Here is a 120417-nt window from a genome sequence, read left to right as displayed (position 1 = left end):
AGCGCCCTGCAATCGCTCCACGGAGGTCACCCGGTCGTGGAGAGGCGCATACTGATCAGCCCGGGGCTGATCATACCCTGGGCGTGTTGCCACCCCCGCCACCGCCGATCCGTGACGCCCGCGGCTCAACCCGTTGGATTGTTGAGCGGATTGTTGACCATAGTATCCCGAAAACGAACCCTCAAGGGGCTCGTTTTCGTTTTCGTTGGAGAGGATTTCCTCCCCATCAAGATACATGGGAGCCGCCGAACGTCTTGCTGGAGGACGTTCCGGAAATGGTGAGGGCGTACGAGGAACAGTACGCGCTGGTGCAGCGGAAGTAGTATGAGCGCTGCGGTCATCGCTAGCGCCCGAACCCTCACGTGATAAGAATTTAGCACGGAGCTCTTTGAGACTCTCGGGCGCACGGAACGACGTGTACCCGTTCAGGTCGCGGTCGCTCAAGCGGACCGCGCCTGGGAAGCACTTCGCGCACTGAGAGCCCTCGGGCACAGCGCACGGCACATTCGCCTCCTCCGCAGCTACGTGGAGGTGCTCCAACGTTCCACGCTTCGAGAACGTCTTGAAGCGATCACGCGCTTGCTTAATCCGATCACGGTAAGCACTCGGCTTCTTGTTGAAGTTATCAACAAAAGCGTTCCAACTTTGACAAAGTGCCTGCCACTCGGGCACTTTGCTGCGAGAAGATGTCTTCTTGCTTTGAAACCATCGGAGCCATGAAAGAGTCCGATGTAGTAATCGCGCCTTTGATGCATTTCCACATCAAAGTGCAGCTCGGCAGCCACGGCGTCATCTTTGATGGCGCTGCATACGTATAGCGGCAGGTACTGAGTTCCCATACCGGTCCGAGATCTCGGACGCGGACGGCATCCACGGATCACGCGCTGCAGTTGCGGTGCGCGGAGAACTGAGAGTCCCAGCGGAAGCGAGTGGGGTATCACTCTCAGTTCGCAAACGCTTCGAGTTCGAAGCGTCCGATTCGCCCCCTTCACGCGGGCGAATGTTCTTAGCGTGGGGGTCGAGCGATTCGCTCGACACTGAGTCTCTGCGCTTTGAGGACGAGTCCTTCTCGTCCTCCATGTCTTCATCGTCGTCGTCGAAGTCGACGACGTCGCCATACTTCACCGTCTGGCGCTCAAAGTAGTCATCGATGGAGAGATGACTCTCCACCACCTTCGGGTTCTTCTTCTGGGGCGCGCTCATCGTTGAATGAGCGCGGATTTCTTCTCCAAACGCGGAGAATTGACGAATGGTCAATTCCGAAGATTGACGTGCGGAGACCCCGCGCGTCTAACCTTAAGGGGGGGGGGATGGTGTAACGGGGTTACACACACAAGTGGCTGCAAACCACTAGTAATTTTAACAGATAAGATATCCGTTAAAAGTTTTAGATACTTCCTCACCTTGGTGTAAGTTACACCAATGGATACATTGAAGTGGGCCACCACAATGAGTGGTCCACACATACCCAAAGATCCTATTGGTAGAAAGTAGCATCTTTCTACCAATCAGAGACATGCATATTAGCGGGGCTCAGACAGCCAGCCGCTGTCAACCCCTTTTATAGATGATAAACAGTTTTTAGCAGATTTAGGAGGAGGTCAATTTACAAACAATACAGTTCTCATTTTACCTTAAACTAGCTACTTGGAGTCTTGTCTAAGTTAACTTATATTTGTGTATTCAAATATAATTAACCTAAGTAATTACTAAGTACTTACGCTTCCTCATACACGTTGCGCAACGTGTAAGCAAAAGTAGTGAGTCAAGTTAGACCCACTACAGGACGACACCGCGTGCTCAATCATTGAAATTGAGCGTAAGCAATTACGTGGGAAGAGAGGGCGAGCCTCTCCTCCGGTGGCTTGTCGAGCTCCACACAGCCACAGCGGCTCGACCCATCGTCGACCCGCTGTCGAAGGTCGCGTTCGCCATGTCCTGCCTTGGCGGACGCGCAAGGAGTTAGGCGTATGGACGCCGACTCTCCGATCCTACGTGCTTCAGCACGTATACAGTGTTCAAAGAGGAGCTCAAACAAGCGTTTGAGCCCCCGCAAAACGAGTTCCGGTCGAGGGCGGAGTTCCTCGACCTTCAGCAGGGTAAGCATGACGTCCATGCTTACGCGCAGCGCGCACGGTATTTGGTATCAAATATCGTGACTAACCCGATTGACGAGGCGACCAAGGTCGTCACGTTCATGAAGGGACTTAGAGGTGGGCCTGTGAAGACCTATCTCTTCCGAGAGTACCCGAGTACTCTCGCAGCTGCAATCACCCCTGCCATGCAAGAAGAGTTTAGCCTGCGGCAGGCTAAACCCCATGTAAATGTACCGAAGCCGCAACCGCGCCCGGTAGCGAGGACGGGAGGTCCACAACCAATGGACCTCTCGAACGCAACAACTGCTGGTTACCAGCAGCAGGGAGGTAACGTGCGATGCTTCCGTTGCGGAAGGATCGGTCACTTTGCACGGGAGTGCACAGCTCCCATGCCCCCTGGAGGTGGCCGTCGTGGCGATGCTAGTCATCGCCGCGGACCAACAAAACATGCGAACATCCAGTAGGCGCGGGGCGCCCTACTGGTAACGCAGTCACGCGTGCCGACATCGGACACGCGACACTGAGGACTGCAGCCCCCAGTGAAACTAGCTCTCGCTGCAATAAGCAAGATGACAGGCCGGATCTAGTCATCTTGAAGGTTTACTCGAAGAGAGCGAGTGACTCTCTTCGAGCTTTGGTAGATTCAGGCGCGTCGAACAACTTTGTTCGGCTACGGAGCCTGCCGAGGCTTGACTTCGAGGAGGTAGATACACCTCGAAGTCTTCTAGAAGTACGACTGGCAACAGGTGCCATCGTGAAGACTGAGAAGCGCGTCGTGAACGTGCGCTTCTCGTACAAACAACGAGTGTTTGTCGAACAGTTTATCGTCCTGGACCTGGACGATAAGTTCGACGTAGTAATGGGCATGCCGTGGCTTGCACGGCATGATCCGGTGATAGACTGGAAGAAGCGCACGCTCGTGCGCTTCGGACGCGACAGCGGAACAGAGAGCGATGGCCCTGTTACCGCAGCGCGCGCACCAGCAGGTGCGCGCGGCTCACCAGTCGAGACAGCGCTTTATGCTGCTGTCCCGGAGTGCCCAGGAAGTGCGCGAGGGAGCGCACAAGTGAGGCCAACGGGACAGCGCACAAGTGAGACCCACGTCGGCAATGCTGCCGACGTCAGAAGAAAAAGATGTACTGGTTCAAGGAACCAATACCCACGTTCGAGAGTGTAAGGGACAGTCCCTGACCCGAAGCGGTCAGGTCGACAACGACGCGTCGGCTCCGGGAGCCGACGCACCCTCGGCCATGAGGGGCTCCGCCAATGAATGGCGTCGAGGTGACGAAGGCGTGTCAACTCCGGGAGTTGACGCTGCAAACAGTGCGGACGGTTGCAGTCGTACCGCACTGACGCAATTTGCATGCTGTCGTGCAGCCGGGCTGCACGACGAAGCGCCATGCGGTCAAGCCGGGCTTGATACCGCGCGCCCGCGGACAGGGTCCGCCGGATGTCGAGACGCTAAGCGTCTTGACGCGCACCGATACTGGATTCCAGTATCATGACATGGAACTCGCTAGTCCTCCGACGACGGCGTCGGAGTTGACTTCGCTTCCAGCATCATGACATGGAACTCGCTAGTCCTCCGACGACGTCGTCGGAGTTGACTTCGCTTCCAGCATGAGCTGGAAGCGCTTCACGCGCGACTTGCACGATGGACGCATCGAGCAAGTCTGCGTTCTTTCGGACAGCGAAAGAACGAAGAGCGAAGAGTTGAGGCAGCTCTTCACGGGAAGTACCACTGAGAGTGAAGACACTCTCAGTGCGAAGACGAAGCGAGAGCACTTCGAGGAGCAACGCTGGGACTCGCTGAAGTCGAATCCCTATTACGAATTGTTGAGGGAGTACAAAGACGTACCCCCGGAAGAGATTCCTGCGGAGCTTCCGCAGGATAAGGGCATTCAGCACGAGATTGATCTCGTGCCGGGCACGAAGTACTGTGTCACGCGGCAGTGGCCACTGCCGCGAGAGCAAGTAAAAACAATCGACGACTTCTTTGAAAGTCGTCGCAATGCTGGACAAGTGCTGGAATCGAAGTCCCCGCACAGTGCTCCGACGTTCTGTGTCAAAAAGCCACAGGGCGGATGGCGCATCCTTCATGCCTACAACAAGCTTAACGATGCGACGGTACCGGCACAGACGCCGATACCACGAAAAGATGTCATCATCGATTCGATGGCCGGGAGCACCGTTTACAGGGGTTTAAGAAAGACCCTGCGACTTTCAACAGGTGCGTGACGCACTTCTTGCGCTGGGCGCGCGACTTCGCGCCGAGCTACTTCGATGATGTGTTCATCCACAGCCGGGCTGTGGACGGGAAGACCGACGTAGCGATGCACAGGGTGCATCTCCGGAAGCTACTTGAGCTTATGCGAAAGCATAAGCTCTACGCGAACCTGAAGAAGTGTATCTTCGGGGCGAGCGAGATACCCGTCCTCGGGTGTCTCGTAGGGAAAAATGGCGTTCGCCCTGACCCGGAAAAGGTCAGAGTGATTAATGAGTGGCCAACGCCATCAAGTGTCAAGGAACTGAGGCAGTTCCTTGGCTTGGCCACGTACTTGTGCAAGTACGTGCAGGACTATGCGGGCAAGATCCGCCCGCTGTCACAGCTTCTTAAGAAGGAAACTGTGTGGAATTGGAAAACCGATTGCCAAAAGGCATTCGATACAGTCAAGCGGGGCTTGACTGAGGCGCCGATTTTGGCAGTGGCTAGCCAAGATCGCCCATTTCACGTAGTGTGTGACACATCCGATTTCGCGATCGGATGTGCGTTGATGTAGCACGATCACGAGGACCGTGATCGTGTCGTCTACTACCAATCGCGTCAGCTGAAGCCAGCTGAGCGCAACTATCCGGTGCATGACAAGGAACTCCTTGCCATGAAGTACGCACTCGCAAAGTTCCGAGTGTATTTGCTTGGGAGTAGACCATTTGTGGTCTACACCGACCATGCATCACTGCGCACCGCAGTGAAGTCGCCACACATATCACAAAGAATGGCGAGATGGCTCTCATTCTTTGCGGAGTATAACTTCCGGGTCGAATACAAACCCGGAAGATTGAATGTAGTGGCCGACGCGTTATCACGTCGGTCGGACTATGCAGAAGCTGCTGACGTCAATGCCATTGACGTCACGCGATCGAGCAAACCCACATCGTCTCGGTTGGACGACGTGAAGGCCACGTACGCGCACGACGCGGACGCGAAACTCTTGCTGGCCTATGGAACAGCACCTTCGTGCCCGTGCACACCGATATCGGGTGCATGACGGACTGCTTCTTTATAATGCGGTCGACGACAAATTGGAGATCCCAGTGGTACTGCTGTGCACCGAGGCTAGTGACCACGAACAGCGTACCCATCGAACACCGATTGCACTCGGCTGGCCGGTTGGTTGATGATGCCCGTATATCCTCGGATTTGACTCACACAACACCTAGTCTAGCGTAGCGGTACAGCACGCGACACTGAGGCCTTGGAGGCCTGGGAGATGAAGCGATGATTATGGCGAAATCTTTGAGCTGATGCGTTCTCCGATACAGCTATCCAAATACATATTTTAGGTACACAAGCTTCGTCGATCACGAGATCGAGATCCGCGCAAGCGATATGTTATTCACATGTTAGCCCGCATAAATCAATGAAATATCCTTTGTTGCCCCGTCACGAAAGAAGACGAGAGATCGATATAAGACACGGAGTTGATCCCTAGTGCTCCCAACCGGAGCTCATAACTCAAATTGCCTCGACAGCAACAACTCAACTGCAAACGCCAGACCACCGTGACCTCTTCTCCAGACAGCATGGTCTCCACTCGCCCCTCCATCCTCCTCCTTGTCGCCACCACCTCCGCCCTCGCTACTCAATCAAACGTGGTCGCCGCGTCATGCGATGCCGACAACTACTCCAAGGTCACCGCCGCCGTGCAGACGCTCCACATCAACTGCGCTAGCTGGACCGCCTACCTCGCCAGCAGAGGCGTCTGGACGTTCGACTCCACGTGCCTCGACTCGGTCTCTAGTTTGATAGATACACTGCCGGACTGCACATTTGGCGGTCCGTACGGCCAGAACAACAAGGACGTAGTAGAAGGCATGGCGAAAACTTGTGGCGAGTTGTCAGACTCGGACGATACAACAACGTCCAGCGGATCGCTGCGAACCTCGTCTTCAGGCAGCAGTGGGCAATCGATAACTATCGCTGCTGTTCTTGGCGCGACTGCATTGTTCCTTGCTGGTATGCTGCAGGTGTAGGACTACTGTACGAGCTCTAGTCGATCCCGCGCTAAGAAGTCACGGTTTTATGTTGACAACTGGAGCTTTGATCCAACCACCGTGCTTCATGACTAGGTAATACCTAGTAAGTATGCGATTTGTTGTAAGCTGGTCGTGGATGAATATAGGTCTGTACAAGGCACTATCTCATTATGTATATGAACCCCTGCTAATACGCGTGCGCTGGCTGAAGCGGGTCGTGTGATGATTAGAATTAGTTTGTATCTGTGACGTGGTCACGATACTTGGGAGCTGGAACTCCCTCTAAGCCAGCGTGTACTTATCAGCTTAGATGCAAAAAGCAAAGTGAACTGCCTTAGCTAGTTTGTGAGCGCCCTCTCCTGCCGTTGCTGCTATCCAGGGAGAGCTAGTTGCTAGATACAGATTACTCCAGCAACCCAACATGAATCCTTGCATGCGTTGTCTGTTCCCGTAATGATATCTGCTGCGATCTGCTTCACTATGGTTGCTCGGCGAGCACAGCACTAACAGCGTTGCGGGTTGGATATGCTTGTTACGGATGCGATGTGCAAGCTCTGCATGCCATCATCACACTGCCCCCCAAGCTTCCAACGCCGTAGTTCAGCATTCATTTTCCTTGGTTTAGTCGATCTGTCTCGTCGCATGTGGTCCAGAGCCGGTGCGCCTACTTCAACGCGTTGCAGTATTACAGGTACCTCTCCTGAAGATTTGCAACGATTCACCTCTAGCCAATCGTGTGTCAGGAAATCGAATATCAACCAATCAGATTCGTCCAAATGTTTGAACTTCCATTTAATTGTCCACATGCTTCAACATTGCCCTTATCTTCGTCCATGGTGTCTCTCGTGCGTTGCCGATGCAACATCATTGCCATGAAGACCAAACATTCAGGGAGAACGAGCTAGGTCATAATCCTTTCAAATTCGATCATCGGTTTGAACAGGAAAATGTCATAACTTAGCTTCTCCGGCGCGTTGAGCTGTGTGACTTCATGGGATCAATAGCGGGCGTCACATCGCGTAGGAATTCATCATCACTTGTAGCTGTGGCGTACTGTAGTAGGAGTTGAGGGACATCCTCACTCATCGTCTTGAGTGGTTCCCATGAGTCCTCGATCGTCTCGTGACCCAACCATTTCACTTTCACCTCATACGCTTGGATATAGGAGTTCACCCTATGCTCAACAATCGCCTCTACAGCGAGCAACGTGCCCGGTGAAGCGATGTGGTCGATTAGCTCCTCATTTATATTGAGCGAGTCATCAGCATCAGTTTTAAGCGAGACGGGTGCACATCCACCGTGCTGCCGTTGATCAGATGCTCCACCGTAAAATAGTAGTCAGCACTCCCAACCACACGGTACGGGCCGACCCACATCACTCGCAGCTTATTGGCGTGCAACTTCTTATCGGCACGTGACCTCAGCACGTAGTCGCCGACCGAGAAGTTCACCCTCTGCTCATAGTGTGGTCGCTCTCTGTACCTCTAGGCTTGGCGATCGCGCTCAGCCTTCACAGGTTTATGCATTTCTCGAATGTCTGCTCGCTGCTTCGCGAGTTGCTGTTCTGTACTAGGACGGAGTTCCCTCAATGTAACCACTCGGCCACACCCCTTCTCACCCGGAAAGAAAACGGTGTCAAATGCGCTTGGACACGGCAAACCGGTGAACAGCTCAATATGAGCACGGTTCGCCCATGACGGAACTGGCGAGTGGTTGATACTTGACTGCACTAGTGATAGCAGGTAGGGCCAATCGTGTACGCTTACTTTAAACTCCAATACCAGTGCTTTCAGTATTTGTAAAATATCGCGATTCACACGCTCAACCGAGCCGTTTTTCAAAGGTGAGTACGTGTCGCGTTGGGCCCGAAGAGTGTTTGTCGTTGAAGTGGGTGCGAGTGTTGGTCCTGTCGAGAAGCGCGGTAGTTGTGGTCGATGTGCGGGGTAGACGGTTTATTTAATACTGAGTTGCTACTGCTAGCCTAACATGCATGCCTCGCTGTGCTCCTACGCGAGCACAGGGCTCTCTTTGCGTATATCTGGGGGTTTCCTTGACTATGTGCTACCCTGCGTCTTTTTGTTTTGTTTTCATTTCTTTTCTACTAAATGTATGTTCCATGTTTCTTTTTCATGTTTTTCCTACAAAATGCATGTTCACTGTGACGGCTGACCCTCTCGGGTAGCTGCCACAGGAACTTCAAGCCTCTGGCCGCGAGCAAGCAAGCCAGAGCCTTTGCGCCGCATCGCTCTGGCTTGCTTGCTCAGCAGGCCAGAGGTGGGCCTGACATCTCCCCCTGGTTGACTTCGCGTTGGCGGAGTCGATACCCATCCAGGAGTTGACGCCAATGCGAAACGTGCTTGATCTGCGCTTCGCTTTCCCAGGTTGCCTCATGCTCCGGCAACCCATGCCACTTCACGAGCCATTGACGTTTGCGACGTCTAGTTCGTTTCTTGAGCAGCTTCTCCACAATGTAGAGTTCTTCTCCAGTGTCCTCGTCCAGGATTAGAGGTACAGCCTTCGGAATCGGTCGATTCGGAAAATCCTCACGATTCGTTTGGTAATGGGTCAGTAACTCCACGTTGAATGTCGGATTAAGACGTTTCATCGTGCGCGGAAGTATCAACTTCGCCACGTTGTCGTTCACCATACGTTCAATCACGAACGGTCCAACCTTCTTAGCCGCTAATTTCGCTTTCTTCAATTCCGTGTTCTTGTTTACGGTTTTCAGCGGTAAGTTCTTCGTGTCGAGCAGCACTAAGTCACCTCTTTTAAAGACAACTTGTCTGCGCTTGCGATCGTAGTACTCCTTTTGTCTTGCTTGAGCTTCTTCCAAATTCTTCTGAGCACGTTCTACGATCTCCTGTCGCTCCTTCGCAAAGTTTTTCGCGAACTCCGCGAGCGTCACAGCATTCTCCGATTGCAGCAGGTCTTTCATCTCCTCTGCCACAATGTTTGACACCTTACGTCCTGTGTCAAGTTCGAATGGCGCGAACTTCGTAGACGCGTTGACGAGGGTCGAATGCGCATATTCGATAGTCCCTAGGTGCTTAACCCAATCGTCACCGTGATACGAGACCACGCATCTCAATGCATCTTCGAGCACGAGGTTCTGGCGCTCTGTCTGGCCATCTGCCTGAGCTCGGTGCGCAGTTGTCATGCTGAGTTTGATACCCATCAACTTCATCAATGACTTCCAAAAGTCCGAGATGAACTTCGAGTCGCGATCACTGATGATGACCTTCGGCAATCCGTGATGCCGAACAACTGCATCAAAGAACACTTTAGCCGTGTCCTTCGCGTCAGCTGTCGAATACGTTGGTGCATACTTCGCTCGCTTGGACAACTTGTCCACTGCAACTAGTATTGCATCAAACCCTTCCGACACTGGCAAACCCGGTATGAAATCCATTGACACCACTTCCCAGCATTCCTTTGGCACTGGTATCGGCATCAGTAGTCCTTTTTTCTTCTGGCTACTGGACTTCCATCGTGCACAAGTCTCACATGTGCGAACGTATTCCCTTACGGCGCGGTCCATAGTCTGCCAGTAGTACCATTGCGCTGCTTTCAGGTACGTACGTCGACTTCCAGGATGCGCGGACGTCTTTCCATCATGAAATTCGATCATGACATTTGTGCGAAGCTCTTTTACCTTCGGCACACAAAGTCGGTAGACAGTTTCGCCTTTCGTCTGTTTGAAAAACAGAAGCCCATTGTGCTTGACGAACTTCTCCTTTCCTGCTCCATTAGACCACTGTTGTTTGAAAGCAGGGTCTGATTCGTATCCTTCCTGAAACGCTCTTTTCGTCTCAGGGGCCAAGTGCGGACTTACAAAATGATAGTCGACGCTGTTGACTTGCTGCTGTGCTACGCCAATCGGGCGACCCTCCCCCCGTAAGTTGACATCGTCGAGTAACAGGTGAGTATCATCCGTTGACAAGTTGCGCAACACTGCAGACTTAATACGGTGGTCATGAACTGGTGCGGCATTCTTCGCGCATTCGTCGTCGCAGTCATGAACCGTATACGTCACATCCGGAAGAGGTGCTTCTTTCTCCTCTTCGTCTTCCAGTCCATCCGGTGGAGGCCGTGAGAGCGCATCCGCTACGACGTTCATCTTACCTCGCACATGATGCAAAGTAAACGTGTATTGCGAAAAGTGCGTCAAAAAGCAAGCCATCTTTGGTGACACTCGTGGGTGAAGCAACATCCACGAACACGCTGCGTTATCCGTGTAGACGTCGAATGGGCGTCCATGCAGATAGTGTCTCCACTTCTCCGTAGCCACTTTGATAGCTAGTAGCTCCTTCTCATGCGTAGGCCATCCACGCTCATTTTTATCCAACTTCATCGAATAGAAGGCAATCGAATGATCTGCTCCGTCATACTTCTGTGACAGAACTCCACCAATACAATGTCCTGACGCGTCCGTCGTCACGATAAACGGTCGCTCAAAGTTCGGCAACTTCAGCGTCGGCGCTTGCTGAAGAGCGAGCTTGAGATGCAAATACGCGTCCTCCACAGGCTTCGTCCAATTCCATGGGGCATCTCCCTTCGTCAAATCCCTCAACGGACGAGCAATCTCGGCAAAATCACAGATAAATCTGCGATAATATCCTGCCAAACCCAAGAAACTCAACAACTCCTTTCGATTCGTCGGAGTCGGATACTTGGCTATCGCTTCCGTTTTACGCGGATCAACGCTTACTCCTGCCTGCGAGACAGCATGTCCTAGGAAAGCCACTTCGGACTGACCAAACGAACACTTTGCCATGTGCGCAAAAAGCTTCTCGCGACGCAGTACCATACAAACTGCACGCAGATGCTCCACATGCTCCTCCATACTCTTCGAGAAGACGCAGATGTCATCGAGATACACGACGACAAATTCGTACTTGTCGAACAGCTTGTGCATGAGCCTGGACCATGTCCCTGGCATTCCAGCCACTCCCATGGGCGCTACACACCACTGATACGTTTCCTTGTGTGTTCGAAACGCAGTGTACGGACGACTTGACTTCACCACCAGCATTTGATGATATCCCTGCGCAAGGTCGATCAACGTGTAGATGACACAACCTACCATCTTATCGAACAACTCCTCGATTAATGGCAACGGGATCTTGGCAATGACAGTCACGCTGTTGAGATAGCGGTAGTCGAACACCCAACGCAACGGAATCTTCGAATTGCCGCTACGCAACCATTCAGCCCTTTTCGGCATTTGACCTGTGACTGGGTCCTTCTTCGGGATAGCGAAGATGTTCGAAACCCACGGCGAGTTCGACACTTCAATCCATCCTTTCTTCAACTTGTCTTTGACAAATTCTTCAAAAGCATCCTGTTCCATCTTCGACATGCGGAACGGTGCTCGAGAGCTTGGTTGAGCCCCCTTCTTCAACGTCACTTCAAAGTTGACTTCACGCATCGGAGGCAATCCGTCTGGTAATTGCTCCGGAAACACATCCTTTACCTCCTTACCGACTACGTTGAAGATCGGTTCTGGAATTCCTTCCATTTCGGGCACAAGTTGTATCTTTACCCGAAACACCTGCTCATACTCGCCCTCCTTCAAGTTGTGCGAGAACGACGGTGCATCGACGTCGATGAATTGCATCCGGTCAGATATGACAACCTCCTCCTTTGCCAATCCACTTGAGGGTTGTAGTCCTTAAACCACGGTTTCCCCAAAATGACGTCGTGCGACTCCGGCAACTTCCATTCCACGAACTCGATCGCTGGAAAGAAGTACCCATCCATGCTCACTGGCGCTTCCACGTTTTTGACATCCGTCGCCGGCGTTAACGTGCCATCAAACCGCTGAGCTTGAAGTCGTCTTGACAGAAGCACATTACTAGCCAAACCTGACATAATCATGTTCGTGCTTGCACCCGTGTCCAACAGAATTCGGACATCTCTGCCATTGATGCGACCCTTCCTGATGAAAAGGTTACTCGTACGTTCGGACTTCACTGCGTTCACCTTCAAGGTCTCCGTTGTACTTGTTGGTTGCGATCCTTGTTGAACCAACTTCACTGGCTGCTTCTCATGCAACTCAGCTTCCTGCTCTGGTGGCGATCCGCACACACCAGACTCCAATTCCGGTTGCATCGCATGCAAACTCGGTTCTTCAACTGGCTGTAGTCCACACGAGCCAGCATCTTCCGTCATTTCTGACGCTGCAGTGACAGTCTCTTCCACTTGTACACGTGCCTTGTCCATGAATGCCTGTAACCCATCCGCTTGTTCCTGGATGTCAGCCACACCCATAGTCACGTGATCCATGACGACAGTATCCACATGTTCGTCATCCTCGAGGACCATGTTCATCCTCGGCTTACGCTCTTGGTTACTGCCCGAGTTGTTGTACTTCGGCGCATTCCGCTTAGCCATTTGCGTCTGCTGCGGCTGTATCGGACATTGGCGACCCCGATGGGCGCTACTCCCGCACCGGAAACACAGGTTTCGGCGCATACATTCCTCCTTCGACGGTACCCTTACGTTGTCGATCTCCATCGGCACTGGTCCACCGTTGTTGCTCTTCGATCGTCTGTTGTCGTACGATCGGTACCTCGGTCTGTCGCGTGCTCCTTCCGAGCGTCCACGATGCGCGTGAGACCGGTCATAGTCGAGCGCTACGGTAATAGCGTCGGTCAATGTTGCACTCCTGCGATACTGGACTTCCTCCCGAATACTTGACGGCAGACCACGCAAGAAATACATGATCTTGTCCAGTTCGCTCATCTCCTTGACTTGAGTAATCAAGTGCCTGAACTTGCTGATATAATCGGGCAAGTCTCGACACTGACGCTCCTTCAAGTCATTCATCTGGTCCCGAAGACGTTCTTGCAGATCCGGAGGCACGAACTCTTCCTCCAGCTTCAAAAAGAAGTCTTCCACACTCTTCACATCGTCCTTCTTGACGATGTACCACTGCGCGGCTCCATACTTCAGCGATCCCGCTAACACAGCCAAAATGCGTCCACTCAACTTACTATCCTTCCAGTATATGCCCTTAGCTAAAAAGTACTGCTCCACCTGCTCCCGGTATAGTTGGAACGATTCCTTGAGCGTCCCCCCGTAGCTGGGCATTTTTATCCCATCCAGCTTTAGTTGCGACAGCTGCCTTGACTTGCGCAGCTCGTCGATCAATTCTGTCTGCTTCTCCATGGCCGCCAACATACTATGCATTAGTTGGGCCGGATCCGCCATCTTGAACACGCGAAAACTTCGTACTTTGTGTGTTCACCCTTGAAACTTGATACCAGTGGGAGCAATCTACTTTTAGGGGCACTGACTAAAAGAAAGTAAAAGATAAAACCTGTTAAAGAAAATAGCCTACGCTACTTCCTAAAATTGGCCGAGTTATGCGCTGTGGGAGGTCTTGGCCTTCCTCGATGCCTTTGAAGAGGTCGATGACACGTGAGAGGTCGATGACGCGTGAGAGGTCGATGACGCGTGAGAGGTCGAGCGGTGACGGTTGTCGTCCTGGTCTTCGCTTCGCCAAATTTTGCTGTGCCGGGCTACCAAGAACAAAAACTGACTAACCGGCTTCGAGACTTATAGTGCTCGATTTATATGCGGTGCAGTCTTTTGAGAACAGTAGCTACTTTGGCAAATGGGCTGTCACCGGGGCCAGATGCAAAACAAATTTGCACCACGGCTGCCTTCCGGTTATTTCCCACGGTCAGCGTACAATAATAGGTTGCCCTATTAATGTACCAAAGTCTCCCCAACAGCTGGGTTGGTCACGCTGACGTGACACTTACACCTCAAGCTGAAAAAGCCTCCCCTTGAGTGCCGTGCAGCAGCGAGCCTTCACCCCGCAAGTGCTACCAGATGTCGCGTTGGGCCCGAAGAGTGTTTGTCGTTGAAGTGGGTGCGAGTGTTGGTCCTGTCGAGAAGCGCGGTAGTTGTGGTCGATGTGCGGGGTAGACGGTTTATTTAATACTGAATTGCTACTGCTAGCCTAACATGCATGCCTCGCTGTGCTCCTACGCGAGCACAGGGCTCTCTTTGCGTATTTCTGGGGTTTTCCTTGACTATGTGCTACCCTGCGTCTTTTTGTTTTGTTTTCATTTCTTTTCTACTAAATGTATGTTCCATGTTTCTTTTTCATGTTTTTCCTACAAAATGCATGTTCACTGTGACGGCTGACCCTCTCGGGTAGCTGCCACAGGAACTTCAAGCCTCTGGCCGCGAGCAAGCAAGCCAGAGCCTTTGCGCCGCATCGCTCTGGCTTGCTTGCTCAGCAGGCCAGAGGTGGGCCTGACAGTACGCGACTACAAATTCCTGACGCCCTTTTAGCCTCCGATTAAGCTCAGCAACCACCTTGTTTTTGAAATGCGAGCCAGTATCACTTACCCACACAGTAGGTACACCAAAACGACTGTACCAGTCTAGGATTGCACCTGCAGCCACTTCCGAAGTCGGCCTGGCACAGGCCACAAGGTCAACAAAATGGGTTGCCTCGTCTTTAAGTACTAGCGTGTAGCGAGATGTACCAAAAGATTCACCAAGTGTAAAAAAATCCCAGTGCAGCGTCGCGTTGCGCTCAAATGTATGACGAGTCTCACTGAATGGCCGAGGAATTGTAATCCCACCTTTCACATGCAGGCAAAGTAGGCGCTTCGAACAGAAGTCGCGCACAATCCTGTCGAGACCTCGTATGTAGAACAGTCGACGAATGTGATTCTGTATTACATGCACCCCGCGATGACCGTAGAGCCCATCACATCAAGCCTCAGTTTTGTTATCATGCAGATAAAAGAAGGATAAGGACGCACCAGAGGTGGCAGTTCACAACCATCGTGATCAGCGGCAGCTCGGCCACTTCGCCGATGCTTTTGTTGCGGTGCACGTTGTAGATGTCTGGCACGGGGCTCAGACGCAGGAAGATGTCGGCGACGCCCGTGGCCATGTTCACCAGAGTCACCCAGAAGGTCATGGCGGGCGTGAGTAGTCTCTAGGTCCGCGTAGCGGGTAGAAAGCGAAAGGCAAAGTGAGACCGCGCTTCAAGTCGGGTCGAGTCGCCCCCACGGGGACAAAAGGGCACACGCAGAGGACCGCGAGCTCCAGGCACGGCGTTTGGACGAGGTCGCGCGTCTAGGCCAATCAGCTGGACCGTCCCATCACGGCCTCACTCCAAACATGATCACTACCACGTAGCGGTGCAAAAGACCGGCAGCAGCCACTTGCCCACCACCAGTTCACCGAGCGGTTCGCACCGGAAGTTCCGGAACCGACTCGGTCGACGTGCGTGTACTGTATCTGAGAACAGCAAGACATCGTACACCGAAGGTGAGGTATATAGGTGTTTGGTATTGGACGTGTTAAACGCAGTGTAGCCATATATATATGGTGTGATCTACATAATTTTAAAAGACGCCACACCATTTAGAAGATGGATACATACTCTTCGTGTGCGTCATAACGCTGCGATGACGTTATCGACAATATACTGTATACGTGTACTGTGTTGTGTATACCTGTAGTATCCTGGGTGGCAGTGTTAGTCAGATCTGCCTGAAGAAGTCCCTTGGATAGACGTGAGTGACTGCGGTGACTATGGGAAGGGCAATTGACGCCGCATCCGACTCAGATGATCCAAGCGGGGCACGAGCTCCGCAGCCTATCGGGGTGCCACAACGCGAACCAGTGTGTCGAATGCGGGGAAATTTGGGGAGCGCTCCGTCGACGAAACGAGAGTGGCAAAATATTTGCGGCTGACGCTCGTGGCGCAGGAGCGCCGCGGTGCGCGTTCCTTTCCGCACGGCAGCCCTATTACCGGGCCAAAACAAGCGCGGGTCCGAGCTTTCAGCCGATGCCGTCGCCGCTGCTGCCGCTCAGTCACGAAAACTCCTTCGAGTTGAGCTCTCCTGCGCGGAGCGGCGGCAGCTCCTTCCAGCAGCTCAGCTCGCCGGCCTTCAGCTCCCGAGGCGGCTCGTTCCACCTCTGTCGCAGCGAGTCGTTCGAGCGCGGCGCCACTGGCGGCGTCCTGCACATCATCCGCGCCCCGCGACAGTAAGCTTAAAAGCTGACAGAGAGAAGCCCAGGCCATTATGTAGACCATTCGACGGGCTCAACTGGTGCTGGCGGTGGCGAGGAACAGCCTCCAAGGCAATATGGTACTGTATCCCTAACTTATCAAATATAACTTACTTAGTTCACCTCACGCCTATGGATATCGTCCTCCCTACCCTTGCACTGCGCACTGCACGCATACATGTGCATGAACTTCGACGTCCGTCGCTTTCATGTAAGCTGAAGACCATGTGACACGACCTCACCACTGGCAGCGGTGGACAGTGGATACGGCTGAGCCGACAGCTTCAAGCACGCCCCGCTTCGGTAGTCGACGCTCTGGTCAAGTAGCACAACCTACATGCACCTGAACATGTTGGAGGCAATTGCTTGACATTCTGCCCTTAACTTACTAGTACGATTTAGTGAGTGTGACGGATTCATGTAATAACTATGCATGATTCGTCAATTTCTTCATAAGATTGTCAATTGGTACATTTGGCGTACACGTCAATTGATAACTTGACCAATGATAGTTGAGAAGAAGTTTTTGTCAATAGTTTAGCGGACGTAGCTACAACAGGGTAGTGCAGCAACATGCTAGCGACAGTTAAAACTCAATGTCACTCTTCAATTTTCCATCGTGAGCGCTAGTACCATTACGGTGAGGCTCCTTACGGATGGAGCGGAGCCAGTGGCGACTTCATGATCTGGTACAGCGGACTCTGCGGGACGGCCTTGCCGGTTGACTGTACGCTCGCGCGGTCGATGGCGATTGGGAATGTGCCGTTGTTGTCCTCCTTCTCCTTCTCGAGCAGGTCCTCGAGCGTGGCGCCGTAGCCCAGCGGGTGCTTGCTCGGGTGGTAGATCATGTAGACCGTGAGCTGCGCGACGCCGAGCGTGGCGCAGCAAATGTTGGTCACGAACAGGAACCAGAGCTTGGCCATGGGCGTGTAGGTGATCCACATGGCGTTGTTGAAGGTGCCGGCGAGCACCATGTGAATCGGGATGAAGACGCCCGTCTTGTACTTGACGACGTCCTTGATCTTGAGGAACGGCGAGCTGTAGAGCACGAGCGCCACGCACACCGCCAGGTAGCCCATGATGTCGTCCACCTGGCCCCTGCTGAGGTTGGTGAACACGCCCAGCCCGCCGAGCACCGCGTACGTGGTGATGATTGACAGTACGGCCGCGTACACGGCGATGACCTTCCAGGCCTGCTTGCGGTCGTTCGTGTACCGCAGGAACACGAGCATGTAGACGAAGGAGATGAAGTCGCCCGACACGAAGGTCGAGAACACGGGGAACCAGTTGCTGGTGAGCAGGCCCTGCAGCGTCCACACGTGGCAGTTGGCGAACAGGGACACGAGCGACACGATGTTGGTGTTGCCAATGGACTTGGTCTTGCAGATCTTGTAGACAGCCGGTGTCGGGCTCAGGATCATCATGAGCGACGTGCACGCTGCGATCACGCGGAAGGCGGACTCCACCGAGTCTGACATGTCGAGCTTTACTAGCGACTGCGAGCGAGTGTGCGGCTTAGAGTGAATCGCAAAGTGAGACGAAGTGCAGGAAGCACTCTTGCCGACCTCGACGACCGGTCCGGTGTGCAGGTTTAGATGACCTTCGTTGACTGGCCGTCAACACGCATCACCATCTTCAAGCACAGCCCACCGGACTGTCGCACTGCCATTGCCCAACCTGCGTTGTTGTGCGTACCTGCCTCATTGAGTCCAGTCTCCGATATCCTAGCACAATGGTGAACGTCGTCGTGGAGACGCTCTTCCGGGCAATGGCAGTGCGACAGTCCGGTAGGCTGTGCTTGAAGATGCTGATGCGTGTTGACGGCCAGTCAACGAAGGTCATCTAAACCTGCACGTTGAGCCAGACCGGACTGGTCGTCGAGGTGGGTCCTTCATATCTGCGCGATTAGACGAGCGAGCGACGGATGAAGACACGTCGGTGCTTACGATTCATTACCTTATCTAAGTGAAAGAGCACTTAGATGTGCTAACACATGGCGAGCAGTTGCAGCATCTAAGTGGACTGAGACCCGTAAGAAATATCTGGTAGTGAAAGGGTTAAACCCTTTCACTACCAGATATTTCTTACGTGTCTCCTTGGACCTATGCCTCTAGCAAATCAATTCAACGCACAGGGGAAAAAACAACCAGTCAAAAACACTAACCTTTACACGTGGCGACGCTGGTTTACTTCACGGTACAGTCAAACCTGTTTATATGATCCTCCCTATTTGAGCCTTGCCATTTATTTGATGCAAGCTTTGTTGCTACCAAATATTTTACTTAGTTTTTGTATAACCGCTGTTTATATGTATACAAGGTATATGAGTCACATTTTGGAGGACCAAATTAGGTCTAACCTGTTTATTTGATTCACACTTTCACGACCACACACTCTTCAGAGCCCCCACTGCTCAACGCCCAACGCCCAACGCAAGCCCCCTTCCCTCGCAATGTCTCCTCGCACCTGTCTGACGCTAGAACAAAAGCTCCAAGTGCACCTAAAGCTCAAGCAGAATCCTGGCATGAACAACCCCATGCTCGCTGAGTGGATCTACGCGACGTTCAAGGCCCGGGTCAGCCGTGCCACACTTGCCCGACTGCGCAACCTGCCTTCTTCCTACTTCAGCCACGTCGACCTGAGTGCAACCAAGCGGCGCCGAGTGAAATTCCCAAAGTTCGAGCGGGAACTGAGGGAATTTTTCTTTCAGAACGAAGCTAAAACGGCAATGGCGGACGACGTGCTCCTGCTGAAGGCGCATGAGCTGGCGGAGCGCTTAGGCATCGATTCCACGCAACTCAGGTTTAGCAACGGCTGGCTCCAAAGCTTTAAAAAGCGCAATGGTATCCGCTCCCATGTTCTACACGGAGAAGGTGGAGCTGTAGAAGATGATGCAGTGCGTGATGCCAGGCTAGAGCTACAAGAGCTGGTAGCACAGTTTGCACCCGATGATGCGTTCAACTTCGATGAAACGGCGCTTTTCTATCGCGTGGCACCTAACCGAACGTTAGCAACGACTATCGGCAAGGGCAAGAAAAAGGAAAAGCAACGTTTGACTTTGGCCTTCTGCTGCAACGCCACTGGTTCCGACAAGCTCGACGAGCAGGAGGAGGAGGAGGAGGACCAGGAACCCACAATTCAACCTGCCATCGCTCTGACACACTGCATGGAGCTGTCTGCATTTCTGCTTCAGTGCGGAGAGCAGACTGATAGAGAACGAAGAGCTTTACAGACCGTGACCGCTTTGGTTCGGGAGACTACGGTGAAGGCAAAGCGGCAGCGAATAATGCGCGATTTCTTTACGTGCACCACATATTTTTTTTAACTGAGTCCATTTTATATGAGTCATTGTTGTAGATGGCCACCAACGGGGCCTCATATAAACAGGTTTGACTGTACTTCCAATCAAAAGGTCGAGCAACATGCCGTCGCGCCCTGATTAGTGTCGCTACAACGGCAATGGTCAACGGAAGTAGGAGCCGTTTGGGGTGGACATCACGGCGAGCCCACTGAGGATGCTGACCTCCGAGCGACGGCGTCGGAGCCCGCGTGCTCTCGACTCAGCGTCATTTCGTTATAGCATTATCTCAAGAATGCGTGCTTAGCCGAGCAACCCATGTAGTTGCAGTTTCCAATCTACATCCGCCAACCGCTCGCACTCCTGCACATGCAATCCTGTGTAATATTTACATTGGCTTGCTAGGACGCTATCACTGTAAGCTCATCTAGTTTGGTTAGGATTCTATATATCGTTGCCTGATGTATGAATTTGAATATTAGCTCGTATACATTCGAACCTGCGCCGCACCCTTCCAGGCCAGGGTCCGTGTCGGTCTCCCAGTCTCACGTGTCGCCGTCGGTTACATTGAACAACGCACCTAAGTCCTTTTGTCCACGAAGGGGAGGTGGGGCTGCTAGCTAGACGAGAAAACAACTATGGCACGTCACACGAACTGTTTGTGGCTCCTGCGGTAATGCTTTTAACAGGTCCATGGAGACCTGTTAGGTTGTACAGTGCTTTGCCGTCGTCTCGTAGCTTTTAATTTTTGCCAATCGCATCTTGCGATTAGAACTCTCATGGGTCCCTATGGACGTATAAATCACTCCAGCTGGCTGAAAGTCAAAGGGTTAAGTCCGGTTCTGTAGTAAGAAGTTTAGTTCGCTACAAAATTAGAAATAACCCATTTCTCGGGTAGATCACATTAGAAATGGCTGCGTGTTTCTAAGTTGAGTCCGTTGAGCCTTCACCGTCTCACTCGGGGAGGAGGTCAATATAAAGAGATAAGAACAGCGTTTTCGGTTAATTTTTCACTCTTCATTTTGCTCAAGATGAGCTCCACTCCGGGTGATACTTGTCGAGGCTGGGTCTTATCAAAAGACCATATCCAGACAGCCCATTCAATGGGAATACTTCGTCCTGATGTGCCTGTGAACGAATCGACACCACGTACTTTTCAGTTTGGAGAAGCATACAGAAAGCGCAAGAATATCGGCTTGGATACATTTGGCTCTCAGAGTGCTGTTTAACGTCGGTGCAAGGAATTTGCTGCGAAATGCGGCTTCCAGCTGTATGTGAAAGGCAACAGCTCCAAGGAATACAACGGCGGCAACGCGAAGTATTGTTGTAAAAGACTGAACGGACGACAGCTCAATGACGGCGCTGATTCTGCACAAGAATGTCCCTGCTATTTCAATGCAGCTGGAGCAGACGGAGTTTGGAGATTGACTAAAGCAAACTTCAGTCACAACCACGTCATGTTCGTCGGTTCGACGTCTGCTCCGTGTGTAAAAGGATCGGTGCAAGGAGCAGAGAACGCGCTGCGAAACACAACTCAACAAACAGAGGAAATTATCTCGCTGGTAGAAACGAAGATGCTGCCTGCTCATGACCGCTCTACCGCAACCTTGACAGGGACTGCAATTTCGACGTTTCTAAGAAGCAAAGGCCTCGGTGTGTCCCGTACGGCAATCTCTCGCATCAAAATACAGATTGATGACAAACACCATGGAGATAGACAGGATAGCTATCAAAAACTGGAAGTATATTTGCGGCTGATGGCTGTAAAGAATCCTGGATCAGTTTGGAGGTTCGAGACGTATTCCGATGGCACATTTATGCGAGCTGGATTTATTCCTAATGTTGGGATTCACATCGCGAAAAACACTAGACGTCTGTTTGGTTTCGATGGTGTGCATTTAAAAGGGGAGATGAACCAGAATGGCGTGTTTTTGGTTGCTACTGCAAAAGACTTCGACAAGTCTATTGTGCCTTTTGCATTTAGCATTGTCCCGAAGGAAAATTACGAGCATTGGTGCTGGTTTCTAAACCTCGTCAAGCAAGCTCTCTGTGGGCTCGACAAATTTACAGCAGTATCGGATCGTCAGAAAGGTCTCCTCTCTGCTGTCTCAGAGGTGTTTCCGTACGCTGGTCACCGGTTTTGTCTATGGCATATGACGCGCAACATACCAAGTAGCAAGATCCCGCTCACCACCGAAGATCGTGGTACGATCTGCAAACTCGCGAGAAGCGACTGTGAGAACGACTACAATTTGTATAAATCCGAGTTGTTAGCTGTCAATCCCAAGGCCATGGCTTACTTAGAAGACAACAAAAATTTGGCTCCGCAGAACTGGATAAAATACAAGTTCACAGAATACTACAAAACTACCAGCGTATGGGGAGATCACGTCAAATTTATCGGAGCAAGCCAACAATTGGATCGGAAACGAGTGTCGGAGTGCCAAGCCCCTAGATGGTTTTAGCATTTACTTTCAAAAACTGAGTGAGTTGCTGTCAGCTCGACGCCAAATTGCCGCTAAATGGATCGGTAATTCAGCGGATACCAATCTCATACCAAGGTTACAAGCTGTTAAAGTGAAAGAACACTTTTGTTTTGTTTGCCAATTGTCTTTATTAGCCACTTTACCGCTATCCTAATGCTATCTAACAGACGTGCTCAGTCCGAAGCAAAAGCGGAAGTGAGGACACCGTCCTCGCTTCCGATCCGCTGCTTCCGTTCCTCATCGCACAAATCCTGCCTCTGTATCAAAAGAGAGGAGGCAGTCTCCCTAACCCTAATGGCTCCATAACAGCCATTAGCGTAGTACCGTAGACTACATCGACACTTGCCTTCGTATACTTAAACTTAATATACCTAATCTTATTATGTCTGGCCCAGTGCTTGCGTAACCATCCCGGGAAGCCCAGTCGGTTTCCGAACCGCACCAAGCAATCCGCGGGGCTGGCACAGCACCGGCGCCAGGCCGTTGAGCCCCAGGTTCAACACTTCCACTAAGTGTCGTGAGTAGTCTTAAGATTTTTCACCCCTATCGACTCCCTGAGCTTAGCAAACTGTGTTGCCGGTAGTGCCTTTGTCAGAATATCTGCTACCATGTCATCCGTACGGCAGTAATGGATATTCAACCTTCCCTCTTCTACTAGTTCTCTAGTGAACAAATAGCGAATTTGAACATGCTTTGTCGCCTTATGGTTTCCTGCGTTTTTGACCGTGCTAATAGCAGATTTACTATCACACCACACCTGTACTGGTTGCTCTTGCGGAAATCCCATTTCCCTCAGTAGGTGCCATAGCCATTCGCTTTCTTTTGCTCTTTCGCTTAGTGCAATGGGTTCTGCCTCTGCAGTTGAGAGAGAAACTGATGCCTTTTTGCTGCTACACCATGAGATACTGGTTCCAGCCATAGTGATCACATACCCAGTTACGGACTTACGTTCTTTGGGTTGACACGCGAAGCTTGCGTCTGTGTACACTTCATACGTCACCATTCTCGAATTTCCATCAAGAAGGAGACCGTACGTCGACGTCCCTTTCAAGTATTTGAGCACTCTCCTCGCTGCCTCCCAGTGGATCTTATTGTAACACGAAAGGAATTTACTCAATTCTCTCACTGCATTTGCAATGTCTGGTCTTGTTCCTCTTACCAGATATTGCAGTGATCCGACTAGCCCTCTAAAGTCAAACTTTTGGGCCGCTATTTCCTGAGCTGACATCTTCGTTTCAGCAACGAGCTCTACTCCTTTGAGCTGCGGTGTAGTTACAGCTGTACAATGCCCCATATTGAACTTTTGCACTAGTTCATCAATGTACTTGTGCTGTGAGATTGTCGTGGTTCTGTTCTTTCTGTTCCTTCTAACCTCCATCTTCAATATATAGTGGATGTCTCCTAGGTCTTTCATCTGAAATCTCCCCGAAAGATCCTGTTTGAGTTTGTTGATCAGTTCCATATCCTTCGGCATGATCGTAAGATCGGCCACATATACCACTACAATGATCCAACTCTCTCCCACTTTTTGGACATAGATGCAGTATTCTTTATTGCATCGGACAAAACCAAGGTTGGTGAAGAACTTGTGGAGTACCTTGTACCAAATCTTAGGTGCTTGCTTCATCCCATATATGCTTTTCTTGAGCTCACAGACCAAATCCGCATGTCCTGCTAACATGAACCTCGGTGGTTGGTGCATATACACCTGCTGTTCACTCTCCATTGACCCATTGAGAAAGGCTGTACTCACATCCATCTGGTGAATATGGCAATCCAGGATTGTTCCAATTGCCAGTACAAGACGAAGCGATTCGAATCGTGCCACTGGCGCATAGACATCGTCACAGTTGACACCATGCTCCTGATGGTTTCCTTGTGCCACTAATCTAGCCTTAAACCGCTCAATGGTGCCGTCAGCATTATACTTAACTGCTCATACCCAATGACATCGTAACGGCTTCTTGCCAGGAGGCAGCCGAGTTAACTACCATATTCCATTATCGAGTAGTGACTGGTACTCCAAATCCAGTGCCTTTCTCCATTGTGTCCTGTGTTCTCCGGCTAGTGCCTCCCGGAGACGTTTGGGAACTGAGATCCTATTCGCAATTGTATCTACTGCAATTGCCTTATCGATGTGGGTTTGAAAGCACTTGTAGTCCGAGTACAACACAGGAATGATCCGTGTGCCGTCCTGTTGGGTTGGGCGTTGCGCGTTTATGGCTTTGATCCGGCTGGATCTGCGCTTAGCTCCCACTGGTACTGACGATTGTCTCTTCTTTCGTTTGGCTGCCACTGCTCCTGATGACCCCCTCGGTTGTTCAATCACAGGAACTTCCACATTGGTCACATCGTTGTTGGATAATGTATCTAGTACATCGATCTCCTTTAGCTCCTCCTTGCTGAGCTGATCCGGTTTTATCCCAAATGACCGAGTAATTATGCTCAAGCCGTTCTCTGTATCGAATGTTACCGACCTGGACACTAGGAACTTGCTGTTGTAAACATCAAACAGTCGGTATCATTTAGTATCCTCAGATATTCCTAGGAATCTGCACTTGATTGCCCGTGCGGATAGCTTTTTATCCTTTCGTACGACCTCTGGTACATATGCGAAACACACGCATCCCCATACCTGGAGTGTCTTTGGGTCTGGACCCACTCCTTTAACCAAATCATAGGGACTTTTGTTCTTTAGACGGCTCATTGGCGTGCAGTTCTGTACATACGTCATGTATTTCAATGCTTCCGGCCGGCATTTCTGCGTCACGTAGCGCACACCTTACTTTACTCATATTAATCTGATGGTCTCGCTCAGCCGCTCCATTTTCCTCTGGGCTGTACACATTCGAGGTCTGAAACGCTATTCCTTTATCAGTGCAGAATGTTTTCAGAGCTGCGTTCACGAACTCCTTCCCTCCGTCGGATCTTATACGACGAATCGTGAATTTTCCCTCTCTTTCCAAAAGCAGTAGCATCTCTTTGACCTTTATCTGAACCTCTGTTTTCTTGCGGAGGACAAACGTCCATCGCCACGACGTCTGGTCGTCAATGATACTGAGAAATTATCTGATCGATCCTAGGACTCCGTATACTCCTAATGTCATCATGGGACCATTTGTATCCATGTGTGTGGTGCTGATAGGTTTATCGTCCCTAGATCCCACCATATTTCTGTAACTCATTCTGCGCATTTTCATTTCGGTGCACGTATGGCAGAAGAACGGCACTTTCGTCAGTGCTGCTTTACTAAAGCTCGGTAGTCCTGGTATCAGATTTCCACTCATTACCTCTATTAGTTTGTATCTATTGAGGTGTCCCAAGTTTACATGCCACTCTCTAAAAGCAGCCTGTATTTGTCTGTACCCTGGTTCTTTTAATGGTGCAATCGGTTTTGCCTTTACTGCAGAGCAGTTTAATTGTCTGTCTCTCAACGTGCGCGCCTGCACATAGTAGGTCCCGTTTACTGCAATAGCTACAAATGCCAACTTATACTTCCAAGGACAAACTTATACTTCCCATCTTTCCAGTATTTGGTAGCCAATATTCAGAAAGTATATTTGCCTTTGCTTTAGCCACCAAAGCCATATTATTGAACTTAAAAGGACGAATTCCGTCCGGACTACTCAAATAGAGCTGTATGGAGCCAACATGTGTATTGCTAAGTTTAGCCCCTTCTCCAAATGTAAACCTAAACTCTTGGCTCGGCCGTTTGCTCAAAAACAGCGTTGCATCGGCGGTTAGTCCATAACCGCAGCCTGAATCTAACACCCAATCATAACCGGTGATGTTAATTACGTGTCGTTCTAACAAGTCAGGGTACAAATCTCTTACCGCCTCTTCAATGGAGACTTGTGGCGTGTTGTCAGACTCGGATGATACAACAACGTCCAGCGGATCGCTGCGAACCTCGTCTTCAGGCAGCAGTGGGCAATCGATAACTACCGCTGCTGTTCTTGGCGCGACTGCATTGTTCCTTGCTGGTATGCTGCAGGTGTAGGACTACTGTACGAGCTCTAGTCGATCCCGCGCTAAGAAGTCACGGTTTTATGTTGACAACTGGAGCTTTGATCCAACCACCGTGCTTCACGACTAGGTAATACCTAGTAGATACGCGATTTGTTGTAAGCTGGTCGTGGATGAATATAGGTCTGTACAAGGCACTATCTCATTATGTATATGAACCCCTGCTAATACGCGTGCGCTGGCTGAAGCGGGTCGTGTGATGATTAGAATTAGTTTGTATCTGTGACGTGGTCACGATACTTGGGAGCTGGAACTCCCACTAAGCCAACGTGTACTTATCAGCTTAGATGCAAAAAGCAAAGTGAACTACCTTAGCTAGTTTGTGAGCGCCCTCTCCTGCCGTTGCGGCTGTCCAGGGAGAGCTAGTTGCTAGATACAGATTACTCCAGCAACCCAACATGAATCCTTGCATGCGTTGTCTGTTCCCGTAATGATATCTGCTGCGATCTGCTTCACTATGGTTGCTCGGCGAGCACACCACTAACAGCGTTGCGGGTTGGATATGCTTGTTGCGGATGCGATGTGCAAGCTCTGCAGGCCATCATCACACTGCCCCCCAAGCTTCCAACGCCGCAGTTCAGCATTCATTTTCCTTGGTTTAGTCGATCTGTCTCGTCGCATGTGGTCCAGAGCCGGTGCGCCTACTTCAACGCGTTGCAGTGTTACAGGTACCTCTCCTGAAGATTTGCAACGATTCACCTCTAGCCAATCGTGTGTCAGGAAATCGAATATCAACCAATCAGATTCGTCCAAATGTTTGAACTTCCATTTAATTGTCCACATGCTTCAACATTGCCCTTATCTTCGTCCATGGTGTCTCTCGTGCGTTGCCGATGCAACATCATTGCCATGAAGACCAAACATTCAGGGAGAACGAGCTAGGTCATAATCCTTTCAAATTCGATCATCGGTTTGAACAGGAAAATGTCATAACTTAGCTTCTCCGGCGCGTTGAGCTGTGTGACTTCATGGGATCAATAGCGGGCGTCACATCGCGTAGGAATTCATCATCACTTGTAGCTGTGGCGTACTGTAGTAGGAGTTGAGGGACATCCTCACTCATCGTCTTGAGTGGTTCCCATGAGTCCTCGATCGTCTCGTGACCCAACCATTTCACTTTCACCTCATACGCTTGGATATCGGAGTTCACCCTATGCTCAACAATCGCCTCTACAGCGAGCAACGTGCCCGGTGAAGCGATGTGGTCGATTAGCTCCTCATTTATATTGAGCGAGTCATCAGCATACAGTTTTAAGCGAGACGGGTGCACATCCACCGTGCTGCCGTTGATCAGATGCTCCACCGTAAAATAGTAGTCAGCACTCCCAACCACACGGTACGGGCCGACCCACATCACTCGCAGCTTATTGGCGTGCAACTTCTTATCGGCACGTGACCTCAGCACGTAGTCGCCGACCGAGAAGTTCACCCTCTGCTCATAGTGTGGTCGCTCTCTGTACCTCTAGGCTTGGCGATCGCGCTCAGCCTTCACAGGTTTATGCATTTCTCGAATGTCTGCTCGCTGCTTCGCGAGTTGCTGTTCTGTACTAGGACGGAGTTCCCTCAATGTAACCACTCGGCCACACCCCTTCTCACCCGGAAAGAAAACGGTGTCCAATGCGCTTGGACACGGCAAACCGGTGAACAGCTCAATATGAGCACGGTTCGCCCATGACGGAACTGGCGAGTGGTTGATACTTGACTGCACTAGTGATAGCAGGTAGGGCCAATCGTGTACGCTTACTTTAAACTCCAATACCAGTGCTTTCAGTATTTGTAAAATATCGCGATTCACACGCTCAACCGAGTCGTTTTTCAAAGGTGAGTATGCGACTACAAATTCCTGACGCCCTTTTAGCCTCCGATTAAGCTCAGCAACCACCTTGTTTTTGAAATGCGAGCCAGTATCACTTACCCACACAGTAGGTACACCAAAACGACTGTACCAGTCTAGTATTGCACCTGCAGCCACTTCCGAAGTCGGCCTGGCACAGGCCACAAGGTCAACAAAATGGGTTGCCTCGTCTTTAAGTACTAGCGTGTAGCGAGATGTACCAAAAGATTCACCAAGTGTAAAAAAATCCCAGTGCAGCGTCGCGTTGCGCTCAAATGTATGACGAGTCTCACTTAATGGCCGAGGAATTGTAATCCCACCTTTCACATGCAGGCAAAGTAGGCGTTTCGAACAGAAGTCGCGCACAATCCTGTCGAGACCTCGTATGTAGAACAGTCGACGAATGTAATTCTGTATTACATGCACCCCGCGCTGACCGTAGAGCCCATCACATCAAGCCTCAGTTTTGTTATCATGCAGATAAAAGAAGGATAAGGACGCACCAGAGGTGGCAGTTCACAACCATCGTGATCAGCGGCAGCTCGGCCACTTCGCCGATGCTTTTGTTGCGGTGCACGTTGTAGATGTCTGGCACGGGGCTCAGACGCAGGAAGATGTCGGCGACGCCCGTGGCCACGTACACCAGAGTCACCCAGAAGGTCATGGCGGGCGTGAGTAGTCTCTAGGTCCGCGTAGCGGGTAGAAAGCGAAAGGCAAAGTGAGACCGCGCTTCAAGTCGGGTCGAGTCGCCCCCACGGGGACAAAAGGGCACACGCAGAGGACCGCGAGCTCCAGGCACGGCGTTTGGACGAGGTCGCGCGTCTAGGCCAATCAGCTGGACCGTCCCATCACGGCCTCACTCCAAACATGATCACTACCACGTAGCGGTGCAAAAGACCGGCAGCGGCCACTTGCCCACCACCAGTTCACCGAGCGGTTCGCACCGGAAGTTCCGGAACCGACTCGGTCGACGTGCGTGTACTGTATCTGAGAACAGCAAGACATCGTACACCGAAGGTGAGGTATATAGGTGTTTGGTATTGGACGTGTTAAACGCAGTGTAGCCATATATATGGTGTGATCTACATAATTTTAAATGACGCCACACCATTTAGAAGATGGATACATACTCTTCGTATGCGTCATAACGCTGCGATGACGTTATCGACAATATACTGTATACGTGTACTGTGTTGTGTATACCTGTAGTATCCTGGGTGGCAGTGTTGGTCAGATCTGCCTGAAGAAGTCCCTTGGATAGACGTGAGTGACTGAGGTGACTACGGGAAGGGCAATTGACGCCGCATCCGACTCAGATGATCCAAGCGGGGCACGAGCTCCGCAGCCTATCGGGGTGCCACAACGCGAACCAGTGTGTCGAATGCGGGGAAATTTGGGGAGCGCTCCGTCGACGAAACGAGAGTGGCAAAATATTTGCGGCTGACGCTCGTGGCGCAGGAGCGCCGCGGTGCACGTTCCTTTCCGCACGGCAGCCCTATTACCGGGCCAAAACAAGCGCGAGTCCGAGCTTTCAGCCGATGCCGTCGCCGCTGCTGCCGCTCAGTCACGAAAACTCCTTCGAGTTGAGCTCTCCTGCGCGGAGCGGCGGCAGCTCCTTCCAGCAGCTCAGCTCGCCGGCCTTCAGCTCCCGAAGCGGCTCGTTCCACCTCTGTCGCAGCGAGTCGTTCGAGCGCGGCGCCACTGGCGGCGTCCTGCACATCATCCGCGCCCCGCGACAGTAAGCTTAAAAGCTGACAGAGAGAAGCCCAGGCCATTATGTAGACCATTCGACGGGCTCAACTGGTGCTGGCGGTGGCGAGGAACAGCCTCCAAGGCAATATGGTACTGTATCCCTAACTTATCAAATATAACTTACTTAGTTCACCTCACGCCTATGGATATCGTCCTCCCTACCCTTGCACTGCGCACTGCACGCATACATGTGCATGAACTTCGACGTCCGTCGCTTTCATGTAAGCTGAAGACCATGTGACACGACCTCACCACTGGCAGCGGTGGACAGTGGATACGGCTGAGCCGACAGCTTCAAGCACGCCCCGCTTCGGTAGTCGACGCTCTGGTCAAGTAGCACAACCTACATGCACCTGAACATGTTGGAGGCAATTGCTTGACATTCTGCCCTTAACTTACTAGTACGATTTAGTGAGTGTGACGGATTCATGTAATAACTATGCATGATTCGTCAATTTCTTCATAAGATTGTCAATTGGTACATTTGGCGTACACGTCAATTGATAACTTGACCAATGATAGTTGAGAAGAAGTTTTTGTCAATAGTTTAGCGGACGTAGCTACAACAGGGTAGTGCAGCAACATGCTAGCGACAGTTAAAACTCAATGTCACTCTTCAATTTTCCATCGTGAGCGCTAGTACCATTACGGTGAGGCTCCTTACGGATGGAGCGGAGCCAGTGGCGACTTCATGATCTGGTACAGCGGACTCTGCGGGACGGCCTTGCCGGTTGACTGTACGCTCGCGCGGTCGATGGCGATTGGGAATGTGTCGTTGTTGTTCTCCTTCTCCTTCTCGAGCAGGTCCTCGAGCGTGGCGCCGTAGCCCAGCGGGTGCTTGCTCGGGTGGTAGATCATGTAGACCGTGAGCTGCGCGACGCCGAGCGTGGCGCAGCAAATGTTGGTCACGAACAGGAACCAGAGCTTGGCCATGGGCGTGTAGGTGATCCACATGGCGTTGTTGAAGGTGCCGGCGAGCACCATGTGAATCGGGATGAAGACGCCCGTCTTGTACTTGACGACGTCCTTGATCTTGAGGAACGGCGAGCTGTAGAGCACGAGCGCCACGCACACCGCCAGGTAGCCCATGATGTCGTCCACCTGGCCCCTGCTGAGGCTGGTGAACACGCCCAGCCCGCCGAGCACCGCGTACGTGGTGATGATTGACAGTACGGCCGCGTACACGGCGATGACCTTCCAGGCCTGCTTGCGGTCGTTCGTGTACCGCAGGAACACGAACATGTAGACGAAGGAGATGAAGTCGCCCGACACGAAGGTCGAGAACACGGGGAACCAGTTGCTGGTGAGCAGGCCCTGCAGCGTCCACACGTGGCAGTTGGCGAACAGGGACACGAGCGACACGATGTTGGTGTTGCCAATGGACTTGGTCTTGCAGATCTTGTAGACCGCGGGTGTCGGGCTCAGGATCATCATGAGCGACGTGCACGCTGCGATCACGCGGAAGGCGGACTCCACCGAGTCTGACATGTCGAGCTTTACTAGCGACTACGAGCGAGTGTGCGGCTTAGAGTGAATCGCAAAGTGAGACGAAGTGCAGGAAGCACTCTTGCCGACCTCGACGACCGGTCCGGTGTGCAGGTTTAGATGACCTTCGTTGACTGGCCGTCAACACGCATCACCATCTTCAAGCACAGCCCACCGGACTGTCGCACTGCCATTGCCCAACCTGCGTTGTTGTGCGTACCTGCCTCATTGAGTCCAGTCTCCAGTACGATATCCTAGCACAATGGTGAACGTCGTCGTGGAGACGCTCTTCCGGGCAATGGCAGTGCGACAGTCCGGTAGGCTGTGCTTGAAGATGCTGATGCGTGTTGACGGCCAGTCAACGAAGGTCATCTAAACCTGCACGTTGAGCCAGACCGGACTGGTCGTCGAGGTGGGTCCTTCATATCTGCGCGATTAGACGAGCGAGCGACGGATGAAGACACGTCGGTGCTTACGATTCATTACCTTATCTAAGTGAAAGAGCACTTAGATGTGCTAACACATGGCGAGCAGTTGCAGCATCTAAGTGGACTGAGACCCGTAAGAAATATCTGGTAGTGAAAGGGTTTAACCCTTTCACTACCAGATATTTCTTACGTGTCTCCTTGGACCTATGCCTCTAGCAAATCAATTCAACGCACAGGGGAAAAAACAACCAGTCAAAAACACTAATCTTTACACGTGGCGACGCTGGTTTACTTCACGGTACAGTCAAACCTGTTTATATGATCCTCCCTATTTGAGCCTTGCCATTTATTTGATGCAAGCTTTGTTGCTACCAAATATTTTACTTAGTTTTTGTATAACCGCTGTTTATATGTATACAAGGTATATGAGTCACATTTTGGAAGACCAAATTAGGTCTAACCTGTTTATTTGATTCACACTGTTCACGACCACACACTCTTCAGAGCCCCCACTGCTCAACGCCCAACGCCCAACGCAAGCCCCCCTTCCCTCGCAATGTCTCCTCGCACCTGTCTGACGCTAGAACAAAAGCTCCAAGTGCACCTAAAGCTCAAGCAGAATCCTGGCATGAACAACCCCATGCTCGCTGAGTGGATCTACGCGACGTTCAAGGCCCGGGTCAGCCGTGCCACACTTGCCCGACTGCGCAACCTGCCTTCTTCCTACTTTAGCCACGTCGACCTGAGTGCAACCAAGCGGCGCCGAGTGAAATTCCCAAAGTTCGAGCGGGAACTGAGGGAATTTTTCTTTCAGAACGAAGCTAAAACGGCAATGGCGGACGACGTGCTCCTGCTGAAGGCGCATGAGCTGGCGGAGCGCTTAGGCATCGATTCCACGCAACTCAGGTTTAGCAACGGCTGGCTCCAAAGCTTTAAGAAGCGCAATGGTATCCGCTCCCATGTTCTACACGGAGAAGGTGGAGCTGTAGAAGATGATGCAGTGCGTGATGCCAGGCTAGAGCTACAAGAGCTGGTAGCACAGTTTGCACCCGATGATTGCGTTCAACTTCGATGAAACGGCGCTTTTCTATCGCCTGGCACCTAACCGAACGTTAGCAACGACTATCCGCAAGGGCAAGAAAAAGGAAAAGCAACGTTTGACTTTGGCCTTCTGCTGCAACGCCACTGGTTCCGACAAGCTCGACGAGCAGAAGGAGGAGGAGGAGGACCAGGAACCCACAATTCAACCTGCCATCGCTCTGACACACTGCATGGAGCTGTCTGCATTTCTGCTTCAGTGCGGAGAGCAAACTGATAGAGAACGAAGAGCTTTACAGACCGTGACCGCTTTGGTTCGGGAGACTACGGTGAAGGCAAAGCGGCAGCGAATAATGCGCGATTTCTTTACGTGCACCACATATTTTTTTTAACTGAGTCCATTTTATATGAGTCATTGTTGTAGATGGCCACCAACGGGGCCTCATATAAACAGGTTTGACTGTACTTCCAATCAAAAGGTCGAGCAACATGCCGTCGCGCCCTGATTAGTGTCGCTACAACGGCAATGGTCAACGGAAGTAGGAGCCGTTTGGGGTGGACATCACGGCGAGCCCACTGAGGATGCTGACCTCCGAGCGACGGCGTCGGAGCCCGCGTGCTCTCGACTCAGCGTCATTTCGTTATAGCATTATCTCAAGAATGCGTGCTTAGCCGAGCAACCCATGTAGTAGCAGTTTCCAATCTACACCCGCCAACCGCTCGCAATCCTGCACATGCAATCCTGTGTAATATTTACATTGGCTTGCTAGGACGCTATCACTGTAAGCTCATCTAGTTTGGTTAGGATTCTATAGCGTTGCCTGATGTATGAATTTGAATATTAGCTCGTATACATTCGAACCTGCGCCGCACCCTTCCAGGCCAGGGTCCGTGTCGGTCTCCCAGTCTCACGTGTCGCCGTCAGTTACATTGAACAACGCACCTAAGTCCTTTTGTCCACGAAGGGGAGGTGGGGCTGCTAGCTAGACGAGAAAACAACTATGGCACGTCACACGAACTGTTTGTGGCTCCTGCGGTAGTGCTTTTAACAGGTCCATGGAGACCTGTTAGGTTGTACAGTGCTTTGCCGTCGTCTCGTAGCTTTTAATTTTTGCCAATCGCATCTTGCGATTAGAACTCTCATGGGTCCCTATGGACGTATAAATCACTCCAGATGGCTGAAAGTCAAAGGGTTAAGTCCGGTTCTGTAGTAAGAAGTTTAGTTCGCTACGAAATTAGAAATAACCCATTTCTCGGGTAGATCAAATTAGAAATGGCTGCGTGTTTCTAAGTTGAGTCCGTTGAGCCTTCACCGTCTCACTCGGGGAGGAGGTCAATATAAAGAGATAAGAACAGCGTTTTCGGTTAATTTTTCACTCTTCATTTTGCTCAAGATGAGCTCCACTCCGGGTGATACTTGTCGAGGCTGGGTCTTATCAAAAGACCATATCCAGACAGCCCATTCAATGGGAATACTTCGTCCTGATGTGCCTGTGAACGAATCGACACCACGTACTTTTCAGTTTGGGGAAGCATACAGAAAGCGCAAGAATATCGGCTTGGATACATTTGGCTCTCAGAGTGCTGTTCAACGTCGGTGCAAGGAATTTGCTACGAAATGCGGCTTCCAGCTGTATGTGAAAGGCAACAGCTCCAAGGAAAACAACGGCGGCAACGCGAAGTATTGTTGTAAAAGACTGAACGGACGACAGCTCAATGACGGCGCTGATTCTGCACAAGAATGTCCCTGCTATTTCAATGCAGCTGGAGCAGACGGAGTTTGGAGATTGACTAAAGCAAACTTCAGTCACAACCACATCATGTTCGTCGGTTCGACGTCTGCTCCGTGTGTAAAAGGATCGGTGCAAGGAGCAGAGAACGCGCTGCGAAACACGACTCAACAAACAGAGGAAATTATCTCGCTGGTAGAAACGAAGATGCTGCCTGCTCATGACCGCTCTACCGCAACCTTGACAGGGACTGCAATTTCGACGTTTCTAAGAAGCAAAGGCCTCGGTGTGTCCCGTACGGCAATCTCTCGCATCAAAATACAGATTGATGACAAACACCATGGAGATAGACAGGATAGCTACCACAAACTGGAAGCATATTTGCGGCTGATGGCTGTAAAGAATCCTGGATCAGTTTGGAGGTTCGAGACGTATTCCGATGGTACATTTATGCAAGCTGGATTTATTCCTAATGTTGGGATTCACATCGCGAAAAACACTAGACGTCTGTTTGGTTTCGATGGTGTGCATTTAAAAGGGGAGATGAACCAGAATGGCGTGTTTTTGGTTGCTACTGCAAAAGACTTCGACAAGTCTATTGTGCCTTTTGCATTTAGCATTGTCCCGAAGGAAAATTACGAGCATTGGTGCTGGTTTCTAAACCTCGTCAAGCAAGCTCTCTGTGGGCTCGACAAATTTACAGCAGTATCGGATCGTCAGAAAGGTCTCCTCTCTGCTGTCTCAGAGGTGGTTCCGTACGCTGGTCACCGGTTTTGTCTATGGCATATGATGCGCAACATACAAAGTAGCAAGATCCCGCTCACCACCGAAGATCGTGGTACGATCTGCAAACTCGCGAGAAGCGACTGTGAGAACGACTACAATTTGTATAAATCCGAGTTGTTAGCTGTCAATCCCAAGGCCATGGCTTACTTAGAAGACAACAAAAATTTGACTCCGCAGAACTGGATAAAATACAAGTTCACAGAATACTACAAACTACCAGCGTATGGGGAGATCACGTCAAATTTATCGGAGCAAGCCAACAATTGGATCGGAAACGAGTGTCGGAGTGCCAAGCCCTAGATGTTTTTACATTTACTTTCGAAAGCTGAGTGAGTTGCTGTCAGCTCGACGCCAAATTGCCGCTAAATGGATCGGTAATTCAGCGGATACCAATCTCATACCAAGGTTACAAGCTGTTAAAGTGAAAGAACACTTTTGTTTTGTTTGCCAATTGTCTTTATTAGCCACTTTACCGCTATCCTAATGCTATCTAACAGACGTGCTCAGTCCGAAGCAAAAGCGAAAGTGAGGACACCGTCCTCGCTTCCGATCCGCTGCTTCCGTTCCTCATCGCACAAATCCTGCCTCTGTATCAAAAGAGAGGAGGCAGTCTCCCTAACCCTAATGGCTCCATACCAGCCATTAGCGTAGTACCGTAGACTACATCGACACTTGCCTTCGTATACTTAAACTAGATATACCTAATCTTATTATGTCTGGCCCAGTGCTTGCGTAACCATCCCGGGAAGCCCAGTCGGTTTCCGAACCGCACCAAGCAATCCGCGGGGCTGGCACAGCACCGGCGCCAGGCCGTTGAGCCCCAGGTTCAACACTCCCACTAAGTGTCGTGAGTAGTCTTAAGATTTTTCACCCCTATCGGCTCCCTGGGCTTAGCAAACTGTGTTGCCGGTAGTGCCTTTGTCAGAATATCTGCTACCATGTCATCCGTACGGCAGTAATGGATATTCAACCTTCCCTTTTCTACTAGTTCTCTAGTGAACAAATAGCGAATTTGAACATGCTTTGTCGCCTTATGGTTTCCTGCGTTTTTGACCGTGCTAATAGCAGATTTACTATCACACCACACCTGTACTGGTTGCTCTTGCGGAAATCCCATTTCCCTCAGTAGGTACCATAGCCATTTGCTTTCTTTTGCTCTTTCGCTTAGTGCAATGGGTTCTGCCCTGCAGTTGAGAGAGAAACTGATGCCTGTTTGCTGCTACACCATGAGATACTGGTTCCAGCCATAGTGATCACATACCCAGTTACGGACTTACGTTCTTTGGGTTGATACGCGAAGCTTGCGTCTGTGTACACTTCATACGTCACCACTCTCGAATTTCCATCAAGAAGGAGACCGTACGTCGACGTCCCTTTCAAGTATTTGAGCACTCTCCTCGCTGCCTCCCAGTGGGTCTTATTGTAACACGAAAGGAATTTACTCAATTCTCTCACTGCATTTGCAATGTCTGGTCTTGTTCCTCTTACCAGATATTGCAGTGATCCGACTAGCCCTCTAAAGTCAAACTTTTGGGCCGCTATTTCCTGAGCTGACATCTTCGTTTCAGCAACGAGCTCTACTCCTCTGAGCTGCGGTGTAGTCACTGCTGTACAATGCCCCATATTGAACTTTTGCACTAGTTCATCAATGTACTTGTGCTGTGAGATTGTCATGGTTCTGTTCTTTCTGTTCCTTCTAACCTCCATCTTCAATGTATAGTGGATGTCTCCTAGGTCTTTCATCTGAAGTCTCCCCGAAAGATCCTGTTTGAGTTTGTTGATCAGTTCCATATCCTTCGACATGATCGTAAGATCGTCCACATATACCACTACAATGATCAAACTCTCTCCCGCTTTTTGGAAATAGATGCAGTATTCTTTATTGCATCGGACAAAACCAAGGTTGGTGAAGAACTTGTGGAGTACCTTGTACCAAATCTTAGGTGCTTGCTTCATCCCATATATGCTTTTCTTGAGCTCACAGACCAAATCCGCATGTCCTGCTAACATGAACCTCGGTGGTTGGTGCATATACACCTGCTGTTCACTCTCCATTGACCCATTGAGAAAGGCTGTACTCACATCCATCTGGTGAATATGGCAATCCAGGATTGTTCCAATTGCCAGTACAAGACGAAGCGATTCGAATCGTGCCACTGGCGCATAGACATCGTCACAGTTGACACCATACTCCTGATGGTTTCCTTGTGCCACTAATCTAGCCTTAAACCGCTCAATGGTGCCGTCAGCATTATACTTAACTGCTCATACCCAATGACATCGTAACGGCTTCTTGCCAGGAGGCAGCCGAGTTAACTACCATGTTCCATTATCGAGTAGTGACTGGTACTCCAAATCCAGTGCCTTTCTCCATTGTGTCCTGTGTTCTCCGGCTAGTGCCTCCCGGAGACGTTTGGGAACTGAGATCCTATTCGCAATTGTATCTACTGCAATTGCCTTATCGATGTGGGTTTGAAAGCACTTGTAGTCCGAGTACAACACAGGAATGATCCGTGTGCCGTCCTGTTGGGTTGGACGTTGCGCGTTTATGGCTTTGATCCGGCTGGATCTGCGCTTAGCTCCCACCGGTACTGACGATTGTCTCTTCTTTCGTTTGGCTCCCACTGCTCCTGATGACCCCCTCGGTTGTTCAATCACTTCCACATTGGTCACATCGTTGTTGGATAATGTATCTAGTACATCGATCTCCTTTAGCTCCTCCTTGCTGAGCTGATCCGGTTTTATCCCAAATGACCGAGTAATTATGCTCAAGCAGTTCTCTGTATCGAATGTTACCGACCTGGACACTAGGAACTTGCTGTTGTAAACATCAAACAGTCGGTATCCTTTAGTATCCTCAGATATTCCTAGGAATCTGCACTTGATTGCCCGTGCGGATAGCTTTTTTATCCTTTCGTACAACCTCTGGTACATATGCGAAACACACGCATCCCCATACCTGGAGTGTCTTTGGGTCTGGACCCACTCCTTTAACCGAATCATAGGGACTTTTGTTCTTTAGACGGCTCATTGGCGTACAGTTCTGTACATACGTCATGTATTTCAGTGCTTCCGGCCACCATTTCGCCGGCATTTCTGCGTCACGTAGCGCACACCTTACTTTACTCATATTAATCTGATGGTCTCGCTCAGCCGCTCCATTTTCCTCTGGGCTGTTCACATTCGAGGTCTGAAACGTTATTCCTTTATCAGTGCAGAATGTTTTCAGAGCTGCGTTCACGAACTCCTTCCCTCCGTCGGATCTTATACGACGAATCGTGAATTTTCCCTCTCTTTCCAACTGCAGTAGCAGCTCTTTGACCTTTATCTGAACCTCTGTTTTCTTGCGGAGGACAAACGTCCATCGCCACGACGTCTGGTCGTCAATGATACTGAGAAATTATCTGATCGATCCTAGGACTCCGTATACTCCTAATGTCATCATGGGACCATTTGTATCCATGTGTATGGTGCTGATAGGTTTATCGTCCCTAGATCCCACCATATTTCTGTAGCTCATTCTGCGCATTTTCATTTCGGTGCATGTATGGCAGAAGAACGGCACTTTCGTCAGTGCTGCTTTACTAAAGCTCGGTAGTCCTGGTATCAGATTTCCACTCATTACCTCTATTAGTTTGTATCTATTGAGGTGTCCCAAGCTTACATGCCACTCTCTAAAAGCAGCATTTATTTGTCTGTACCCTGGTTCTTTTAATGGTGCAATCGGTTTTGCCTTTACTGCAGAGCAGTTTAATTGTCTGTCTCTCAACGTGCGCGCCTGCACATAGTAGGTCCCGTTTACTGCAATAGCTACAAATGCCAACTTATGCTTCCAAAGGACAAACTTATACTTCCCATCTTTCCAGTATTTGGTAGCCAATACTCAGAAAGTATATTTGCCTTTGCTTTAGCCACCAAAGCCATATTATTGAACTTAAAAGGACGAATTCCGTCCGGACTACTCAAATAGAGCTGTATGGAGCCAACATGTGTATTGCTAAGTTTAGTCCCTTCTCCAATTGTAAACCTGAACTCTTGGCTCGGCCGTTTGCTCAAAAACAGCGTTGCATCGGCGGTTAGTCCATAACCGCAGCCTGAATCTAACACCCAATCATAACCGGTGATGTTAATTACGTGTCGTTCTAACAAGTCAGGGTACAAATCTCTTACCGCCTCTTCAGTGGAGACTTGTGGCGTGTTGTCAGACTCGGATGATACAACAACGTCCAGCGGATCGCTGCGAACCTCGTCTTCAGGCAGCAGTGGGCAATCGATAACTACCGCTGCTGTTCTTGGCGCGACTGCATTGTTCCTTGCTGGTATGCTGCAGGTGTAGGACTACTGTACGAGCTCTAGTCGATCCCGCGCTAAGAAGTCACGGTTTTATGTTGACAACTGGAGCTTTGATCCAACCACCGTGCTTCACGACTAGGTAATACCTAGTAGATACGCGATTTGTTGTAAGCTGGTCGTGGATGAATATAGGTCTGTACAAGGCACTATCTCATTATGTATATGAACCCCTGCTAATACGCGTGCGCTGGCTGAAGCGGGTCGTGTGGTGATTAGAATTAGTTTGTATCTGTGACGTGGTCACGATACTTGGGAGCTGGAACTCCCACTAAGCCAACGTGTACTTATCAGCTTAGATGCAAAAAGCAAAGTGAACTACCTTAGCTAGTTTGTGAGCGCCCTCTCCTGCCGTTGCGGCTGTCCAGGGAGAGCTAGTTGCTAGATACAGATTACTCCAGCAACCCAACATGAATCCTTGCATGCGTTGTCTGTTCCCGTAATGATATCTGCTGCGATCTGCTTCACTATGGTTGCTCGGCGAGCACACCACTAACAGCGTTGCGGGTTGGATATGCTTGTTGCGGATGCGATGTGCAAGCTCTGTAGGCCATCATCACACTGCCCCCCAAGCTTCCAACGCCGCAGTTCAGCATTCATTTTCCTTGGTTTAGTCGATCTGTCTCGTCGCATGTGGTCCAGAGCCGGTGCGCCTACTTCAACGCGTTGCAGTGTTACAGGTACCTCTCCTGAAGATTTGCAACGATTCACCTCTAGCCAATCGTGTGTCAGGAAATAGAATATCAACCAATCAGATTCGTCCAAATGTTTGAACTTCCATTTAATTGTCCACATGCTTCAACATTGCCCTTATCTTCGTCCATGGTGTCTCTCGTGCGTTGCCGATACAATATCATTGCCATGAAGACCAAACATTCAGGAAGAACGAGCTAGGTCATAATCCTTTCAAACTCGATCATCGGTTTGAACAGGAAAATGTCATAACTTAGCTTCTCCGGCGCGTTGAACTGTGTGACTTCATGGGATCAATAGCGGACGTCACATCGCGTAGGAATTCATCATCGCTTGTAGCTGTGGCGTACTGTAGTAGTAGTTGAGGGACATCCTCACTCATCGTCTTGAGGGGTTCCCATGAGTCCTCGATCGTCTCGAGACCCAACCATGTCACTTTCACCTCATACGCTTGGATATCGGAGTTCACCCTATGCTCAACAATCGCCTCTACAGCGAGCAACGTGCCCGGTGAAGCGATGTGGTCGATTAGCTCCTCATTTATATTGAGCGAGTCATCAGCATACAGTTTTAAGCGAGACGGGTGCACATCCACCGTGCTGCCGTTGATCAGATGCTCCACCGTAAAATAGTAGTCAGCACTCCCAACCACACGGTACGGGCCGACCCACATCACTCGCAGCTTATTGGCGTGCAACTTCTCATCGACACGTGACCTCAGCACGTAGTCGCCGACCGAGAAGTTCACCCTCTGCTCATAGTGTGGTCGCTCTCTGTACCTCTAGGCTTGGCGATCGCGCTCAGCCTTCACAGGTTTATGCATTTCTCGAATGTCTGCTGGCTGCTTCGCGAGTTGCTGTTCTGTACTAGGACGGAGTTCCCTCAACGTAACCACTCGGCCACACCCCTTCTCACCCGGAAAGAAAACGGTGTCCAATGCGCTTGGACACGGCAAACCGGTGAACAGCTCAATATGAGCACGGTTCGCCAATGACGGAACTGGCGAGTGGTTGATACTTGACTGCACTAGTGATAGCAGGTAGGGCCAATCGTGTACGCTTACTTTAAACTCCAATACCAGTGCTTTCAGTATTTGTAAAATATCGCGATTCACACGCTCAACCGAGTCGTTTTTCAAAGGTGAGTACGCGACTACAAATTCCTGACGCCCTTTTAGCCTCCGATTAAGCTCAGCAACCACCTTGTTTTTGAAATGCGAGCCAGTATCACTTACCCACACAGTAGGTACACCAAAACGACTGTACCAGTCTAGTATTGCACCTGCAGCCACTTCCGAAGTCGGGCTGGCACAGGCCACAAGGTCAACAAAATGGGTTACCTCGTCTTTAAGTACTAGCGTGTAGCGAGATGTACCAAAAGATTCACCAAGTGTAAAAAAATCCCAGTGCAGCGTCGCGTTGCGCTCAAATGTATGATGAGTCTCACTGAATGGCCGAGGAATTGTAATCCCACCTTTCACATGCAGGCAAAGTAGGCGCTTCGAACAGAAGTCGCGCACAATCCTGTCGAGACCTCGTATGTAGAAATGTGATTCTGTATTACATGCACCCCGCGATGACCGTAGAGCCCATCACATCAAACCTCAGTTTTGTTATCATGCAGATAAAAGAAGGATAAGGACGCACCAGAGGTGGCAGTTCACAACCATCGTGATCAGCGGCAGCTCGGCCACTTCGCCGATGCTTTTGTTGCGGTGCACGTTGTAGATGTCTGGCACGGGGCTCAGACGCAGGAAGATGTCGGCGACGCCCGTGGCCACGTTCACCAGAGTCGCCCAGAAGGTCATGGCGGGCGTGAGTAGTCTCTAGGTCCGCGTAGCGGGTAGAAAGCGAAAGGTAAAGTGAGACCGCGCTTCAAGTCGGGTCGAGTCGCCCCCACGGGGACAAAAGGGCACACGCAGAGGACTGCGAGCTCCAGGCACGGCGTTTGGACGAGGTCGCGCGTCTAGGCCAATCAGCTGGACCGTCCCATCACGGCCTCACTCCAAACATGATCACTACCACGTAGCGGTGCAAAAGACCGGCAGCGGCCACTTGCCCACCACCAGTTCACCGAGCGGTTCGCACCGGAAGTTCCGGAACCGACTCGGTCGACGTGCGTGTACTGTATCTGAGAACAGCAAGACATCGTACACCGAAGGTGAGGTATATAGGTGTTTGGTATTGGACGTGTTAAACGCAGTGTAGCCATATATATATGGTGTGATCTACATAATTTTAAATGACGCCACACCATTTAGAAGATGGATACATACTCTTCGTATGCGTCATAACGCTGCGATGACGTTATCGACAATATACTGTATACGTGTACTGTGTTGTGTATACCTGTAGTATCCTGGGTGGCAGTGTTGGTCAGATCTGCCTGAAGAAGTCCCTTGGATAGACGTGAGTGACTGAGGTGACTACGGGAAGGGCAATTGACGCCGCATCCGACTCAGATGATCCAAGCGGGGCACGAGCTCCGCAGCCTATCGGGGTGCCACAACGCGAACCAGTGTGTCGAATGCGGGGAAATTTGGGGAGCGCTCCGTCGACGAAACGAGAGTGGCAAAATATTTGCGGCTGACGCTCGTGGCGCAGGAGCGCCGCGGTGCACGTTCCTTTCCGCACGGCAGCCCTATTACCGGGCCAAAACAAGCGCGAGTCCGAGCTTTCAGCCGATGCCGTCGCCGCTGCTGCCGCTCAGTCACGAAAACTCCTTCGAGTTGAGCTCTCCTGCGCGGAGCGGCGGCAGCTCCTTCCAGCAGCTCAGCTCGCCGGCCTTCAGCTCCCGAAGCGGCTCGTTCCACCTCTGTCGCAGCGAGTCGTTCGAGCGCGGCGCCACTGGCGGCGTCCTGCACATCATCCGCGCCCCGCGACAGTAAGCTTAAAAGCTGACAGAGAGAAGCCCAGGCCATTATGTAGACCATTCGACGGGCTCAACTGGTGCTGGCGGTGGCGAGGAACAGCCTCCAAGGCAATATGGTACTGTATCCCTGACTTATCAAATATAACTTACTTAGTTCACCTCACGCCTATGGATATCGTCCTCCCTACCCTTGCACTGCGCACTGCACGCATACATGTGCATGAACTTCGACGTCCGTCGCTTTCATGTAAGCTGAAGACCGTGTGACACGACCTCACCACTGGCAGCGGTGGACAGTGGATACGGCTGAGCCGACAGCTTCAAGCACGCCCCGCTTCGGTAGTCGACGCTCTGGTCAAGTAGCACAACCTACATGCACCTGAACATGTTGGAGGCAATTGCTTGACATTCTGCCCTTAACTTACTAGTACGATTTAGTGAGTGTGACGGATTCATGTAATAACTATGCATGATTCGTCAATTTCTTCATAAGATTGTCAATTGGTACATTTGGCGTACACGTCAATTGATAACTTGACCAATGATAGTTGAGAAGAAGTTTTTGTCAATAGTTTAGCGGACGTAGCTACAACAGGGTAGTGCAGCAATATGCTAGCGACAGTTAAAACTCAATGTCACTCTTCAATTTTCCATCGTGAGCGCTAGTACCATTACGGTGAGGCTCCTTACGGATGGAGCGGAGCCAGTGGCGACTTCATGATCTGGTACAGCGGACTCTGCGGGACGGCCTTGCCGGTTGACTGCACGCTCGCGCGGTCGATGGCGATTGGGAATGTGTCGTTGTTGTCCTCCTTCTCCTTCTCGAGCAGGTCCTCGAGCGTGGCGCCGTAGCCCAGCGGGTGCTTGCTCGGGTGGTAGATCATGTAGACCGTGAGCTGCGCGACGCCGAGCGTGGCGCAGCAAATGTTGGTCACGAACAGGAACCAGAGCTTGGCCATGGGCGTGTAGGTGATCCACATGGCGTTGTTGAAGGTGCCGGCGAGCACCATGTGAATCGGGATGAAGACGCCCGTCTTGTACTTGACGACGTCCTTGATCTTGAGGAACGGCGAGCTGTAGAGCACGAGCGCCACGCACACCGCCAGGTAGCCCATGATGTCGTCCACCTGGCCCCTGCTGAGGCTGGTGAACACGCCCAGCCCGCCGAGCACCGCGTACGTGGTGATGATTGACAGTACGGCCGCGTACACGGCGATGACCTTCCAGGCCTGCTTGCGGTCGTTCGTGTACCGCAGGAACACGAACATGTAGACGAAGGAGATGAAGTCGCCCGACACGAAGGTCGAGAACACGGGGAACCAGTTGCTGGTGAGCAGGCCCTGCAGCGTCCACACGTGGCAGTTGGCGAACAGGGACACGAGCGACACGATGTTGGTGTTGCCAATGGACTTGGTCTTGCAGATCTTGTAGACCGCGGGTGTCGGGCTCAGGATCATCATGAGCGACGTGCACGCTGCGATCACGCGGAAGGCGGACTCCACCGAGTCTGACATGTCGAGCTTTACTAGCGACTACGAGCGAGTGTGCGGCTTAGAGTGAATCGCAAAGTGAGACGAAGTGCAGGAAGCACTCTTGCCGACCTCGACGACCGGTCCGGTGTGCAGGTTTAGATGACCTTCGTTGACTGGCCGTCAACACGCATCACCATCTTCAAGCACAGCCCACCGGACTGTCGCACTGCCATTGCCCAACCTGCGTTGTTGTGCGTACCTGCCTCATTGAGTCCAGTCTCCAGTACGATATCCTAGCACAATGGTGAACGTCGTCGTGGAGACGCTCTTCCGGGCAATGGCAGTGCGACAGTCCGGTAGGCTGTGCTTGAAGATGCTGATGCGTGTTGACGGCCAGTCAACGAAGGTCATCTAAACCTGCACGTTGAGCCAGACCGGACTGGTCGTCGAGGTGGGTCCTTCATATCTGCGCGATTAGACGAGCGAGCGACGGATGAAGACACGTCGGTGCTTACGATTCATTACCTTATCTAAGTGAAAGAGCACTTAGATGTGCTAACACATGGCGAGCAGTTGCAGCATCTAGTGGACTGAGACCCGTAAGAAATATCTGGTAGTGAAAGGGTTTAACCCTTTCACTACCAGATATTTCTTACGTGTCTCCTTGGACCTATGCCTCTAGCAAATCAATTCAACGCACAGGGGAAAAAACAACCAGTCAAAAACACTAATCTTTACACGTGGCGACGCTGGTTTACTTCACGGTACAGTCAAACCTGTTTATATGATCCTCCCTATTTGAGCCTTGCCATTTATTTGATGCAAGCTTTGTTGCTACCAAATATTTTACTTAGTTTTTGTATAACCGCTGTTTATATGTATACAAGGTATATGAGTCACATTTTGGAAGACCAAATTAGGTCTAACCTGTTTATTTGATTCACACTGTTCACGACCACACACTCTTCAGAGCCCCCACTGCTCAACGCCCAACGCCCAACGCAAGCCCCCTTCCCTCGCAATGTCTCCTCGCACCTGTCTGACGCTAGAACAAAAGCTCCAAGTGCACCTAAAGCTCAAGCAGAATCCTGGCATGAACAACCCCATGCTCGCTGAGTGGATCTACGCGACGTTCAAGGCCCGGGTCAGCCGTGCCACACTTGCCCGACTGCGCAACCTGCCTTCTTCCTACTTTAGCCACGTCGACCTGAGTGCAACCAAGCGGCGCCGAGTGAAATTCCCAAAGTTCGAGCGGGAACTGAGGGAATTTTTCTTTCAGAACGAAGCTAAAACGGCAATGGCGGACGACGTGCTCCTGCTGAAGGCGCATGAGCTGGCGGAGCGCTTAGGCATCGATTCCACGCAACTCAGGTTTAGCAACGGCTGGCTCCAAAGCTTTAAGAAGCGCAATGGTATCCGCTCCCATGTTCTACACGGAGAAGGTGGAGCTGTAGAAGATGATGCAGTGCGTGATGCCAGGCTAGAGCTACAAGAGCTGGTAGCACAGTTTGCACCCGATGATGCGTTCAACTTCGATGAAACGGCGCTTTTCTATCGCCTGGCACCTAACCGAACGTTAGCAACGACTATCCGTGTAACGGGGTTACACGTACAAGTGGCTACAAGCCACTTGTGATTTTAACAGATAGGATATCTGTTAAAAGTTTTAGATACTTCCTCACCTTGGTGTAAGTCACACCAATGGATACATTGAAGTGGGCCACCACAATGAGTGGTCCACACATACCCAAAGATCCTATTGGTAGAAAGCAGCATCTTTCTACCAATCAGAGACATGCATATTAGCGGGGCTCTGACAGCCAGCCGCTGTCAACCCCTTTTATCGATGATAAACAATTTTTAGCAGATTTTAGAGGAAGATCAATTTACAAACAATACAGTTCTCATTTTACCTAATCTAAGTCACTTGGAATCCTTTCTTACTTAACTTATATATGTGTATTCAAATATAATTAACCTAAGTAATTACGAAGTACTTACGGTTTCTCATACACGTTGCGCAACGTGTAAGCAAAAGTAGTGAGTCAAGTTAGACCCACTACACCTGGTAGCACTTTGTAGTCCGTCCAACGACCGACTGCTTGACGTTCGTACGAGGTGTACGAACGCGGAGCCGAGAACCCCATGAGCACGGAGGTGCCCATAGAGAGCTCCAATACGCTTGCAACGCATGTTGCACGCGCCGACTGCCCCACCTGTCTGACCCAGAGTGGGAAGCCCTCCAACGACTGTCAACAGTCATTAGAGAAGCGGCGATAGCTACGATGCTGCGTACCCTATCGCCGACGGAGCAACATGGTGTTGCTCTGGGGTTCATCATGAAGGAGCAGCGTGATGCTGCTTCCTCAGTGACGGCATCGTCGGGGACGACACCGCGTGCTCAATCATTAAAATTGAGCGTGAGCAATTATGTAGGAAGAGAGGGAGAGCCTCTCCTCCGATGGCTTGTCGAACTCGACACAGCCATAGCGGCTCGACGTATCGTCGACCCGTTGTCAAAGGTTGCGTTCGCCATGTCATGTCTTGGCGGACGCGCAAGATGTTGGGCGTACGGACGCCGACTCTCCGATCCTACGTGCTTCAGCACGTACGAAGTATTCAAAGAGGAGCTCAGACAAGCGTTTGAGTCCCCGCAAAACGAGTTCCGGTCGAGGGCGGAGTTCTTCGACCTTCAGCAGGGTAAGCATGACGCCCATGCTTACGCGCAGCGCGCACGATACTTGGTATCAAATATCGTGGCTAACGCGATTGACGAGGCGACCAAGGTCGTCACGTTCATGAAAGGACTTAGAGATGGGCCCGCGAAGACCTATCTCTTCCGAGAGTACCCGAGTACTCTCGAAGCTGCAATCACCCCTGCCATGCAAGAAGAGTTTAGCCTGCGGCAGGCTAAACTCCATGCAAATGCGCCGAGGCCGCAACCGCGCCCAGTAGCGAGGACGGGAGGTCCAGAACCAATGGACGTCTCGAAGGCAACAACTGCTGGTTACCAGCAGCAGGGAGGTAACGTGCGATACTTCCGTTGCGGAAGAATCGGTCACTTTGCACGGGAGTGCACAGCTCCCATGCCCCGTGGCGATGGCCGTCGTGGCGATGCTAGGCATCGCCGCGGACCAACAAAAACGCGAACATCCGGTAGGCGCGGGGCGCCCTACTGGTAATGCAGTCGCGCGTGCCGACATCGGGCACGCGACACTGAGGACTGCAGCCCCCAGTGAGACCAGCTCTCACTGCAAGAAACAAGATGACAGGCCGAACCTAGTCATCTTGAAGGTTTACTCGAAGAGAGCGAGTGACTCTCTTCGAGCTTTGGTAGATTCAGGCGCGTCGAACAACTTTGTTCGACTACGAAGCCTGCCAAGACTTGACATCGCTGAGGTAAATGTACCTCGAAGTCTTCTGGAGGTGCGACTGGCAACGGGTGCCATCGTGAAGACTGAGAAGCGCGTCGTGGACGTGCGCTTCTCGTACAAACAACGAGTGTTTGTCGAAATCTTCATCGTCCTGGACCTGGACAATAAGTTCGACGTGGTAATGGGCATGCCGTGGCTTGCACGGCATGATCCGGTGATAGACTGGAAGAAGCGCACACTCGTGCGCTTCGGCCGCGACAGCGGAACAGAGAGCGATGGCCCTGTTACCGCAGCGCACGCACCAGCAGGTGCGCGCGGCTCACCAGTGAAGACAGCGGTTAATGCTGCTGTCCTGGAGTGCCCAAGAAGTGCGCGAGGGCGCGCACAAGTGAGACCCACGTCGGCGGTGCTGCCGACGTCGGAAGATGCGTATATGTCGGTTCCGGGAACCAACACTCGCGTTCAAGTACGCATGGGACAGTCCCTGACCCGAAGAGGTCAGGTCGACGACGACGCGCCGGCTCCGGGAGCCGACGCACCCTCGGTCATGAGGGGCTCCGCCAATGAATGGCGTCGAGGTGACAAAGGCGTGTCAACTCCGGGAGTTGACGCTGCAAACAGTGCGGACAGTTGCAGACGTACCGCACTGACGCAATTTGCATGCTGTCGTTGCAGCCGGGCTTGATATCGCGCGCCCGCAGACAGGGTCTGCCGGCGAAGGGACACATTACCGTGCAGCCGGGCTGCACGAATGAAAATGCGGTCAAGCCGGGCTTGATACCGCGCGCCCGCCGACAGGGTCTGCCGGCGAACAACTGTCCACGGCCGGACCTAGACCAGAAAAACAACTGTGCGGAGCCCGGCTTCGCGCAACAAGAAGACGGCGCATGCGAAAAACGCTGCGCAAGTCTCGGTCCGGGACCGAGACGCAACAAGAGCAGTCTGCTGGGCAGACTGCGGCGGTGACGCCGAATGTTAAGACGCTAAGCGTCTTGACGCGCACCGATACTGGATTCCAGTATCGTGAGATGGAACTCGCTAGTCCTCCGACGACGGCGTCAGAGTTGACTTCACTTCCAGTCATGAGCTGGAAGCGCTTCACGCGCGACTTGCACGATGGACTCATCGAGCAAGTCTGCGTTCTTTCGGACAGCGAAAGAACGGAGAGCGAGAGCGAAGAGCTGAGGCAGCTCTTCATGGGAAGTACCACTGAGAGTGAAGACACTCTCAGTGCGAAGACGAAGCGAGAGCGCTTCGAGGAACAAGGTTGGGACTCGCTGAAGTCGAGTCCCTATTACGACTTGTTGAGGGAGTACAAAGACGTACTCCCGGAAGAGATCCCTGCGGAGCTTCCGCAGGATAAGGGCATTCAGCACGAGATTGATCTCGTGCCGGGCACGAAGTACTGTGTCACGCGGCAGTGGCCACTGCCGCGATAGCAAGTAAAAGCAATCGACGACTTCTTTGAAAGTCGTCGCAAAGCAGGACAAGTGCGGGAATCAAAGTCCCCGCACAGTGCTCCGACGTTCTGTGTCAAAAAGCCACAGGGCGGATGGCGCATCGTTCATGCCTACAACAAGCTGAACGATGCGACGGTACCGGCGCAGACGCCGATACCACGAAAAGATGTCATCATCGATTCGATGGCAGGGAGCACCGTTTACAGTGCTCTCGACTTGCGAGATGGATTCTATCAGATCCTAATGCGTGAGAGCGATATCCCTCTCACGGCAGTGAGCACGCCAAGCGGCATGCTCTGGGAATGGCTAGTAATGCCACAGGGGCTTAAGAACGCCCCTGCGACTTTCAACAGGTGCGTGACGCACTTGTTGCGCTCGGTGCGCGACTTCGCGCCGAGCTACTTCGATGATGTGTTCATCCACAGCCGGGCTATGGACGGGAAGACCGACGTAGAGATGCACAGGGTGCATCTCCGGAAGCTACTTGAGCTTATGCGAAAGCATAGGCTCTACGCGAACCTGAAGAAGTGTATCTTCGGGGCGAGCGAGATACCCGTCCTCGGGTGTCTCGTAGGGAAAAATGGTGTTCGCCCTGACCCGGAGAAGGTCAGAGTGATTAACGAATGGCCAACGCCTTCAAGTGTCAAGGAACTGAGGCAGTTCCTTGGTTTGGCCACGTACTTGTGCAAGTACGTGGAGGATTATGCGGGCAAGATCCGCCCGCTGTCACAGCTTCTTAAGAAAGAAGCTGTGTGGCCGATTGCCAAAAGGCATTCGATACAGTCAAGCGGGGCTTGACTGAGGCGCTGATCTTGGCAGTGGCTGACCAAGATCGCCCATTTCACGTAGTGTGTGACGCATCCGATTTCGCGATCGGATGTGCGTTGATGCAGCACGATCACGAGGACCGTGATCGTGTAGTCTACTACCAATCGCGTCAGCTGAAGCCAGCTGAGCGCAACTATCCGGTGCATGACAAGGAACGCCTTGCCATGAAGTATGCGCTTGCGAAGTTCCGAGTGTATCTACTTGGAAGTAGACCATTCGTGGTCCGCATTACTGCGCACTGCAGTGAAGTCACCACACATATAACAAAGAATGACGAGATGGCTCTCATTCGTTGCGGAGTATAACTTCCGGGTCGAATACAAACCCGGAAGATTGAATGTGGTGGCCGACGCGTTATCACGTCGGCCGGACTACGCGTAAGCTGCTGACGTCAATGCCATTGACGTCATGCGATCGAGCAAACCCACATCGTCCCTGTTGGATGATGTGAAGGCCGCGTTCGCGCACGACGCGGACGCGAAACTCTTGCTGGCCTATGGCACAGTTCCTTCTGACAAGGGTCGTCAGAAGCTGCCCAAGCACCTTCGTGCGCGTGCACACCGATATCGGGTGCACGACGGACTGCTTCGTTATAATGCAGTCGACGACAATGCGGACCGCGTTGTCGTACCGAATGACCATGACCTGCGACTCAGGATCATGTACGAGTATCATGATGCCCCGACTGCGGGACATCTCGGACGTGAGAAGACATACGTTCTTCTCACCCGTGACTTCTACTGGCACCACCAGTACAAGTGGGTGCGCAAGTACATCCGTGCTTGCGAGGTATGCCAACGCGTAAAGCCTGCGCCATTCGCGCAGGCTCCTTTACAATCACTACCGACTCCGTCGGAGTGTTGGAAGTCCATGTCTTTGGACTTCATCTTTGGTCTTCCCCCGGACAACGGAGGGAACACCGGTGTTGTGGTCTTCGTCGACCGCTTCAGCAAGATGTACCATCTTGCTGCAGTGCCGGCAGAGGTGACCGCGAAACAGACGGCCCGTCTGTTCGTCGACACGGTGTTCAAACACCATGGCATGCCGACCGACATTGTGTCGGACAGAGACCCGCGCTTCACAGCGCACCTGTGGCAAGAAGTGTTTGCACTTCTTGGGAGCCAGCTTTCAATGTCGACTGCGGATCATCCGCAGACGGACGGTCAAACCGAGCGCGTGAATCGCGTGCTCGTCGATATGTTGAAGAGCTACGCTCACTCGTTCCAATACTGGAGCGAGTGCTTATCGATGGCAGAGTTTGCCATCAATAACTCAGTGCATGCCTCGACCGGGCATACACCGTTCTACGTGAATGCTATGCGGCATCCACGTCTACCGAGTTTACTCGGAGTGATGGCTCCCACTTTAAGTGGGGGAGGATCTACGACTGCAATACAGCAGCCGCAGAAAACCGCTGACACTTGCACAGTGTCAGCTGCAACAATGAACAAACCACATGAGTCTGCGCAGGGCGCAGACTCCTCCACCGACAAGGACAACGACCACGGGTCTGCGCAGGGCGCAGACACCGCAAAGAACCACGCAGAGACCGGGCCTCTAGCGGAGAACGAGCTGAATGACTTCAGCTCGGATGCAATCAATTTCATCACCAAAAGACAAGCCGTAATTCGGTTTGTCCAACATGCAATAGCAGCTTCTGTTGATCAACAGAAGCTGAACACAGACAACGTGGGCAGAAGCAACACAAATGAATTCAAAGTTAGTTCATTGGTTTTGTTAGCTACTCAAAACCTGCCTAAACATGCAGTTTCGGATTTCGGAGCAAGCAAGCTTGCTCCGCGCCTCATCGGGCCGTTCACTGTGTTGGCACGGCACGGCAACGCTTACACGCTAGACATACCGTCTAGCATGCGCCTCCATCCGACCTTTTACGTCGGATGGCTGAAGTCATACCTGCAGCACGATCCATCTAGCTCGGCTGACCCGAAGCCTCGGCAGAAGCTGAGGCAGAAGCGGAAGCCTTGGCCTCGGCGACGAGCAGCCTCTCCTCCAGCGCGCGGACGCGCTGGAGCAACCCTTCGTCTGGGTCCCCAGCTCGACCTGGATATTCGAGGCGGTCTGCGAGACCGCCGCGACTTAAGCCTTCTGGTTCGCCAGCTCCTGCTTCAGGGCGGCGAACTCAGCGCCCTGCGGACGCTCCACGGCGGTCACCCGGTCGTGGAGAGACGCGTACTGATCAGCCCGGGGCTGATCATACCCGGGACGTGTTCCCACCCCCGCCACCGCCGATCCGTGACGCCCGCGGCTCAACCCGCTGGATTGTTGAGCGGATTGTTGACCATAGTATTCCGAAAACGAACCCTCAAGGGGCTCGTTTTCGTATTCGTTGGAGAGGATTTCCTCCCCATCAAGATACATGGGAGCCGCGGAACGTCTTGCTGGAGGACGTTCCGGAAATGGTGAGGGCGTACGAGGAGCAGTACGCGCTGGCGTAGCGGAAGTAGTGCGAGCGCTGCGATCATCGCTAGCGCCCGAACCCTCACGTGCTAAGAACTTAGCACGGAGCTCTTGATACTCTCGGGTACACGGAATGACGTGTACCCGTTCAGGTCGCTGTCGCTCAAGCGGACCGCGCCTGAAAGCACTTCGCGCACTGAAAGCCCTCGGGCACAGCGCACGGCACATTAGCCTCCTCCGCAGCAAGATGGAGTTGCTCCAACTTTCCACGCTTCGAGTACGTCTCGAAGCGATCACGCGCTTGCTTAATCCGATCACGGTAAGCACTCGGCTTCTTGTTGAAGTTCTCAACAAAAGCGCTCCAACTTTGACAAAGTGTCTGCCATTCGGGCACTTTGCTGCGAGAAGAGGTCTTCTTGCTTTGAAACCATCGGAGCTCATGAAAGAGTCCGATGTAGTAATCGCGCCTTTGATGCGTTTCCGCATCAAAGTGCAGCTCGGCAGCCACAGCGTCATCTTTGATGGCGCTGCATACGTACAGCGGCACCTCATTCGGAGGTACCGAGTTCCCATACCGGTCCGAGATCTCGGACGCGGACGGCATCCACGGATCGCGCGCTGCAGGCGCAGCGCGCGGAGAGCCTTGAGCTTTGGAATCACGCGCTGCAGTTGCAGCGCGCGGAGAACTGAGAGCCCCAGCGGAAGAGAGTGGGGTATCACTCTCAGTTCGCGAACGCTTCGAACTCGAAGCGTCCGATTCGTCCCCTTCACGCGGGTGAATGATCTAAGCGTGGGGGTCGAGCGATTCGCTCGACACTGAGTCTCTGCGCTTTGAGGACGAGTCCTTCTCGTCCTCCATGTCGTCATCGTCGTCGTCGAAGTCGACGACGTCGCCATACTTCGCCGTCTGGCGCTCAAAGTAGTCATCGATGGAGAAATGACTCTCCACCGCCTTCGGATTCTTCTTTTGGGGCGCGCTCATCGTTGAATGAGCGCGGGTTTCTTCTCCAAACGCGGAGAATTGACGAATGGTCAATTCAGAGATTGACGTGCGGAGACCCCGCGCGTCTAACCTTAAGGGGGGGATGGTGTAACGGGGTTACACATACAAGTGGCTACAAGCCACTTGTGATTTTAACAGATAAGATGTCTGTTAAAAGTTTTAGATACTTCCTCACCTTGGTGTAAGTCACACCAATGGATACATTGAAGTGGTAGCGAATGTCGATGTGCTTGGTGCGCTTGTGGAACTCCGGGTTCTTGGCCAATGCGATGGATCCTTGGTGTCCTCGGAGATCTTGCCTGCTGACTTGGTCTTCATTTCGCCGATCTCACACAGGTATGCATTGATTCAAATAGCCTCCTGAGCAGCTTCCGTCAACGCCATGTACTCTGCCTCCGTCGATGATAGCGCCACCGCTCGCTGCTTCTTGCTTCTCGAGCTAATGCAACCGCTGTTCATCATGAAAGCGTAGCCACTTGTACATAGATAAGATATCCGTTAAAAGTTGTAGATACTTCCTCACCTTGGTGTAAGTCACACCAATGGATACATTGAAGTGGGCCACCACAATGAGTGGTCCACACATACCCAAAGATCCTATTGGTAGAAAGCAGCATCTTTCTACCAATTAGAGACGTGCATATTGGCGGGGCTCTGACGGCCAGCCGATGTCAACCCCTTTCATAGTTCTCATTTTACCTAATCTAAGTCACTTGGAGTCTTATCTTATTTAAATTATATTTGTGGATTCAAATATAGTTAACCTAAGTAATTACTAAGTACTTACGCTTCCTCATACACGTAGCGCAACGTGTAAGCAAAAGTAGTGAGTCAAGTTAGACCCACTACATCGAGAGTGAAGTCGTGAGAGCCTGATGCAGACCGGAACAGCTTCTTGCGGCGCTCCACGAACGCGATGCAGTGACTGCCTTCCGTTTTTGCAGCCGCTTGCTAGTCCGGGAGTTAGTTGTAGAGGTTGGCGTCGAGGTCGTGTTGTTGGTCCCACCAAAGGTCTCGAGGGGGGTGGGGCGGCTTGGTCTTGGGTCTTCCAGAGATGTTTGCGGCCGCCCCGGCGAGAGCGGCGTCGAGTCTCGCAGGTACCCGTGGCAAAGTAGACGCCGGGATGAGCAAGATAGGAGGCGTCGACATGACAGTCGGTTGTTGCTGGGGGTTAGGACGAGAGGGTGACAGAGGACGAGCTTGCGGGGCCGAAGGTGAAAAGCCGAATGATCTCCTTGATCCCTCGTCCTACTGCTGTCTGACCACTACCGAGATAGCTCGGTCTGGACTGAAGGGGTTTCACTATGGTCACCCAGGACCGGCAACGGAAGCACCTTTTCGTGATATTACCACGAAAACCTCCACGCCGTCGATGTAAGAGCCACGCTTCCCCACTAACGTAAAAATCGGCGACTCGTTTTGTGCTGTAATTACTGCCTACTCATCCTCGGATTCTTCGGAGTCCGCATCGTCGGAATCGCCAGTGTCAGCGCCGACGTGGGAAGCCTTTCTCCACATGGTGCGGTTAGCACGCAGTAACGTGATGGGCTCAAAATGGGCAGGAAGAAGGTGCGCGCACGTCGGGGTGTGGATGGGTTTGCATTGCGCGAAGAGGCGCTTGCATATGCTGCTGGTAGGTACCAACACTTCAGCGACGGAACAGCGAGCGGCTGGAAAGCCGCTTCTTCATGCCGTCGCGCAGTACACCTCGTACGAAGTCGTCGACCCCGGTCTTGGAGGACGCATTCAATTGCTGTGCCTGCTCAGTGCCCACTCACGAACAGCTCACTGCCTCCACCTCTACGGGTGTCAATGGGGTGTCATTCAGAGTCTTGACAATGGAGTCCTTTATGGACGGCGAGTGTACAGTTTTGGCAGATGAGTGGAGGTATTTATTACTTTGTGACCACTGAATCGAAGAGCACCCAAACATCAGCGAATATTCTTTGCTCGGCCTGCAGCGCCGCCGTCACACTGTGCAGAGCCATCAAGTCGACCTGCATCTTCTCGATCTCAGCGAGCGATCGGCCAAAACGGACACAACTCGATATTTCCGCACCCGTGTGGATTGCAGTCGTGAACCTTTAATTCGGCAGGTTGGACCACATCAAAGCTGCGAAGCCACCAATTACAAAAATGAGACCAGATACAGCCTCTCCCGTGGAACCAGTGATATTTATTACATTAACTCAGCTGAAACCCCATGTCCAGCTTTGACTCAAGAACTGTGAGGCACATACGAATACGGATTGCCTACCACTCCAGCCTTCAGACAGCCACTTCGTATCTGTAGCGGAGAAGATACCCACTGGTGTGTATGCGATTCGCTGTAGAACATGTCGAACTCGGCGTCTTCCTTCTAGTCTTGATACTTGTCCTTTAGCCTCATTGAATGAGCCAATGAGACGTAGGAAGATGGCTGACGTGTCATGGTGTTTGCGGTGAAAATTAAACTGAGCTGGATTTCGCGCCAAAATTTAAACCGAGATCCTTGTGGCGTGTCATCCCTCCTTGGGGAGGGGGAAACTGTTGAGGTTAATCGTGAAAAGGTGATGGACAAAGGTACTTGTGCAACCAGTCGGGTGTCGTCATTAGAATTCGCAGATTATATTCTAATATCGACGCCGAATTAGAGGTGCACGACCGTATGTCACTGCTCACCGACTATCCGGAGCTTCTGCTCACGTATTCGAATCATCTTCAACGACTGGGTCCCAAACACCAACGAACCGACCAGGACTCAGTGTCCGACTTCATCGCCGGCGCCGCGGCAGAGGTCACGTCGGACTGCAACAGAAGTTTTCATTCGTCGTCTGCATAACGGGTGGTGGTTCACCGCCTGATCACCGCGGAAGTGCATCAAGATAGGGCCCTACCACTTTTGTTGAATGTGTTATCTCGTACCCTGTCACCAAGTTCGTCCAGAACTTGACGTATACCAGCTCATCCGCCGAACGTGGATACCACACTTGTCCCCAACACAACCCTGTTCAGACTGCGCTGAGCTGGTCCCACACGTTGATCGGAAAACGACCTTCGTCCATCATTAGCCGTATTGCTGCGTCAAACTGGACCTGATGTGGAGTTTCTGCCCCAGGCGGAGGGCACAATTTCCGCTGTCACTAGCATCCATCAGAATGTTCACCCCGTTCGAAAAAAAAAAAAAACACACACACACACACACAACGGCATACCACGCAGCCGGCCATGCTGTAGGATGCGTTCAAACCTATTCAAATCGAGACGAGCTTCACAGTCAAGCCGAATTTTGCCTACTCGCAGATCGACAATAGGGCGGCGGTGTCCTGATGCATCCAACTTAGCAATTGCGATGCGCTAGCGCAGGAGCTTAACCGTGTTCTCAGTGCTGTCGAAGCTCAATGGACACTGCGTGCCTCCGCACAGCATCTTTCTAGGGCTTGCAATACGATGACAAATGCGGGTTTTCGAGTAGGTCGGGTCGTTGCAGAATTCGCTTGCGTAGGTTGTATAAATCTGCAGCGCCGTAACGATGTCAGCGTAGCACGGTGTCGTTGTGATCTAGGGAAACGCCATGTTGTTGACAGAATTGTGCGTGTTCACAGACCCTGAACCTGCCTGAACGACCTGGGCGTTCATACCGAGTCGGCGAAAGTTCAAAACTAATAGTTCGCACACGTCGAAGTTCAGGTTGAATAGGCAACAGTAGATAGATGGGTGCGGGAGCTCTTCGGTGCAGTGGTTCCAACCGCCGAAAGAACGGCTGCGCTGGTCCAACGCACAAGCACACGTGACGCAGAGTGCCGAGGAACTGTGAGCACTCTGTGTGTGAAACTGAGGTCTTTTGGTGCATTGTGCGGATGCACTGGAGAGTCTTCACGATCCTTTTCTCAGGGATAGACACCGTCCGGTGCTTCGTGTCCCAGTCGAGCCTCAAGGTATGTGCCATTGAAGGCCACGCCGTGAACTTCTTGTGGTTAATAGACCAGGGACCTAGCACCGCCAGGATGGCTAGTCGAAGGCCACACTCAGCACCAAACTACACCAGCAATTTTCCTCAATAAACGCATGGTCGTCGACCCGCTCGAAGTCGAAAAATGGATCCACGTACGGGTCACCGAGGTGAAGGCTCGAAGGAGTTTGACGGCTTACGGGGAAGGGGATACCCGATCCAAAAACACCGCAGTTACCAGGGGAGCCGGTCCAACCGAGCGGGAGTGCGAGATCAATAACCGCTGCCCTCTGCTCGGAAAGTAGGCCAACAAACTTGGCACACACAAAAGGATGACCACGGACGTGCTTGAATGCCCGTTTGACGTCGCCCACATCAGCTATACCGGCGTGGTCAGTGAGAGCTAATTGAGTTCCTCGATCCGCTGCACAATTGCGCCGATATGATCGTACACTAGTGGCGGTAGCTCGGTCGGGTCAAAAATACCATTCACCGAGGCACCCGCCGGAAACGACAGATCGTGGATGACTCCTGCCTGGTCTGCTGGGTCCGTGTCTACCATCGGCACACATCCGAACGGACTGTAAGTTAGGACCCTTCAGCGCTGTTCCACATCGATATCCACGATCAGATAGGCCCCTGCGTCTTGGTCTTCGCGAATACTTCTACGGAGCACGTTCGCAAGCGTTCCCGTCGACTTGTGGTTTTGCGCTAGCTGGCTTGAGCTGGTCGAGCGCGAACGGAAGCTGTGGCATGCACCATCGGCAATGGCGTCCAGCAGGAGAGCTTGTCTTCCGCAGCCGTTGGGGAGCCGCTCGATGTGGTGCCCTTTGTCCAGCCTGGCATCGGCAGCATGATGTCCCCTGCATAAGCGCCCAGTCTCCGCGAACGGTGCACGAACGTAGACAAAGCCTCTTACATGCCAGCGTCGATCAAGGGTAAGGGACGTACAGGTGTGTCGACGTGGGTAGGAGCTAGTCGGGGGAGAGGAACACCATGCTATTGAGTTCCGCATCTTGCACACAAAGGCGGGGACGGATGATCGGTCGAGTCACAGTACCGCGCTCGACGTCGTGTGCAGCTGTGAGGCGATACGACCCGAGAACGCGGCTGAACCAGGAGGCACGCGCCCGAGCCTCCGCCGCTGACCAGGGTACATAGCCGTTCAGCGCCTCCGCGAAATCTTGAGCGGCCGCGAACAGGCGCCGGGACCAAGGGCTACGCGGCTTGGTGGCAGAAACTATCTGAAGGTTGGGCGCCGGTTTTCGTGTCTCCAACTATTCGGAATATCTACTTGGCGAACTTGTCGACATTCAACAGCAGTCCTTGTCGGATTCATCTCGGCGGCTGTTTGCAGGGTCCTGGCCCAGTTCTGCAAGCGGCTCGGCGTATCCCGATGGCTGTCGTCACACAACATCGGAGCCCATTCGCAACTCATGGCTCTATTCGGAGTTCATCGCTGGTGCAGAGGTGCTGGACATGGGCAATTGTCCCCAAGCACGATACATTCTAAACTCTGTCATGTGCGCTGGTATCATCGAGTCTTCGCAGGCTTCGACACTCAACTCGACGCACATCATACTCTGCTGATGCGCCGGTTCAGTCTGTCTCCGGCCCGAAGAGATTCCGTCATGCGCCCAGTGCCGCAGTGGCTCATCGACCACCTCGATCTCCGCAATTCCCAGCACCTCGTCATTGGTGGCTGCGGTACTGGGTGTCCTTTTTCTACTCCGGAGCGCGGAGTATTTGTCGTTGCGAGAATGCAGAAGGGTGTACACACTACAATTGGGAGACGTCGTAGTCCGAGACGCAAGCGGTTTCCCAACGCAGAGGGTTCATCCAGCGTATTTCATTGCACTGAGGTTTCGATGGTAGAAAAACAACCAAGAAGGCCGCGGGATGCAACGGGTCCAACAGCGATCTGGAGACCCAAGATTTTGTCCAGTGTGAGTCGGCACACTGCTGCTTCACAATGCACCTCAGCTTGGGCTGAACACTATCGATCCTCTGTGCAGCTTAACGACTTCAAAGATGCTACCCGCGGAGCCCGTGGTCAAGTTATCGCGGGCCGTTGCCAAGGTCACCGGAAACGAGGCGTCCCGAGTGTCGTGCCACTCGCTCAGGATTGGCGGCGCGACGGCGTTGCTGGCGCCAGGGGTCGACAGCACGGATGTAACGACGCACGGACGCTGGTGAAGTGTACCAACGTTACACGCGTTACATAGTTGCAATGGGTTCCCGTCTGGCGGTGCGAAAGGCGAAACAACGGATTGAGCGCTGATCGAGGATACACCGAGCGATTCGGAGGTGTAGTGGGTCTAACTTGACTCACTACTTTAGCTTACACGTTGCGCTACGTGTATGAGGAAGCGTAAGTACTTAGTAATTACTTAGGTTAATTATATTTGAATACACAGATATAATTTAAATCGGATAAGACTCCAAGTGACTTCGATTAGGTAAAATGAGAACTATGAAAGGGGTTGACAGCGGCTGGCTGTCAGAGCCCCGCCAATATGCACGTTTCTAATTGGTAGAAAGATGCTGCTTTCTACCAATAGGATCTTTGGGTAGGTGTGGACCACTCATTGTGGTGGCCCACTTCAATGTATCCATTGGTGTGACTTACACCAAGGTGAGGAAATATCTAAAACTTTTATTATGCTTTGCAATGCGTTTGTCGTTTTCACCTAGTGTTTTGCCCGAGTTATAATATCTGGCGCCCGATATAAAAACAGATGGCCATTAAATCCTCCAAGTTATAGTCGCCAGCCTCGATATCGATCTCGATTTACGCTATCTGTGGTCGAATTGCCGATCCAAAAACGAAATTCGGGCCGATTTAATTTAAATCGCGATATCTGTGTACGGATTATAATGCCGCGCTTTATATATATATAATATGCAGGAGCTACAGGAGTTCATACGAAACAATTTTCCTGAAGTGAAAAATGTTTCGTTAAGCATCATTTGTAGAGTCTTGCATTTTGATATGATTTTGACACGAAAAGTTTTAACGAAAGCCGCAAGAGAGGCTGTGCCACACGACGTGCATGCGTACAAGGTTAAGTTGGAAGCTATGTATTCTTATCCTGAGCAATTGCTTTTTGTCGACGAAACGTCGAAGGATGGACGACATGCGTATCGTAGATATGCATGGTCAAAACGGAATACAAAGGCGGTGGTCCGGCTGCCGTTTAGTAGAGCTTCGGAGATGTAGGCCCAACGATGCTTTAGCAGCTCCCAGAAGTTGGATACGGAGACCTTGAAGTCTTGCTGGCGGGCGTTCTTAGTGGCTTTCATGAATATCTTCCTGTCTTCGATCACGTCAACTTCAGCATCAAACTCCTGACCTGAGAGGAAGCGAAACATTTGAGCCCGGGCCACTGAGTAGCCTGCATCGGCCACAAACTTGAACGACTTCACGATTCCTTTACGCGGGCCTGATGAGCGCTGGCCAGTCCTGAACGTCACCGAGCCTCGAAGTTGCTTGTCGAATGGCAAATCACCACCACGTGGTGGGCTCATTGTAAAACCAGGAGCCGCTAGTGCACTCACAGACGAAGCTAACGAGCCGTTAAACACGTCCAACAGAGCCGTACCGGAGTAGCAGTGGCCAGCGACGTTACCGCGGTGTCCTGAGAACCAACGATGCGCCCGTTATGTTAAGCAGGAAGAGGTGGTGCGACTTACCTACACCTGGAGGTCGATTTACTACCATGTCGCATGTTTATGTCTTCGAATTATTTTATCTCAGAGATCGATCTAAGCCCTAAATCCGAGCGACAAAATATCTGCAAACCTCAATAACAGATATCTTATCTATCTGTGCGTATCTATCGCACAAGTGGCTTGTAGCCACTTGTGCGTGTAACCCCGTTACACCATCCCCCCCTTAAGGTTAGACGCGCGGGGTCCTCGCACGTCAATCTCTGAATTGACCATTCGTCAATTTTCCGCGTTTTGAGAAGAACCCCGTGCTCATTCAACGATGAGCGCGCCCCAGAAGAAGAACCCGAAGGCGGTGGAGAGTCATTTCTCCATCGATGACTACTTCGAACGCCAGAAGGCGAAGTATGGCGACATCGTCGACTTCGACGACGACGATGAAGACATGGAGGACGAGAAGGACTCGTCCTCAAAGCGCAGAGACTCAGTGTCGAGCGAATCGCTCGACCCCCACGCTTAGATCATTCACCCGCGTGAAGGGGACGAATCGGACGCTTCGAGCTCGAAGCGTTCGCGAACTGAGAGTGATACCCCACTCGCTTGCGCTGGGGCTCTCAGTTCTCCGCGCACTGCGCCTGCAGCGCGTGATTCCAAAGCTCAAGGCTCTCCGCGCGCTGCAGGCGCAGCGCGCGATCCGTGGATGCCGTCCGCGTCCGAGATCTCGGACCGGTATGGGAACTCGGTACCTCCGAATGAGGTGCCGCTGTACGTATGCAGCGCCATCAAAGATGACGCTGTGGCTGCCGAGCTGCACTTTGATGCGGAAACGCATCAAAGGCGCGATTACTACATCGGACTCTTTCATGAGCTCCGATGGTTTCAAAGCAAGAAGACCTCTTCTCGCAGCAAAGTGCCCGAATGGCAGACACTTTGTCAAAGTTGGAGCGCTTTTGTTGAGAACTTCAACAAGAAGCCGAGTGCTTACCGTGATCGGATTAAGCAAGCGCGTGATCGCTTCGAGACGTACTCGAAGCGTGGAAAGTTGGAGCAACTCCATCTTGCTGCGGAGGAGGCTAATGTGCCGTGCGCTGTGCCCGAGGGCTTTCAGTGCGCGAAGTGCTTCCCAGGCGCGGTCCGCTTGAGCGACCGCGACCTGAACGGGTACACGTCATTCCGTGTACCCGAGAGTATCAAGAGCTCCGTGCTAAGTTCTTAGCACGTGAGGGTTCGGGCGCTAGCGATGATCGCAGCGCTCGCACTACTTCCGCTACGCCAGCGCGTACTGCTCCTCGTACGCCCTCACCATTTCCGGAACGTCCTCCAGCAAGACGTTCCGCGGCTCCCATGTATCTTGATGGGGAGGAAATCCTCTCCAACGAATACGAAAACGAGCCCCTTGAGGGTTCGTTTTCGGAATACTATGGTCAACAATCCGCTCAACAATCCAGCGGGTTGAGCCGCGGGCGTCACGGATCGGCGGTGGCGGGGGTGGGAACACGTCCCGGGTATGATCAGCCCCGGGCTGATCAGTACGCGTCTCTCCACGACCGGGTGACCGCCGTGGAGCGTCCGCAGGGCGCTGAGTTCGCCGCCCTGAAGCAGGAGCTGGCGAACCAGAAGGCCCAAGTCGCGGCGGTCTCGCAGACCGCCTCGAATATCCAGGTCGAGCTGGGGACCCAGACGAAGGGGTTGCTCCAGCGCGTCCGCGCGCTGGAGGAGAGGCTGCTCGTCGCCGAGGCCAAGGCTTCCGCTTCTGCCTCAGCTTCTGCCGAGGCTTCGGGTCAGCCGAGCTAGATGGATCGTGCTGCAGGTATGACTTCAGCCATCCGACGTAAAAGGTCGGATGGAGGCGCATGCTAGACGGTATGTCTAGCGTGTAAGCATTGCCGTGCCGTGCCAACACAGTGAACGGCCCGATGAGGCGCGGAGCAAGCTTGCTTGCTCCGAAATCCGAAACTGCATGTTTAGGCAGGTTTTGAATAGCTAACAAAACCAATGAACTAACTTTGAATTCATTTGTGTTGCTTCTGCCCACGTTGTCTGTGTTCAGCTTCTGTGGATCAACAGAAGCTGCTATTATGTTGGACAAACCGAATTACAGCTTGTCTTTTGGTGATGAAATTGATTGCATCCGAGCTGAAGTCATTCAGCTCGTTCTCCGCTAGAGGCCCGGCCTCTGTGTGGTTCTTTGTGGTGTCTGCGCCCTGCGCAGACCCGTGGTCGTTGTCCTTGTCGGTGGAGGAGTCTGCGCCCTGCGCAGACTCATGTGGTTTGTTCATTGTTGCAGCTGACACTGTGCAAGTGTCAGCGGTTTTCTGCGGCTGCTGTATTGCAGTCGTAGATCCTCCCCCACTTAAAGTGGGAGCCATCACTCCGAGTAAACTCGGTAGACGTGGATGCCGCATAGCATTCACGTAGAACGGTGTATGCCCGGTCGAGGCATGCACTGAGTTATTGATGGCAAACTCTGCCATCGATAAGCACTCGCTCCAGTATTGGAACGATTGAGCGTAGCTCTTCAACATATCGACGAGCACGCGATTCACGCGCTCGGTTTGACCGTCCGTCTGCGGATGATCCGCAGTCGACATTGAAAGCTGGCTCCCAAGAAGTGCAAACACTTCTTGCCACAGGTGCGCTGTGAAGCGCGGGTCTCTGTCCGACACAATGTCGGTCGGCATGCCATGGTGTTTGAACACCGTGTCGACGAACAGACGGGCCGTCTGTTTCGCGGTCACCTCTGCCGGCACTGCAGCAAGATGGTACATCTTGCTGAAGCGGTCGACGAAGACCACAACACCGGTGTTCCCTCCGTTGTCCGGGGGAAGACCAAAGATGAAGTCCAAAGACATGGACTTCCAACACTCCGACGGAGTCGGTAGTGATTGTAAAGGAGCCTGCGCGAATGGCGCAGGCTTTACGCGTTGGCATACCTCGCAAGCACGGATGTACTTGCGCACCCACTTGTACTGGTGGTGCCAGTAGAAGTCACGGGTGAGAAGAACGTATGTCTTCTCACGTCCGAGATATCCCGCAGTCGGGGCATCATGATACTCGTACATGATCCTGAGTCGCAGATCATGGACATTCGGTACGACAACGCGGTCCGCGTTGTCGAGTCCGCGTCGTGCGCGTACGCGGCCTTCACGTCGTCCAACAGAGACGATGTGGGTTTGCTCGATCGCATGACGTCAATGGCATTGACGTCAGCAGCTTCTGCGTAGTCTGGCCGACGTGATAACGCGTCGGCCACTACATTCAATCTTCCGGGTTTGTATTCGATCCGGAAGTTGTACTCCGCAAAGAATGAGAGCCATCTCGCCATTCTTTGTGAATGTGTGGTGACTTCACTGCAGTGCGCAGTGATGCATGGTCCAAACAATGCATAGTCTACTTCCAAGCAAATACACTCGGAACTTTGGGAGTGCGTATTTCACGGCAAGGAGTTCCTTGTCATGCACCGGATAGTTGCGCTCAGCTGGCTTCAGCTGACGCGATTGGTAGTAGACGACACGACCACGGCCCTCGTGATCGTGCTGCATCAACGCGCATACGATCGCGAAATCGGATGCGTCACACACTACGTGAAATGGGCGATGTTGGTCAGCCACTGCCAAGATCGGCGCCTCAGCCAAGCCCCGCTTGACTGTATAGAATGCCTTTTGGCAATCGGCCACACAGCTTCTTTCTTAAGAAGTTGTGACAGCGGGCGGATCTTGCCCGCGTAATCCTCCACGTACTTGCACAAGTATGTGGCCAAGCCAAGGAACTGCCTCAGTTCCTTGACACTTGAAGGCGTTGGTCATTCATTGATCACTCTGACCTTCTCCGGGTCAGGGCGGACACCATTCTTCCCTACGAGACACCCGAGGACGGGTATCTCGCTCGCCCCGAAGATACACTTCTTCAGGTTCGCGTAGAGCCTATGCTTTCGCATAAGCTCAAGTAGCTTCCGGAGATGCACCCTGTGCATCTCTACGTCGGTCTTCCCGTCCACAGCCCGGCTGTGGATGAACACATCATCGAAGTAGCTCGGCGCGAAGTCGCGCACCGAGCGCAACAAGTGCGTCACGCACCTGTTGAAAGTCGCAGGGGCGTTCTTAAGCCCCTGTGGTATTACTAGCCATTCCCAGAGCATGCCGCTTGGCGTGCTCACTGCCGTGAGAGGGATATCGCTCTCACACATTAGGATCTGATAGAATCCATCTCGCAAGTCGAGAGCACTGTAAACGGTGCTCCCGGCCATCGAATCGATGATAACACCTTTTCGCGGTATCGGCGTCTGCGCCGGTACCGTCGCATCGTTCAGCTTGTTGTAGGCATGAACGATGCGCCATCCGCCCTGTGGCGTTTTGACACAGAACGTCGGAGCACTGTGCGGGGACTTTGATTCCCGCAATTGTCCTGCTTTACGACGACTTTCAAAGAAGTCGTCGATTGCTTTTACTTGCTCTCGCAGCAGTGGCCACTGCCGCGTGACACAGTACTTCGTGCCCGGCACGAGATCAATCTCGTGCTGAATGCCCTTATCCTGCGGAAGCTCCGCAGGAATCTCTTCCGGGAGTATGTCTTTGTACTCCCTCAATAATTCGTAATAGGGACTCGACTTCAGCGAGTCCCAACCTCGTTCCTCGAAGCGCTCTCGCTTCGTCTTCGCACTGAGAGTGTCTTCACTCTCAGTGGTACTTCCCATGAAGAGCTGGCTCAGCTCTTCGCTCTCGCTCTCCGTTCTTTCGCTGTCCGAAAGAACGCAGACTTGCTCGATGCGTCCATCGTGCAAGTCGCGCGTGAAGCGCTTCCAGCTCATGACTGGAAGTGAAGTCAACTCCGACGCCCTCGTCGGAGGATTAGCGAGTTCCATTTCGCGATACTGGAATCTAGTATCGGTCCGCGTCAAGGCGCTTAGCGTCTCGACGTCCGGCGTCACCGGCTCAGTCTGCCCAGCAGACGGTTCTCGTGGCGTCTCGGTCCCGGACCGAGACTTGCGCAGCGTTCTCCGCATGCGCTGTCTTCTTGTTGTGGGGAGCCCGGCTCCGCACAGTTGTTCTTCTGGTCCAGGCCCGGCCGTGGACAGTTGTTCGCCGGCGGACCCTATCTGCGGGCGCGCGGTATCAAGCCCGGCTTGACCGCACGTTTCTTCGTGCAGCCCGGCTGCACGGTAATGTGTTCCTTCGCCGACAGACCCTGTCTGCGGGCGCGCGATATCAAGTCCGGCTTGATCGCATGGCGCTTCGTCGTGCAGCCCAGCTCCACGACAGCATACAAATTGCGTCAGTGCGGTACGTTTGCAACCGTCCGCACTGTTTGCAGCGTCAACTCCCGGAGTTGACACGCCTTTGTCACCTCGACGCCATTCATTGGCGGAGCCCCTCATGACCGAGGGTGCGTCGGCTCCCGGAGCCGGCGCGTCATCGTCGACCTGACCTCTTCGGGTCAGGGACTGTCCCATGCATACTTGAACGCGAGTGTCGGTTCCCGGAACCGACATATACGCATCTTTCGACGTCGGCAGCACCGCCGACGTGGGTCTCACTTGTGCGCGCCCTCGCGCACTTCTTGGGCACTCCAGGACAGCAGCATTAACCGCTGTCTCGACTGGTGAGCCGCGCGCACCTGCTGGTGCGTGCGCTGCGGTAACAGGGCCATCGCTCTCTGTTCCGCTGTCGCGGCCGAAGCGCACGAGTGTGCGCTTCTTCCAGTCTATCACCGGATCATGCCGTGCAAGCCACGGCATGCCCATTACCACGTCGAACTTATCGTCCAGGTCCAGGACGATAAAGTGTTCGACAAATACTTGTTGTTTGAACGAGAAGCGCACGTTCACAACGCGCTTCTCGGTCTTAACGATGGCACCTGTTGCCAGTCGCACTTCCAGAAGACTTCGAGGTACATTTACCTCCTCGAAGTCAAGCCTCGGCAGGCTCCGTAGTCGAACAAAGTTGTTCGACGCGCCTGAATCTACCAAAGCTCGAAGAGAGTCACTCGCTCTCTTCGAGTAAACCTTTAAGACGACTAGGTTCGGGCTGTCATCTTGTTTCTTGCAGTGAGAGCTGGTCTCACTGGGGGCTGCAGTCCTCAGTGTCGCGTGCCCGATGTCGGCACGCGCGACTGCATTACCAGTAGGGCGCCCCGCGCCTACCGGATGTTCGCGTTTTTGTTGGTCCGCGGCGATGCCTAGCATCGCCACGACGGCCATCGCCACGGGGCATGGGAGCTGTGCACTCCCGTGCAAAGTGACCGATTCTTCCGCAACGGAAGTATCGCACGTTACCTCCCTGCTGCTGGTAACCAGTAGTTGTTGCGTTCGAGACGTCCATTGGTTCTGGACCTCCCGTCCTCGCTACTGGGCGCGGTTGCGGCCTCGACGCATTTGCATGGAGTTTAGCCTGCCGCAGGCTAAACTCTTCTTGTATGGCAGGGGTGATTGCAGCTTCGAGAGTACTCGGGTACTCTCGGAAGAGATAGGTCTTCACAGGCCCATCTCTAAGTCCCTTCGTGAACGTGACGACCTTAGTCGCCTCGTCAATTGGATTAGTCACGATATTTGAGATCAATCGGGTTAGTCACGATATTTGAGACCAAGTATCGTGCGCGCTGCGCGTAAGCATGAATGTCATGCTTACACTGCGGAAGGTCGAGGAACTCCGCCCTCGGCCGGAACTCGTTTTGCGGGGGCTCAAACGCTTGTTTGAGCTCCTCTTTGAATACTTCGTACGTGCTGAAGCACGTAGGATCGGAGAGTCGGCGTCCGTACGCCCAACATCTTGCGCGTCCGCCAAGACATGACATGGCGAACGCAACCTTTGACAACGGGTCGACGATACGTCGAGCCGCTATGGCTGTGTCGAGTTCGACAAGCCATCGGAGGAGAGGCTCTCCCTCTCTTCCTACATAATTGCTCACGCTCAATTTTAATGATTGAGCACGCGGTGTCGTCCCCGACGACGCCGTCACTGAGGAAGCAGCATCACGCTGCTCCTTCATGATGAACCCCAGAGCAACACCATGTTGCTCCGTCGGCGATAGCGTACGCAGCATCGTAGCTATCGCCGTTTCTCCAATGACTGTTGACAGTCGTTGGAGGGCTTCCCACTCTGGGTCAGACAGGTGGGGCAGTCGGCGCGTGCAACATGCGTTGCAAGCGTATTGGAGCTCTCCATGGGCACCTCCGTGCTCATGGGGTTCTCGGCTCCGCGTTCGTACTCCTCGTACGAACGTCAAGCAGTCGGTCGTTGGACGGACTACAAAGTGCCACCAGGTGTAGTGGGTCTAACTTGACTCACTACTTTAGCTTACAAATTGCACTACGTGTATGAGGAAGCGTAAGTACTTAGTAATTACTTGAGTTAATTATATTTGAATACACAAATATAAGTTAACTTAGACAAGACTCCAAGTAGCTAGTTTAAGGTAAAATGAGAACTGTATTGTTTGTAAATTGATCTTCCTCCTAAATCTGCTAAAACTGTTTATCATCTATGAAAGGGGTTGACAGCGGCTGGCTGTCAGAGCCCCGCTAACATGCATGTCTCTGATTGGAAGAAAGATGCTGCTTTCTACGAATAGGATCTTTGGGTAGGTGCGGACCACTCATTGTGGTGGCCCACTTCTAGAGAATGGAAACGGATGAGCAAATCCGATTTGATCCGGTTTTAAATCGGGTCGAACCGGTTAGGTAAACAACCGGATTATAGCGAATCGAATCCGGTTTGATCCGGTTTACACACAATATTATTGGGTAAAAAACTACCAATCATGTTTGTATCTTACTCTGTGATTTTTTATTCGAAGATATCGAACAGCTGAGGTAGAGCCGGAGGGGAATGAATTTGACCATCCTCCCCGCCCTTCAAGGCGATACCAGCATCATGGGCTTTGTCCCAGCCTGATTCTAGCCTGACGCTCACTCTAGAATATTCTACGCGAGACCTACCGAGCCTACATACCTAAAATATCTTCCCAGCAACACACCAGTAGACCAAGGAATTTACCCGCATGGACGTAGATACTGACACCATCTCTACTTTTTCATCGATAGGCCCCTCCGTCTCCTCTGTCGGGGTTATTGGCTCTGTTGGAAACAAACGCAAGCGAAAGAATGCGTCTGATATTTACGACTTCATATCAGAGCTCGATTCTGGGACTATCAATGCTTGCTGTGTACACTTGACTCACAGGTTTGGAGAAGTCGTCACACGGGGAATTTTCGGAAGCATCTAATTGATCATCATGCAGACATCTACATAAATCGTAACGCTGACCATTTGGCTTCTCGAGGTGCTATCCACGTAGCAAACACTGTAATGACAGCTGAAGCTGTGAGGGATTGTGATGAAAAGTTGGTTAAGTGGGTCGTCGTGAATGCAAAGGCTTTTGCAGTGGTCGATCAAAAAGAGTTTGTGGAATTATGCAGGGGCTTGCGCCCCGAGTACAGCGTACCCTGCCAACAGACGATTCAGAAGAGAGTACTTGATCAGTGGAAAACAGAGAAGAAGGCCGCTCGCTTTGAGATTCGCCGCGAAGTTGCTGGTCGCCGTGCCAGCTTCACGACTGACATGTGGACGTCTCCCTCGAAACGGGGGTACATGGTGATCACTATGCACTTTATCGACAGTAGTTGGGAAATGCGTTCTCTGATCATTGCCTTTACGCGAGTGATGTATCCGCACACGGGAAAACGCCTCGCAGACCACTTCATTCGTGCAGTAAAAGACATGGATGTCCCGCTACTCAGGTCCATTTGGACAATTACAGCAGACAACGCTACCAACAACACGTCGATGGTTGCTGAAATGAATGATCGCTTACAGCGCGATATCCAGAGACTTATGCGAACGAATCTTGTCGAATTGGCTGAACCGGGATACCCACCTCGCACACAGCAAAATACTTCGTCTGCGAGAACTGTTGTACAACTACGTTGTACAGCACACGTTTTACAACTGGCTGTGAAGGAAGGCCTAGCGTCGTGTCCTTTTGTCCACTCCGCAATAGGGGTCTTCCGTGATCTCGTCAAAAAGTTGACGGACTCATCTAAGCTATCTGAAGCTCTTCAAGTTGTGTGCGCTGACCTCGATGAAAACTTCATTACCCCTAAGCTTGATGTGCCGACACGATGGAACAGTACGTGGATTATGTTAGAGAGCCTAATTACATTGAAATGGCCTTTGAACGAGCTGCTATGACGTATTCGAGGTAAAGTCCGTGGATATACAGATTTCACTATTAGCCCAAGTGATTCGCTAGCCAAGGAAATTCAAGCGGAGGCATGGACCGCTGTCGAAGCCCTCTATAAGTTTCTCCAGCCGATCAAGGAAGCCACAGATATGTTGTCAGCCTCGACGTATCCAACGTTTGGGATCCTTCTTTACGCGTACAGTTTGATCAAGCTCCACGCTACGGAAACTATCGCAAAAGTTCAAGGCCATCAGACACTTAAATTTGCGAAAGCTGTCAAGGCAAAGATGGACGAGTATACTAGGAAAGTGAACACGCCAGAAGCGCGGATTGCCATTGCTCTGGATCCACGGGCGAAGCGGCATCTCCACCTCTTGGTGACAGATGTGGAGCAAATTAAAAAAGAGATCGAAGATGAGTTTAACCAGAACTATCGTGAAGAATTTCTGGCACAACATCAACCAGCCTCTGGTCCGCCGGCAGCGAAGAAGAAGAGAGGAAACGAATTGAAAGTACTTATGGCGCGCTTTAGTAACCAGAAAGGAGAAGCAGTGCCTGAATACAACCTTGCGGGCGTTGAAGGTGACGGAAATTCCGAAACCAATGAAGCACAAAACTTTTCGCGCGATGATTCCTCGTTTGGGAAGGAGCTGGACCGGTGGCTAACAGCTGACGAAGGAATGAGTGAGATGAGAGAAAGTAAATATGTGTGCGCGTGGTTTCAAGCCATGGGTGAATGGCCCAAGACTTTTTGGCTGTCACTGCAACGTCCGTTCCAAGTGAGATTGCATTTTCAGCAGCAGGCATAGCTCTTAACACTCGTCGTGCCCGTTTGGGTGATGACACGATCAAGGCAATCTGCGAGCTGAAGTCATTTTACAGCTTTAACCGTCATCTGAGCGAGAAAGATTCCTCGAACATGAATGAGTGAGTCGCTCGTACGCATCAGTAAGCTTTTCTTCAATAATACATGTGAACATTGAATACTCCTTTCTCTCAGCAAGTCGCTAGGTTCGTGTTGCTAAGGACATCATCCCAGTGTACATTACCAAATAACGTAGGCAAAGTACACTACCCGCCTGGCAGCCTCACGTTCGCGTCGATCGCCCCGTTGAAGTTGACCGCCTTGACTTGCACAGCGGTCACAAGCATCTTCTTCAAGTTGTCGCTGAGCTCACCACAAGGTCGCCACCAGGTTGCCACCGCACTTCTTCTGGACCGCCTTCTTCATCAGCGCGATCTCGGCGTTCAAGCAGGCCATCATCACCGGGTAGAATCAACTCCTCCATCGTGCCCAGGACCTTTGTCGACTTGCGCAGGATCTCGGCCTCCACGCGCTCCAGAGTGCTTGTGAGCATCTTCAGCAGAATGTCGTAGTCGCTCATGCTCTTCACCCACACCCTCAGGCTCTGCTTGAATAGGATGCGGTAACGCCACCAGATCAGGTGGCGCTGCTCCGCAGTCTTCGACAGTTGCAGCGATGCCACAGCAGCCTCGTCCGAAGCCGCGCTCGTGCACACGCGCTGAATCTCCTGCGCAGCCGCATTGATATCGGCAGAGGACAACATAGCCTCGACGTTGCTGCCCTCGCGAGTGTAGCGCGTGTACAGACTTCTCATCACCGTAGTGCCGGTCTCCGCCTCCGTCACTGCAACACGGCTCTCCTCGACGCTCACACCAGACATTGACGCCGTGGTGCCAGAAGACACAGAACAAGGTGCGCTCTCCGTCGTGCTAGCGCCCACTGCCACGGCCGAGCTCGACGAGATGCTCGTCTTCTCCTCCACCGATACACTCGCACCAATGGCCGCGGAATTCGCAACAGCATCACTTGAAGCGCTCACAGTAGCAACACCGCCCACCGATTGGGAGGCCGACGCAGACGCACCGAACACCACCTCGGCCCCGTCAAACATCGACAAAGCAGCTGGCAGTACTCGCCGCTACGCCCTGGATACGCGTACGCAACACATTTCCCAAGCGGCTTCGTCATCGCCGTTTCCGTCGTCTCGGTCACTTCCGTCGTCTCGATCGAGCTGACATCGCCAAACGTGGTCTTGGAGCGGGTAGTGCTCACGGCAGAACCGATCACGACAGCGGCGCCGACGGCGCCCATGACCACGCCGGTCACCTTGCTGCTATCGCGAGAAGCGTCCGAAGACGTCACGGTCGTCTCGGTGGTCTCCGGGACCTGCAAGGTCTGATGGTTCACGCCCATGCCGCTCATCCAGCCATACGTCACAGTGTAATCGCCGCGCTCAGTCACGCTGCTGGTCACGTCACCGCTCGACCCCGTCTCCGTCGTCTCGGTCAAGCTGGCATCCGCAGTCGTGGTGGTCTCGGAGCGGGTAACGCTCACAGTCGTGCCGATGACACCAGCGGTGTCGATGGCGCCCGCGACCACTCCGGCCAACACCAACATGCTGCTGTCGCGAGAAACGTCCTCGAATGCCGCTGCCGCCCGCTTCTCTGTGGTCTCTGTGTCCTCTTCGTTGTATGCTGGTTCGCGCCCGTTCCGCTCGTCCAGCAGGACGGCACGCTGTAATCGGCGCACTCAGCCACGCTGCGAGCCACTTCCTCTGGTCGTTCTATTCATGCCCTTGCTTGTCGCCGTCGCCGTTACTTGCGCCATCTTGTCGAGCCGACGGTTGGTGTCATGCAGGCCTCAACTCTCGAGGCTCGTTCAGTCAGCGACGCGCTCCATTTCCCAGCCTAACCATCGTGTTGCAGCGCAGCCATTTCCGCCTTCACTTCATCGTCGGAGGTCAGCTCGCTAATAGAACACGCGAGTAAGCTTTTACTTGGTTTATCGTGATATCAAATGAAAACGTAATGGGCAAAACAATAAGAATTCACAGTTGAGTAGGATGCTGCTAATTGGCCGTTATCATGTATTTTGCATCCAATTACCTGCGACTTTTTACCTCTACGTCTCGATAGAATCTAATTACGTATACTCCTATTGTACTAAGTTTAAGAAGAAATTGTGTAAATGCATATCCGGATGCAACCCGTTTTAAACCGTTTTATCCGGTTTGAAATCGGTTTGATCCGGTTGCGCAGAAAGGGCGACCCGATTTCCGGTTACAACCGGTTTACATTCTCTACCCCTTCAATGTATCCATTGGTGTGACTTACACCAAGGTGAGGAAGTGTCTAAAACTTTTAACAGATATCTTATCTGTTAAAATCACAAGTGGCTTGTAGCCACTTGTGCGTGTAACCCCGTTACAGGAGGGGTTCACGCCTGCCTGGCGTAGCTTAATGCGGCTCGAACAGATTTCTAAAATGTAATGTGCTTTGGTTTCCACATTAGTGCCTTATTCATCGCAGCGCACGCAAGTATTGTGACTGCTTTGATCTTTGACAATATGTACAGGTGTGCGAACTGAAGTTGAAAATCCGTACGTTGCTCCTGTGGAGCAGATAAATCGATGATGATAGCTTTAAGGTCAACAAACAAGCTGTCCAATTGTGCAGATATTTTATCGTACTCAAACGTCCAGTGATAAAATAAACCTGAAAGAGGGTATTGCAACGGGCGGGCCCAGGCGATGGACCCACCTGAGCCGCACGACGATGGCGGACGACGGCAAGGAGTATACGGATGTGTCGGGCGACTGCACGGCAGTGGTAGGCTGCACTGTGGAGGTACAATACCTCATGACGGCGACGACCAACGACCTACGTTTGGCAAAAATACGCTGGAGTGGCACACCCTGCGGCACGCACGGGTGGAGGTCAGTGCCAGTGTCAAGTCAACGTTGAAGGACGGCCGCTTGACGGCCAGGAAGCTGTCAAGGGAGATGCTCAGTACAGAATTCGCCGGCCGACGAGTAGGCCGATCGAATCTAGATTTGGCGCGGTGAAGCGCAGAGGAATCGAGAATTTGCCGGTCAACGAGCAAGCGAGCAAGTTTGAAATCTACCAGCCGACGCTTCGGCTGTGAGACGGCAATCGGCGTGTTGGAGGGAACGCACGTGACGAACGAGTCGTGCACGACGCACGCAGTGAACGAGACGTGCACGAGGCACGCAACGAACGAGACAGGCGAGACGAACGAGAACGGAATTGCGCAGGACGTAGGTGTCCTGTAGGCTTCGACTGAGGCGGCGAGCAACATAAAGAATCGGGTCGCAGGCGGTACTCGACCCACGTGAGAGCAACGGGGCCGAGCTGATCCTACGCGCGGTGCGGAATCTGTGGACGATCAACGTTGTTCAGCGTGCGTGCAGAAGGAGCTCGGTACGGAACGATGGAGTAGTTGCTAGTGAAAGCTAGTTTCTATTCAAAAGGAGGTTTACTAAATATCTTTAAAAAAAATTGGAACAGTCACGACGGTGGACGTTCCGGGGGGATCAGATGATCTCTGACGGCTATCACGGTGTTGACGATTGGAACTCGCGTGCGAACCCGCAGCGTGAGTGTACGACTTGCCCATCGACTCAGGCAAGATACGTGAGCCCGCTACAATATCTATTATTCACCCTGTTATTTAGTATAAACCACTCGGTGATAAATCTTGTTCGACGGGGTAATCTAAAAAGAAAGGCAATCATGGGTAGGACTCTAGATAAAATCCAGAGAATACACTCGACTTTTTGACCGAGTGTATTAATAGGGGTTGTCAATGCCCGCAAAAACAAATGATCAAAATGTTTATTGACCAATCGCGAGCAGACTGAGCTGCTGCTGCGACCTCTAATACTAAGTACGTTTCAATCCACTTTCAACCTCAAGGGTCGAAAGCTCCACCCAGCATAGAGGCGTCGCCCCACCAGCATCGAGCAGCATGGAAATTTGGGCCGTGGAGGGCGTTGCTCACTGCATCCTGCCCTACTTGGATCTGTCGACGTTCGACGCTGTTTTGGACTTCATCCAGGCTGCCCCAGAACTGCACGGATATCTGCAGGATGGTGCCTTGTGGACCGAACTCTCTCATCTGCACTTTGGCGGTCGACGCGACCCGCTGCTACAGGTGGAGGTAGTTCTGTCCCCGCAAGATCGTGGTCGGCAATGGAGCTGGACCAGTCGAGATCGGACGTGCGTCGAACTGCAACACTTTTTACAGTCGCTGGACGATCGACGCCGCTTTCACGAAAGCGTGACTATCGTCGACGGCGACATCCAGCACGTCACCGACATCGACGGCGCCCCGTTGGACGCAATCGTGTTCCCCACCAACCCCCACCTGACCAACCACCACGTCGGAGCGGCCGCCGCCGTGTTCCGACGAGCGGGTCCCGGTCTCGAGGCGTTCGTGCGCGACCCCGCCTTCCGTGGTGCACGGCCGGTCGGCTCCGCCGTGGTCACGCCTGGATTTGATGCGGGTGTGAACAAGCTCATCCACTGCGTTGGACCTAGTATTGCCATGTCCGAGTGCTACGAGCTGCTGAACGTCACGTACGAGAACGCCTTGACCGCCGTGCAGCGTGAGAATCTGCACTGCGTTGCCATGGCGTCCGTGTCTACGGGTTGTCTGGGTGTCTCGCCGAAGGTTGGAGGGAGAGTGGCAATGCGGTCGATTCAGAAGTTCATGGCACGGGGTAACTGGCAGGGAAAGCTTGCCATCGTGTGCAAGGAGGAGAGTGTGCTAAAGGCTTTCAAAGAGGGGAACGAAGCTGTGCTCGAGAGCTTCAACGTGCTTCTGCCGCTGCCAGACGACGCAGGAGAGGACCGGTAGTTGTAGATGTGATGCAGAGGGTGTTTTATCTGTATCTGCGGTGAATGAACGGTAGGAAAGTAGGATTTAGCTGAAGAAAATAGTCAATGTAGAAAATTTCCCCACGGCCGCAGTACTCACGGAAACGATAGGAAGATAGTTCCCTTTGTGGATCTTTACGTTTACCGTTCCTGGTTATTCAACATTTCTCACTGGTATTGCCGTTACTCTACCTCAATAGTGCTACCCGTCGCTAGTCGCTAGCACGCTGCACTTACAACAGTAGAGTGAAGGTCGGCATTTTGAGCAGTAGCAAGAGCTCACTTCTCAAATACGAGTGTCAAGCACAATCCATCACCTCACGCATACCACCAACTCACTCCATCATGACTTCACCGCAGACATCAGCAGGAATGGAAATTTGGGCCGTGGAGGGAATCACTCACTCCATTCTCCATTTCTTGGATCTGGCCAGCCTCGACGCCGTGCTGGCCTTCCTTCAAGGTAGTACTGAGCTCCAAGACTATCTGAAGGACACTCTGCTGTGGTCCGACCTGACCAAGGTACACTTCGGCGGCCACCGAGATGCGGAGGCAACGTCCAGCGCCAACACAAGTCAAGATCGTGCCTGGGACTGGACCAGCCGCGAGCGCACTTGTACCGAGTTGCAGGCATTTCTGCAGTCTATGGACGATCTGACGCGCTTTGAACAAGCGGTGACGATCCTCGATGGCGACATTCAGCACATCGACAACATCGATGGAAAGCCACTGGACGGAATCGCATTCCCAACTAACTCGAGCCTGATGAACCCCCACATCGCAGCTGCTGGTGCGGTCTTTCGTCGTGCTGGTCATGGTCTTGATGAGTTTGTGAATGACCAAAGCTTTCGTGACGGCTTGGCTAATGGGGCTAGATGGCTTTCGCCAGGGTCTGCCATTGCCACCCCAGCCTTCGAAGCCGGCGTCAAGAAACTCATTCATTGCGTGGGACCGATCGTTAGTACCCCTGGTTGCTACGAACTGCTGAGTCAAACGTACGAGAACGCCCTGAACCGTGTGGTGGATGAGAACCTCCAGTGCGTCGCGATGGTGTCTATTTCCACGGGAAACTTTAGAGTTCCGTGTGTGAAAGGGGCCCAGGTGGCATTACGCGCGATCCAGAAATTCCTTGCGAAACGCACGTGGGAGGGTCAACTCGCGGTGGTTTGCAACGACGAGAGTGTTTTGCGAGCGTTCGCAGATGAGAAGGTGGCTGTGGTGAAGGCCTTCAACGTTATGCCGCCACTCCCCGACGCTGACTCCGTTCGTTGGTTCTTCGCAAACCAAGAGGTTGAAGGGCTTTGGAGCTAGTTTCTACGTACAGACATTCTGTTCATGACACCCGGTGAATTCAACAGTAGGCGTGCACTTCAGCGCAACTTATACCTGCCAAAACTCTAGATCGACAAAAGTGAAAAGAATGAGCTCCTTCATGAAAATGAGCGGCACCCCGGAATTGTTGGCATAAGTCGCCGATGAGCAGCATATCGATCGTTTGTTTGGCTTCTCATGCAGACACACTCAATACGAAGCACTGGAAATCATCGAAGTAACCCGTAACAGAGAGGAATTGCTCATGCAGCAGTAAGGAGGTAGTGAAAAGGCATAACAGCTTCAGCAAAACGTATTCCAATTCTCCACACAAAAACCACTATCGGTGAAACATTCTGCACTGCAGATGCATGTCTAGGGCGTCTATCTAGAACGGCCGGCGAGGTAAATTACCCTGGGCAGCAGACGGCAAGGCCATCGGCTCATTGAACCCTTCGAGCAGAGCCTGCTTCTGCTTCGTGAACGCCTTCAGCACCGATTGGTCGTAGCACACGATGCCCAACGTCCCCTCCCAATGGTTCGCGCGCAAGAACTTGCGGATCGTGCGCAGGGCTACTTGAGCGCCTTCGTCACAGGGCACGCCCATGCTTCCCGTCGAGATCGAGGCGATCGTGACACACGTCAACTCCTCGTGCAACACCGCACTCATGGCGTTCTCGTACGTCGTGGCCAGCAGCTCGAAGCAGTCGGGCATCGTGATCCTCGGGCCCACACAGTGGATGAGCTTCTTCACCCCGGCATCGAAGGCCGGCGTGGCCACCGCGGAGCCCGTGGGTCGTCGGCCCCGAAAGGACGGGTCGTTCACATGGTCGCTCAGCCCGCGACCCGCGCGACGGAACACCGCCTGCGCGGCGCCCACGTAGTGGTTTGTCAGGTGGGAGTTGGTCGGGAAGGCGATGCCGTCCACCGGTCGGCCGTCCACGTCGTGGATGAATCCGATGTCGCCCTCCACCACGTGGACGGCCCGGTCGAACTGCGCGCGCTCGTCCTTCGACTGCAGGAACTCCTGCAGCTCGACGCACGTGCGTCGCCTGCTGGTCCAGTCCCAGCCTCGGTCTCGAGTGGGCAGCGCCAGGAAGCGCAGCTCCAGGTCGCGCTGCGCTTTGAAGTGCAGAGCCGACAGCTCCGCCCAGAGGGAGCTGTCCTGCAGATAGCCGTGCAGCTCCGGCGCCGCCTGGACGAAGTGCAGCACGGCGTCCAGCGTCGACAGGTCCAAGCAGCGCAGGACGCAGTGCGCGACGCCCTCCACGGCCCACACCTGCATGCCGCTCGGCTCGACGTTGCTTTGAAGTTGAAAGTGGGTTGAAAAGAACGGAAACGCAGGGATTGGACAAAAGTCAAGTGTATACTGCCGTATACGAAGTATTATTTGTGGAAATGGGCTTCTGCAGATTTGGGGTTGCTTTCTGTAGACGAATCCGTGTACAGGTACACGTACCTATCTGAAACGACTGCTTGCTCGAACAGCATAGCTCGTTGGTTTGATAAAGGTTGGCTTGGCGCACTACATGCTCATCAACACGGCTACTGCAACATCGAAACAGCAGCGGCCAGAGCCAGCGCGGCGACTGCACTTGCGGTTTGGGAGCTCGCACCAGACGTAGTGGAGACGTCCGCGGCAGGTGTGTCCGCGGCGCCGGCACTAGCGCTGGTGCTGGCGCTGGCATTCGTGCCAGTGGCATTCTTGTTATCAACGGTAGTCGTGGGGGCCTCTGTCGTCGTCGTAGTCGACGACTCAGTAGTGTTGTTGCTTCCACTGGCCGGCGTAGCGGTCGGCGCTGCAGTTGTGGAGCTTGGCGTTGCTGTCGCCGAGCTTGGCGCGGCAGTGGTGGCGCTTGGTGCAGAAGTCGAGTCGGAGCCAGCAGAGACTGCACCGTTGCAGGTTGCCACCATGCCCTCGACGACCTGCTTATAGTTCTGGCCGTACGGACCGCCAAACGTGCAGTCCGGCAGTGTGTCGATCAAGTTAGTGACTGAGTCACGGCACGTGGAGTTGCACGCCCAGACACCTCCGCTGGCGAGGTAGGCGGCCCAGCTGGCGCAGTTAGTGTGGAGTGTCTGCACGGCGGCGGCGACCTTGGAGTAGTTGTCGGCGTCACATGGCGCGGCGTCCGCGTTGGATTGCAAAGCGAGAGCGGAGGTGACGGCGATGAGGAGGGTGGAGGGGCGAGTGGAGACCATGTTGTCTGGAGAAGAGGTAACGGTGGTCTGATGTTTGCAGTTGGGTTGTTGCAGTGGAAGTAAATTGAGTTGTGAGATTCAGATCAGACCGAGAATGTGGTGGAGGCTGCTACGCAGACCGCGGGTGAAATCTGCACGGCATTTTAGTCTGGCGGATTGAGGGCAGGACTGATTTGCCTCACGGTGTTAGAAGCGAATCGTTGTAGGGGTTTGCATCGTTCGTGCTGTGCTGCGAAAGAAGCTGTCTCGGTTTTAGATTGCTAGTTAATAGTACATGTATTGAATACAGGCGCAGCACAGCAACACACGATACAAACCCCTACAACGATGGATTCCCTGCAACGATTCGCTTCTAACACCGTGAGGCAAATCAGTCCTGCCCTCAATCCGCCAGACTAAAATGCCGTGCAGATTTCACCCGCGGTCTGCGTAGCAGCCTCCACCACTTCTCGGTCTGATCTGAATCTCACAACTCAATTTACTTCCACTGCAACAACCCAACTGCAAACATCAGACCACCGTTACCTCTTCTCCAGACAACATGGTCTCCACTCGCCCCTCCACCCTCCTCATCGCCGTCACCTCCGCTCTCGCTTTGCAATCCAACGCGGACGCCGCGCCATGTGACGCCGACAACTACTCCAAGGTCGCCGCCGCCGTGCAGACACTCCACACTAACTGCGCCAGCTGGGCCACCTACCTCGCCAGCGGAGGTGTCTGGGCGTGCAACTCCACGTGCCGTGACTCAGTCACTAACTTGATCGACACACTGCCGGACTGCACGTTTGGCGGTCCGTACGGCCAGAACTATAAGCAGGTCGTCGAGGGCATGGTGGCAACCTGCAACGGTGCAGTCTCTGCTGGCTCCGACTCGACTTCTGCACCAAGCGCCACCACTGCCGCGCCAAGCTCGGCGACAGCAACGCCAAGCTCCACAACTGCAGCGCCGACCGCTACGCCGGCCAGTGGAAGCAACAACACTACTGAGTCGTCGACTACGACGACGACAGAGGCCCCCACGACTACCGTTGATAACAAGAATGCCACTGGCACGAATGCCAGCGCTAGTGCCGGCGCCGCGGACACACCTGCCGCGGACGTCTCCACTACGTCTGGTGCGAGCTCCCAAACCGCAAGTGCAGTCGCCGCGCTGGCTCTGGCCGCTGCTGTTTCGATGTTGCAGTAGCCGTGTTGATGAGCATGTAGTGCGCCAAGCCAACCTTTATCAAACCAACGAGCTATGCTGTTCGAGCAAGCAGTCGTTTCAGATAGGTACGTGTACCTGTACACGGATTCGTCTACAGAAAGCAACCCCAAATCTGCAGAAGCCCATTTCCACAAATAATACTTCGTATACGGCAGTATACACTTGACTTTTGTCCAATCCCTGCGTTTCCGTTCTTTTCAACCCACTTTCAACTTCAAAGTCTCATCCAGCATGGAGGGCAACGTCGAGCCGAGCGGCATGCAGGTGTGGGCCGTGGAGGGCGTCGCGCACTGCGTCCTGCGCTGCTTGGACCTGTCGACGTTGGACGCCGTGCTGCACTTCGTCCAGGCGGCGCCGGAGCTGCACGGCTATCTGCAGGACAGCTCCCTCTGGGCGGAGCTGTCGGCTCTGCACTTCAAAGCGCAGCGCGACCTGGAGCTGCGCTTCCTGGCGCTGCCCACTCGAGACCGAGGCTGGGACTGGACCAGCAGGCGATGCACGTGCGTCGAGCTGCAGGAGTTCCTGCAGTCGAAGGACGAGCGCGCGCAGTTTGACCGGGCCGTCCACGTGGTGGAGGGCGACATCGGATCCATCCACGACGTGGACGGCCGACCGGTGGACGGCATCGCCTTCCCGACCAACTCCCACCTGACAAACCACTACGTGGGCGCCGCGCAGGCGGTGTTCCGTCGCGCGGGTCGCGGTCTGAGCGACCACGTGAACGACCCGTCCTTTCGGGGCCGGCGACCCACGGGCTCCGCGGTGGCCACGCCGGCCTTCGATGCCGGGGTGAAGAAGCTCATCCACTGTGTGGGCCCGAGGATCACGATGCCCGACTGCTTCGAGCTGCTGGCCACGACGTACGAGAACGCCATGAGTGCGGTGTTGCACGAGGAGTTGACGTGTGTCACGATCGCCTCGATCTCGACGGGAAGCATGGGTGTGCCCTGTGACGAAGGCGCTCAAGTGGCCCTGCGCACGATCCGCAAGTTCTTGCGCGCGAACCATTGGGAGGGGACGTTGGGCATCGTGTGCTACGACCAATCGGTGCTGAAGGCGTTCACGAAGCAGAAGCAGGCTCTGCTCGAAGGGTTCAATGAGCCGATGGAGTTGCCGTCTGCTGCCTAGGGTAATTTACCTCGCCGGCCGTTCTAGATAGACGCCCTAGACATGCATCTGCAGTGCAGAATGTTTCACCGATAGTGGTTTTTGTGTGGAGAATCGCTGGACGTTGTGCTGAAGCTGTTATGCCTTTTCACTACCTCCGGTACTGCTGCATGAGCAATTCCTCTCTGTTACGGGTTACTTCGATGATTTCCAGTGCTTCGTATTGAGTGTGTCTACATGAGAAGCCAAGCAAACGATCGGCATACTGCTCATCAGCGATTTATGCCAACAATTCCGGGGTGCCGTTCATTTTCATGAAGGAGCTCATTCTTTTCAATTTTGTCGATCTACGTTCAATGAGAGTTTTGGCAGGTATAAGTTGCGCTGAAGTGCACGCATTTTCGCAGCTACTGTTGAATTCACCGGGTGTCATGAAAAGAATGTCTGTACGTAGAAACTAGCTCCAAAGCCCTTCAACATCTTGGTTTGCGAAGAACCAACGAACGGAGTCAGCGTCGGGGAGTGGCGGCATAATGTTGAAGGCCTTCACCACAGCCGCCTTCTCATCTGCGAACGCTCGCAAAACATGCTCGTCGTTGCACCCTGTCACGAAAATAGTCCCATCTTCACCTCCGGTCCAAAATCTAGTCCTCCCTTCCCCCCCCAAAAAAAAGCTGTGTCGACGCAATTCCTCCCATTTTGCCCAATTATGAGCTCTGGTGGGACGCGAAGCTCCAGCAGCGCCGAGCTGCCCCGCCAGCTCACGGCGGTGGGGACGCTGGGCGACGTGGGGGCGGCCTACGCCGTGTACGAGCGCAACTGGGTGTGCGCGGACTGCAGCCACGAGAACTACGCGCGGCGCCAGCGCTGCTTCCGCTGCCGCGCGCCCAAGGTGGAGCGCGCGGACGCGCTGGTCGTCGACAGCGCCGGCGACGCGCACGCGTGGCGCGAGGCGCTGGACCCGGCGTCCAGCAAGATCTACTACTACAACACGCAGACGCAGCAGACGCAGTGGGAGCGGCCCGCCGAGATGGGCGCGGCGCCGCACGCCACGGGCTGGTTCGGGCGCGGCAAGGCCGGCGAGAACGACGGCGAGCGCTACGAGCGACTCAACGCCGCGTTCCTGGCGCGTCCGGCGCGCAAACAGCTGGACGCGATGCCCACGGCCAACTCGCAGCTCGAGGGCGCGTACGAGTACAATATCTGGTACGACAAGTACGTCGGAGACCACTGGAGCGACGCCCGCGGCAAGGAACCGGCCGCCACGCGCTGCCGGCTCGAGCAGGACGCCGGCCGCACCAAGGCCGACGTGGTGAGCAAGGCCAACCGCCACTTCTGCCTGCACTTCGCGCGCGGCATGTGCGCGCGCGGCGCCGAGTGCAGCTACTACCACCGCCTGCCGTCCGCGGCGGACGAGGCCCGCGGCGGCATGATGCACGACTGCTTCGGCCGCGAGCGCCACGCCACGGACAGGGACGACATGGCCGGGGTCGGCAACTTCACGCGCAACTCGCGCACGCTCTACGTGGGCGGCTTGAAGAGTGTCAGCGGCCGCGAGGCCCTCAAGGAGCAGGAAGACGCTCTCTGGAAGCAGTTCGGAGAGTGGGGCGAGGTCGAGAACATCAACGTGATCCACCGCAAGGCCATCTGCTTCGTCCGGTTCCGCCACCGCACGAGCGCCGAGTTCGCCAAGGAAGCCATGGCCAACCAGCCGCTGCAGAGCGACGAGGTGCTCAACGTGCGCTGGGCCTTCGACGACCCGAACCCCGTCGCCAAGCAGGCCGGCGAGCGCGCGGACAGAGACGCCATCGTGGCCATGATGCAGGCGAAAGGAGCGGCCACCGGCGAAGACGCCGCGTTCGACTACCCCGAGCAGTACCAGATGCCGCCGACCAAGCGCCAGCGGATCGAAGGGGACAAGCTCGCGTCGTATCCGGACACGGACACTCAGTTCGGGGACACTGCGGCGGCACCAGCTACTTCAGCTGAGGAAGACCTGTACGCGCAGTTGAGCTACGCCGACCCCAATGGAGAAGTTCAGCGAGAGGGCGACACAGACAACCAGGCGTAGGAACCAGCTAGCAAAATCGTTTTTTTTTTACTTTGCGAATAGATGGTAGTAAGACTGCCTAAGGATCTAGGTAGCGATACACGGGCTTCGGAGGCGACGGAATAGCTTGCGACTGCATCTTGTCGGCGTCGTAGTCACTCAGCAACGACTGCACTAGTGATACACCCAAGCCTGTTCTATCGTCGTCCTGCAGCCCATTTTCGAGACGTGCTGCCTGGGTGTCCCGAGTCCATTCCAGTGCGTCATCTTTGATACCACAGAACCCCCAGTCCGCGTCGAAGCACCCCGTTGCAGCGCAAGCAAACAGCAGCAGAGCGAAGAAGAACCACCACGTCGCTCTCAAGCCTGTCGGATCCGTATTGCAGATCTCTTTCCCATCAGAACCGATCCAGCAGTCTGCAGCTACACCTTGAGCTTGGCACCAAATGCAGCATTGAATAGTGATCGCCACTTTCTGAAGAACGCCATTGTGGTGCCGTCGTCGCATGAGTATCGTTGAACCGAGCAGCACCAGCGGATGTCACGGATGACACGCACAAAATGCAGAGGTTGACTTGGTTGTGGCGTTTCAGAAGATCGACGCGACTATTCCAACGGTGACCTGCGTGCCAGCTTGGCAGAGCCAGGAAGTGTTTGATGTGGTGGTCTACTGTATGTCATTGACGCGTCCTGCAACGACTAAAATGTCGGCCATGCTGGTTGGTGTATGTTACGGCGATGAAATGCTAGGGAAGTCACGAAATCGATGAAATTAGAAGGCGCTAGTCATTATAACGTTAGATCTAAGGAATGCAAATGCAAATCAGGGGGCATTCGCCTTGGCGTAGCCTCCATAGGCGAGGATGCATCTCAGCACCTCGTCATAAAGCATACATCAAGTTAATGCCACGCTATTATAGCACAGACAATCCTTGTTGCAGTGGTATCCCACATAGTGATACATGCACTCTCCTTACCAATGGTAACCCAACGGTGCAGCGATGAACACCAAGTTACTAAAAGTATTCTACATGTAGTATGGATATGAAAATTGTGCTTCTCAGTCTCACTTTGAATGAAGGTGTTATAATAACGGAAATTCCCGATTAATACCCTCTACCCAAATAGTACCCTCTCAGAGTAACCCGGTAGTAACCCTACAGTAACTCACGTACCCTACCCTGCTCTGATGACCAGTCATCTTGTTACACCTCACTTCACTATAGAACGCAGCCACGAGGATATGGACGACTTTAACCTGGACGAGCTGCACGACGCTCTTGATGATGCTGCACTGATCGACGAGTAAGCTAAGGTAGCGATGTAACCTTTTGGTAATACTGAGTAACCTTTCGAGATTTTGTGAGGGGTACTATTAAATAGTGCCCGGGGTATTATTCCGTAATTTCCGTTAGTAGTAAGTAAAAAAAACACCCGTGCGCCTGCAAATTCGAAGTTATTAGGTTGTAGTTTCGTGGACCCTAAATCGACTTCGCACGACGTTTTACGTTTATACCACGACTCTGGGTCGTTGATCCACATAGATGTTCGTGAGTCCGTACCCACGTTCTTGTGTGCACCCAGATTCGCGCTTCCCACCTCCCAGTTTGGAGGTACTGGGCAGGGAGCTGTCATGTTGGAAACAAGAGGCCAAGATCCAGTGCTGTTCATGTGTTGTAAGCAAGATTTAGGGGCCGGCGACCCACGGGCTCCGCTGTGGCCACGCCGGCCTTCGATGCCGGGGTGAAGAAGCTCATCCACTGTGTGGGCCCGAGGATCACGATGCCCGACTGCTTTGAGCTGCTGGCCACGACGTCGAGAACGCCATGAGTGCGGTGCTGCACGAGGAGTTGACGTGTGTCACGATCGCCTCGATCTCGACGGGAAGCATGGGCGTGCCCTGTGACGAAGGCGCTCAAGTGGCCCTGCGCACGATCCGCAGGTTCTTGCGCGCGAACCATTGGGAGGGGACGTTGGGCATCGTGTGCTACGACCAATCGGTGCTGAAGGCGTTCACGAAGCAGAAGCCGGCTCTGCCCGAAGGGTTCAATGAGCCGGTGGCCTTTGCGATGTGGGGGTTCATCAGGCTCGAGTTAGTTGGGAATGCGATTCCGTCCAGTGGCTTTCCATCGATGTTGTCGATGTGCTGAATGTCGCCATCGAGGATCGTCACCGCTTGTTCAAAGCGCGTCAGATCGTCCATAGACTGCAGAAATGCCTGCAACTCGGTACAAGTGCGCTCGCGGCTGGTCCAGTCCCAGGCACGATCTTGACTTGTGTTGGCGCTGGACGTCGTCTCCGCATCTCGGTGGCCGCCGATGTGTACCTTGGTCAGGTCGGACCACAGCAGCGCGTCCTTCAGATAGTCTTGGAGCTCAGTACTACGTTGAAGGAAGGCCAGCACGGCGTCGAGGCTGGCCAGATCCAAGAAATGGAGAATGGAGTGAGTGATTCCCTCCACGGCCCAGATTTCCATTCCTGCTGATGTCTGCGGTGAAGTCATGATGGAGTGAGTTGGTGGTATGCGTGAGGTGATGGATTGTGCTTGACACTCGTATTTGAGTAGTGAGCTCTTGCTACTGCTCAAAATGGCGACCTTCACTCTACTGTTGTAAGTGCAGCGTGCTAGCGACTAGCGACGGGTAGCATTATTGAGGTAGAGTAACGGCAATACCAGTGAGAAATGTTGAATAACCAGGAACGGTAAACGTAGAGATCCACAAAGGGAGCTATCCTCCTATGCCAAACAAATGATCGACATGCTTCTCTTCGGGGATTTATGCCAATAAATTGTGGAGTGCCACAAAAGTGAAAATAATGAACCCCTTCATGAAAATGAGTTGATCTGTACGCTCAATCAGTGTTTTGGCATATTTTTGTAGGATTACCTAGCAATTTTGCAAAAACTACTTCAGTATATAGCAACAGTTAAAGGAAAACTACGAACTGCGATATCTTGTGGGCCTTAAAAAATTCTGCTGACATTTAATGTCATTCATGAACACCGTAGAGCACAAGTTTTAAGATGTTAAATCCTCAAATTCAGGTTTAAAAGAAGTTTAAATGTAAAAAAATATCATTAGATTTGTCATTCGGTAAATCTTCTCTCTGCCACTCAATCCAAAGTCTGCATCGCCTGCAGCAAGGTGCTTTGAATTAAGTGGTCGCCATTTTTTCCGCTGACGACAACAGGGACAGCTTCCAGCAGCGACGCCTCCACGCCAAGTTTTTTCAGATTGAAGTCGTAGTCTCGTTTTGCCCCAAGAAAATTGGCAGATTCACCCTCCGCCTCAGCATTTGCCAGGATCTTCGCTGCTCCCTTTTCTGCAGCTTGGATTTTTGCATCGGCACAGACTTTAGCAGCACTCACAAACTGATCGAAATTTGCTTTGAGATTCTTGAGCTCCGCGATGGGAAGTGCCTTGCGCTCAACGATCTGCGCCGTCGCGCTGGCAGCGGCATTCGCCTTGTCACCTCCAACGGCTTTTATCTTGTTTTCATTAAGCGATGCATGCTCGGCAATCATCACTTGGGCTTTTGCCTCGGCCATTGTGCGTCTCTTGTCGCGGATAATCGCTGCACGCACACTTTCAGCCTTCAGGTCTTGAATTGCACGCTCGTTGCGCTTCTCCAACGCTGTGAGCTTCTGGGTCTCTTGGTTCAGCAGAATCCGCATTTGATTTTCCTGGTTTTTCTCCTGCTCTTCCATACGCGTCTTGAAGGCTGTCGTCTCCTCCAGAGTTGTAGACAACGCGAGAGGAAGCGAAACGTTGGTTACTTTGACATTTTGAATGAAGACACCGTCGGATTTCAGCTTGGCATTGAGATCCGTCTTCATCCCCACAGCGAATTCCTCGCGCAGATCGTGGACCTGGTCATGGCGCACCGAGTGCACAAGACCGCGAATGGCTTCCTCAGTGAAGCTGTACAGCAACTCGTCGAACCGGTGAGCTCCCAATGTGTACACGAATGTGTACGCGTCGTTCTCGGTTGGTCCGATCTGAAAACTAATGGAGATATCAATATCCACCATAACGTTGTCGGACGTGGGGCATCCGTGCACAGGATTTGCGAAAGTTACTGCCTGCTTGGTCACAACGTGCGAGACGCGTTACCACGGCGGCCAAAACATCTTCAGTCCCGGTTTCATCATTTCGGCATGAGCATTCCACTTTTGCTTGAGTACCCACCTACACGCAACAGAAACCATTAGTACAATCCATGCTTGTCCCAAAATGCGCAAGTTTGGTGACATACAAGCCAGACGGAATTTTCATGAAGACTGTCATGACGATTGGGTCCCTTGGTGTGAGCACGATGGGAATTTGGCCGTCCGTCACTTGCGCATTGAAAAGCTTCATTGCATCGGCAGGCTTCTGGATATCTCGCTGCACCAAATGATTGGTGCGATCACAGCGAGTACCAACGCAAACCATCGTCAGCTATTGTCTCCGCAGAGAAGTCAGCTCTAACCCAAGAAATTGGAGAATGGATGTGCTCTTCCAATGGGCTGACGATAGATTTTGACCCACTACAGTTAGAGTTGGAAGAAAGAAAACTCCTTTCTCACGCACGACCCTGTCCAAGATCATTCACGAAATTCCAACTGAGCGTTCAAACTCCATTTCTCATCCTCATGGGTTGTTGGCACAGTAAGTTCGACGAGCAACTCCCAGGGCAGCACCAAACACGTCTTTTGTACCGAAGTACATGGCGCGTGGATGGTGTCAATCGCCTCTATGGTGCCTGTCGCCATGGTAACACCGTCGTGATCATCAACCCCGGTCGAAGTCCGATCAAGCCCTACATCCGCGTTCCTGAAGGAACTTACGCGCTCGTGCAGCATCAGGGACAGGATATTGACTACGTCAAGCCGGATGGTTCGCGTACGCCTGTGTGGCCTCCAGGCATGCACTTCGCTTCATTGTTCACCCAGGTATCCCAACTTGTGACCAAGCAGTACATCGTGTTTGATACACCCGTGAAGGGCTGCAAGACTGCGGACGACGTGACTGTGGGCATCGACATGTGCTTGATCCTACGCATCATGGGTGACGAGTCCAAGGGCGAAGATCCAAAACTTGTTCGCCGTTTTGTGTACGAACTGGGGCCCAACGGGCTGGAAATACAGCTGCGTGCAGCTCAAGATGAAGCTGTGCGAGCGTTGGCCCGCAGTGTGGAGCACACCGAAGTCTACCAACTCCGTGACGGCACCATGCGCGAGAGATTCAAGACAGGAGCTCTGAACTTCCGGACAAACCGTTTGCCAGTTGACGAGTTTAACTCCCCAAACGCGGAGGACGAAGTACACAAAGAGGAAGGCGAGTCAACGGAAAAGAAGGTGCTCTACTGTGTCACGGAGGACATCAAGCGCAGCTTGAACGAGCAGTTTAACACTTACGGCGTGCAGATCACTAGCGTCGCGATCACGAATGTCAACCTCCCCGTGGAGTTCCAGACGCAGATGCAAAATCGCACGACGCACTTGAGTGCGATCAAGGAGCAGAAGATGAAGCAGCTGAGCGACATGCAGATGCTGCAATACAAGGAAGAGCTCGACACGACCAAGCTAAAATGCAGAATGATGTACATGAAGGAGGAACAAACTGGCAAAGCTAAATGCGCGGAGATCCGCAAGGGAATCGACTTAATCAACGCCCAGACGAAGCTCGCGGACGGCGAGATCAGTCAGAAGACTGCTGTTATCTGCAACAATATCGACGTCGAAGCCACGCTGAAGATAGCGGAGATTGAGGCGGAGACTGTGCGGATTTCGACGGAGATCAAAGCGCACTGCGACGCTGAGATCCAAGTGATTAACGCAGAGAAGGCCGCGCTTCAAATGAATCTTAATGCTATCACGGACGAAATAAACGCTAGTGCCGAGGCAAAAGCCGCGGAGATCATCGCTCGAGCTGAGGGTGCGGCTGCGGTTAAGATGGAGAAATACCGCAAGTTCATGTTGAAAATGAAGAAACTAGATATGATCGGATCGCTCGCCAAGAATGAGAGGACGGTGATTTCGGGCGACACATCGAACAGTTTGCTGTCAGAAATGTTGGTGGCAAGCCGCCAAAAAAACGTGATGCTGAACGTTGGTGATATAATGACCACGCAAACCGAAGATAAAGTTGCTGTCTAAAAAAGAGAGAGTATGTGTGGTGACTTATCACCACGCTTCATCCATGCTGGCACAAAAGCTGCAAGCAAACGAAATCTTCTCAAGTGATTCATCTCGGCGGATTCAAATCAAAGATGAAAAACAAAAACCACGGTTTTCGTGGCGTTTTTACAATTGAACACGATTGATGACTCTGCAAAAGCGACAAAAGAGCGGGGCTCTTCAATGTTACACTTTTCACAGCCCGGCTTGAATTGAATCCCATGCTTGGTGTGACTTGTGAGCGCCTAAGCGTTGCGCAAGTTAGCAATATTGAACTGCTCTAGCAGCGTCTTGTAGTGTGTGTCTTTTGCTAGCACGGTTGCGGCGATCTTTTTTTTTTCATCGCTGCATCCTTGGCCATAGGAACTTGCCAGCGCGCAAACTATTCGTCTGCGTACGTTTCGCCTTGTCCAGCTTCTTGTTAGCGATGCCAGCAAAAATGTCTTTCTTTTTCGTCAAAGCACCCATTCTCCGTCATCCACCACGCCCGTTCGCCGTCCATTGGAACAAGGCAGAGACGACCTGGGTAAGTATCACGAGTGGACCGGCACAGATAAAAACTATGGACAATAATCTCCATCTCTCCAGTCGGAGCAGTGACAACGAATAGGACGATTTGCCGCGACGGTTTGGCAGAGGATGTCGAGGCTTAAGATTTAGGCGCTTTTGCACGCTGCTAGCGTTAGTAGTTGTATTTGATGCGGTTATGGTGACTACGCTCTGCGCTGCATCCTCGCCTATGGAGACCACGACAAGGCGTAGACCCCGCGGCAGCTACCAGCTAGCCCCGGACTCGGCTTCGAAGGCAGTCGATGCAGCATCAACAGCAATATACAGATGCGAACATAAGCAAGTTCCCTAGTTTGAACTAATGACTCGCACCTGTAGGTCGGTGCGACTACAATGAATACTAGTATGCAAGAGCACCCGACGCTTATTGTACTGAAGGTATGACCAGCCGCACTGAAGGCTTTCAATGAATTGGAAGAAAGCGCTCTCGGAAAAACGTATCGAGGTCGTCGAGTTTCGAGTGGAATCGAGTGGGCTAGTACAGTGGTGGGAAGTACAATGAGAGGGCCAAGACCTCGATGCTTTCGTAACAATAGCGGGTTATTGTTGCTTCTGTACAAAAAATATCTTAGCGTATCTACCATGTTGCCATTCACCCAACAAAGCTCGGGGATAATCGCGCAGATTACCACAGCTCACATCCTAACTCGTGATTGGACGAGCGCTGGAGTGGGGTCCACATGAATTTCCCGTAAATTCCCGTGGGCTCCATACAGCGCCGTTAAAAACCGATCCGAAGCCTCCAATCCCCATAACCGGAAAAGCTCGCGACGGCGCCAGTGCTAAACTCCCCCGAACCCGCGTTTAACACCACCTAAACGATGCTGTCCGCCCTTCGCTCCGCGCAAAAGTTGCAGCGCGCGACCGCAGGCGCCTCGCGGGCCTTCGCCGCCGCCAAGCCCTTCAACCCGGACTCGTACGAGCAGAAGTACCTGGCCAAGACGTACAACCCCGACGGCGTGCGCGGCGAGCCGGGCCTCGTGTTCACGCACGGCAAGGGCAGCAAGCTGTACGACGAGCAGGGTCGCGAGTTCCTGGACTTCTACGCCGGCATCGCCGTGTCGGGTCTGGGCCACGGCGACGAGGACTGGTACAACAGCCTCGTGGAGAACGGCAAGGTGCGTTTGCGTTTAGACACAACTTTAAGCACAACTTTAAGCACTAGCTTAACAGTTCACTTAAACATTGTATATGAAAATATGTTGCAGAAAGTGACGCACGTGAGCAACCTGTTCCACGCCAAGGCGCCGCTGGAGCTGGCCAAGACGCTGGTGGACAACTCGTGCTTCGACAAGGTCTTCTTCGGCAACTCGGGCACGGAGGCCAACGAGGGCGCCTATAAGTTCGCGCGCCTGTACGCTAACCGCGTCTCCCAGGGAACGTACGTGGCAACAACTACATTCTCGAACCACTTGTTGCAAATATTGCAACAAGTTGTATCTATATCTAACCTGCAACTTCAACTAACCAACTTTTTTTTTATTTTCACCTTAAAAAATAGGCCTCTGGAGGGCAAGAAGATCGAGTTTATCTCGTTCAAGCACGGCTTCCACGGCCGTACCGCCGCCGCTCTGACTTTGACGCACAAGCCCAAGATTCGTGAAGCTTTCATGCCGCTCGTGCCCGGAGTGCACTACGCCGAGTTCAACGATATTGAGAGCGTCAAGAAGCTCATCTCGGACAAGACGGCGGGTGTGTTCATCGAGCCCATCCAGGGCGAGGGCGGCCTGTACCCGGCCGACCCGGAGTTCATGCGCGAGCTGCGTGCTCTGTGTGACAAGCACGACGCCATGCTGATTGTGGACGAGGTGCAGTGCGGCCTGGGTCGTACCGGCAAGCTCTTCGCCCACGAGCTGTACGATGTGACGCCCGACATCATGACGCTGGCCAAGCCGCTGGCTGGCGGCCTGCCGATTGGCGCCGTGCTCATGTCGAACAAGGTGGCGTCGGCCATCACCCCCGGCCAGCACGGCACCACCTTCGGCGGCAACCCGCTCGTGTGCGCCGTGGCCAACACGGTGCTGAATAAGATCATGGACGAGGATTTCCTCGCCAACGTGCAGAAGCGCGGCAAGTACCTGGCCGAAGGCCTTGAGAAGCTGCAGCAGAAGTTCCCCGACAAGGTCGTGGACGTCCGCAAGCCCATCGGCAAGGGCGGCCTCTTCGTGGCTCTTGAGTGCTCCAAGCCCGTGGGCCCTCTCATCCAGTACGCGCTGAGCAAGCAGGTGCTCATCATCTCCGCCGGCGAGAAGTACGTGTGGCTGTCGCGTGGTTTGCTGGTGGCTGTTACGTGGTTTCTAACGGTTCTGTTTGTATTTGTTTGCTTTTTCTTGCAGCACTGTCCGCCTGTGCCCGCCGCTCGTTGTGGACGAGAAGGACATCGACCACCTTCTTGACGTCTTCGAGAAGGCTTTTGAGGAGGATGTCCTGTAAAGTGCCGAGGTCGAGCTATACTTACACAAAGTAGTCGAGAAGATTGTAACTTGACTCTGAAACTGAGCGGTCAACAGCATCGTTGAAACGTGTTTGCACCGTGCTGGGTCTAATTATTCTATTTACTATTGCTAATTTCTTGTGCAGGAGACCAAGCGAAACAAGCTTTTGCGATCGGCTAGCATTAGCGTCCCCACAGTTCCAGCAGGGTTCGCTGAGCTCGCTTTGGTTGTGCCGGGGGCTGCTTTTTGCGGCGTAGTTTGATTCGCCGTTTTTGCTGTGGCTTAACCTCTTGTGGCTGCTGCTGCTGTTGTTCTTGCGGTTCCTGTTGCGGTTGCTGCTGAGCGGTGGGGGCCTCATGGACGGGGTGCAGTCGAGGTTCGGAGCTGCGTCGTGTGACCTGAGGTGAACTTCTTTGCTTCGCTGGTAGAGGGGCTTGTCTGCGCCTTGGAGACGAAGGATGGTTTACTTGAGGTGCTATCGCTGGCTCGCTGCCTCGTATGCGGTACGCATAACCTTCCGGTTGCTCGACAAATGCGCTCCAGTTTGCCCAATCCAACTTATTGTCTGCTTCAGAAGAATCACCTCTTGGAGCTATCTGCAACTCAAATCGCCTAGTAGATTCGCGAACTTCTTCTTGGCGCCTGGTACCACTGCGTCGGTCCTGTTCACCACCAACCTGCCAGCAGCGCACGGTACCATCGTCCGAGCAAGACGCAATTTGAGTGAAGTCTTGAGAGCTCCACGCTACTCCGTTTACCTCGCTCAGATGACCCTTCAGCGCAAAACATGGTGCACGTTGCACGACACCGAGAGCGGAACATGAGGAATTCTCAAACGAAGCACTTACGCGCGCGTCCCACAAATACACCACACTGTCGGCGGAAGCACCAGCAATGAAATCTCCATCCGGACTGAACGTAGCTCTGTTATAAAATGAAGTTGCTTGGTGTCCCGTGCATCGAAGTACGGTTCTAGCTTCGTGCTGCTTTTGTCCAATGTCAATCACAGCCAGGGAGTCGCTAAGCACGTTAACAAGAAGGCGAGACGCACCTCCAATCCCGCCCTTACGAAAGGTCAAGGACGAAATACCACGACGTGAACCTTCCCGCGTCGAGCACGAAATCTCTCGAATCGGCACCGGCGCTTTCGCCACCGCCTTCTTCTTGCCGCGACCAACACTAGAAAAGCTCGAGTTAATCCGTCGAATATCCCAGAACTTGACCACTGCATCCACTGCACCTGCCGTGATAATTTCATTCCCCGTTGCGCCAAACTCCACACACGTAACACTGCGCGGCGACGACGTAGAGGGCGCCGCGGGACCTCGACGTCTTCTCTTCTGTATCGGCGACGTGAAGCTCACATTCGGTGACGAGGCTCTGGACGTCGTCGGTTCTGCGTGCACGTTCTCCAACGCAGCCACTGGTTTACCCGGTGCTCGCGTATCCCAGAGCAACACCTTCCCATCTCGTCCACCTGAAGCAACCACGTGGGCACTATCTGGAGCCTGACGGACACATTTAACACTCATGTCGTGTCCTTTGAGCGTCAAGACGGGCGAAATTTCAGCTCCAGAGGTGCGTCCTGCCGTCTCCACGTCCCAAACTCGAACCTGCAGGTCCCCAGCTGCTGTGAGCAATTGAGCGTCGTCCTGCGTCCAAATTACGTCGAAAATGGCGTTGTCATGGCCCACCCAGCGGCTTTTCCGACGTGTTGAGGCCACATCCACGACCCCCACGGCCCCCTCCTCGTCCACAGCCGCCAACAGAGGTTTGTTATAAGCGTACGCGACCTGGAAAACCGGACCGGAGGGCAGGAAGCCCGTGGTTCGGCCGTTAATAGGCACTTCGGGCCCATCTCCGAGCGCCAAGACGCCTTGTGCCGGACAGTTTAGCGTCGAGAGGAGCGAGAATTGGACCGCGCCGCGTTGCAGAGAGATGGAGGAGACATTGGAGCTGATGGGGGGAGCGTCGTTGAGGCGGCGCGAGGGCCGGTGGCGCGCCCCGGAGGCGCCGAGCTGCAGCCTCGCGAGCTGCTGCGCGACGTTCGCCATTGTTGATTTTCTCCAGTCAGCCAGTCGTCTGTTGACTTGAAGTGGGTATGGCGCATAGTGGAAGTAAGGTTAAAGTGTGATGAAATGACTGAAGTATATATTGTGGTGCACACCACGTTGAAGTTGCTATTGCGTACATGTAGCCATCTCGTCGTTCTTAGTTGCCACCGTCCTCGGGCGTCGGCGTCACTGTCTGCTGCGAGTCCCCGCTGATGGCACCGGCTTGGTCGAGAATAGGCTGGATCAGCTGGTGCGTAGTATCGACTTGGTCCTTCATCCCGGCGAGTTGCTCCGTCAGTGAGCCAATCTTTTCAGTGAGTCTGTCGACGGTGGTTCTCAGGCCTCTGGTTTCGCCTTGAAATCCTTGCGCCGAGTTGTCCACGGCGTCGACCACCTCGCTCAAGCTCTCGAGTACACTACCGAACCCATGCTTTGTGACAGCCTGTAGATCCTCCACAATTGTCTCCACCGCCACCAGGAGAGGGAGTAGGGCGGAAGCCACTCGACCCTCATAAGCAGTCTGATCAGCAGCGTTGGAGCCTATGGGGTCATCCTGGCCTCGATGTTGTGAATGGTGAGTACCCCCAATTGCAGGATCATCCTCGTCAATAGCCAAGGCCTCCATTTGAGCTTCCAGGTCATCGACGTCGCCAGCATCACCGTCCACATTCTCCGCCTTACCATCAGCGCGGTCAGCTTCCTGCTCCTGTCCCCACTCTCCGTCCGACCCCTCATTGATAATGATGAAATCCGGTTCCCACTCTGGTTGGACAGTAGTTGGCGGGGCTTTCGCCGCAGCGACACTCACAGGTGGAGACGCACTCATCCGAGCAGAGAGAGAGAGAGCGCTGCAGTTGTGCTCGCAAGTCTTTCTCGTTCCTTCCGCCGAATCGGAAATGGAAGTCGACGGCTTCATGGTGCGGCTGCGCGCTCCCCAGGTTACATGTACCCTCGCGTCTCTCGCAAGCGACTCCTTCCGATATAGCAGCGCAATTATGCTGGTACGATGAATTCTTCAGGAGCAACAACGAGACGTATTGGTACCATGTTAGCTCAGTTCTCGCATCGGTACTGATGATAAAGCAAAAAAAATCCCTGAAGAAGGCCTCTATGTTTATGCTAGTCGCTACACACTGCGCAACAAATGACTAAGAAAAACAGTGATAGCACCCTTGTTCGGTGTGAGCTGTCGTCGTAAGACAATTGCTCCACTGGAGGACGTTTGTTCATGCTCGTCAAGAGCTGGCTTTACAGCGTGCTGGAATGATCGCCTCACATGGTGTTGGGCACACCATGTTGAAGTTGTCAATGGACCCTTCTTCTCAGGTCATCGTCCGGTCGTCCCGTGAGAAGATTCTGTGAAATGTTCAGCGCGGAGCTGATCGGCCTGACTCCCCGCTCCGCCGACACAGTAGTCCGGCTCCGGCCATTAGCGCCGCGCTCGAGGCTGTAAGCTCGCGGAGGCGGCCCGCTCCGCGCACGCCAGGCGCGCGCTGGCCAGCCAAGCCAACGGCACCTGGCTCACGCCGGCACCAGACTGGAAAATCCACATGGAACTTTTTTGGAACCTTAGCGGCCTAGGATCTTTTCGCAGAGAGATCACGGGTACTCTCTCTCTCTCTCGCCTTCGGGGCCTTGACGCAGTAGCACGCAGTCAGCTCGCTCTCTCGCTCTACTCAGCCGAAGTGACCGAGAACTATCCCATGGCGTCTATCACACAGCAACCGCACAGCAACGTGAGCGGTCTAGTAGTCAGTTTGGGCGCCGGCAACAGTTACCTTTCGCTCCAGATATTCACATTAGTCGAGCCCTCGACGATCTTTGCAAAGACGCCGCACGACGTCCCATTGGCCGAAAGCCTCTAAAAATGCTCCCATTGGCCCAAACCAAACGTGGAAGTTTTTGTTTTTTTCCTCGAAGATTTCTTGGCCTTGAAGGGATGCGGCGCATAACGCAGAATGCTCGGCGAGAGAGATCGCGCCGCCTTCCCCGCGCCGGCGGCCGAGGCGCTCGTGCCCCCGTCGTCGTCGTCGGTCGCGCTCTTCGGCGCGTCGCTGGAGGCCGCGGCCTACCCGCTGTTCGGCGCCAAGGAGGAGCCCAGCGACACCCGGCGCGCGTCGCTCGTGGCCGCGCAAGAGGAGCCCGAGCAGGAGCAGGAGCTTAATGACAATAAAGACTTAAAGATGGCTACATCTGCTGTCAATGTAGAGCATAAGAAAGCCCCGGAGGTGGTGCACGTGATCAAGCGCCGCAACGTGGGCGTGCCCAAGTTCCTGCGCTTCCTGTTCCAGATCCTGGAGGCGGAGGACCCGGACATCATCACGTGGTCGCACGAGGGCACGGCGTTCCAGATCATCCAGCCGGACGAGCTGGCCAGCCAGATCCTGCCGCGCTACTTCAAGCACAACAAGGTCTCGAGCTTCCAGCGGCAGCTCAACTACTTCGGCTTCAAGAAGTGGACCAAGACGCAGACCAACATCTGCACCTTCAGCCACCCCTTCTTCCTGCGCGCGGACAAGGACCGCATGAAGCTCATCAAGCGCAAGGAGAGGGCCAACCCGGCCGTCATGTCGGCGGCCATGGCCGCCACCATCAAGAGCAACCCCATCGACCTCATGAACCAGATGCACGCCCAGGACCAGGCCCGAGCTCATGCGGAGGCGCAGCAGTTCGAGGCCCACGACCTGGCTGAAGCGCGCAGCCAATTGCCCACGCAGCAAGCGCTCAAGAGACAGAAGTCCAACACGCTCTCGGGCGCCACGGTGACGTTCTTGAACTCGGCAGCAGCAGGACGACGCCATTCCACGGGAATGCTGCCCGGGTCGGAGGCCTACGGCTTAGCCGCGGCGGCCGCTGCGGCTCATGCAGCTGCACAAGCGGCGTCGGCGGCTTCGCTGCCTGGACGGAAGCGCGCAGGAACCCCTGGCGAACAGGAGTTCGAGCTGGAGATGGAGGCCCGCAACGATGCTGTTGCCAATGCCTCGTCAGCGCAGCAACAAATGCTGTATATGAGGAAGGTTGCAGAGGCGAAAGAGTTGTCACAACGCTATCCGTACCAACCGGTTGGAGGAAAGCGTCAAAGCCTTCCGCATGTGCTGCCGCCTGGATTTGGAGACACCATGGGTATGGGCATGAACTTGAACGGGTCAGCAATGGGTGGAAGTGCGGGCTTCGGACCTCCTCGAGGTGGAATTAACCTTGGACGACGCAGAAGCGACCAGCTCCTGACAAACTATAATCCTGGTGTCACCGGGGGCAAGCCTTTGTCCATCAGCCAGATCGAAGAGTTCATGTCTTCTTCAGCCACATCGTCATCGCAGCACACAATTTTTGCCTCTGCTGTCAAGGCCGACGCGTCGATTGTACTCCCCATTTCGTCCAATTCAGTTTCTCAAGATATTTACCCACTGCAGCAGCGGCAAGGGCCACAACCACAACAACTTCGACAACAAATGAACCGACAACCTAACATCTACGGTGGAGGGTCTGGGTATGGCCCAGTGAGCATTAAGAGCAGCTCTGGCAACGGATGGACAACCACAATCAAGACCGAGACCTGCAGGGGGTGGCCGACGACTGTGAACGTAAACTCTTCGTCTTCTGTTGCCGCCTCATCATACCCGCCTCAGCAGCAGAGTCACTCAATGATTTCACCGTTCAAGTTTGGAGAACCAAGCGCGTCACAGAGCGTGATGCCTCCCTTTGAGGGTAATGTCGGCACTATGGGTTATTCTCACGCGCCACCGAGCGTCACACAGAAACTTCCCCAGCGGCCAATGATGTCACAGTCGCAGCAATTCCAGCCACAGCGGACAGCGTCCTATCAGCAGCAGCAGCAGGAACAGTCAGATCACGAGGAAGAAGCCAGAGATTACATTGATGTCCTGCTGGAAAGCGCGGGGCTCGACGACAATCTTCCCCCGCAAAGCTCCACGACCCTGACCTCGGAATCGTGGAATGAACCAAGTTATGTTCACACGCAGCATGGGCCTCCAGCTTCGGGGAATACAGCACCTTACAGCTACATGCAGCAGCAAGCACAAGGCCAACAACTGCAGTTGTCGCCTATGGGAGGCATGCCTCACAATCCGAACCAGCGTTTTTAAGTGCCGGATCAGCGCGTCTCCTCGAAGACCAGCAGTACGAGCGAAATATTGCACCAAATTCCGAGATCTCAACCAACACCAACTGTACGTGGCCCACCGGTAAGGCCCGATGACACCAAACCGGGCTGGTCAGCAAGGTAGCCAGCCTCCAGTGAGTTCTTTCATATCTTTGTATGCATGTACAGAGCTGACGTAGAGTAGCAAAGCATCTTCATCGGCAAGAACCCCATCAAGACAAGCTCCCCACGTCAAGACTCCAAGGTGGTGGACCTGCGTTGCAAATCCGCTGCGTTATACGAGGAGAGAGACGTCATAGTGTTAGAAATTCTCCCATGTAAGTGTAGTGAAGTGCCTTTGACAAGACGAAGGGGACAACAGTAAAATGACAAGCAACAAAGTGGATTCTGATGAAAGATGTGTTCATTAGAACGAAAGCGTCTCTATCGTTGCTAGTCGAGCGAAATCTTGGCTTCGGCGAGGGCATCGACGGCCCACTGAGGGTAGTCACGGTTCGGGAACTGCTGCAGCATGAAGTTGCGGACAAACTCGTCAAACTTCTCGTCGATGATAGCCTGGCGAAGTCGACGCATGAGGTTAAGCATATAGGTGACATTGTGGTACGTGACGAGGTGTGCGCCAATACTGCCCGTGGTCTCCTCGGGGTCTCCGAACGTCTCCTCCTTCTTCAGCAGCACTCGCAGGTACGCGCGCGTGTACTTCTTGCACACGAAGCATTCGCACGTGTCATCAATGGGGCGTTCATCATGTTCGCACTTGGCGCTTTTCAGCTTCAAAAGTCCCGACGGCACAATCGCCGTGCCAAACCTCGCCGTGCGTGTCGGATACACGCAGTCGAACATGTCCACGCCCAGCGCCGAGCACACCACCAGATCAAGCGGGTACCCGACACCCATGAGATATCTGGGCTTGTCCTCCGGCAGTTGAGCGGTGCATTTCGCCACCACCTTCCAGAACGCCTCCTTCGATTCACCGCCTGCCAAGCCGCCGATAGCGTACCCGGGCAAGTCCCGCTTGATGAGCTCACTCAAGCACTGGTCTCGCAGTCCTCCTTCACTCACATCGAGTCCTCCCTGGACGATACCGAACAAGTTCTGCTTGTCCGGATTGGCGTGCGCTTGGATGCAGCGGTCGAGCCACCGCACCGTGCGACCGCAGGCCTCTTTGAACCGTTCGTCGTCGTCCGCGAGGCTGGAGACCACGTCGTCCAGCGCCATGATGATGTCCGCGCCAATGCGGTTCTGGTGGGCGATGGAGGCCTCGGGCGTCAGGACCATGGTGGATCCGTCCACGAAGCTCTCGAACTGCACGCCGTGCTCCGACACCTCGCAGAGCCTCGAGAGACTCACCATCTGGAAGCCCCCGGAGTCGGTCAGCAGGTTGCGCGGCCACTGCATGAACTCGTGCAACTTGCCAGGCAGTTGCGCCAACACTTCCGTGCCAGGACGCAGCGCCAAGTGGTACGTGTTGGCCAGGAAGATCTGGCAGTCCACAGGCTTCTCCTGCATCTGCGGGGTGGTCAGCCCCTTGATGGCCCCCTGCGTGCCCACCGGCATGAACACGGGCGTACGAACCGGACCATGAGGCAGAGTGATCGTTGCTGCCCGCGCGCGATGGTAACGACCCAATATCTCGAAGGTCAAGGCACTCGGCATCTTCATTGATGCAGGTAGGCAGGGCTGGACAATAGCGATGTGTGCTAGAAACACGACATGAGACCGTTGCATAGTTGGCTCACAGAGGGCGCGCCATGACGAAACGTGGGGTGGTGCTGTTTGTTGCAATGGTGTTTTCTCTTTTGTTTGTCTTAAATTTGCAGGCTAATGATGGACGCTGTGCAGGATGCTGAGGCCGAAAGTGGCAAGACGGCAAACGTTCATTTGGGGGGATTTGCTGTCAATTGCAACGTCCTCTGCGCGCAACCTGAAGAGCTACAGTTTTTTTTGCCTCCACGCTGGCCCAGCGACGCTGCAGTCTCTCACAGCCTTGGTGACATGATGCAGCAGAGAGAGGAAGAAGGAGAGAGGGACACGAGACGAACTTCTTACTCCTCCTTGAAGTACTGCACGCCCTGGAACGTGCCCTCCTCGCGCTGCTCGTTCCAGCGGTCCGTCTGCCAATTCATATAGAGCACCCCACAACGTCAGCAGCAAAAAATAAGAAAACAGATTCTCTAACCGGTTAGGCTAGTGCTAACCAAGTTAGGCCAGTGCTAAACGCGACAACGTACCCAGGAGTTGGGGCAGAGCGAGGCGGCGTACTGGTAGTACTTCTTGCACGCGTCCTCGTCGCCGTCGTTGTTCTTGAGGCACAGCACGTACTCGTTGTAGCGCGTCCAGCAGTGCTGCGCCTGGTTCTGGTTGGGGAAGCGCGGGTCCAGCGGCGTGGTCTTGAGCTTGGCTTCTCCGGCGGGCATGGTGACGGGGCGGGGCGAGAGGGTCAACGAGGGATTTCTGGCACTGAACGGGCGGACGGGGGCCGCAGGAACGGGGGGCGGTGGTGGCGAGACCACCGGGCACCATGTTTTTGCGACCAGGGCCGGGTTTCCGCCAATGAGGAACCCGTATCTGATTTTCGGCGAATAAGAAGAGGATGCAGCGCAATTGTAGCCAATCGCCACCCGCGCGTATTTTTAGAAAGCGCTACTTTGACGCGTTACTTTTCCTGGGTTACTTCAAGTATGCCACCGAAAAGCTGAAGCTGCTGTCTCCGCTTGTTAGGCTACAAGTTGTAGCCACTGACAATCATTGCCAATCTTGTTGGGAATGAATCCGCAGAGGATATTATCTCCCAATGAAAGGGACCCCTCACTCGAGAAAAGACCACCAACCCACTACGTATGTCGCCTGCTAAGAGTATCTCCATGACTATCGCCTCCGAAAGTGTTTCCTTGCTGGTCGACCCTTGTAGCGACAGAAATGTTGAGAACGCCAACCCTTTAGTGGAAAATGAAGTCCACAACGACCCACCAGACGAAGAAGGACTCACTCCTTTGATTGCGGACGGCGGAGTTGACTTGTGCAAGTCCGATGAAGAGGGAAACCCACCCCTTATCGTTGCTTCGATTGCGGGACATCGGGACATCGTGAGTCAACTACTGGAAAATGGGGACGATATCGATATCGATATGACGGGCAAGGACGGCAACACCCCACTCATCTGTGCAGCTAGAATAGGGCACCTTGAGATGGTGTCATTACTACTGGAAAATGGGGCTGCTGTTGACCTCGTCAACTGGAAGGGGGCTACAGCTTTGATAAGTGCTGCTGGAGGGGGCTATTCGGACACTGTGGAGGTTTTGGTAGAGAAAGGTGCCGATATCAACCAAACGGACGAAGAGGGCTACACGGCGCTGACCCACGCGGCTCTGGGCGGCTTCACTGGTGTCGTGAAACTGCTGCTGGACAAAGGCGCTGAAATTGACAAGGCCGAGGGGGAGGGAGACACGCCGCTGATGTATGCCGCGTATGAAGGTCAGCTCGATGTCGTCAAGTTTCTGTTGAAGAAGGGGGCGGAAGTTAACAGTGCAAGCAAGACCGAAGGATTCACGGCGCTATTGTACACTGCGGAAAAGGGCTACGTTGATATCGCCAAGACACTGCTGGAAAATGGTGCTGACATCGAGAAGGCTAAGAAGAATGGATTTTCCCCTCTTATGATGGCCGCACGGGTGGGTAAGTTGGAGTTTACAAAGTTCTTGCTGGGCTCCGGAGCTGAAATTAATCGAACGGACAACGAAGGGTATACGGCGCTCACACACGCTGCCTTGTCTGGGCGCTTGGATATAGTGAAGTTGCTGTTGGGGGAGGGGGCGGAGATCGACAAAGCCGAAGTGGAACGAGATACCCCGATGATGTACGCTGCGTACGAGGGCCACTTCGAGGTCGTGCGGTTCTTGCTGGATCAGGGGGCTAAAGTCGACAGTTCGAGCAAGACAGAAGGGTTTACAGCTCTGCTGTACACAGCTGAAAAAAACTTCATGGATATTGCCCGCCTGCTGCTAGAACATGGAGCTGAAGTCGACAAGTCCAAGACGAGTGATTTTGCACCCCTTAGTATGGCTGCCTACTTCGGTCATTTGGACTTCGTACAATTTCTGCTGGACAATGGAGCCGTGATCGACAAGACCGATAACGAAGGGTACACCGCCCTCTCGTATGCTGCTGAGTTCGGTCACTCTGCGATTATTCACGCGTTGTTGGAGCGTGGGGCTGCTATTGATGTCGCTGCCACCGACGGCTACACGGCTCTCCTAATGGCAGTGTTGTTCGGCCATACGGAAGCGGTCCAAGTGCTTTTGAGTCGAGGTGCTGATATCAACCTAGCAGATTCTTCCCGGGTCACTCCGCTGATGCTGGCTGCAAAGCAAGAGAAAGTAGTAATAATGAGGATGCTGCTGGACGCTGGCGCGGCAGTGAACGCTAAGTCGCAAAATGGAGATACAGCCTTGCACTTCGCCGCAAAGAAGCCAAACCCGGAGTGCGTTCGGTTGCTACTGGATCACGGAGCGGATGTCAACGCGCGTGGTAACAACAAGTGCACTGCTTTTCAATATGCGGTTGGTGATGATTGTATCGAAGTTACCAAATTATTGCTATCCACGGGTGCAAATACCAACACCCGCGACGACGATGGAGACTCACCTCTACACCAAGCTACCATTCGTGGAAGCCTTGACTCGGTGCAGTTATTGCTAGAAAACGGAGCAGATGTGAATGCTGTGAACGCAGTCGGTTGGTCGTCCCTTGTTATAGCCTCACAGCGTGGTCACGTCGATATTGCGACTCTACTCCTTGAAAATGAAGCCGAGGTCAACATAATGACGGGTGACGAACGAACGGCACTATGTCTTGCAGCCGATGAGGGTCATCTGGAGATAGTTCGTCTCCTTTTGGATCACGGTGCTGATGTGAATGTAGTGGACCCGGAGCTCAAAACCCCATTGATGAAAGCCGTGCAGAGAGGGCACGAAGAAATCGTCCGGCTGCTCTTAGACAACGATGCTGATACTGATCTGGCTGATATTTCCGGTTGCACTGCAGCTGATACCGCTCGCTTAAACTGTCGGTACGAGATCAGGACAATCCTCAACAAACACGAAATCAAGCGTTCAGGTACGGCGGCTTCCACACGAAACCTTCTGGCGATGCGCAACCCTCCTGACTGGTTCATTCCGAGTCGTGAAGTCCGCAAAGACCAAAAACCATTCTCCGTAGGGTCCTTTGGTAAAGTCTACAGAGGATGGTGGCTCAGCACTAGAGTCGTAGTCAAGACCGTCACCGTCGTCAACGAGAAAGAAAGCCGCACATTCCATCGAGAGGCACGCATCTGGCAGAAAGCGAGGCATCCGAACATCGTCCCCTTCTTCGGCGCCTGCGACGAAAGCTCGATGTGCTTCTTCGTGTGCGAGGAGGCCAAGAATGGCAAGCTACTCGACTACCTGTACCATGCAAGAGAAGAAGGCCGATCGCTAGTGTGGCGAAAATTGTTGGATGCTGCTCTCGGACTGCACTTCCTGCACGAGAGACACATCGTGCACAGTGACCTCAAGTGCAACCAGATCCTCGTGAGCAAGGACGGCGTGGCCATGCTGACGGATTTCGGTCTGAGCTTCTTGACGACGGAGCAGAGCGGAGACGAAGAGACCGTGGGAGCCATCCGTTGGAAGGCACCCGAGGTGATCCGCAAGGACAAACCCGTGGCGCCCAACGCGCAGTCGGACGTGTACTCGTTCGGCATGTGCGTGGTGGAGGCTGTGACGAGTGACGTGCCATGGGGTCAGCGCGTGCCGGATCCGGTGGTGAAGTTTCATGTGACTCGGCAGAAGTTCATGCCTCGTCCGAAGGCGTTTGTAAACGATGCGCAGTGGGAATTGGTGCTGGGTATGTGCGCGTTCGATCCATCGGAGCGAATGAAGTTGTCGGATGCGATCGAGGTAATCCGAAGTTTCGCAGAGGAAGAGCGATTCCAGGAGCGGCTGCAGGCGATGAAGGAGGCGGGTGATGATTTGAGTGACATTGGTATTGGAGTGAAGAACCTTGCAAAATTGCCCAAAATGACAATGGGGAGTGTGCGGGTGCTGACGAAGATGCAATCGATCGGCCGCGCTGTTAGAGCGAAGCGAGGAGTGGGTAAACAGGTGCTTGCAGCGTAGCAACTGAGTCACGATTTGTCTGATGTGGGCATCGGCGCAGATGAAAATGTTCTCACGCTACGTTGAAATAAAAAGAGGCTGTTGTAGCGGGTACTGCAGATCGTGATGCACCTCAACCTTTTGAAGCAATTTGGCGTACACCACGATGCTACTGTTTCTTATTTCGTGTTGCCTAGGTAAGACAAACGCGTCACTGCATCTTTACTTTCAATATGGCGGGGTTGCCCGTTCGTTTTGACCACTAAGTGTAGGAACAAATTAGAGCATTGCCAACACAGACAACAATTCAACAAGAATGGCACAGAGAAGGCTACATCGGAGCTCTCCGCAAAACAAACTGGGTCTAGAACTTTTGGAATTTCTCCAAGACATACAACCCCCTCTGTGGTCAAGTCTCCATTTTTTTCAAGGCTGCAATTTTCAGATCTCTTACAGTCGATGGCAACCGAGGCACCAGAGATTTACCCTTCATCTCCAATGCTGCTAGGTTTTACGTCGTCAACAGCAAGAAGTCGTCGGGAAAACAATACAAAAATAACATTGCCATCCTAGGAACCTCAACCCATGGTCACAGCTTCCGTTTCTGTAAAGGCAACGCATCCAACCTTCTTAATTAACGCAGCAGCTTCTCGGAATGCAAAAAATCCAAGGCGGCAGCGTTCAGTGCACGTATCCTCGAAACGGCTGCGTTCAGTCGATTTCCTGGTCTCCCATTGGCCTGCGCGAAATAAAGTCGGACCAGCCCGCACCGGATAGCCCAAATTCTGAGTTTGCCCATTTCCTCGCGACCTTTTCCGCCGTTACTCGAGGCCGGAGGTGCTCCCCAACTGCAGCATTCCTTCCCCCGCCCGCGCCTGCCCGCCCCATGAGCGCCGTGGACGACGTCGCGGCGCGCATCCGCCGCCTGGAGGAGGCGCGCCAGGCCAAGACCGCGCAGCTGCGCCAGCTGCAGCGCGAGCTGCGCTACAACGCCTTGACGGGCGTGGACGAGCGCCTGGACTGCGGCCTGAGCGCGGCGCGCCTGGACGTCAAGGTGGAGGCCGGGCGTAACCTGCTCTTCAAGGCGGGCTTCCTCTCGGGCCAGCGCGCCTACGTGCGCGTGACGGCGGAGGTCGTGGCGCCCACCGCCGACTCCGCACAGTTGCAGAGCACTACAGTTATGGAGCAAAAGTGCACGTCCAAGCGGCCTGTGGGCTACACGCCGCGCTGGAACGAGGCGCTGGCCTTCCAGGGACTCCCGGCCGCCGTGGGGACGCTGAGGGTGGACGTGATGCAGGAGGAACGCATCGGCGCCGACGAGGTGCTGGGCAGCGTCGTCATCCCATTGGCCAGTCTGCAGGACCAGCGGAGGCTGCAGAGGTGGCACGTGCTGCAGAAGCACGACAAGGACACGATCAGCGAGATCCTCTTCAGCTGCAGGTTCCAGCGCTCGCCGGTAGGGGGACATTTTTTATTTATTTGCTTGTTTATTTTATTATTACTATTAGGGGGTATGTACTGATACTTTTGTTTGTACTGTTTTTTGCTGGTATCGATAGATTTCGGCGTTGGAGCTGGAGTTGGAGTTGCTGCAGAACCAAGCGAACGAGTTGCACTTGTTTGTGGGGCGACATCAGAATCTGGTGGGGGTGGCGGCACCGGACAGTAGAAGTTCGTTTTCGGCGCCCAAGCTGCTGCAGGGGAAGGAGGTGGTGCCTGAGCAGACGCCGGAACGCACGGCGTCCACGAGGTTCTCGGCCGTAGCGTCGTTCCCGCCGTCGATGCGAAAACGAGAATGCGTCGAGAACAACAGCACGTGCGTGAACGTGGAGATGCACGAAGCGCCGAGAGTTAAGAGGCAGCGCGTGGTGGATACCGAGAAGCAGGTCAACTCGCTCTCGGACCGCATCGCCAATTGGTTGCTGCCAGCGCCGGCGTCAAACGCGACGGCATCGGCTGCTAGTGTGGAGGCGACGCCGCAGACTGGTGCTTTCAGCGGAGAAGCTGCTGGGACGACGACGAGTCAGTTCTTCCCGTTCAAGCAACGGCAAACAACGCCCGGCCTGCGGCGACCTAGGCGAACTGGTAGGCCAGTTTCTACGACTCCACAGAAGACACCGTCGGCACTGCAGGCGATCGAGAAGTGGCTGTTCACGGATAAGGATGGCAACCCCCGCGATCTTCCGTTCGGACGCCAGGCGCCGTCATATTAAGCCAGCCTTGTATCTAGACTGCTGGCACCTGCATTCCAACCAGGTGAGCTTAAAACTGCTTCAATGCACCCTTGTAACTATACCTTCAAAATGTAGAATGTAAAATGCAGTGTTTATGTTTAACCGTGTTTGCTACGTACATAATCCAATGAATCATTGGAGGTGAAACGTAAATCTCTGGTGCCTCTCAATCACTGGCGGGTTCTTCTCAAGATGGATGAAATAGCAGAGGCAGTGTTCTCTGAAATAAATTTCAGAGCTAAGAGGCGGCGCCAGCGGGTGTGCGAGTTTGCCAAGTCAAATACCCTTCAAAATAGCATAATATGCTAAATATTATTTGACGTAAGAGACTACTGCTTTTTTCCTGTTGGATATGATAACTTACACAAAACCATAAATTACCTGGATGTTACTTGTGTCGTCCACCTCAGCTAAGTGCGAAATCTATTAGCCAATAAGCTTGTACATGTATTCTTGAAACCGCCATCTTGATGTCAACTTCACAACATACGAGGGGTTGATCGTGCAACTTTGGAGACGGCAGAGCTTAAAGGTTTTGTACAGAGGATGGGTCACAACCAAAGCAGTAAGAGGAAACATCAGAAAGCGAGTGATGTCAAAATATCATCGATGTCCACTCCTGCTCCTCCACCTGTTACGGCGATTGACACCAGCCTTTTCTTCTGGTCAATCGAGGCAGAGAGCTTCGTTAAACTTCAAGTGGAGCTCCTCCGCCATGTCAAAACGGCTAAGCGGGCTTTGGGCAAGTTTCACAAAAAGTTTTTCTGGACCAAGGACGAGCAAATCGAGTACCAGGTTAATCGCCAACTTAACCTGGCGTTTCTGAACGTTTTAGAGTACCATGACAACATTGCTGCGAAGCTTAACAGCCTTATTTGCCAGAAACCTCAGCAACACTAAGCTGTAAACACGTTTTAGCTTTTAATTATTTTTCCGTCTAATTTCGTCGTATTTTAAGTGTCACTCACCGAAATGTCCATCTATCCTACCCCTAATGACTGTGACAAGATGTAGGGCAGCTGAGAGTGAACCGCTTAACCCGCGGCAACGCCAAGTGCCACAGAAGGCTCAAACCGAGAGGCTACGCCACATAAAGATCACCACGAAGTCCCACCCGCCGGAACGGCAAACGTTGACCTTACGCAATGTCAATGCAACAGTTAATGATTTGGTTAACGCAACAACAGCAAATGTATCAGAAGTAGATGCAAACGCAATTTCAGATGCAAATGCAGCAAGCCAATAACCATTTTGAGCATTTGCTCGCGTCGCAAGGTGAACGATGGAAGAAGGATCCTCCAATGTATGAAGGGAAATTCGGTGAAGATTTCGAATTATGGATCTTTGCCACGGAGGAATATTACACTAACAAGCGCGGGTTGATGAAGGCTGATATATCCGATTTTGTGACCACAATATCCAGCATTTTAGGAAAATATGTGATAAACTGGTATCACGCCTTTTCGTCAGATTGTGAAGTTTTCGTCAGATTGTGCAGCGGCAAGAGTTCCCAAAACACGGCAATTGTTTATGGCGAAGCTACGTGAACGCATTCGTCCCAAAGACTTTGACTACAATCTGCGTGGGCGATTGTTTCAACTGAAAAAAACACTGGATTATCCATGAAGATGTGTCATCGTTTCAGGATCTGATGTCTCGATTCGAAATGGAGATTTCGGAGATGGAGAAGCGGTTCTACTTTCAGAACGAACTTCGGTCGGAGACAGCAAAAAGGTGAAGGAGCTCAGTCCAAGATTCTTGCATGAAGTAATTGAGATTCCAACGAATTTCGAGTTTGCTCACTGTAAATTGATCTCCTCGGTGGACTTGCATTGCGGCTTAATAGGGCCGACTTGTCCACAGTTATGGCAAGTGGCTGATTTTCGCCAATCCTCTTTTGGTCTACTCCTCGGTGGCATCTTTCGATCCGGCGGCTTGACTGTAATGTTAGCCGCTAGTTTCACAGATGATGATGCTTTCGAAGGAGGTTGGTGATTCACCGTGGTCTTTGCCGAGCGATGTTGGCGGACCATTCTACGCCATTTTGGAAGTAAAAGCTTTAGCCTAAAACAGGAGGAAGCGGCAACATACGTGTCAATATTCGTCGACAATGGAAGCAGCCTAAATGGTGTCACGGAGAAGCTAGCTGAGCGACTTCAGTTGGACATCAACGAGCATCCTGACGACATGATGACCGTTTGTCTGGGATACAACCAAACAGTGCAAAGACAGAGACGTACCGTCGAAATAATGTTGCAGATTCCGGATTTCCCGGTGACGAGTGAAACGTTTACGGTCATGCCTGTCTCGGAGGATAAGGGTGTGCTCCTCAGAATGAAGTGGCTCCGGGAGCATAATCCGGGCATCGATTGGGAACGTTTGCTATTGCGCCCGCGTACAAGGCCTGAAAACCCCCAGGCCTTCAATTGGTGGTACCTACCCAACCTCATTCGCGTATGATCGGAGGCCGTCGTTTCAAGAACGCAAAGCCAAACTGTGAAATCTTCCATTATTACCGTCGATATGGCCACAAGGATGTGTTCGGCGAAACGAAACTAATCACAACGAAGCAATTTATGGATATCGAGGCTGTATTTGTTGTCAATCCACATGACTCAGAAAAGGCTGAACGATTTAAGCAACAAGGATGGGAGGCACTGGTGGGCAACCCCTGCTCTAGTATCGCGATACTGTGTTTCGCACTGAGCTGCCAAGTACCACACCACCTGTCCGCGAAGGGATTGAAAACGAAATTCAACGTCAGCCGGGAACACAACCGATTTCAGTGAAACAATGGCGCCAAAGCCCGGAACAGCGAACGGTGATCCAGGATTGGACGAAAGAGATGGCACAGGCAGATATTATCCGGCCTAAACCTCTGCATTCAGCGCTCCGACGTTTTGCGTCAAGAAGCCCGTCTGTTGGCGTATTGTGCACGATTATCACCAACTCAATAGTGCCACCGTTTTGCCAGCCATCCCGATGCCGCGAAAGGAATACACGTTCGATGCAATGGGCGGTAGCTACTGGTTCTCCTGCATGGATCTCTTGTGGGGATACTATCACGTTAAACATCGTGAAGCTGAGATTCCGTTTACTGCGTTTTCGACGCCCGATGGGTTGTTCGAGTATCTTGTAACCTCCATGGGTTTGCGCGGTAGTCCTGGTACATTTAACAGGCAGTTACAGTGAGTGTTCAGCGACTTGCGCGATGTGATGGGCATCTATTTTGACGACTTCTACGTTTTTACGCAAGACAAGGACGTGTAGGTACATATCGACGCATTGGATAGGGTGCTTCAACGGTGTCAAAAGCAACAGCTGTACGTCAAATTGTCGAAGGGTCAGTTCTGATTGAAGAGGTCCCTAGTCTTGGTGACTTTGTGGGTCGTCATGGTGTTCGAATGGACCCTGACAAAGTGCGCGTGATCAGCGACTGGCCGATTCCACGTACCAAGAAACAAATGGAAAGCTTCTTAGGTACGACGGTCTATGTCTCGCGCTTTTGCGCCGATTCGCGTAATTTGCAGGCCCACGGCACGAAAGTACTAAGGGTTTACACCCAAAGGAAACGTTGCACTTGTCTGAGCATCAGATGGAATACTTCCATGAACTCAAACGCCATCTCTCCACCCCTCCTGTACTACAGCTTCCTGATTTCGACAAACGGTTCGGTATTCGTATGGATGCCTCGAATTTTGCCATAAGGGGAGTCTTGTATCAAAACGGGGGAGGGTTGGAGCATCCGATCGCATACACGGGGACTACAATCCGACGACCTACAATCTGTCGTTTGCCTTTCACCCGCAGACTGATGGTCAGACCAAACGTACTACTCGGTTTATTGAAGACTATCTTCGGGGTGTTGTGAACCCCTTCCAAAATGACTGGGATGAATATTTGCATCCCGCTGAATTAGTACAATAGACATGTTCATTCCTCAATCGGTATGCCACCGTTTGAGGTCGATCTGGGTTATGTGCCCTATATGCCAGATGATGTGGGTAGGGATCCGGAATTTGGGCAGTTGCACAAATCGTCCCAAGACTTTCTGCTCAAGCAAGATGTGATTTTGAAGATGGCACAGGATGCAATGAGTGAAGAGCAAACTCGTATGAAGTCTTTCTACAACAAGAACAGGTTTGCTCAAGAATCTAAACCTGGAGATATGGTACTCCTAGATGGACGAAACTTGGACACTCGTAATAAAGGCTTCGCACAGTCAAAGTAGCTCGCACCGCGGTTTATCGGACCTTACCCGATTGTGAAGCAAATTCATCGTGTCTCATATGAGTTGAAGTTATCGAAGGGTCTCAAGTTTTTTTTTCCCGTATTTCACACCTCGTTACACAAGCCATATCGCAGTGACGAATCACGGAGCCAAAGTGTGAACAAAGTAATTTTGAATGGCGGTACGGAAGGTCAACTTGTGCACGAAGTCATTGGTCATCGTCACAAGAAGAAGAAACTCCAATACCGGATTTGGTGGCTTCGTGAATCACGCGAAGAAGCAACACGGGAACCAGTAGAGAACCAGAATCAGATTCCAGGTCTCATCGACAAGTACTGGGAAACGAAGAAGAAGAGAAAACCATTTCCTAAATAGCCAGGTCTTCTTGAAAGGGAGGTCATGTGCCGTGGACGTCTGTCTGTCAATGAGATGGAAGAGGACTCCCACGTCAATTGCTAAAGCATACCTTTCTGTTTACGCTGTACAGTGTAATAACACATTGCATGGATTATATTCGTTACATGTCCTACTGGCCAATATCAAGAATAATCACGATTATGGGACGCATAAACATGGAAATTCATGCGACCTCATTGGCTATAAATCCTTGAGATGTGCAAGAATCCAGTTTTTGAGCCGAACGTTTGATTACGGGACGCAAGTTACAAATTTGGATCAAGCTATGTTTTGGATTAGTAAATTATCATTGGTAGATCAGGATACAATTAGGATCTGAGATTGATAGTCTTTAGGACGGGACCTGGATACTTATTTGCGTGTCCAGGTCGTCAAGAACTACGGGTTGTGCGGCGGCAATGAGCAGGCGCCAAACTAACTAGTCAATCTATCAATTTTCAACTTCCAATCTTCCTCTTAAGTGTTCGACGGGCGCCTGCACCTACACCTTCAAGCTTCGGGTCTTCGGGTCTTCGCATCGGTTTGTGTGATATGGAAGGTGGAGGAACAGAAAGAACAGAACCATGACAATATCATAGCACAAATACATTGATGAACTATTGAAAAGTTCAATATTGGGCATTCTACAGCAGTGACTACGCCGCAGCTCAGAGGAGTAGAGTTCGTAGCAGAAACGGGGATGTAAGCTCAGGAAATAGCGGTCCAAACGTTTGACTTTAGAGGGCTAATCGGATCACTGCAATATCTGGTAAGAGGAACAAGACCAGACATTACATATTCAGTGAGAGAATTGAGTAAACTCCTGTCGTGTTACAATAAGACCCACTGGGAGGCAGCGAAGAGAGTGCTCAAATACTTGAAAGGGACGTCGACGTACGGTCTCCTTCTTGATGGGAATTCGAGAACGGTGACATTTGAAGTGTACACAAACGCAAGCTTCGCGTGTCAATCCAAAGAACGTAAGTCCGTAACTGGGTATGTGATCACTATGGTGTAGCAGCAAACAGGCATCAGTTTCTCTCTCAACTGCAGAGGCACATCTCATTGCACTAAGCAAAGCAGCAAATGAAAGCGAATGGCTATGGTACCTGTTGACGGAAATGGGATATCCGCGAAAGCAACCAGTACAGGTGTGGTGTGATCGTAAATCTGCTATTAGCACGGCCAAAAACGCAGGAACCCATAAGGCGACAAAGCATGTTCAAATCCTTTATTTGTTCACAAGCGAACTAGTAGACGTGGAAAGGCTGAATATACATTACTGCCGTACGGATGGCATGTCAGCAGATATTCTGACCAAAGCACTACCTGCAACACAGTTTGCTATGCTCAGAGAGCTGATAGAGATGAAACATCTTAAGGCTACCCACAACACTTAGTGGTAGTGTTGAGCCTGGGGCTCGGCGGCCTGGCGCCGGTGCTACGCCAGCCCCGCGGAACGCCAGGTGCGGTAAGGAAACCGACCGGGCCTCCCGGGATGGGTACGCGAGCACCGGGCCAGACAGAATAAACTTAGGTATATCTAGTTAAAGTATACGAAGGCAAGTGTCGATGTAGTCTACGGTACTACGCCAATGGCTGGTATGGAGCCATTTGGGTCAAGGAGACTGTCTCCACTCTTTGATACAGAGACAGGATTTGTGCGATGAGGAACGGAAGCAGCGGATCGGAAGCGAGGACGGTGTTCTCACTTCCGCTTTTGCTTCGGACTGAGCACGTCTGTTAGATAGCATTAGGATAGCGGCAAAGTGGCTAATAAAGACAATTGGCCGACAAAACCAAAGCGTTCTTTCACTTTAGCAGAAGCGAAAGGAGACGAAAAAAAAGTCAAGTCGGCTACGAAACAAAAACAAGCAGATCGTTCAGAATCGGAGAAGAGTCAGCAGGCTGACAAACAAAAGCCAAAGCAGTAACACCGGTTACTGCGCCTCATTGTCGTATTTGGCTTAGCCGGAATGATCTTGAAGCAGTGTATATACCGCGACATACAAAGGGAACGGATGACTTCCCCCGTTCTCTATTTCCTTGATCATCGCAGGCTTCAATCGGAATTCCTCCATTATTTATATCATCTGAGGTTCCGCACTCGCGATCTCGTCACTTTCATTCTCATCATCACACTGGACACACCCTTTTTTACCCGCTTTCACAAATGGTTGCGCAAACGTCAACAGAAGTATTGCGTCGCACTTGCGTGACTTCGCCTTCGTCAGATGCAGCAAACAAAACCGCTCCTCCGTATAGTACGAATACACATCATTAGGTGCTTACTTCTTGCCATTAAACTCCCACTTCGCAACCGCATCAATTGTTTCACACACGTTCGCCGCGGGGACCCAGTAGTCCAACACGTCAGGGGTTTTGGCCCACTCTTCTCATCGCTGCGTATTGATCCAGCGTTTAACCGTGGCACTTGAAGGTTGGCGATGGTCCCTACCCAATCGACCGACCGAATGTCACCGTATCCATATCTTCACGCATGACGCCGTGATCAGGATCCATACGCGTCTTCCGGTTCACGCTGTCATATTTCAAATAGGATATGCCAATTGCTTGTCGATAGTAGACACATGAGTGGAAAAACTGATCGATTGCAACACCTTGGAGGCTAGGGTCGTTCATTTCTTTCGCAACCCTGACAACCTTTTGGAAGAAAACGGGTTTCACATCGGTCATCAAGTAGTCCATCGTCATCTTCGAAGTCACGAGCACTATCCAACACAGCGGGTTCGTATACTGCGTTGGGTTTCTATGATTGGACACCCCAACCACCCGAATGCGGTCAATCGGTTCGGCTGAGCAGCTGCCAGCATATGTAAGTAGCCTGACAGCGTTTTCGCGGTGACTAGACGCACCGCCGCGGATATGGCATCCCTGGCCTCTTCAGCAGGTTACACAAAGAAACGGACACTTCCACCCGACACGAAATACCGGCCAACAAAATATCTCTTGTAAGCGGGGCTCTGAAGTTTTTCGGCCATATTCTCCAAGTCAACCTGTCTCCAGTACGGCAACAGACAGGTTTTCTGTTTGCCACGTCCGTTAAATTGCCCTGATGTCGCAAGCAGCCCGTACATACGGCTCATGCATCGTGCTTCGAGCTGGTTCTGATTCAACCCGTCAACACAAAACCAGCAACTGGGCAAATTGGCCGAACCCCCCAAGCGGATCGACTTGTAAACACAGCAATCAGCATCGTACCACTGATAGTATTTGCCGTTGTGAAACAATTGTGTGACGGCCACGGTATTATCTCTATGGCGCCACACAACCGGAGTTGTCTCTATGAGTGCCAAGTAGAAGCAAACCAACGCCAAAATGCAGCTCTTGCCTATTCCAGCAGTCCCCATTAAAATGAACTGATTCCGGTGTTCTGCTTCTGTGTCTGCTGAAAGAAACCGCTTCAAATTCTGCAGCACACACAGGACCTCCTTCCGCACGAAGAAATCAGGGCCAGTAAACCCCGGGATGTCTTGGACCGCTTGAATGTCCGTCAGTTCTCCGCAATCATGACCGTCCCAGTCGTACAACTTCAAGGAAACCATGTCTTTCGACGGCAGGTCTCCAATTTGAAGGCTCTCGGTTTCAGAATTGTTACAGTCAACGTACTTACTAGCATCGACCACGGCAAATCACTACCTGTCTTCTCCTCGCCCTTCGTCACCTCTACCAGTACGTGAAGCAGCATTCGTTGACCAACGACGTCGCGATACAACGAATTGCAGCCCGACAGGTCCCTTCAGCAAAAAGGATGCCAGCTCAGCGTCAATCTTCACCCAATCTCCATTCTCCCCCGTCTTCATCGCCAAGTAGAGCCAGGGTTTGTGGGGGCGAACACCCAGTTTCTCCGCAAGCTTGTCCCGCACCCAGCGAATGTCCTCTTTGAGCCTAGCGTCCACGACAATAACGTCGTCTGTGCACAGCAGCTGCACTTCGTCGTTGTACGAAAGGATAAAAAGCTATCCGCACGGGCAATCAAGTACAAATTCCTAGGAATATCTGGGGATACTAAAGAGTACCGGCTTTTCGATGTTTATAACAGCAAGTCCATAGTGTCCAGGTTGGTAACATTCGATACATAGAACTGCTCGAACATTATTACTCGATCATTCGGAATAAAACTGGGTCAGCTCAACAAGGAGGAGCTAATGGAAATCGATGCACTGGATACAATATCCAACAACGAGGTGACCAATGTAGAAGTTCCTGTGATTGAACAACCGATGGAGTCATCAAGAGTAGTGGGAGCTAAACGAAAGAAGAGACAGTCGCCAGTACCTGTGGGAGCTAAGCGCAGATCCAGTCGGATCAAAGCCATGAACGCGCAAGGCCCAACGCAACAGGACGGCACACGGATCATTCCTGTGCGGTACTCGGACTGCAAGTGCGTTCAAACCCATATCAATAAGGCAATTGCAGATGGTGCTGATAGGTTTCTCGTCCCTACATCCCATCTTTTCTCTGTAACTCATTCTGCGCATTTTCATTTCGATGTATGTATGGCAGACGAACGGCACTTTCGTCAGTGCTGCTTTACTAAAGCTTGATAGTCCTGCTATCAGATTTTCACTCATTACCTCTACTAGTTTGTCTCTATTGAGGTGTCCCAATTTTACATGCTACACTCTAAAAGCAGCCTCTATTTGTCTGTACATTGGCTCCCTTTACGGTGCGATCGGTTTTGCCCTTTACTGCAGAGCAGTTTATTTACCTGTCTCTCAGTGTTCGCGCCTGCACATAGTACTCCCCGGTTTCTGCAATAGCTACAAATGCCAACTTATGCTTCCAAAGGACAAACTTGTACTTCCCATCTTTCCAGTATTTGGTAGCCAATATTCAGAAAGTATATTTGTCTTTGCTTTAGCCACCAAAGCCATATTATTGAACTTAAAAGGACGAATTCCGTCCAGACTACTCAAATGGAGCTGTGTGGAGCTAACATGTGTATTGCTATGTTTAGTCCCTGTCTCCAAATGTAAACCTAAACTTTAGGTTCAGCCGTTTGCTCAAAAACCGCGATGAATCCGCGGTTAGTCCACAACCGCAACCTGAATCTAATACCCAATCATAATCGGTAATATTAGTTACATTTCGTTCTAACAAGTCAGGGTACAAATCTCTTACCGCCTCTTCAATGATTTTCGCTGCCACTTCGATGTTGCCGGAAGCCTCCGAGACCTTTCCATCAAGTGCCGAAACGAGTCTGCCACGCCGTCGTCGTCACTCATCAGTGTATCCGAAACGACCGGTGATCCAGGTGTCAGCAGTGCGAAGCCATCAGCTCATCAACACCTACCTTGATTTTCTCCGGCGTCAGCGTGTCGTTGTGTCGTGGCTCTTGTCCATCGCTTGTCACTTGAGCGACCGCAACCTGCTTGGCCCTCTTGATTTGCCGAATCATCACTGCATCGACCGGAAGTTCGACCCGCGCCGCCTTGGTCTTTTCTTGGCGGCCGCCTTTGACCCCTTCACGTGAACGACCGGCACCGGCTTCTACACCATGGGGCTCTTGAAGATGTTGTGCGATACACGCCCAAGCTTCTGTCCTTTTTCATCGCGGGGCAGACACGTTTCATGTGCGCGAGACCGTGCTGGTTGTAGAACCCTTCGCAATAGAAGCACTCATTTTCGCCCTTCCGCTCAACAGCACGCGCGTTGTGCTTGCCCAAATGCTGGGACGCCCTCACATGATTTGAGTGCAGAACCACCACTTGCATCGCCTCAATATCGTGTCGGATCTTGTTCATGAAGACACTGCTCAGCAATGCTTCAACCTTGTCCAGGTGGAACCCGTCGTTGGTGTAATCAACCTGGTTTCCCCAGTACTAGCTTAGAAACAAAACAAAGCAGAACCTTCATCACCGCGTACTGGTTCCGAATCATCGTCACACCGTCCAATGCCCCGCGTGATCGACGATTGATCCGATTACGCGCCTCCTTGACACGCAAAACGAACTCACCCACTGACGCCACATTCATCGCCAGAGCACCATGAAACCGCGCAATCATTGCGGCCATCCCTTGCGCATTCGACTGGCTCAACAGTCTCGAGTCGCTTCCATGCAACAGGCAGACTTTCGTCATTGAACGAGGCAGCGACTCCACGTACGACCTGGGTAGTGTCTGGTTGAGCAGCGACCTAATGTAGGTGTCTTCCTCGCTGCTATTTGCCAGCTGCCACTTGTACGTCCTCTGCGGTTCCGCATCGTCCGTGTCCATCGGACGGGGAATCTCGCAGCTTGTCCGCAGCGAATCCTCGTAGGCGAACGCTGGATCCACCAAGCCCTTGACTAGCGCTTCTCGTCGCATAGCCGCGCTCTTCTGGCGAAAGAGCCCAACGATCAGGTCCTTCCACACCCCGAACTGCTTGGTATCGCTCGGAAAGACGAGACGATCGAACGGGTTGCTCGCGTTATTGCTTGTACTCATAACTTGAAATGTTAAAGTGACAGAACGCTTTTGTTGTGTTTGCCAATTGTCTTTATTAGCCACTTTACCACTATCCTAATGCTATCTTACAGACGTGCAGAGTCCGAAGCAAAAGCGGAAGTGAGGACACCGCTCTCGCTTCCGATCCGCTTATTCCGTTCCTCATCGCACAAATCCTGCCTCTGTATCAAAGAGTGGAGGCAGTCTCCCTAACCCAAATGGCTCCATACCAGCCATTGGCGTAGTATCGTATACTTTAACTAGATATACCTAAGTTTATTCTGTCTGGCCCGGTGCTCGCGTACCCATCCCGGGAGGCCCGGTCGGTTTCCTTACCGCACCTGGCGTTCCGCGGGGTTGGCGCAGCACCGGCGCCAGGCCGTCGAGCCTCTGGCTCAACAGCTTTTATTTGATCCGTCCGAGCGCTTGGGTTGCGGATGCGATTGGAATGCGCCAGCCAATCCATATTTCGAACTGGCGTAGAATGTTCAAAAGTTTCCAAAGTTATCCCCTCCAAACCGGATGCTGCATAATGCAGCCTAGATTTGAAGTCTTAGACTGCATATATGCAGTTTAAGTAATTTTTGACTTGAAATTTGTAATGGTGTCCTTTTCCCCGCAACAAGGGTAAACAAACTTTAAGATAAGGTGCTATTGATTTTCTGTACACGCTTTTTTTATTTGCACGTGGACAAGGACAACTGTTTTTCAAAATTCAGATTATTAGTTATGGTGGGTAGCAACGACTTTTCTTGCCTTGCATCAAATCTACGAGGTTTTGTGTGACACTCCACCCAACGAGTGGTTTGCAATCGCTCGGACCACTTCCTTGCCTTTTCAGAATCAACCTCATTCAAGAATTTGCGCGCGGAGGGCTCAAGTCGACTGCGGGAAGATGGCGCAACTTCGTGGCAAGATCCTGCGCGACAGCGAGGTTACATCGTGTGATCTGTCGTTCAAGTCAGTGCGGCGAGAGCTGAGGTCTCAAGGTTGGACGCGGAAGCGATCGCCACGACGAAGCTTGGGCGATCGCTACTTCTATATCAGGTCTGGTGGGAGTACCATTGGAAAGGCAGGCGTTGACTACTTCCTGGACGAGGAGGGCGTGCTCGAGTATTATGCAAACGGTGGATTTATATTGAATTCATATTATTTGAAACAGAGCTGACACAGATTCTTCGCATTTAGTCCTTCGAATTCGTGCACGAGACCCTGCTGCGATGGCTGCCTCGGTGATGTCCGCGCCGGTTGTTCCCGGTGACGCCCAGCTTGAAGCCGCTGCCCAAGTTATCAGAGACAACTACGCTGCCGACATTGAAGCAGCAGAGGCACGAATGCAACAGCGAGGCCATGCAACTGTTGACGCGCCGGTATCTTCAAGTGCAAACCCACGCCCTGCACTCCCACCTGCAGCGCGTGGAAGTGGAACACAGTCTGCAAGACGCCCGGTGCGAGTGTCTTTGGAGTCGTCGTTGAAACCAACGACGCCGGTTCGCAGCGGCCGACGATCTTCGCCAGAGCTGATTGCCATTCCATCT

General features: G+C 52.7%; 31 protein-coding genes across 31 annotated transcripts; 17 read left to right on the top strand and 14 right to left on the bottom strand.

Moving 5' to 3' along the window:
• Window positions 1-16176: 16176 nt before the first annotated feature.
• On the top strand, window positions 16177-16380 carry IUM83_01258 (Bidirectional sugar transporter SWEET17; the record flags this gene model as incomplete). Its single annotated transcript, XM_067925100.1, has 1 exon — window positions 16177-16380. One exon carries the CDS (start codon window positions 16177-16179, stop codon window positions 16378-16380), a length of 204 nt encoding a protein of 67 aa, XP_067797464.1.
• Window positions 16381-17050: 670 nt separating this feature from the next.
• Window positions 17051-17878, bottom strand: IUM83_01257 (MtN3-like protein; the record flags this gene model as incomplete). The annotated part of the gene is made up of 1 exon (XM_067925099.1): window positions 17051-17878. One exon carries the CDS (start codon window positions 17876-17878, stop codon window positions 17051-17053), a length of 828 nt encoding a protein of 275 aa, XP_067797469.1.
• A 974-nt stretch (window positions 17879-18852) lies between these two features.
• On the top strand, window positions 18853-19725 carry IUM83_01256 (uncharacterized protein; the record flags this gene model as incomplete). The annotated part of the gene is made up of 1 exon (XM_067925098.1): window positions 18853-19725. One exon carries the CDS (start codon window positions 18853-18855, stop codon window positions 19723-19725), a length of 873 nt encoding a protein of 290 aa, XP_067797468.1.
• Window positions 19726-29582: 9857 nt separating this feature from the next.
• IUM83_01255 (Bidirectional sugar transporter SWEET17) lies at window positions 29583-29786 on the top strand (the record flags this gene model as incomplete). Its single annotated transcript, XM_067925097.1, has 1 exon — window positions 29583-29786. The coding sequence occupies one exon, from the start codon at window positions 29583-29585 to the stop codon at window positions 29784-29786; it is 204 nt and encodes a 67-aa protein (XP_067797357.1).
• A 670-nt stretch (window positions 29787-30456) lies between these two features.
• On the bottom strand, window positions 30457-31284 carry IUM83_01254 (MtN3-like protein; the record flags this gene model as incomplete). The annotated part of the gene is made up of 1 exon (XM_067925096.1): window positions 30457-31284. The coding sequence occupies one exon, from the start codon at window positions 31282-31284 to the stop codon at window positions 30457-30459; it is 828 nt and encodes a 275-aa protein (XP_067797356.1).
• Window positions 31285-32265: 981 nt separating this feature from the next.
• Window positions 32266-32784, top strand: IUM83_01253 (uncharacterized protein; the record flags this gene model as incomplete). Its single annotated transcript, XM_067925095.1, has 1 exon — window positions 32266-32784. The coding sequence occupies one exon, from the start codon at window positions 32266-32268 to the stop codon at window positions 32782-32784; it is 519 nt and encodes a 172-aa protein (XP_067797467.1).
• Window positions 32785-40559: 7775 nt separating this feature from the next.
• IUM83_01252 (uncharacterized protein) lies at window positions 40560-42113 on the bottom strand (the record flags this gene model as incomplete). The annotated part of the gene is made up of 2 exons (XM_067925094.1): window positions 40560-40905; window positions 41953-42113. 2 exons carry the CDS (start codon window positions 42111-42113, stop codon window positions 40560-40562), a joined length of 507 nt encoding a protein of 168 aa, XP_067797466.1.
• Window positions 42114-42989: 876 nt separating this feature from the next.
• IUM83_01251 (Bidirectional sugar transporter SWEET17) lies at window positions 42990-43193 on the top strand (the record flags this gene model as incomplete). The annotated part of the gene is made up of 1 exon (XM_067925093.1): window positions 42990-43193. The coding sequence occupies one exon, from the start codon at window positions 42990-42992 to the stop codon at window positions 43191-43193; it is 204 nt and encodes a 67-aa protein (XP_067797346.1).
• A 670-nt stretch (window positions 43194-43863) lies between these two features.
• IUM83_01250 (MtN3-like protein) lies at window positions 43864-44691 on the bottom strand (the record flags this gene model as incomplete). Its single annotated transcript, XM_067925092.1, has 1 exon — window positions 43864-44691. One exon carries the CDS (start codon window positions 44689-44691, stop codon window positions 43864-43866), a length of 828 nt encoding a protein of 275 aa, XP_067797495.1.
• A 979-nt stretch (window positions 44692-45670) lies between these two features.
• IUM83_01249 (uncharacterized protein) lies at window positions 45671-48778 on the top strand (the record flags this gene model as incomplete). Its single annotated transcript, XM_067925091.1, has 3 exons — window positions 45671-46224; window positions 48066-48601; window positions 48699-48778. 3 exons carry the CDS (start codon window positions 45671-45673, stop codon window positions 48776-48778), a joined length of 1170 nt encoding a protein of 389 aa, XP_067797122.1.
• A 132-nt stretch (window positions 48779-48910) lies between these two features.
• IUM83_01248 (reverse transcriptase) lies at window positions 48911-49462 on the top strand (the record flags this gene model as incomplete). Its single annotated transcript, XM_067925090.1, has 1 exon — window positions 48911-49462. The coding sequence occupies one exon, from the start codon at window positions 48911-48913 to the stop codon at window positions 49460-49462; it is 552 nt and encodes a 183-aa protein (XP_067797123.1).
• A 1257-nt stretch (window positions 49463-50719) lies between these two features.
• On the top strand, window positions 50720-52412 carry IUM83_01247 (reverse transcriptase; the record flags this gene model as incomplete). Its single annotated transcript, XM_067925089.1, has 2 exons — window positions 50720-51942; window positions 52283-52412. The coding sequence occupies 2 exons, from the start codon at window positions 50720-50722 to the stop codon at window positions 52410-52412; spliced, it is 1353 nt and encodes a 450-aa protein (XP_067797127.1).
• Window positions 52413-52892: 480 nt separating this feature from the next.
• Window positions 52893-53711, bottom strand: IUM83_01246 (uncharacterized protein; the record flags this gene model as incomplete). The annotated part of the gene is made up of 2 exons (XM_067925088.1): window positions 52893-53415; window positions 53545-53711. 2 exons carry the CDS (start codon window positions 53709-53711, stop codon window positions 52893-52895), a joined length of 690 nt encoding a protein of 229 aa, XP_067797441.1.
• A 4550-nt stretch (window positions 53712-58261) lies between these two features.
• Window positions 58262-58599, bottom strand: IUM83_01245 (uncharacterized protein; the record flags this gene model as incomplete). The annotated part of the gene is made up of 2 exons (XM_067925087.1): window positions 58262-58502; window positions 58583-58599. The coding sequence occupies 2 exons, from the start codon at window positions 58597-58599 to the stop codon at window positions 58262-58264; spliced, it is 258 nt and encodes an 85-aa protein (XP_067797232.1).
• Window positions 58600-59562: 963 nt separating this feature from the next.
• On the top strand, window positions 59563-59859 carry IUM83_01244 (uncharacterized protein; the record flags this gene model as incomplete). Its single annotated transcript, XM_067925086.1, has 2 exons — window positions 59563-59609; window positions 59679-59859. 2 exons carry the CDS (start codon window positions 59563-59565, stop codon window positions 59857-59859), a joined length of 228 nt encoding a protein of 75 aa, XP_067797471.1.
• Window positions 59860-75301: 15442 nt separating this feature from the next.
• IUM83_01243 (Macro domain-containing protein) lies at window positions 75302-76457 on the top strand (the record flags this gene model as incomplete). Its single annotated transcript, XM_067925085.1, has 2 exons — window positions 75302-75841; window positions 76413-76457. 2 exons carry the CDS (start codon window positions 75302-75304, stop codon window positions 76455-76457), a joined length of 585 nt encoding a protein of 194 aa, XP_067797120.1.
• A 1639-nt stretch (window positions 76458-78096) lies between these two features.
• IUM83_01242 (Macro domain-containing protein) lies at window positions 78097-78808 on the bottom strand (the record flags this gene model as incomplete). The annotated part of the gene is made up of 2 exons (XM_067925084.1): window positions 78097-78131; window positions 78190-78808. 2 exons carry the CDS (start codon window positions 78806-78808, stop codon window positions 78097-78099), a joined length of 654 nt encoding a protein of 217 aa, XP_067797124.1.
• Window positions 78809-80266: 1458 nt separating this feature from the next.
• On the top strand, window positions 80267-80911 carry IUM83_01241 (ABC transporter; the record flags this gene model as incomplete). The annotated part of the gene is made up of 1 exon (XM_067925083.1): window positions 80267-80911. The coding sequence occupies one exon, from the start codon at window positions 80267-80269 to the stop codon at window positions 80909-80911; it is 645 nt and encodes a 214-aa protein (XP_067797125.1).
• A 252-nt stretch (window positions 80912-81163) lies between these two features.
• IUM83_01240 (putative pre-mRNA-splicing factor cwc2) lies at window positions 81164-84110 on the top strand (the record flags this gene model as incomplete). Its single annotated transcript, XM_067925082.1, has 2 exons — window positions 81164-81792; window positions 82880-84110. The coding sequence occupies 2 exons, from the start codon at window positions 81164-81166 to the stop codon at window positions 84108-84110; spliced, it is 1860 nt and encodes a 619-aa protein (XP_067797126.1).
• Window positions 84111-86076: 1966 nt separating this feature from the next.
• Window positions 86077-86565, bottom strand: IUM83_01239 (Macro domain-containing protein; the record flags this gene model as incomplete). The annotated part of the gene is made up of 1 exon (XM_067925081.1): window positions 86077-86565. The coding sequence occupies one exon, from the start codon at window positions 86563-86565 to the stop codon at window positions 86077-86079; it is 489 nt and encodes a 162-aa protein (XP_067797551.1).
• Window positions 86566-87245: 680 nt separating this feature from the next.
• Window positions 87246-88122, bottom strand: IUM83_01238 (uncharacterized protein; the record flags this gene model as incomplete). Its single annotated transcript, XM_067925080.1, has 2 exons — window positions 87246-87268; window positions 87372-88122. 2 exons carry the CDS (start codon window positions 88120-88122, stop codon window positions 87246-87248), a joined length of 774 nt encoding a protein of 257 aa, XP_067797550.1.
• A 603-nt stretch (window positions 88123-88725) lies between these two features.
• IUM83_01237 (Myosin protein) lies at window positions 88726-90231 on the top strand (the record flags this gene model as incomplete). The annotated part of the gene is made up of 1 exon (XM_067925079.1): window positions 88726-90231. The coding sequence occupies one exon, from the start codon at window positions 88726-88728 to the stop codon at window positions 90229-90231; it is 1506 nt and encodes a 501-aa protein (XP_067797257.1).
• A 1412-nt stretch (window positions 90232-91643) lies between these two features.
• IUM83_01236 (Acetylornithine aminotransferase, mitochondrial precursor) lies at window positions 91644-93255 on the top strand (the record flags this gene model as incomplete). The annotated part of the gene is made up of 4 exons (XM_067925078.1): window positions 91644-91940; window positions 92031-92203; window positions 92324-93073; window positions 93159-93255. 4 exons carry the CDS (start codon window positions 91644-91646, stop codon window positions 93253-93255), a joined length of 1317 nt encoding a protein of 438 aa, XP_067797552.1.
• Window positions 93256-94229: 974 nt separating this feature from the next.
• On the bottom strand, window positions 94230-95311 carry IUM83_01235 (WD40 repeat-containing protein L2DTL; the record flags this gene model as incomplete). Its single annotated transcript, XM_067925077.1, has 2 exons — window positions 94230-94240; window positions 94309-95311. The coding sequence occupies 2 exons, from the start codon at window positions 95309-95311 to the stop codon at window positions 94230-94232; spliced, it is 1014 nt and encodes a 337-aa protein (XP_067797360.1).
• A 157-nt stretch (window positions 95312-95468) lies between these two features.
• Window positions 95469-96137, bottom strand: IUM83_01234 (uncharacterized protein; the record flags this gene model as incomplete). The annotated part of the gene is made up of 1 exon (XM_067925076.1): window positions 95469-96137. One exon carries the CDS (start codon window positions 96135-96137, stop codon window positions 95469-95471), a length of 669 nt encoding a protein of 222 aa, XP_067797236.1.
• Window positions 96138-97269: 1132 nt separating this feature from the next.
• IUM83_01233 (hsftype dnabinding protein) lies at window positions 97270-99613 on the top strand (the record flags this gene model as incomplete). Its single annotated transcript, XM_067925075.1, has 3 exons — window positions 97270-98801; window positions 99419-99516; window positions 99603-99613. 3 exons carry the CDS (start codon window positions 97270-97272, stop codon window positions 99611-99613), a joined length of 1641 nt encoding a protein of 546 aa, XP_067797634.1.
• A 253-nt stretch (window positions 99614-99866) lies between these two features.
• On the bottom strand, window positions 99867-101096 carry IUM83_01232 (queuine tRNA-ribosyltransferase; the record flags this gene model as incomplete). Its single annotated transcript, XM_067925074.1, has 1 exon — window positions 99867-101096. One exon carries the CDS (start codon window positions 101094-101096, stop codon window positions 99867-99869), a length of 1230 nt encoding a protein of 409 aa, XP_067797363.1.
• Window positions 101097-101479: 383 nt separating this feature from the next.
• On the bottom strand, window positions 101480-101851 carry IUM83_01231 (Cytochrome c oxidase subunit 6B; the record flags this gene model as incomplete). Its single annotated transcript, XM_067925073.1, has 2 exons — window positions 101480-101548; window positions 101666-101851. 2 exons carry the CDS (start codon window positions 101849-101851, stop codon window positions 101480-101482), a joined length of 255 nt encoding a protein of 84 aa, XP_067797258.1.
• A 423-nt stretch (window positions 101852-102274) lies between these two features.
• Window positions 102275-105589, top strand: IUM83_01230 (TKL protein kinase; the record flags this gene model as incomplete). The annotated part of the gene is made up of 2 exons (XM_067925072.1): window positions 102275-103575; window positions 104689-105589. The coding sequence occupies 2 exons, from the start codon at window positions 102275-102277 to the stop codon at window positions 105587-105589; spliced, it is 2202 nt and encodes a 733-aa protein (XP_067797553.1).
• Window positions 105590-106454: 865 nt separating this feature from the next.
• On the top strand, window positions 106455-107781 carry IUM83_01229 (M96 mating-specific protein family; the record flags this gene model as incomplete). The annotated part of the gene is made up of 2 exons (XM_067925071.1): window positions 106455-107024; window positions 107128-107781. 2 exons carry the CDS (start codon window positions 106455-106457, stop codon window positions 107779-107781), a joined length of 1224 nt encoding a protein of 407 aa, XP_067797584.1.
• Window positions 107782-117918: 10137 nt separating this feature from the next.
• Window positions 117919-118879, bottom strand: IUM83_01228 (uncharacterized protein; the record flags this gene model as incomplete). Its single annotated transcript, XM_067925070.1, has 2 exons — window positions 117919-118260; window positions 118313-118879. The coding sequence occupies 2 exons, from the start codon at window positions 118877-118879 to the stop codon at window positions 117919-117921; spliced, it is 909 nt and encodes a 302-aa protein (XP_067797709.1).
• Window positions 118880-120417: the final 1538 nt, after the last annotated feature.

The sequence above is a fragment of the Phytophthora cinnamomi genome, assembly GCF_018691715.1.
Source record: "Phytophthora cinnamomi strain GKB4 chromosome Unknown Contig14, whole genome shotgun sequence".
NCBI lineage: Eukaryota > Oomycota > Peronosporomycetes > Peronosporales > Peronosporaceae > Phytophthora > Phytophthora cinnamomi.
This window is presented reverse-complemented; position numbering and strand designations above follow the sequence as displayed.